General features: G+C 42.9%; 1 protein-coding gene and 2 pseudogenes across 1 annotated transcript; 2 read left to right on the forward strand and 1 right to left on the reverse strand.

Annotated features, from left to right (window-relative positions):
• Window positions 1-387: 387 nt before the first annotated feature.
• Window positions 388-22,002, reverse strand: LOC128834267 (uncharacterized; annotated as a pseudogene).
• A 9,468-nt stretch (window positions 22,003-31,470) lies between these two features.
• FRK (fyn related Src family tyrosine kinase) lies at window positions 31,471-95,856 on the forward strand. The gene is made up of 8 exons (XM_054023750.1): window positions 31,471-32,450; window positions 65,101-65,222; window positions 72,069-72,232; window positions 72,916-73,084; window positions 83,469-83,627; window positions 87,521-87,702; window positions 90,638-90,803; window positions 94,819-95,856. Exons 1-8 carry the CDS (start codon window positions 32,020-32,022, stop codon window positions 95,028-95,030), a joined length of 1,605 nt encoding a protein of 534 aa, XP_053879725.1. The 5' UTR covers window positions 31,471-32,019; the 3' UTR covers window positions 95,031-95,856.
• An 18,225-nt stretch (window positions 95,857-114,081) lies between these two features.
• LOC128834268 (uncharacterized) lies at window positions 114,082-119,077 on the forward strand (annotated as a pseudogene).
• Window positions 119,078-144,179: the final 25,102 nt, after the last annotated feature.

Here is a 144,179-nt window from a genome sequence, read left to right on the forward strand (position 1 = left end):
AATTCTCATCTATGGCTACGCATATGACTCTGAAGTCCAAACCCTAATGCACGCAGTCAGCTGCACTGAGGGTATGAAAAGTCCGGATCTATGATGTTTGACAATGCAGCTCTGTGGCGCCTTTCACGTGCAGCCTGGAGACGATTTCATCGATTCCGTTCAAATCTGTTGCATGCTGATCTTGTCAGAGATAGCTAGTGAGTCCTGTTCTGAGACATTTGCTTGAGTTTTTTTAAATTGATGCCAGCCCATTGGAGACTGATCTTCAAGTTATCTTTGAAGTGCTTGTAGGAATGACGTTTCTTTCTTTTGCCTTGCCTCAGCTCCCCATACAAGTTCTGTTTTAGGAGGCAGTGGTCTTCCATTTTGATGTCATGTCCAGCCCACCTAAGTTGCACTCTCAATAGCATTTCCTTGATGCTGGTTGTGTTTACTCTCAAGGACCTTAATATTGGTCACTCTGTCCTGCCAATGAATGCTCATTATTAAGTAGAGGGAACACATATGAAATTGCTCAAGCTGTTCAATATGGGGGAAGGGATATCTAAGTGGTTTGAGCATTGGCCTGCTAAACCCAGGGTTGTGAGTTCAATCCTTGAAGGGGCCATTTAGGGATCTGGGGCAAAAATCTGTCTGGGGATTGGTCCTGCTTTGAGCAGGGGGTTGGACTAGATGACCTCCTCCTGAGGTCCCTTCCAACCCTCATATTCTTCTATTCTATGTCGTCAATAAAGAGTCCATGTCTAAGAGCCATACAAAAGAGATGTTAGGACCACTGTACTGTAGATTGGATGACTATATAAAGAGTAAATACATGTACTTGCAGAATATAAAACACAAAGCACTAGAGCAGTGGTGGGCAACCTCCAGACACAGATTGCCCACCACTGCACTAGTGTCTTTTATTTCATTAGATCTTAAAACAGTTGGTTCTTGTGATATTTAAGAACAAAAGGAAAAAAGGAATTCAATGAGTTAAAATCTCAGGCATATGGAACTGTGAATTAATAAGAAACAAGGAAAATATATCTCTAGGGTTTGGTCTGGTTGAAGAGAATGTGGGAGTCCATTTTCAATTCTGTGAGAGATTTAAAAAAGTCAGCTGCAGAGTATTCACCTGGGTCATCAGAATTCACATCATTAACCCTGTAATAGGCAACCCTCAAGGCAGTTCCTTAGTCTTAGCTGACAGCTCAGAACTTCGCTTTCCCCAAGGTTTATTTCTCCTTCTTAGGTTAATCTTGAAATTTCACCTCACTGCATAGTCTGTTCTTCTCAGATGGGTCCTGAGTTCATATAGGGCTCAAATGGGAAAATTTTGCCAAAAGGGTTCCCTTTTATTTGTGACCTCTCTATATGAAAATCAACTAATTTGTTTATATAAAAAGTACTGTGTGCAGTTCTGGTCTCCCATGTTTAAAAAAGATGAACTCAAACTGGAACGGGTGCAGAGAAGGGCCACTAGGATGATCAGAGGAATGGAAAACCTGTCGTATGAAAAGAGACTAGAGGAGCTTGGGTTGTTTAGTCTGACAAAGCGAAGGCTGAGGGGGGATATGATTGCTATCTTTAAATATATTAGAGGGATTAATACAAGGGAGGGAGAAGAATTATTCCAGCTTAGTACTAATGTGGATACGAGAACGAATGGATATAAACTGGCCGTGGGGAAGTTCAGGCTTGAAATTAGACGAAGGTTTTTGACCGTCAGAGGGGTGAAATATTGGAACGGCCTTCCGAGGGAAACGGTGGGGGCGACGGACCTGTCTGGTTTTAAGATTAAGTTAGATAAATTTATGGAGGGAATGGTTTAATGGTAAAACATAGTAGTCAAGGAAAACCAAACAATGGTAGGTAAATCGTATAATGGCTGACAGGGGTCAGGCTGGTGACTCTTGCCTATATGCTCGGGGTCTGACTGATCGCCATTTTTGGGGTCGGGAAGGAATTTTCCTCCAGGGCAGATTGGCCGAGCCTCTGGAGGTTTTTCGCCTTCCTCCGCAGCATGGGGCAGGGATCTCTAGCAGGAGGGTCTCTGCCGATTGAAGTCACCTAAAACAGGATTGGGGACTTCAACAGCAGAGTCCAGGGAAGGGGTAGGGACGGTTTTATGGCCTGCAGCATGCAGGGGGTCAGACTAGATGATCATAATGGTCCCTTCTGACCTTAAAGTCTATGAGTTAGCTATGGGAACAATGTTCCCTCAGCATAACTTCTGGCCTTAGGCCTCGATCACACAATGAGTTCCACACAGATGCAAAGGTCCACCCACATGGAGCTCCTTGAGGGATGAGGGCCCTAGTTTTTCAGACTGCAGTTTTCTCAGTCCATGATCAGTTTATGTTTGATTATAGATACTAATTACTCTTCTGAGTGTGTGACATTTAATCACAATTAATTGATTAAAGTGATTAAACTTATATAGCACTTATCCTGTTAGATAAACGTCTCAGTCCATAAGGTACATAGTGCTTTTTATGGCACAGCATAGCTCTCACAGCAAGATTTGCTTGTCTTTTCCTCTACAGAGTAAATTCCAATAATTTTATACTAAACCTGCAATTCCAGACGAACAAATATGCTTTCAGCCTCTTATGTGCCATAAGTAACTGGAAAAGTAATTTTCCCTATATTCCCAATAAGATCTTGCATTTGACCTATGATCTCAATGTCATTATAATGTGGCCATTTAAAGTTTATTCATTTAATGAGCATAGAATAAATAAATATCCCAAGATCTTTACGAGTCCTCCATCTTTGACAAGGGAATTTAGTCTAGGATTTGTAAAGGAGCCTAAGGTTAGGCACCCATTTCAATTGAAGTGAAGTCAATAGAATGTGAAGTCACACACGACTACACATCTGAGTACAGCATGTGTGTAAGTGTTTGCAGGGGTTGAGCATGTGTTCATTAATATTTATAAAGGGATTTTAAATCCTTGGATAGAAGGCTTTTTTAAAATTATTTCTATTTTATTTCTCATTGTACTAACATTTATCTCTCCCACACTGACTGCTTCCAGCACATCTCATGGTCTCCTCTAATATATTATAGGAGTACTTGTGGCACCTTAGAGACTAACAAATTTTAATTTCAAAGCATATAAAATTGTACTAGGAACCTAACGCAGAAAATAAAAGGAGCGTTAGTGAGAGTATCAACAATATTTGAGAAACTGGGGCTGTATAAAAATGTCTAAAATTTTATTTAGACCACACATTAATGTTAGGCCTTTGTATAACTATGTACGAAGTTTGAAAAGCACATGATTTTTTTTTAACCTTAAGGTGGCAGCATCACTATATAATGAAACATCTTTGTGCCAAACTTCTTTAATGCCTTTAGGTTTCCCTGACAGTTTTACTTTATCCCTCCCCCTCTCAATTTTCAGTGTAATCTTTTTAGTAAAAATACCAAAAGTGTGTGTTCATGAGGGGGGAAAACTAACATATAACAAATATAGAAAGATTAAGGCCCTGATCCTGCAATTGGATTCAGATAGGCAAAACTCACATCAATGTGGAGCTGCACTAAAGTCAGTGAGAGGCCACACAGGGGCAAGGGTCTGCCTCCATGTATTTGATTGTAGGATTGGGGGTTGAGGTGAGTGGGATTACTCATGTGCTTTAAGCAATACTGCAGGACAGGGTTCTACATTTCTAAGGTATAATTGTATGTATAATTTTATATGTTTAACTAGGCTTATGGGTTTTTTTTTCCTGCAAGATGCATTGTGATCATTTGGAAGAATAGCTCTTCTATCACAAACTCTTGCCTACATGGGAACTGTCAATAAAAAGTTTGCTGTGAAAAACTAGTAATTTGCATTCATAGCGCCTTTCAGACAATTTTGACATCTTTTAAAAAATATTAGGTAAGCTTCATAATACCCCTTTGAGATAGGTGGGTATCATTCTTTATATTTTACCAGATAGGTAAGGAGAGCTCCAGAGATTATACTGAGTGCAAAATTGTGGCCCAACATTTTATGATGTTGCATTGTTTTCAAAGGTTTTATGATGTTACTTGAATGCAGTTGCAGCACTCTGTTCTGTCCACATTGTGACCTGGGACGCCCGATGCAGCCCTCACTGGAAATGCCAAGGTCAGGGCAGGCTGCAAAAGGGAGAGCAGATACTCCCAAGACTAGCGGGTAACACTGAAATTATTCTCCTCAACCAGTCACACACTGTGCTTCTGATCCCCCACACTGATTATCAAGAAGCAAAAAAGAAATCACACAGCCCCCTTATTGCATTCCAGTTCTCTGGCTCCCAATCAGCACCTAGGTCCGGTACAGTGAGAAGTTATTTTAAACTCTGCTCACATATACAAAATGTTCTTCTGACCCCAAAGGGTCAGCCACGTCACCAGGTTTGGATCTTACCCAAAATATCATGCTGCCAGCCAATCCTTTAGTGTCTAAAACTAAAGGTTTATTATGATGTTCGTCCATCGTTATCGATGAAGACCTCAACAACTCATTCTTTCGATGACCGGGCTCTGTGCGTCCGAAGATGACTGATCAGTCCGATTTGGGCGTGTTATGTCCTGTCACACGTCGGGCAGACATGTAATGGAACTGTCGACAATGTACAAGCAGCTCTGGACTTGCGAAGCTCACGCTTTTTTCAGCCTCAGCAATATGCCTTGCCTCAGAGGTATTACTGCCTGTGTGAATGAGGCTGTGCCATGCTGGACAGTTCAATGCGAAGGTTTCCCATGTGGCGGTGTTGATCTCGAAGGACTTCAAAGAGGTCTTCAGCGTGTCCTTGAACCCCTTCTTTTGTCCTCCCTCGGAGCGCTTTCCCTGAGTGAGTTCTCCATAGAAGAGCTGTTTAGGAATGCGTTCGTCTGACATTCTCACAACATGTCCGGCCCACCTGGTCTGGGCTCTCATCAGCAATGTGTGAACTGATGGCAGACTGGCTCTAGTAAGGACATCAGTATCAGGCACTTTGTCCTGCCATCTGATTTTTAGAAGCTTTCGCAGACAGGAAATGTGGAAGTGATTGAGCCTTCGTGCATGACTCCGATAGACAGTCCATGTCTCGCAGGCGTACAGCAGAGTTGGAAGCACCACTGCTCGGTAGACCTTCAGCTTCATTGATAGGCTGATCCCTCAATGTTCCCAAACGTTGGAGTGCAATCGGCCAAATGCAGAGCTGGCTTTAGCAATTCTGCAGTTTACTTCATTATCGATTGACACTGCTCGGGAAAAGGTACAGCCCAGGTACGTGAAGTGGTCCACTGTCTGAAGTCTCTGTCCATTTACAGTGATGGACGGTTCTGAGGGAGTACGGAGCGTGGGGAGCTGGCTGGTGCATGACCTCAGTCTTCTTGATGTTAATGATGAGACCGAAGTTGTTGCATGCAGTTGAAAACTTGTCCATACTGGCTTGCATTTCTAGCTCTGTACTAGCATTCAGAGCACAATCATCAGTAAAAAGAAAATCTCAAAGTACAGTTTCCTTCACCTTGGTGATGGCACGTAGTCGCCTCAGATTGAATATTTTCCCGTCAGTTCTATACTTCAGGCCTACTCCTTCAGTGCAGTGTTGAAAGCCATCAGTCAAAGTGGCAGAGAATATCATGCTGAACAAAGTGGGTGCTAAAACACACCCTTGCTTGACGCCGTTGGTGACTGGGAAGGTCTCAGATGTTTCACCGTCATCCAGGACACGAGACATCATACCATGATGAAATTGATGTACCATTCATATAAATCTGTCTGGACAGCCAAATTTCAACATGATCCTCCTCAGGCCCTGGTGACTGACAGAGTCAAATGCTTTCGTGAGGTCCACAAAAGTTGTGTAGAGTTCACGATTCTGCTCTTGACATTTCTCCTGTAGCTGACGCACAGCAAAGATCATGTCAATAGTCCCACATCTTTTGCGGAAGCCACACTGTGATTTGGGCAGTAAGCCCTTCTCCAGGTGAGTGATCAATCGGTTCAACAGAACCCGTGCAAGAACTTTTCCCGCTGTAGAAAGCAGCAAGATTCCACGGTGATTATCACATACCTGGCGATTGCGCTTCCTCTTATAGAGGTGCAAGATGGACGTGTCTCTATATTCTTGTGGAATGGTTCCCTGCTTCCAGAAGGACTGAAACAGCTCAGTGAGTTTCTGTAGCAGCACGGGTACACCAACTTTGTACACCTCTGCTGGTATGGCATCTGACCCTGGGGCTTTGCCACTTGACAGCTGATTGATAGCTTTCTTCACTTTGTCCTCTTTGGTGAAGCGTCCGTGGAGTCATTGACTGCAACCTGGAGCATCTTGTCAATGGCCTCATCATTGATGACTGAGGGGCGATTGAGAATTGCTTCAAAGTGTTCAGCCCATCTCTGGAGAATCTGCATCTTCTCTGTAAGGAGCACAGTACCATCAGAGTTCAGGAGGGGAAAGCTCCCAAAAGACTGTGGACCATAGAGTGTGTTGAGGGCTTCATAAAACTGCTTATAGTCATTTCTGTCCGCATATGCCTGTATTTCATCTGCTTTGGCGCTCAGCCACAAGTCCCGCATTTTGCATAGTCGGTTCTGTACTGTTCTGCGAGCATTGATAAAGGCGGTCTTCTTTGCCGTTGAAGATGGATCGTTTTGATATGCACGATGCAGGCGGTGCTTCTCAGCAAGTAAGGCCTGGATTTCTGCATCATTTTTGTCAAACCAGTCTTGCCGCCTGCATGTGGAGGGCCCCAATACCTTCGATGCAGCTGCATGGACAATGTTGCAGAATCGCTCCCAGACTTTCTCAGCGTCATCCTCAATATGAAGATCAGCAAGCTCATTCTCTAGGTCTTCCGCTAGATTTTCAGTGATGCGGCTGTTCTTCAGCTTTGACACATTGATCCTTTTGAGAGCCTTACAGCCTTGTGGTTGTCTCTTCGGCATGATACAGAGCTTCATTTTGGATACTATGAGCCTATGATCCATCCAACAGTCAGCACCACACATAGCTTTTGTAACCCTGACATCTTGTCTGTCCCTTCTCCTGATGATGACATAATCGATCAAATGCCAGTGCTTGGAACGGGGATGCATCCATCAAGTCCTGTTACGGGTAGGAAGGCGGAAGACCGTATTGCTGATCAGAAGGACATGTGCTGCACAAGTTTTCAGCAGTAACAGGCCATTGCTGTTACACTTTCCCACTCCATTTTTCCCGATGACTCCTTCCCAGGCTGTGGCATCGCATCCGACTCTTGCGTTAAAATCGCCAAGCAGAATCAGCTTGTCTGTGTGGTGCACTGACGATAGCAGAGTATTTAGTTCTTCATAGAATTTATCCTTCACATCCTCTGGGTTGGTCATTGTAGGAGCATATGTGCTGATCAAAGTAGCTTGTTTTCCTTTTTGAAGCGGAAGCTGTATTGTCATGAGCCGGTCATTCATACCCTTGGGGGAACTGGCAAGTTTCCGAACAAGATGATTCTTGATGGCGAAGCCAACTCCAGATTCGCGACGCTCATCACTGCTGCTGCCACTCCAGAAGAATGTATAGCCACTGCCCGACTCAGACAGCTGTCCTTCATTAACAAGGCGAGTTTTGCTAAGGGCTGCAATGTCAATGTTGTAGCATGTGAGCTCTCTAGCGACAAGTGCTGTTCTTCTCTCCGGTCTGTCTGCCGTGATGTTGTCCAGTAACGTGCGCACGTTCTATGTGCCAATAGTGATCGGTGTCACTCTAAGTTTTGTTTTTGTTTTTGTTCAACCGCTTTTGTGGGATCCCTGCCAGCCACGGTATGCTGGCCAGAGTAAGGTGAAGCAGGTGATGTTTAGGGCACCTTTTCTAGCCCCCTCCTCATTCTACGGAGGTGAACAGTGCAATCCTGAATAGGGCTGCTCAGTCCCTCAAGAAGATGCTGCTTCGGTCGCAGGTCCGCGGCTACACTCCCAGTGTATCCACACCTGCTGCTTCGTCTCCCATTGCCACAGGACTTGATATGATGTAATATTATATGATATGATGTCGAGACTTGCGCGTGAATTGGATTAAAGTGAGGGAGAGTTGCGCAACGTCAGCCTCACTCTCTCTTCTCAGTTCCTATCTGTATCCAGTGGCAGGACAGAAGTCGAGACGGCTGGAGATAGGGCAGGGCGCAGTGGATGACCAGGACGCCTACATGTCTTGTCGTGCTCTTAAGCGTTCCACAACGCTTGCTGTCACCGCCTTCCTGACCGTTGAACCAGGTTGCCTCAGTCAGCCGGATCCAGCCTTCACATGCAAAGATAAAGGAAAGAACAAGAAGAGAGATGTTAAATGGTAAAGCAGTCACATACATACAAAGACTTCAAAGTCCATATATCAGGTTCCTAGTAGTATTGGTGAGTTTGCTAGCTTGAAAATCTCTCTGGAATACATCCACAGCTTGGATGGGTCATTCAGTCCTTTGTTCAGAGTTTCAGTTTGTAGCAAAGTTCCTCCAGAGGTAAGAAGCAGGAATGTAGACAAAATGGAGAAGATGCAGCTGCCTTTTATATTTTTTTGCCATGCGGCCTGTGCTTCCTTTGTTCCAAACACAAGCTGCCCAGCACATGGGCTTGAAAGCCTTAGAGTTCTGTCCATAGGTCATAAGGACTGAGTCATAAGATGTATTTGCCTTCTCTCAGTGGGTAAATTGTATAGCTGATGGCTCTCAATGAACCATCAAGCAGGCTAGGCAATGCTGATGCCAAACTGTCTGGGGTTGTCACCCAGAAGCATAGCACAAGTTTTGAAACACATACATACATACATATCTATAACCCATAATGCAAAGGTGATACAAACATATAAACAAGATTATCATATTTGGCAAATTATAACATTTTCACAAATATCTTACATGGCATATCTGGTATAACTCATTGCAATTTTACAACATATTCTAAAGTGTCCCCCAGATTCCATAGAGCATCACAAGTGGGTATAATTATTCTTTATATTTTACCAAGTAGTTAAGGAGAGGTCCAGAGATCATACTGAGTGCAAAATTGGAGTCCAATATTTTGTTATATTGCACTGTTTTCAAAGTTTTTTATAATGTTACTTGAGTGCAGTTGCAACACTCTGTTCTGTCCACTATATATTCTTTACTATGAATCAAAATATAAATATATTTAATTTTTAAAACAGTGAGACCTATTGCTTATGTAGGGCCGTACATTGTAAGAGCTGTGAGATCTCACTACATCAGTCACATTGGCAATAGAATGACCATGTTTAACTTCTTTTTTCTTCCTCTGAGTCGTGTGAAATGATTGAGGACCACAATATGTAAGAAACATAATTCTAAAAACTTGAGTCTACAAGATTTTTTTAAAAAGCTAAAAGCCAATACCAGAATACAAATGCAAGGATTGCTGGTCTGACTTCAGGACTGGAGGTTCTTGAGGTGTAGGAAGCTTTAGGATACCATAGTTTGTTATCTTTGTTACCTGTTTAGGATACCATAACCTAACTCAAGAAGAATTAGTCCTGAAGAAGAGCTCTATGTAGCTGGAAAGCTTGTCTCTTTCACCAATGGAACTTGATCCAATAAAAGATATTGGAACCCCTTTGTCTCTCTAATAACCTAACTCAGACTGCTTTCCTTCAGAATAAAAGGATAATTAATTTTGTAGTTTAATTAATAGCAAAACTCCTGATGGCTGACCCTTTTCCAGTATGTTTTTTTTTTTAATATATTTTGAAACTTTCTCTAAAGATACAGGTAAAGATTTGTTTTTCTTTGAGAGCTGATTGCTGCATTTTGGTAGAGAGAGTGCACACTGGATGCATGGACTAACTATACATATATCATTTATGTGGAGAGTACCAAATAACTGTGCGTCTTATAACAGAAGATGTTCTCTACAGGATGTGTCATTTTCTGGTATTTATTCCTTTTGTTATATGGCTATATGAATATTAATAAAGAGAGTTTTTGGCCAGAGCAGAGGACTGGAGACAGGAAAACCTGAATTCTAATCGCAGATTGCATGCTGACTGCCTGTGTGACCTCACACCAGTCGCTTAATATCTATGCCTCAATTTCTCCATTGGTAAAATGGGGATAATAATTATTCCATATCTTACAGAGGTATTGTGAGGCTTACTGTGAGGATAGTTGGAGACACAAGTGCTAAGTATTATTAAAATTTATTTTATTATTCATTATTAATTCATTATTTATTAATAAAAGAAGACTTTTTTGTGTATTTCAGTTCACTGTGTGGAATGGAGCTACAGCCAGGACAATGGGATGACCCATTGGGCACACATATGCTTGCATGGCATCCGCACATTTGCAATTCCAAACCAATGACTTGATTCCACAAACTTTACATAAGCATGTTTACTCATTAATGACATGTGTAAAGTTATTGACATAGGTCAGCGTTTGCAGGCTCAAACCCTAGCTTTATATCTTTGCATTGGCAGTGGCGGCTAGAGAAATTGGCTTTTGGAAAATAGCTTCATTTTGGAAGGGCTGATTCATTTTCTATTTAAGAAGATTTTGTTCTGTGTTTGTCCAGCACTTAGCACAATGGGGTCCTAGTTCATGACTGAAGCTTCTAGGCACTACTACAATATAAGCAAGATATAATCACCACATCAACAACATACAAGTGTAAATGTTTATTTTAAATGTATGTTCAAATTTGTTTTCAGCCAATATCTCTTTTAAGGATTTAAAATATAAAATATGTATTTAGTTTTGAAAATTCTTTGATTACGGAGGAAGAAAATAAAACCTCTCATGAAAACTCTGGAAAATAATACTTTAAAAGTTAAGGCCTCAAGTGAGAAATTCTGGTGCTGAAACCCTTAAAAAACTTCTATTGTATGTTTCACAAAAGAAAGTTAATTTAATTCTTGTTTCTTCAGGGAAATACCTAAAGTTTGTTTTCTTCTGAAGGAATTTATGTTAATTTTGATTTTTTTTCATTATTCCCGAGGATTATTCTTGTTTGTCTTATTTTGTTGATTCTTTCTTTTAGTTTATCCTTTAAGAGGGAGCTTTTAGGTATTTAATTATTCACCCTGAGAATATCTTTAAAATTATGCCTGTGAGCAATTTCTGTTATAGCAACCTATTTTTTTCTTTCTTCCACGGAAAAAAGGTTGTCTTTCTTATATCTACTATCCCTGCGTGCATTTGTGCTTGGAGTGAAGTTAAGCACCTTTATGTGTAAATGCTCTCATAGCAGGAGCCATAGACTATAAGCTCTTTGCAGCAGAGTCTGCTTTCTGTTATAAATTTACACAGTACCTATTACAATGGGGCCTCTATCTTAACTTGCCCTTCTGTATGCGACTGTTATATGAATAATGAATAATAATAATCAGTTTTGACTAAGTGCCTTTATTTTCATCATTGACCCTTTGGGGCTTCTTTTAATTATGTTTTCTTCAGCCCTGAAAAAGACTTCTTATGGCTTTCAGTCCTGGAAAGGACTTTTATTAATATCTCTTAATTCTTCTTCACCCATGTCCCAAAGAGTAGTAATGATATATTTGTATATTTATAAACATTATATGTCCATGTTCGTTTACTGTTGTGTTTGGGGTTATGTGAGCATCAGGGGAAATTCCTCCAGGCCTTGACAGGCACCTAGAGAGGAAGAGAAGAATAATATTTTTAATCATCATCAATTCACTCATAATTAAAAGACAAAGCACAACTCCTACTGCTGGGAAGCCCAACCCCAATCCCAACCCCCCTTGGACAGAAACCAGTTTGGACAAGGATTAGGGGCCCAGGACAGACAAAGGAACTTGTTAATGGATAGCAATGCAACCTGGGGCCTGAGCAGGAGGCAGCAGTTGCAGGGGACAGTCTGTTTCAGGCAACTCCAATACTGTGTGTATGTGTAGAGGTCCTGGGTTAAGCACTTAAACTGAGAAGAAAATGCTATTTTGAGATACATTTAGGCTTTTATTACATTGACCCTTCTCTCTCTGCTTGTGATGGTCCTAGAGATAAATAAATCATTTAATAATTGTTGAACAAGCTGGCTGTTTTCTGTCACTGCATTTACCAGCTGGTCACAGCTCCTGGAGAGGATTCCAGAGTAGGGGCCAAACCCTGTTGGACCCGCAGGAGGTAAATACAGTTGGTAAACAGAGGATGCAATAGGCTGGTGATCCTTTCTAGAAGTGAGGTGAACCACAGGATTTTACTATGAGAGAAGTGCAGGTGAAGGCCTGTTATTTGAAAGACACTCCCATGGAGAGACTGAAAGAGTTAGGAGGTACATGTCAATGTCATAGTGGTAATACCACTCATATCACTAATCAATACTGCAAGTTATTTCTCATTTTATCAAGGGATTTCATTCAGTGAGAAATTGGGGAAAGTCTTCCTGCTAAAATGTTCCTTTAGAAAAACTGTGCATTTAGGGAAGCTTTTTTTACACAAGTAGACAAGACAAATAAGTTAATGTATTTCATTTGCTGTGTCCATATTGGACTCAGCAGAAATCAGCAGCAAATGAGATTACTGAACGATCAATGACAGTGATCCAACAGAAATATTCACTTCCCACCCCACTTTCCATAGGCTTGTGCCTCCGCTAAAGACAGATCAACCTCACTGTTGAGGAAATATTTCAACACTTGAATAATTTCTTGTTGCATGCCTGGGAATGAAAGGCAGGACAGCAGAAAGAAGATAGGGAGCAGAAAAAGATCCAGAAAGATGAAGGAAGATGACAAAGAGAAATATCAGCCACATTGGTGTGACTCTTTACAAACTCCTTTATGAAACATTTTCCATAAACTCTTTAGAATAGAGGGGAAATTGAGATCAGATGAATGCCAGTAACAATTTGAGGAGGATAATGAGTTTACACAATCTCAATAAAGACTGTTCTGAACATGAGTCAAAAGATATCTGATAAAGATACCCTGCTGTCTGGAGTGACTCGCTAGTGTGAGTACCTTCCTCAGCGCAGACTGTCATAAACAGGGAAGACACCCCAAACTGGTGGTATGCTCTATAACTAGATTTCACCAGGCCAGGATCTCCAGGGCCGGCTCTAGGTTTTTTGCCGCCCCAAGCAGAAAAACCCTCCGAGAGCGCAACTGTCGAAGCAAAAAAACCCCAAAGCCTCTGAGAGTGCAAGTGCCACCCCTGGAATTGTGCCGCCCCAAGCATGTGCTTGGTTTGCTGGTGCCTAGAGCCAGTCCTGAGGATCTCTATAGCAATTTTACCATGGAGTCACAGACAATCACCTTGCACTCTCCAGTCTAGTGCGTGTGCACACACACACACATACACACACATCTAAAGGTGTATTAACTAGGAAAAAGAAATGAGTTATTTACAGGTTAAATCAGGCAAACATATAGGCACAAATGAGTTCCAACTTAAATCCTAAGAGTGACAGAGTTGTAGTGATCTGTCAATGTGCTATGCCTTTCAGGGCAAACCCAGGGATAACCCTGGCACATCTCTTGCTTCAGTTTAAAGACCTCTGGCCCTGTGAGAGTTTAAACAGCAAAGAGGTGATAAATCTTCATGTCAACTATTTTTATTTCCCTCTTCTAGCATGCAAACCAATGGGACAAGACCTTCTGCACTGACTTCTTCATGAGTGTACGGGGGCAATTAACAAAGCTTTTGTCTGTTGATGACCCACTTAATTTTTGAAAGTTGCTCCTTCAGAGCAAATTTTTTCAAAGTCCTAGAGAAAAACATATATTTCCTTATAGCACAGAATACAATGGCATGATCTCTGCTCCTTCCCCACAAGTGAGATTAATGCATGCAGCAATTTACAAGCATTTCATAGAGTCAAAACACTAAATACATTCTTATAAGACTAATATCTATTTTGAACAAAACTAACATACAGGTGAGCAGGTTTGGCTTCCAGCTAGGAATGTGTCAGTTCTTAGCTAATGCCTAATTGCCAATGGCCTTGTCCACAGTTGGCACTTGGTTTACCAGCATCAAAAAAGAAAATTGGATGATAAATGAATTAAAGGTTATGGGTAAAATCATGCTGTAACTTAAGACCATGGGACTTTTGCCACTGATTACAATGGAGGTCAGGTTTGGCCCTATGAATAAAAAAAGTAACTTGAATATATTTTAATTTTGTGTAAGATGTGGAAGCTAGGACCACGTGTTAAGCCACAGGTCCTATTTATGCTCCAGAAGATGGGTAATTCTGTTACTGTTCCTAAAACAGAGGTGGTTTTGTCTACAATGAGGTTTTAGCCAGTTATGTGAAACCCTAGTGTACACATGATTTACACTGGTGCAGAGTGATTTCCAACAATACAGTTTACCCCAGAGGAAGAATAAGAAAAGAATGAATATTTGGTTACTTCCTAGTTGGTAATTAAGGAGGAGGATTTTTTTTCTCACCTGTATTGGAGTTAATTTTAATAATTTGCAGGAAATCTTCCTAAATACAATATCTCAATACTTCAGTTGAATTTAACTCATCATGCTTTCTCCAATCCCATTCCATCACAGATATGCATTTTTATAATAAAAGCATCACAGCAGAATCAGGCCCAGAGTAAGTTTATTAAAAAAATGGCAGAGTGATGTTCACCCAGGACTGTCTCACAACCCACTCATCAGATCTACACCACCTGAAGATGGGTTTGATTAAAAGTATTTCATATCTTAGAGAACAACACCACTGATGATACTGCTCTATTCAGTATGGCAGCTTTGCAGAGAACAAATTAATTTAAATTTTCTATCATTGAGAATGCAGAATTTAATATTGTATAGAGTATATCATTTAGAATGGTATACAGTGAAGTGAAAAATAGTGGCCCAATCCCGATAGCAGCAAAACTCACATTAAATTTAATCAGAACAGGGTTTGTTCCAACCTGAAAAAATAGGTGGAGAAAGAATCACGTACATTTGCTTATTCCTTGAAAGAGCCTAATTTCTCTGTGTTAATATGCTGTCAGACATTTTTAGACCCCAATTCAGCAAAACCTTTAAGCATGTTCTTAAATCCAACCCTAGTCAGCACAACACTCAACTACTGAATTAGGGTTTATGGAAAGAAGTGGTCAGATTTTTCTTGTTGAAAATTTACTTAACAGTTTAGAGGTTAGAAAACACTAAATCAGTGAGGACATTACATTTTGATGGAATTACGATTTCAGACTATTGGACAAAAACAGATTTGCCATTACAACAACTTAACAGTAAAGACAAAACTACTTTGTTTGTCAAGGGTAAAATTATATGTGTAATTTAGTATGGCTATAAAGAATGGCAATTTGCAAATTACAGGAACAAAGTGCAAGTGCTGGTTAAAGGGATTATAAAACAGCAGAAATACAAGAAGCTGATAATGTATTCCATTCTGAAGTGCAGACAAAAGTAAATATTATTGGAGAGACAATAATAAAACATGAGACTGCATTTACTTTATATTTATTATTTTCAAAAAAAGTCAACATAGTTTAATAGATTATGTGGTCTAAAGCTATAATTCAGACACAAAACTGAGACTGTATACATTTTCTGATCTTTCCCTTCCTTTAAAGAGCAAACTGCTTGAATATTTTATTTACCTAGAGTCCTTCCCACAAATTTAAAAATTCTCTTTGACTTACACTATCACAATGTATCACTGAGCTTTTCAGAGAGAGGCATATTATCTCAGGATATTTAAATTATCTATTATGTTTAATACAATTGTAAAAGTGGTGGCTCTGATTGCTTTAGAGAAGCATGTACAATGAAAATGAAAAAAAGTGGTATTATTAGTAATTTTGTAGTAATTTCAGACACTATTCAATGATAATTCATAAGTCTTTTAAAAAAATATTACAAAGTTTCCATCCCCCATGGAGGTTTTTCTCTATGTGAAACAGAAAACAAATTGTATCCTTGATTCCAGAAAATGTTTAATTCCTTTGTGACCTCATCTTCATTAATAAGATAAAACATGTTCCTTTTCAAGTTCCAGTTTTGGCTGATTCCTATTCCTAGAGATGCTGAAATATTAGTGGATATTCTTTTGGAATATTGATTCCCCCCAGTGAAAAATTACAATGCAGACTATGTTCTTCTCTGGGAGGCAGGAAAACTTGTATTTAAACATCAGATAACACAGCAACCAGAGCCTGCTGTTCACTCCCTTATCCTTGTAGTCTAAAGTCCATTTTCTAAAATGGAGAATGACCTCAGCAACCACTCCCCATATCCTTACGTAACAGTAATAGGTGCTCAATGTACACACTCCATGAAGTTCAATAAATGTGCCAAAGTAGTAATAAGAATTCCTTAGATAAACTTCAGTGATAATCAGTTCAAAGGACATAAGATGTTCAGAGTAACTTGATAGCCTGAATCAATCATGGAAAAAGGTAAAGCAAATACACAATCAGCCAGACCCAGACTCTATTATAAACTAGAGTTCTATCTGTGCACCAAAATGTAATATGAGCTAGATTCCAATATGTATACTCATGCAGAATAGTACCTTATTCCATGAGCAGACTCACTGAAATTGATATTTTAGTCTTTGTATGTACCAGAGTTAAAATATTAAAGCCTAATATGGTTCCAATATGTTTTTTTCCCTGTCCCACTCGGGAAAGAAAAAAACCAAGTGTGTTTCACAACCATATTTAAACATGGTTATTTTGTAATAGGCCTAGGGAGTGCTGATATTAGCTTAATTAGAATTTTGTTTCATGGAATTAGGGGAAATTTTCATCAGAGAAAAGATTTGTTACAACAGAGAGCATTCTTTGTAAGGCAAATATTATAGCACAATACAGGATGTGTGTTAAATGAAGTTTTGCCATCTTCTGAACTGATGGTATTGACAAAGTAATTTTTGAACATAGCAAATGGAAATCACCTTTAACATTAATTGAGAATAACGAGCCTTGAAAGGGCAATGGACTAATTGGACTGTAGGACTGTTTACTTTTCTAACATCTAAGTTTAGAAGATTCTCTTTGATACAGATTGTACACAATCATTTTGACCTCTCTCTTGCCGAAAGAAATGCACTATCCTTTCTAACGCGTGTTGGTGATAAGGTTGTGGGTGAGAGGAACGCAAGAAAAAGGATTTGCTTTTTTATGAAAGTTTTTGTCCTTCCCAATGGAGGGACTAGAACTACTGGTAATAAAGCACAGCGATAAAACCAATCATTAAGGTTTCTGTAGTCAGTCTACAGCCAATAGCATATTTATTTGGATAGTTTTAGATCTTTAGCTCATCTGGTTTAATTAAATAAGACCCAGGAGCAGTACAGTTAGTGCACAATTGTTGGAGAGGAGGGGAGAAAGGTGGTGTGAGACACACAGCAAAGCAAATAAACTGAAACAAGAAACGTGCGCTATAGAGTTCAGTCTATTGAAGTATATATAACGAAGATCCACCCAGTTCATGAGTAAAAGCTAAGTGCTTTTCCTAGTTTAAGACAAATATGAGCATGCAAGATAGTAACATGGAACTTAATTTACTTTGTGTCTTGCTTTTGCAGTAAAAAAATGAGATTTTCTTCATTAACAAGGTATTAATTCATTTTTTCATATGTAGTATTACATTTCATAGATCAGTATAAAACCACTAAGAATGAAGGCCTGATTTTTTTAGAAATTTTGAGCACCAATAATTCCGTTGAAATTAATGGGATGTGGATATTTTTAGGGTAATACCTTCGATTCCTCACCTGGCCCTGGCGCATACCTACAAGAGAGGGGCATGTTCAAGGTGAAGTGTGTAGTGTTAGCTGATGAGTCACTCCTGTGATAAGCTCCAGACAATCCACAAGCCAGGAACTGGTTCGGTGACTCTTAGGGCAAATATATAAGCTCCACAGGAGGAACAGCACCTCAGTCTTCTCAATGCCACTGCAGGGCTTGGAACTCTCTCCTGCCTGACAGTGACAACAGATTCCCCAAGCCTTGGCCTGCTCCAGCCTTGTTCTTGCTCCCACCCTGTTCCTAGTCCATCTCCAGCCTTGCTCCATCCCTGCTCTGGACTCTGGCTCTGATCACTAGGCCTGACCATCCTCATCATGATTTCTGACATGCAGGGGCATCATTGCAGAATGTTTCTAATTTATTCCATGAGGGCATCTGGATGTGCTCCCTGTGAAATGATCTCCAGACTCCAGCAGTTCCCTGGAACTTACTCAGAGGACAGAGTCATCCACTGTGCCTCCCTGGTAACATGGGTCCAATATACATCCCCTGAGAGTTGTTACACCTAGACAACTCTCCCCTGAAGTTTAGAGGAAAAGGCAATATAGAATGGGGCTCTATTTCCTTCTCCTAGTTAAATGCATTTGACTGGTGGGAGTTTATGAGGGTCATGGTATGACACTCCAGGGTGCAATCCAAACCAGTGAGGGGCTGTGTCACCCTTGCACTACAACCTAGGGTGCCTCACAATGCTTTCCTGCTGTTGCTCCCACCTGGCCTGCTCACAAACAGCTTGCAGGTTATCTTCTGAGTGGCAGCCTTCCAGCCACACAGTCACACTTTGGCTTCTCCCCCCTTACAAAGCTGCAGGAGGGTTGGCCACTGGAACCGGAAGCAGCAGATCAGATTCCTCTTTCCTTCACTGGGGCATCTGCCACCAAGTTTTCTTTTCCCTTTTTATGTACAGTTTCCATGTCCCTGTAACCAGTGTCTCAGCTAAGGAACTCTGGCTGCTCCAGTTTTACACTTAGGGCTGGTCTACACTGAGGGGGGGTGGGGTGGAGGGAAGGGGGATGGATCTAAGATACCCAACTTCAGCTATGAGAATAGCGTAGCTGAAGTCGACATCCTAGATCGACTTACCTCGTGTCCTCACGGCGCGGGATCAATGGCCGTGGCTCCCCCATCAACTCCGCTTCCGCCTCTCGCCCTGGAAGAGTTCCAGAGTCAACGGGGAGCGCATTCGGGGATCAATTTATCACGTCTAGATGAGACATGATAAAATTGATCCCCGATAGATCAATTACTACCCGCCGATCCGGCGGGTAGTGAAGACGTACCCTTAGAGGCTTTCATAGTCTGGCCTGCCTGCTGCCTCTTTGAGTTTTAACAGCACAATTCCCAAGTGTTTCTTGTGATCAGACCAAGAGTTGGTGAACCCCACTATATCATTGACATAGGCCTTTGCAAAGTCCTGTAGCCCTTTCAACCTCTCAAAAGTAACTTCTCCATTAATTAACCTAAATGGCAATATTGTGAACTCACTGTCGTATATTAGTAACAAAAGCAGAGTTTTTGTCTGCATCATCATCTAAAGCAGGGGTGGCCAAACCATGGCTTGTGAGCCACATGCACCTCTTTTACAGTTAAAGTGCAGCTTGCCAAGCCCCCTTCACCGCCCCATTCTCCACCTACCTGACTGGACGGGGGGAAGCTCAGGGATTCTACCCTGCGGCAGGGTGATGGGGCTAGGAGCTTCTCCCAGAGACAACTGGTGCCTGCTGAGAATGGGGGTGAGCAGGGGCGGCTCCAGGCACCAGCGCAGCAAGCGCGTGCCTGGGGCGGCAAGCCGCGAGGGGCGGCAGTCAGGCAGCCTCGGGTGGCACGCCTGCAGGAGGTCCGCCAGTCCTGCGGCTTTGGCAGCAATTCGGTGGCAGGTACGCCGAAGGCACGGGACTGGTAGATCACCCGCAGAAACGCCACCGAATCCAAGTGACCAGTGGACTGCCGTGCTTGGAGCGGCAAAAACCATAGAGCTGCCCCTGGGGGCGGGGGAACAATTAAAGGTTTAGTCCCCCCAACAATTTGAGTCATGCCCCCCCAGGGACACACCCTTCTTATCCTCAGCGGCCCCTCCCTGCAGCTCCCAGGTGTTAGCTCCATGGGGGAAAGGCAGCAGCAAGAGCAGCATCTCTCCCTGCACCTCTCAGCTGTTTCCCACTGCCACACCCCACAGCTCCCAGCTTGCCAGTTCCAGCAGCTGCCATGCAGGTAAGGGGCCCAGCATCCCATTCTCACACTGTGCACTTCCCACAGCGAGTCCGCACAGGTGGGGCTCCTGGGGAAGCCAGTGGGCCCTGCACCCCAATTCCACAGTCAGCCGTGACTCTCAGCCAGCCAGTAAAACAGAAGGTTTATTAGACGACAGGAACATGGTCTAAAGCAGAGCTTGTAGGTACAGGAAACAGGACCCCTGAGTCAGGTCCATCTTGGGGCCAGGGAGGCCAGAGCCCAGTCTGGGCCCTCCCTCCATTTCCACAGCCAGCTCCAAACTGAAACTCTCCAGCCCCTCCTCTGGCTATTGTCTCTTTCCCTGGCCAGGAGACCACCTGATCTCTTTGTTCTCCAACACTTTCAGTTAGCACCTTTGCAGGGGAGGGGCCCAGGCCATCAGTTGCCAGGAGACAAGGTGTCAGCCATTCTCTGTGCAGACAGCATCAGACTGGCCCTCTAAGGCTCTGCAACAATCACACACCCTTATCCCACCACCTAGATACTTAAGAAATGCATAGGGGAAACCGAGGCACCCATACAGTATTCAGAGAAAACATTCCCATTTCCTCACATACCCATCATGTCTTTTAACTATTTTCTGAACTTCTGTACATATTCAGTTATTGGCTCTCCCTCTACCATAGTGTCCCTTTCCCAGGAGTCTCTGATGAGATCTCGTGGTGCCCTCACTTTCCTTCCAGATAGAAGATCAAATGGGGAGAACTTGGTTGATTTTGGGGGCACCTCCCTATAAGCAAATATGGTAACATTTTGTCCCAATCTTGAAATCTTTTATTTGCATACATTCCCAGCATAGATTTTAGGGTTCCACTGAACCTTTCCACCAGGCCATTTGTCTCTGGGTGATATAGGGCAGCTGTTGGTTGTTTCACCCCACACAATTTCCATAACTCACTGAATGGCTGAGACATTAAATTTGACTGACTGTCAGATAAAATTTCTTTAGGGAAACCCACTCTGCTAAAAATAGTAAAAAGGGCTTTTGTCACAGCATCGGCCACTATGTTAGTCAGAGCAACTGCTTCAGGCTACCTAGCAGCAAAATCCACTACCACCAGGATATATTTCTTTCCCCTTTGGGTGGGATGTGGCATAGGGCCCAAGATGTCTATTGCTACCCTATAAAATGCATCTTGCATCACACGCAAAGGACATAGGGTAACTTTCTGGGGCTCTACAGGTCTTTTCCTTTTTTGACATAATTCAAAAGACCTGCAATAATTCTTCATGTCATTCTGTATCTTTGGCCAATAATTTTTTAAAATATCTTGTAGGTTCTCTATGCCCCCATGACTAGCAAAAGGACAACTATGCGCTAGCAACATTAATTTCCCATAGTGCTGGGCAGACACAACCACCTGCTGTAGGGTTTTTTAGGGCTTATTTTTTTCCATAGGAGTTTCCTTTCCCTTCCTCTTCAATAAACCTTTCCCTGTTTCTCCTCACTGGAGCTCCCTCTTATGTGTTCTAGATTTGGGTCTGCCCTTTGTTCATCTGCAAAAATGCTGGCAGTTGACAACTGGGACAGTAATGGGTTAATTCCTCACCCCCAGCCCTGAGGCCATGCCACTTTCCTCTGCTATATGGGACCTGGCCTCAGCCCCTCCCACACCTGGAAACACTGATTCTTTTTGCTGCAGTGGAGCTGGAGGGACCCTCCACTGCCTCGTTAGCAGTTTCTGGGTCTTTACCATTTTCCAGCACAATATTCTGTTTTACTATGGGTTACAACATTAACAATCTTATATGCAAAATATCATTTCCTTGAGCATTTCCACAGGGATACTTTTCAGCACCCCACCTTTCAGTCAAAATGTGTCTTTTTGGACCATGCTTTCCATGACCAGAGAGATCTGGGCACTAGTGTCTCTCGACCCTTTGCATTCTTTGCCATTCTCCTTGGTGATTTTAATAGGTTCCAGGTCTATCCCCATAGGGGCAGACCACACAAAATTCAACAGAGGACATGAAGGTATCTCTTGGGATTCTGTGTGATGGATAGCTGCATTAATATGGCCTGGATGGGGTGTTGTCTTAATTTCTTTTAGCTTAGGGCATTGATTTCTCACCTTCCTGGGCCATTTTCCTGCACAGAGGTCTGTGATGGGGATTTCCAGGAAGAGAATGGTTCTGAAAAGGTGAGTGCCTAGGCTCCCAGCCTCCCTACCTCTTCCCAGGTGTAAAACTGGGTTCCCCTCCTACACCAGGTTTTGCTCTGCCTTCTGTGTCCTGCATTCATTAGACATTTGGACTTGCACAAAGAAATCAGCCAGGATACAGTTATTTCCTGTATAGAATTTAAAGATTTATCCCATAATACATCTCTGACCTTCTCAACACATATGCTTAGCTCATGTTCTGGAGCAGAGATCAAACAGTTGATAATAGTTCTCAGCCCCCTTCCCCTTTGCCCATTTTCTCATTAGGTCACACATTTTATAGGCATACTCACTATGGGTATGTCTACACTATGGGATTAATCCGAATTTATATAATTCGAATTTTGGAAACAGATTGTATAAAGTCGAATGTATGCGGCCACACTAAGCACATTAATTCGGTGGTGTGCGTCCATGTACCGGGGCTAGCGTCGATTTCCGGAGCGTTGCACTGTGGGTAATTATCCCATAGCTATCCCATAGTTCCCGCAGTCTCCCCCGCCCATTGGAATTCTGGGTTGAGATCCCAATGCCTGATGGGGCAAATAACATTGTCGCAGGTGGTTCTGGGTACAGCCTCACCCCTCCCTCCATGAAAACAACGGCAGACAACCATTTTGCGCCTTTTTTCCTGGGTGAACACTGCAGACTCCATACCACGGCAAGCATGGAGCCCGCTCAGCTCAAGACAGCAGTCATGAACATTGTAAATACCTCGCGCGTTCTCGTGCAGTTTATGCTGAGCCAGGACCAGAAAAACGAGGCGAGGAGGAGGCGGCGATGGCAGCGCAGCGACAAGAGTGATGAGGACATGGACATGGACACAGAATTCTCTCAAACTGCGGGCCCCGGTGCTTTGGAGATCATGTTGTTAATGGGGCAGGTTCTATCTGTGGAACACCGATTCTGGGCCCAGGAAAAAAGCACAGACTGGTGGGACCGCATAGTGTTGCAGGTGTGGGACGATTCCCAGTGGCTACGAAACTTTCGCATGCGTAAGGGCACTTTCATGGAACTTTGTGACTTGCTTTCCCCTGCCCTGAAGCGCCAGAATACCAAGATGAGAGCAGCCCTCACAGTTGAGAAGCGAGTGGTGATAGCCCTGTGGAAGCTTGCAATGCCAGACAGCTACCGGTCATTCGGGAATCAATTTGGAGTGGGCAAATCTACTGTGGGGGCTGCTGTGATGCAAGTAGCCAAAGCAATCACTGAGCTGCTGCTACAAAAGGTAGTGACTCTGGGAAATGTGCAGGTCATAGTGGATGGCTTTGCTGCAATGGGATTCCCTAACTGTGGTGGGGCGATAGATGGAACCCCTATCCCTATCTTGGCACCGGAGCACCAGGGTACCCAGTACATAAACCGTAAGGGATACTTTTCAATGGTGCTGCAAGCACTTGTGGATCACAAGGGATGTTTCACCAACAGCAACGTGGGCTGGCCGGGAAGGGTTCACGACGCTCGCGTCTTCAGGAACACTAATCTGTTTAAACGGCTGCAGCAAGGGACTTACTTCCCGGACCAGAAAATAACCGTTGGGGATGTTGAAATGCCAATAGTTATTCTTGGGGACCCAGCCTACCCCTTAATGCCATGGCTCATGAAGCCATACACAGGCAGCCTGGACAGGAGTCAGGAGCTGTTCAACTACAGGCTGAGCAAGTGCAGAATGGTGGTAGAATGTGCATTTGGCCGTTTAAAAGGTCGCTGGTGATCATTACTGACTCGCTCAGACCTCAGCCAAACCAATATCCCTATTGTTATTGCTGCTTGCTGTGTGCTCCACAATCTCTGTGAAAGTAAGGGGGAGACCTTTATGGCGGGGTGGGAGGCTGAGGCAAATCGCCTGGCTGCTGATTACGCATAGCCAGACACCAGGGCACTTAGAAGAGCACACCAGGAAGTGCTGCGCATCAGAGAAGCTTTGAAAACCAGTTTCATGACTGGCCAGGCTAGTGTGAAATTTCTGTTTGTTTCTCCTTCATGAAAACCTGCCCCCTTTATTGACTCATTCTCTGTAAGGAACCCACCCTCCCCCTTCCCCCAGCTTGCTTTCAAAGGAAATAAAGTCACTATTATTTAAAAATCATTTATTCTTTATTAATTGATTATAAAAAGAGGGAGAGAACCCGGGTGGGGTTTGGGAGGAGGATCAGCGGGAAGGAAAAGGCCAATAAAAAAAGGTTAAAAAAATGACAGCCTTTTGCTTGGGCTGTCCACTGGGGTGGAATGGGAGGGTGTACGGAGCCTCCCCCTCCCCCCCCCCCCCGTGTTCTTACATGTCTGGGTGAGGAGGCTATGGAACATGGTGAGGGTGGAGGAGGGTTATACAGGGGCTGTAGCGGCACTCTGTTATCCTGCTGCCGTTCCTGAAGCTCCACCAGACTCTGGAGCATGTCTATTTGCTCACGCAGGAGCCCCAGTGGTGCATTCTGCCTCCTCTGATCTTCCTGCCACCACCTTTCATCTCGAGCGTCTCTCCTCTCCTCACGTTGGTCCCTCCTGTCCTCACTTTGGTCCCTCCTGTCCTCACGTTCACTGGCTTCTTTCCTATACTTTGAAACCATGTCCTTCCACTCATTCAGATGAGCTCTTTCATGGCAGGTGGATTCCATGATTTCCGCAAACATCTCGTCTCGCGTCTTTTTTTTCCGATGTCTTATCTGAGATAGCCTTCGGGACGAAGGAGGGAGGCTTGAAAAATTTGCAGCTGCTGGAAGGAGGGAAAAAAGGAGAGAATTTTTTAAAAAGATACATTTTGCAGAACAATGCTTATACTCTTTCACGGTGACCAACACTATTCACATTACATAGCACATGTGATTTCTGTGCAAGGTCTCATTTTGCCTCTTAATATTGAGTGCCTGTGGCTTTGCTGCTAGAGATCACAGACGCAGGTCCGGGCAACAGAATTTGGCTTGCATGTGGCCATGGTAAGCCATTGTCTTTCGGCTTCTGCGCCCTCCTTTCCCACATACCAAGCAAAGCCCGTTGAGTGCTGCGGTTTTCCTGTTAGCCTTCAGCAGCAGAAAACAAACTAAACCCCTCCCCATCCAATTCTCTGGGATGATCACTTTACCCCTCCTCCCACCGCGTGGCTAGTATCAGGGAAGATCCCTGCTAGCCAAATGCGAAAAGCTCAGGACCAACCCCCCATCCCCCCCGCGCTTGGCTAACTGCAGGGAAGGATTTCTTTTCAGGCACAGGCAAACAGCCCGGTAGGAATGGCCACCCCTGCCCCCTTAATTAAATTCCCGTATTTCAACCAGGTTACCATGAGCGATATCACTCTCCTGAGGATTACACAGCGAGATAAAGAAAGGATGTTGCTTGAATGCCAGCAAACACCGGGATCATACGCTGCCAGGCTTTGTCATGCAATGATACCAGATTACTTGCTGTAAGCATGGCGTGGTCAAGTGTCCTACCATGGAGGACGGAATAAGGCTGCACTGCCCAGAAACCTTGTGCAAGGCTTTTGGAGTACCTCCAGGAGAGCTTCATAGAGATGTCCCTGAAGGATTTCCGCTCCATCCCCAGATACGTTAACAGACTTTTCCAGTAGCTGTACTGGCCGCGAATGCACCCCAAGTCCTCAGGGCAAAGTAATCATTAAAAAACGCTTGCTTTTCATCTGCCATTTTGTTGTCCAGTCACTCAGTTTTGTGAAGTCTTTGTAACTCTTCATAGTCTGCTTGGGACTTAATTATTTTGAGTAGTTTTGTATCATCTGCAAATTTTGCCACCTCACTGTTTATCCCTTTACTAGATCATTTATAAATGTTAAACAGTACTGCTCACAGTACAGACCCCTGGGGGACACCGCTATTTTCCACTCCATTCTGAAAACTGACCATTTATTCCTATCCTTTGTTTCCTATCTTTTAACCAATTATTGATGCATGAGAGGAACTTCCTTCTTATCCCATGACAGTTTACTTTGCTTAAGAGCCTTTGGTGAGGAACCTTATCAAAAGGTTTCTGAAGTCTAAGTACACTATATCCACTGGATCCCTCTTTTCCACATGCTTGCAGGGGTGCCATTTCAGATTTTGGTGGTGGTGGTGGGGGGGGGGGGGCAACTTTAACTCTGATTCCAGGAACTATTTAGGCACCTGAAAACTCTAGATTTTTTGCAAATAATAATTTAGACATTAGCTGACAGGAGCACTGTATCTAATTTCCATATAAAAAAGAGAATTAAATAAATAGCATACCCACTTAGCTCTAATGCTAACATGTTCTCACATCTTGTGTCAAGTCACTTAAGGGACACTGGTTAGGTTTAAAATTTTAATGTATATTCTTACTTTGTTACTAACTCTTGAATACAACAATAGAAACTATTGTAGACAAATCTAGATTACTTTCTGTCACTTTTTTGCAGTTCAGCAGCGTGGAATAGATCATTTAACTTTGGAAACATCCGACTACGGCAAGGCACCGTGAGTTTATACTGCACCTGTCTGGGGCTCTAGGAGTGTTACCTCTCTACAAATAATAGACTAGAAAGTAACCTTAAACAGGAGTGAAATTGACACTTTCAAGTCACTTTCACAGTATTGCCAACCTCGAATGCTCAAAAATTATGAAACAGGCTCACCAAAAATAATGAGATTATGTAAAATAATAGATTTGGGGTTCTTTTTATTGTCCTTCTGCTTTTTGAGCCTTTAGGGTGGACTGGGGTCACATTTTGAAGCCTTCTCCACAGCCATGAGGGCTAGAAACTTCATTTTTCTTTAAGAATAAAGGCTGAAATAATCACATATCCACTTGACTCAAGGAGCTTTAAGGAAAACAATAATTATCATGAGACTCGTCACAAAATCATAAGAGTTGGCAACACTGCTTTTACTTCTATTTAAAGGCTAGTTACTTTCCAGAAGGCCCTTAAACAAAACACTTCAGTGATTGAGTTGCAGTTCTCACAGGAGAATATTTAAAACCAAACACCAAGAAAATTCCACATTTTAAAGTTGAGAAAAAAAAAAGAGACTTTGAGGTATATCAGGGCCACTGAAAGCAGGAAAGGAAAATAAACAAGCACAGGAGCTCTGGACAGCTATTCCTCTTGAGAGAAAGTTGGAGGGTCTTCTAGTCCTTAATTCAGGAAATCTTTTATTGCCATCAGTGCCTCCACTCCTAGATATTAACATGTGCTTAATAACTATACACTTCATACTTAAATATATGAGCCATCTTATCCAGGGGTACACATTTGATACACATTGGCTCAGGGATTACATTTTCTGACATATTCTGAACAGTACTGAGCAAACAAATGGTGCCCCATGAATAATACAAATCATGGCAATAATCATTGACTTTATGGACTCTGTGGATGCAATTTCTGTTTTTTGTTCTGGACTTGGCCAAAATACAGATGAAACCCTAAGAATTTGAGGCATAAACACATCTGAGACTTATAAGACACTGTCTCATTCCTTCCTTTTCTCAAACTCGAAACAAAAAATGATAAAACAAAATGGCTTTCAGTTAAAATGTAAAATTGCACAGCAGCCATTGCTCTACAACCCAGCCTGGGGCAGAACCTGCCACCCCTGGGGGGGTAAGTGATCTCCTCTTATCTGTCTCTCATTCTCCATCCTTCCTGACCTCTGTGCTTCTTTTCATGCTGTCAGCTATGACATCCATCCCAATTGCCTTGGATCGATTGCTGGAGTCTCAGAGAACTGGCTGCCTTGTTTTTGCTCCCATCTATCAGAGTCCTCTTTTTTTTTTTTGCATCATGCAGTAGAACGATAGGCTGGTCTGCTGGATAGGAAGCTAGCCATGAAAGACCTGGGTTTTATTTCCCCCCATAGACTTTCGGTATGACCTCAGGCCAGTGCCTTAGGACAGAGTTTCAAAACCTTTTAGGCACCCAAAGATGCAGCTGGGCATCTAATGGGGTTTACAAAGCACCTAACCTTCTAGGCACTTTTGGAAATCCCAATAGGTGCCCTAAATACCTTTGAAAATCTGGCCCCTTAGTCTCTCTATACTTCAGTGCCCCACCAGTACAATGGGGATAACAGCCCTGCTCTACCTCACTGAAGGGCTGTGAGGAGAAACAGGTTAGACCTTGTGAGGTGCTCGGATACTATGGTGATGGAGCCACATAAGTACCATAGGTAGAGTGGTAACTGCTCTATACCACTGCTAGCCCTTCCCTGGATTTTGGCCCCTTCTTTTCACCTACACCCCCAAACCTCCCCCTTTTCTCAATGTAACCTTGGCTCAGAGGGCTTAGCTGTATTTTTTTGAGTCCCCTGTGTTATCTCTAAAACAACCCCTCCTCCCTCTCCACAGAGGGATTCCTGTTTTACTGGCTAGACTTCCAGATCCTTAATTAAATCACCAGCCCTTTCTTATCTTAATCACCCTGCCTCTGTTTGTAAACAAAATACTGACTCCCTGCTGGAGGGGCACATCTCCCCTGTAGAACTTACATTTCACACTAAGGGCATGTCTACACTGACAGAGTTACACTACCCGGTAGTTCAGCAGCAAGCAAATCGAACTTCTGGGTTCGACTTATCGCGTCTTGTCTGGACGAGATAAGTCGAACCCGGAAGTGCTCGCCGTCGACTGCGGTACTCCAGCTCGGCGAGAGGAGTACCGCGAAGTCGACGGGGGAGCCTGCCTGCCGCGTTTGGACCGAGGTAAGTTCGAACTAAGGTACTTCGAACTTCAGCTACGTTATTCACGTAGCTGAAGTTGCGTACCTTAGTTCGAATGGGGGGGTTAGTGTAGACCAGGCCTAAGTGACTTGGCAGTATGTACACCTTGGGAGTTACAACGCAGAAAGCTGCTTTACTGTGCAGAAACTTGTGTAGACAGGGCCTAATGCTATGCTGTAGTTAAGAGCGTCACGTGGGAGCTTGCACACCTCCTGTATGAAACTCAGGGAGGCTTCTGCCCCCCGCCCCTCAAATGGCACCCTTGTTGTTGACTCCCTCAAAGAATTCTAGTAGATGGGAAATCATTCCTCACCATTTACAAAAAACATATTAGCTCTTCCCCAACACATCGTGTTCATCTATGTGTCTGATAATTCTGTTCTTTACTATAGTTTCAGTCAAATTGCCCAGTACTGAAGTTAGGCTTACTGACCTAAGTAAGTGTCAGGATCGCCTCTGGAACCTTTTTTAAAAATTGGTGTCACATTAGCTATCCTCCAGTCATTTGGTACAGAACGTGATTTAAATGATAGGTTACATACCACAGTTATGCACAGTAGTTCCGCAATTTCACATTGGAGTTCCTTCAGAACTCTTGGGTGAATACCATCTGGTCTTGGTGACTGTTTATGATAATAATAATAAACATGAGGATTGATTGCCCTTGTAGCTTTTATCTGACCTAGTATCACTGAATGTATCCTTTACCATGGTATTTAAGGATAAAGTACCATATATACTTCATTATTAATTTGACAGTTATATAATTAAATATAATATGTTAGCTGTGGAGTCAGACTGTAGTTATATAAGAAAATGCAAATGAACAGAGGACAGGAGGAACACACCCAGTCACTAATGTAAACTCTCCAAGACAAAATGGTTACTAGAAGGGAACTTCACATTGTGACAAATATACTGGTTATGTGCTTGGGAAATACCCAGATTTGAGGACCTACTGACAGTTCTGACCTACAGCCAGTAATTTGAACCAGGGCACCTCAAACAATATATCTAGAGAATTTTGTAACAAATCTAGTGGATGCTGTAACAAAAATCATTCTACAACATGTCTCTTGGGAACTCTAATATTGATTGACTTTACTTTCTTTATCTGTGCACTCAGTTGGTCAGAGAGATTTAATAAATAGCTCACAGGAGCCAATAAATAAGCAGCCAAGTCAGTTTCTATGCCTTTTAGCACAAAAGGGAATTGTCTAAAAAAAAGGGGTGGGATGGGGTGGGGAGGACCAAAATCTGTTTGCAACTCACAATGAATTTAATTGTTTGCCAATATTTGACTTTGGAAGAATGACCTGGAAAAAGTTAAATATATAAATATGGATTGCTATTGTTCTGTGTCTCTAAACAAACATTAGGAGGCATTTGTTACACTGGGCATTGTGGTATTGCTTTAAAGTCATTCTATAGCTCTATTTTTATCAACCAGTTACCAAGAAAAAAATTCTGAGGAACATCCTCCTTAGTGGGTAAGGCTGTGTATTAGCCTCAATGTCTTGTTTTATTTGAAGCTATCAGAGATGGGAACTACCCATTCTTCCAGATGAGGATTTGGTTGCTTCATATTCAGGACTGAATCCTCAGAGTGGATCAGGAAAAAAATATTCCAGTTTACTGTTATTAAACATTAAAGGTCAAAATCTATCTTGACTAATGCCCTGTTTGTGACTAGTCAAGTTAATTGGCTTAAAGGGGTGAAAATCAGGACAGATTTTGGCCTTAAAATTTAGGATTTTTCATGCGAAAGAAACATTCTCATGTGTCAGTGTTTGCACCTGTGGCACATCCAGTTCCCTCCTGTCTCTTCTCAGGGATTGGAGTGTGCCAATAGCTAACCAGCAGAGAGAGTGCAAGGCCTCTGTAGGTCTAGAGTGTTTAGCTTGCCCGTGGCTGGTGGAGTTGGGGATCTGACCCCTGGCAGGCACAGACAAGGTTTCCTCATGCTAAAGGTAGTTGGTAACTAGGCACCTTATAGCCTTGGGTACCCCCAGGAAGTGTAACACTGGTTTTTGAAATATAGTTTTCCCCCAGGGAAATTGACAAAAATTACCCACTTGGTTATCTGTATATATCTTACTCTTAAGACACACACGCACAAACACACACACACACACACACACACACACAAACACACATCCCTCACCTTGTATCTCTCATATACCTCACCTTGTATCTCTCATATCCTGGTACCAACACAGCTACCACAACACTATATATATATATATATATATATATATATATATTTTATTGGATATTGTTATGAAACTGATCCAATAAAAGATTGCCTACCTGCCTTGTCTCTCTAGTATAATAGTCGTTTATCCTGAAAGGCGGGTACAATTCAACAATGTAACATGATTCTATCGCTAGTGTGTTTAATTTTTAAGTCAAAGAATGAGGAAGAAATTAAAATCTATGACTTTCACTGTAACAGACAAATATTTATTTTTCCTTTTGTAAAGTGCCAAACCTAGTTCAAGAACTTCAGGCACAGTAAGGGGATTTCTAAAGCCCTGACATAAAAGCAATGTAAGCTTGCATGTTGAAAGCAGCAGCAGTTGTGCTCCCAGATGGGGGCACTGGAGGGACATTGGGAATCCTACTTGCATACCTCTGAGAAGAGAAACCAAAGCAAATGAGGAAGCAAATAAAAACATTCAGGCAGGCCACGTCTCAGGCTGTGAAAACAACAGGCTGGCCAGGTTGGTTATTCATTATCAAGAGCTAGAATGCACAGAGAGGTTCACTGCTGATCACAGAGCAGGCACCCATATGGGACAAGAAAAAGAATTATCAGAAGCAGTACAACTTGGGAAGAGTCAACACTAAGATTTTCTAATGATTCCTAATTATTTTTACATTTTTTTTCTTTTGGCAGGACAAAAAGATCAATGATTGTCTGTTGCTCCCAGATTTTGGCCCAAACACTTTCTTTTTTTGTTTTCTTGATCAGAAGAGGAAGCAAACAATTCACTCACATGCACTATTGCACTTTAATGCTCAGGTATAATTCCTGAGTCTGAAGCTGCCTGAAAGGAGCTCTCATTGGGGCTCTGGAGAGAAAAGTTTCCAGCTGCAGCAAAATTTATTTAACCCTGTACCAAAGGAGGAAAAATATCCTGCAAAGAACTAAACGGATGATAATGCAAAAGTATGTATAAAGGTCTTGCCACTTGGAAAAGAAAGGAGACATAAGGAGGAGAGAAGAAGCCACAAAGAAACAGAAGAGCAGCATGGGGAACTTTTGCCGGAAACATTGCACTTGGATGCAGCGGTGTGCCCCTTGGCTCTTCCAAGAGAGTGATGGTGGACAGGGAGAGAGATATAAGACGGGGATGGGCCAAGATAATCTGGGCTGGTCGGGAGATGACTGCCAGACAGAGAATACTTCTCAGATAACAACAAAGAAAGATGTGACTAGAATTCCTTTGCCCAAGCCCAAGCACCACCACAAGTTTGTAGCACTTTTTGATTATCAGGGCCGCACTAAGGAGGACCTGAGCTTCCGAGCTGGAGATAAACTCGAGGTGCTGGATACATCTCCGGAGGGCTGGTGGTATGCTAGCCTCCTCCTGGACAGTGAATCAACACAGCCTGGACAGAAGCTCCGTGGCTACATCCCTGCCAACTATGTAGCTCCTGATCAGAGCGTTGAGGCTGAACCGTAAGTAACACACATCTAATGCTTAATCATTGTTTCTCTTGTTTTAACACAAGGATCAGATTGCCATATCCTTTGTCACACTGAATAGTACCTTGCTCCACATGTAGTCTCAGTGGTGCAAGGCACTATTTAACATGAATAAGGAGATCATAATCTGGCCCCAAATAAATAAAATAAGGCAAAGTATCGAGATGTTTGTTTCAGTCTAAATCACTTCCCTTCCCCACATGCCTTAATCACTTCCTTATAAAGTATGTGGGAGTATTGGTAGGTCATAGCAGGTAATTATTATGATTATTATTTATATAGCAGTAAAAGTATGCTAGGTGCTTTCCAAAGAGTAAGACGACAAGGTCTCTGCCCCCAAAGAGCTTGCATACCCTAATGTTTTGTGGGTGAATTTCTAAGGTATCTGTGATTGTTTCTACCTCATCATAGACGCAATGCATGATGCTGTGTAAACAAATCCCTGCCCTATAGAGCTCAAAATTTGGCTTAAACCAGGGGTCTCAAACACGCGGCCCGGGGGCTGCATGTGGCCCTCAGAGCTCTTCCCTGTGGCCCACCAAGCTCCCCATGCCCCCCCCCCCAGTTACTTCCGGTCACATCCAAACTCCTCTCACCTCCCCCCCCGCCGAGTTATTTTGTGTGGCAGCTAAGCTCCCTGCTCGCTGCTCCCCAATGTTTGGAGCCGGGTCTCTCCCCCGGCCCCGCCTGCGCCCCCACGCACCTCCCCCGAGTGTCCCCCGGCCTCACCTCTGCACCCCCTCCTAACCCCAAACTCCATCCCAGAGCCTGCACTCTAGACCCCCACCCCCACCCAAACTCCCTCCCAGAGCCTTAGGCAGGTGGGGGTGGGGTTTGGGGGGGCAGGTTCTGGGCACCTTCAAAATTTCTATAAACCTGCCACCCCTGGAAAAGGCAGAGCAGTGGTGGAGTGGTGGTGCAGCCCAATGCAGTGGGGGGGCTTTAACAGAAGTAAATCTAACTAAGTGCATGTTTTGTCCTTTGAGTGAGGTGCATTACTGAGTGTATATATTTTATTAAAACTGCTTGGAAATGACTTGTAGGAACAGCAGTGATCTGTATGCTCTGTATAATGCTTAGCACTTTCCAGGAGGGAGGGGGAAGGAGCACACTCGGGGGAGGGGGAGAAGAGACGGGGCAGGGGCAGGACCTCATGGAAGGGGTGGAGTGGGGGTGGAGCCGTGGCCAGCGAGGGGAGGTGTCAGTGATGCGGCCCTCGGGCAAATGCACTAGTCCTCATGTGGCCCTTGTGGTCATTTGAGTTTGAGACTCCTGGCTTAAACTATGGTCCGTAAAAGGAAGAATGAGTGGCTGTAGTAGCAAAGTAACATACCTTTGCAGTCTGATATGGTTTAACTGTCTAGAGTTGCTGTAACAGTTTTATATCAGCTGAAGATTCTTTCATGTTGGGAGAACCCTCAAGTGACCAATTAGGACAGGTCCCTTTCTACCCCGGAGACCTTAATGTTCAGGATTTGGCCCACTGTTGCTATCCCTATAGTCAATCAGCACTTCAGATCCATTCAGATTCAAAAGCCTCTCTTCAGGACCATCTGCAGAAACAGCATTTGTCTGGGGCTATGAGGGAAGTGCTTGTATGCTCTAATTCAGCTCAGTCTGACCTCTGCTCTCTTTCAAGAACTGGTTTTCTGGCAAGATTTCCAGGATTTCTGTTTTTTTGTCACAGCTGGAAATACTGTGGAATCAACTTCAATTGTTTTTCAATTGAATCTCATTTATCCAAGTCCCTCATATCTTTGTAATCTCCCCCAGCATGCATAATTTGCATTGAATAGCCCTTATTTGGAGTATCAAGATTTTTTTCTTTTACTGTTTTTTAAATTTTACCTCTCCACTTCTTCAAAAGAGAAAGAACATCAAGTTTTGTTATCCCTGTTTCTGCTTAAGGAGCCATGGAATAGGGGAGAACTGCACGGGGAGGTTTTTCAGCTCTCAGCTGAAGAGTCTTTCCTCCAAAATACTAGTCAGTCACTAACTTCCTTCTTAGCTTTTTTTAATTTGTATTTTAATCTGGTTTACCTATCACTTGCTTATGGAGTTGTGTGCGAATGGGTATTTTTTAAAACTTTTTCTATTATTTCTTCAGAGATTAGTATTTTCAAATCTCAACTTTATAAACTAGTTTATATAATTTGATTCAGGCAAGAGGTGCATCTAAAGAGGATAACAAGCATTTTTTAAAGGTGATCTCTGTTTGTGTAAGTGCTAACTACAGACATCTTTTGGGGCTTAAGCAGTGATCATTCTATAAAAACAATGAGAAGTACAAGTTTGCCTTGCCAGTATTAAGTTATCAGGTTGCCCATATGAGTCTGAATAGCATGTCAGCAGTAGGGAAAAGGTGAAAGACTACTGGTCTTTACTGAATATGCACAGGGATTACAGGGCATAACTAACATTCTTTAGAGCTTTCTTGACAAAGGGCAGGATACCCCTACCTATAGCAATGGAAAGTTGTTTTCTGTTACACAAATTCAGGTTTCAGATTGGCAAAATGCTACCAGGCAGAAAACTATCTGACCTGTGGAGTGTGGGAGAAGTCTCAGAGTGTAGGAAAAAGAGCATATAGCATATCTCTTGAGCACACTCCTTAGCAACCAACTGCAACTGAGTGGCAGTATGGATTTGGAAAAGGCTGCTCTGTCTTTTGCTGCCACGGACATTCCAGTATGTCCATGTGTATGTATTCGTGCCCCATGCAGTGACCTTAACAATTGGTACAGGAAGGGTGGGACATTTTTCTGGTGTCATAAGAGTGTGTACGCATGTGGCCATCATATCAGTTTATAAATATATACCTATACCTTGAGATTTATCAGCAGCCATCGTATGACTGACCACAAAGTATTGTTGTTTTAGCCTTTGTCAACACTTCAAAATTTTCTGACCAGCCATATTATACACCCAGTCAGAGATTGACCAATTCAGTCTAAATGGTGCTGTTTTTTCCTTTCTGACAGAAGGCAGAGTTGGGTAATTACACATCTGTCGCGAGAGATCTCTTGTGCGGGTAACACAGGACTCCATTCTCTCCTCCTTCCTGTATGTATGCGAAACTATCCAGAGAGGTAGGCTAGGTGAATTTTGGGGCCTTCAGTAGGACATTTGGCTATAGTTCCCCTTTTTATTGGGTCCAGACAATACAGTTGACTGCTTCTTCCCATGTCTAATCAAGATAGCAACTTGGATGAAAGCTAGCTGGCTTTGAATCAGTCCCATTAAGTCTGAGGTAATGATGCTAGAATGGAGTAAATAACCAGGGAAAATAGCAGAGATTATATACGCTTCCTCCAATTGGAAGAATTGGCCCACATTTTGTGACTCATTTTCACAAAGGGGAGCCTCAGCTATTTTAAGTGCTTAAATTGCAGGAATGGCCAAGAATGCCTTTTTCCACCTGTGCTTCTTTCCTAGCAGCAGACTCCTGCTTAGGGTTTTAGGATATTGTGTGCAGATAAATTGTACAGCTCAAGAATATAATCAGATTAAGAACATAAGAATGGCTATACGGAGTCAGATTAATGGTCCATTTAGCCCAGTATCCTGTCTTCCTACAGTGGCAGGTGCCAGATGCTTCGGAGGGAATGAACAGAACAAGGCAATTATTGAATGATCCATCAGCTGTTGTCAAGTCCCGTGTTTTGACTGTCAGAAATTTAGGGACTAGCAGAGCATGGGGTTTCAAACCTTGACCGTCTTAGTTAATAGCCACTGATGGACCTATCCTCCATTAACTTATCTAATTCTTTTTTAAACCCATTTATCGTTTTGGCCTTCACAACAGCCCCTGGCACTGAGCTCCACAGGTTGACTGTGTGTTGTGTGAAGTAGTACTGCCTTATGTTTATTTTAAACTGGCTGCCTATTAATTTCGTTGGGTGACCCCTGGTTCTTGTGTTATGTGAAAGGGTGAATAACACTTCCCTGTTCACTTGCTCCACAGCAGTCGTGATTTTATGGTTCTCTATCATATCCCCCCCTTTGTCATCTCTTTTTCTAAGATGAACAGTCCCAGACTTTTTAAGATGTGCTCATAGGGAAGCTGTTCCATACCCCTCATCATTTTTGTTGTCCTTCTCTGTACTTTTTCAAATAATCTATCTGTTTTGAGATGAGGCGATCTGAACTACATGCAATATTCAAGGCATGACCGTACCATGGATTTATATAGTTGAATTGTGATATTTTCTGTCTTATTTTCTATCCCTTTCCTAACAGGCCCTAACATTCTGTTAGCTTTTTAGACTGTGCTGCACATTTCAGAGAACTATCCACAATTACCCCAAGTTCTCTTTCTTGAGTGGTAACATCTAATTTAGACTTCATCATTTTGTATGTAAATTTAGAATTATATTTTTCAATGTGCATTATTTTGCACTTATCAATGTTGAATTTCATCTGCCATTTTGTTGCCCAGTCATCCATTTTTGTGAGATCCTTTGGCAATTCTTCACAGTTAGTCTTGGACTTAATCAGATTGAGAAATTTTGTATGATCTCCGAACTTTGCCACCTCGCTGTTTATCTCCCTTTTTCCAGCTCATTTATGAATGTTGAACAGCACAGGTCCCAGTACATATCCTTGGGGAAACCCCTCTGTTTACCTTTCTCCACGTGAAAACTGGCCCTTTATTCTTGCCCTCAGTTTCGTATCCTTTAACCAATTACTGATCCATGAGAGGACCTTGCCTCTTATCCTATGACTGCTTACTTTGTTTAAGAGCCTTTGGTGTGAGACCTTGTCAAATCCAAGTACATAGATCAACTGGATCGCCCTTGTCTACATGCTGGTTGATACTATCAAAAGAATTCTAACAGATTGGTGAGGCATGATTTCCCTCTACAAAAGCCTTGTTGACTCTTACCCAACATAGCTGTTCTTCTATAGTTTCAATCAATTTGCCCTCTACTGAAGTTACCAGCCTGTGTCTGCCAGGATCACTTCTGGAGCCTTTAAAACAAAAAAGTGTTACATTAGCTATCCTTCAGTGATCTGGTACAGAGGCTGATTTAAGCGATAGGTTACATACCACAGTTAATTCTGCAGTTTCATATTTCAGTTCCTTCAGAACGCCTTGGTGAATGTCATCTAGTCCTTTTGACTTATGACTGTTTGATTTATCAATTTGTACCATAACCTCCTCTACTGACACCTCAACCTGAGACAGTTCCTCATATTTGTCACCTGAAAAGAACAGCTCAGGTGTGGCAATCTCACTCCCATTCTCTGCAGTGAAGACTGATACAAATAATTCATTTAGCTTCTCTGCAATGGCTTTGTGTTCCTTGAGTCCTCCTTTTGCACCTTGATTATCCAGTGGCTCCAATGATTGTTTGGCAGGCTTCCTGCTTCTGATGTACTTACAAAACATAACAGCATTTTTTTCCCTGTCTTTTAGTAGTTGCTCTCCAAATTCTTTCTTGGTCTGTCTAATTACACTTTAATACTGATTTGAGATATATATTTAGTTTGAGACACTATTATAGTGTTTTAAAATAATTTCCATGCAACCTGCAGGCTTTTCACTCTTGTGATTGTTTCTTTTAATTTCCATTTAACTAGCTTCCTCATTTTTGTGTAGTTCCCCTTTATGAAGTTAAATGCTACTGTGGAGGTTTTCTTTGATATTCCCCCCCCTACGAGGATGTTAAATTTAATTACATTATGGTCACTATTACTGAGCTGTTCTTGGACCGATCCTGTGCTCCACTTAGGAGTAGAACAAGAATTGCCTCTCTCCTTGTGGGTTCCAGGAAAAGATGTTCCAAGAAGCAGTCATTAATGGCATCTAGAAATTTTATCTCTACATCCCATCTTGAGGTAACATGTACCCAGTTAATATAGTTGAAAGCCCTCTTTATTATTAGTTCTCTGTGTTTGTAGCCTCTCTACTCTGAGTATTTCACAATCACCATCACCAACCTACATGTCAAATGGATGACTATACTGTTTCACTGAAATCTGTTTTTTTTTTTTTAAACAAACAGTCATTTAGAGATTGACTTGCCACTCTTATTCATGCTGAGTGGTACCTTACCAAATAGGTAATCCCCATTAAATCTCATCCTTGACAGACAGGAAGGATGGTCCAGTGGTTAGTGCCCTAGCCTTGGACGACCTGTGTTTAAGTCCTACCGCACAGTCATAGAATCATAGAATATCAGGGTTGGAAGGGACCTCAGGAGGTCATCTAGTCCAACCCCCTGCTCAAAGCAGGACCAATCCCCAGACAGATTTTTGCCCCAGATCCCTAAATGGCCCCCTCAAGGATTGAACTCTCAACCCTGGGTTTAGCAGGCCAAAGCGCAAACCCCTGAGCTATCCCTCCCCCCCAGTCTTCCTGTGTGACTATGTATATTGTGAGGTGAAATACATTGAAGATTGTGCTTAAATACTATAGTGATGGGCTCCATATAAATACCATAGATAGAAAGAGTGGGGCCCTTAAATTTTATATGGACCTTTTTATTTAACCCCTTCATTATTGATCTTCTACTTCATGTGCAGTGCTCCTTATACTAACAACATTCTGTTGCTGTCAATGGAATATTAGGGTGTACCTGGTATGTTTGGAGATGGGTGTGTTCTACTAGGGTGTACCTGGAATGCTTATCAAGTAGTTACAAATAAACAAATGCCTATTAAGACACAGTTGCACATGATCCATATGCTGCTGGTAGCACAAAAAGTTACATTATCTCACTTCATGAGGAGTTAAATACGCAGCAGTGTAAACATTACACCAAACTTCTTATATAGTAGGCCAAGTCCAGGAACACTGCCTGAATAGCAGGAGAAGTGATGGGGAAAAAGATCTAAAGTACCCTTTTGAAGCTCCAATACACTCTTCCACTTGGGGAAGATCCAATCTGTGGCTGATCCTCTGGCCTCAACTCTAAGGAGCTGAGCTTTGTACTGTGTAGTGTGTATGCATCCCTATTTCCCCCCCAAAACAGTCTCTCTGCCTTCTTCTGCAGGAAGAATGCACTAGCTCCTTTAGCTGGGGGAACCTCCATGGCTACGGGACTGTGCTGGATTTGCCATCTCATAATTAACAAAGCATAGGGATTTATTATGTTAATATGGGGTAGTGTCACTGGGTGCTCCGCTCACCACTTGGTCCACTCCACTCACTCCTGGTCACTCTGGGGATTGTAGGGTTACCATATCTAATAAATAAAAAAAGAGGACCCTCCATGGGCTCTGGCCCCGCCCATTTCCCCACCCCACCCCAGCCCCGCCCCAACTCCACTCCTTCCCCGCCCTAACTCCGCCCCCTCCTTTCCAGCCATAGGGAAAGGGCTGCCCGAACGCTACCGGCTTCATGGTTTGCCGGGCAGCCCCCAGACCCTGCGCCCCCAGCCGGCGCTTCCCCAGCGCAGCTGGAGCCCGGGAGGGGAAGCACCCAGCCGGGGGCGCGGGGTCTGGAGGCTGCCCGGCAAACCGTGAAGCCGGTAGCGCTTGGGCTTCGGGCAGCCCCCTTGCCTCCGGACCCTGCGCCCCCAGCTGGGCACTTCCCCTCCTGGGCTCCGGCGGTGCAGGGTCCGGAGGCATGGGGGCTGCCCGAAGCCGGTAGCGCTCGGGTAGCCCGGTTCTTAAACAGAGCCGAAGAGTCAGGGGAGGAGCAGAGCCTCCAGCCGTGGCAGCTCTGCTCCTCCCCGACTCTTCGGCTCTGTTTAAGAGCCAAGAGCTACGGGCTTTGGGCAGCCCCCATACCTCCGGACCCTGCACCGCCGGAGCCCGGGAGGGGAAGTGCCCGGCCGGCGGCTGGGGTCCGGAGGCAAGGGGGCTGCCTGAAGCCCATAGCGCTCGGACAGCTCGGCTCTTAAACAGAGCCGAAGAGTCAGGGGAGGAGCAGAGCCGCCATTTTCCCAGACATGTTCGGCTTTTTGGCAATTCCCCCTGGACGGGGGTTTGAGTGCCGAAAAGCCGGACATGTCTGGGAAAAAGAGGACATATGGTAACCCTAGGGGATTGGCTCTCAAGGTGGATGCCCCCCTTCTGCTGTCTGTCTGTCTGTCTTAGGTCTGTGGCCCTTCTCTCGCTCCAGATACTGCAATGTCCTCTTCATGACTTAGCCCTCTGGCCAGGTTACTTAGTGTTTCCCCCCCTTCCAGGGTACAGTCCTTCAATTCTCTGTCACCCACACAGTGACCCAGGCAGTCTTCCTGTTTATGGCCTGTGCCTGGTCTATGCAATACCCTTTGTGGCTGGCAGAGGAACCCAGTCCCACCCTCTACTCCAGGTTCCGGTCCAGGGACCCTCAACCTAGCAGATATGGGTATCCTTTCCCAGTCTTACTGCCTTGGACTGCTTTCTAACTCTCCTGGTTCCCCTCCTTTCTCTGGGAGTACCAGCTCCCAAACCCTCCTCCCTCTTCCTAGGGGGTGACTTCCCTTTCCTAGCAGCAGCCCTCTTTCTGTTATCAGCTCCACCTGTTCCCGCACAGCTGAACTTCCCCTCATTATGGTTTTCCTATCAGCCTTCAGTCCAATAGGTTAATTGGCCCACCTGGCCTCCATTAAACCCTTCAAGGTGAGTGTGAGCTGGACACCCATTCACAGTCAGAGAGAGATTTGTGTTAACATTTCTGCTAGGTTCTGTGCCTCTAGCATATGGGTGTGTGCGCCCAGTGCTAAGTTTGTTTTCTTTGGGTTGTCACTTGATTTTTATTAAAAACACCTGTTCTTGTAAAAAGATGGGAATTCCTCCAACATTTTGTTTGGCTGGAGAGTCACAAAACAATCAGTGCAGCAGGCAGCTTTTAAAGGGAGGAAACTGTCTAGTTATGTGGCCCACGCTGTCGAAAATGCACAAGGATGGACCCATTAATTTGTTTGTGTTTGGGGCACAGCAGAGTGGAATTTCCCCTCCATGTCAAAATGATCCGGTATCCTAGCCATCTGATATCCATTAATGGGAGATGAGCAAAAGTCTTCAAAAATTCAAGGGTCATGATTATTGTATCACATTTCAGCAATTGCTGAGAAATTGTAAGCAGTGCCTAATGAAGAGTGGATCAGCTACTCTGGGCCTGTGACCTGAAGGGATCCACAAGGTTTAGAGCATGCAGTCTCTTCCCTTTTTTCCTGTCTCCTCCCATTCAGGCCCTTACAGTTGTTTGTTTGGTTGCTTATTTGATCGTTAGTCCATTTCTGATTAGGAGGCTAGGGGGTTTTCCAAAGTAGGTTTTTTTGAGAGCTTGATTTCACTCTGCTTGAGTATACTTTGTATTACGAGGTAGAGCATGCTCTCTAATGACAAGTCACCGGCTGAAGTGCTTGGATAAGCCTTTCAGTATTTTTCTTCTTTGTGCATCTCAGTCTATGCTCAAAATAACGATCTAGCCGGGGTTTCATATTTGCAATGGGAATGTGCTGGAGAGAAGTTTTTTCTACTCTATCTGATCAAAGTCTTCACCCTGAACGTTACTCTTCTGGGATTCAAGAAATGAGACATTAAATAAATTTTAAAAACCCAGAGATCTAGTCTATCTTTTTAAAAGAAGGTCCTACTTGAAGCTGGAGGTCAACTGAGCAGAAGAAAACAGCAATTTGAATAGATTTCTAGATGGGAGACCAGAAAGCTGAACTAAAGTATAGAAATGTCCCTGACAAAGAGTATATTCTCTCTCTCTTTTGCGCTGTGTTGACTGTTTTTCTGCACTGTAAACAGGAGCCATAGTAACACAAATTCACCTGCTCTTGTTTCATTAGCACCGGTTGTTTTAACTAAACAAGAAAACGACATAGTGAAAATTATTATGGACAACAAATACTGCCCAGCTGTAGAGTTAATTTTAATGATCCAAAAAATCAAGCCGTGTGAGTGACAGTGCTACAGAGAAACCTTTGTTTCTTAGAAAAAGGTTGGAGTCTCATTATGGGTCTTCCCTACTCCCCTCTTTCTCATAAAGGGTCCAATTCACTGTTTATCTAACATAAATTGTATTATATCCATTCATCCCAACACCACTGACACAACAGAGTGCTATGTTAGGGGAAATAAATCCAAGCGCATGCAAAGGAACGGATCTAAGAAGTTCATTCCAATTTGAAAGCTATTACCAGTTCCACAGATATTGTCTATACTGGCTTTTCCCAAACTTTTGAAAGCTGAACCCCTGTCCCCCCGACCTTCATCTGGATAATGAATCCAGTTGTGCATCCTCACACTTAATCCCACCCTGTATTGTTAAAGGTCTACCCAAAATGAGCAACCTCTCAGAAATGATTTTGCAGCTTTTCATAATATGGTACTTTCCCTTTCTTAGATGATGTGAGCAGTGAAATAGTTAACAATGTTAAATATCATTATCAACTGAGTTAGCAAATGTTGAAGCGAGTGGGGTAGAGCAAGATTAGAGCTATTGTTTCAGGATCTCTGGAAACTCAGGCAGATATAGGTGCCTTGGTTAGACTTGGATCACAAAGTTTTCTGCACAACAAAACCAGCTAGAGACTCTCTTTGAAATGGAAGCTGAGACACTGCAGAAAAATTGAAAAACTTGTCTGTATTCCCCCCAAAAACCTGGCTAGTCCTTTGCACCCCACACTTTATAAAACACTGCCTTATACTTAAAAAGAAGGTGCCACTAAGACCAGCAACATTGCTAGAGCTGAAATGATTTTTTTTCAGTGTTCATATTATACCTATGCCAGATCTAGTCTCCTATAATGTTTATCACTGTAGTAAATATTTATAATTGTAAAGACTGCATAGAAGTTCTAAAATCTTAGTCCCTTGCTCCAATCATGACATACTTTAAATACATTTGGTAATATAAAGTCTGTGTAAATTTAAAGCTGAGATGACGAAGCTTGACAGATCTATGAAAGAATTAGATTAACTTGAGCAATAAAGCATGGCAGGGTGTGCACTGCAGAACTATAATCAGATGCTTTGGGAGTGACTTGCCATTGTGCCCTCAATCAACTGAAACGTTTGACATTTGGACCACCATGCATGGCTTTGAGTGCCATACTGTGATAAAAATGGGACTGTGGTAGAAAAAGGCCCCTGAAAGGTCCCAGGTTGCTGTTTCCATACCGGTGGTTTTGGAACAAATTGATAATTAAACAGTAATAAGTCACCAGGACTAGATGGTATTCACCCAAGAGTTCTGAAGGAACTCAAATACGAAATTGCAGAACTACTAACTGTGGTATGTAACCTATCATTTAAATCAGTCTCCATACTAGATGAATGGAGGATAGCTCCGTATGCCGCCCAGGCCCTGAGCACTGGCTCCACAGTTTCCATTGGCCAGGAACCATGGCCAATGGGATCTGCAGGGGCGGCGCCTGCGGACACGGGCAGTGCACAGAGCCCCCTAGCTGTCCCTGCACCTAGGAACTGGAGGGGGGACATGTCACCACTTCTGGGAGCCACGAGGAGCCAGGGCCGGCAGGGAGCCTGCTTTAGCCCCTCTGCACCGTCGACCGGAGGCTGCCTGAGGTAAGCACCGCCTGGCTGGAGCCTACTCCCCAAACTCCTCCCCCATCCCAACCCCCTGCCCCAGGTCAGAACCCCTTACATACCCTAACTCTCTCCCAGAGCCCGTACCCCAACCCTCTGCCCCAGCCCTGAGTCCCCTTCCACACCCAAACTCCCTCCTGGAGCCCTAACCCCCTCCTGCACCCAACCCGCCTGTCCCAGACTGGAGCCCGCTCCTGCACCCAAATCCTTCATCCACAGCCTCACCCCAGAGCCTGCACCCCCAGCCCAGAGCCCTAACCCCCTCTCACACCCCAACTCCCTGCCCCAACCCGGAGCCCCTTCCTGTACCCCACATCTCTCATTTGTGGCCCCAACCTGAAGCCTGCACCCACAGCCAGAGCCCTTATCTCCTTCCGCACCCCAACCCCCTACCCCAGCCTCATGAAAGTGAGTGAGGGTGGAGGAGAGCGAGCGATGGAGGGAGGGGGGATGGAGTGAGCAGGGGCGGGAACTCAGAGAAGGGGCACAGCAAGGGTATTTGGTTTTGTGTGATTAGAAAGTTGGCAATCCTACTCTTAAGCAAAGTAAGCAGTCATGGGATAAGATGGAAGGTCCTCTCCTGGATCAGTAACTAGTTAAAAGATATGAAACAAAGCGTAGGAATAAATGCTCAGTTTTTACAGTAGAGAGGTAACTAGATAGGTCCCCCAAGAAACAAACATATAACAAAACCCCTTTATAGTTGGGGGAAGGGTGGCTTGGTAGGCCTAGCTGCCTGTTTTTTTCAGCTTCCATAGAAATGGGGTGTTGTATTACATTAGCTTCAGTGATTATGTATTTTGGGTGATATCAATGATAAATCCTTATGCCAGATATTGAATAATAGCAGCTACTGTGACTCAGTTTTTGTCTTTGATGCTATGTTTTTTGTTTCACAAGGAATAAATACATACTGAAAAAATTAACTAAATGAAGATTGCAGAAACTGAAGAGTCATTCTTTTGTTTATTACTTCAGCCACTAGGGTTACCAAACGTCCAGATTTTCCCGGACATGTCTGGCTTTTTGGGCTCCAAATCCCCGTCCGGGGGGAAATCCCAAAAAGCCGGACATGTCCGGGAAAATCGGGACTGGAGGGGCTGGGCCGGGGGCTGGGCCGGGGGCCGGCAGTGCGGAGCACCGGGGGCCGGTGGGGTCTGGGGCCGGCGGGGCCAAGCACCGGGGGCCAGCGGTGCCGAGCAGGGTCTGGGGGCCGGCGGGGCCGAGCGCCGGGGGCCAGCGGTGCCGAGCGGGGTCTGGGGGTCGGCGGGGCCGAGCTCCGGGGGCCGGCGGCTGAGCGCCGGGGGCCGGTGAGGTCTGGGGCAGGCGGGGCCGAGCGCCGGCGGTGCGGAGCACCAGGGGCCGGTGAGGTCTGGGGCTGGCGGGGCCGAGCGCCGGGGGCCAGCGGTGCCGAGCGGGGTCTGGGGGCCGGCGGGGCCGAGCGCCGGGGGCTGGTGAGGTCTGGGGCTGGCGGTGCGGAGCGCCGGGGGCCGGTGGGGTCTGGGGCCGGTGGGGCCGAGCGCTGGGGGCCGGCAGGGCCAAGCGCCAGCAGTGCCTAGCGCCAGGGGCTGGCAGTGCGATGCGCCGGGGGCCGGTGAGGTCTGGGGCTGGCGGGGCCGAGCGCCAGGGGCCAGCGGTGCCGAGCGGGGTCTGGGGGCCGGCAGGGCCGAGCGCCGGGGGCTGGTGAGGTCTGGGGCCGGCAGTGCGGAGCACCGGGGGCCGGCGGTGCCTGGGGCCGGCGGGGCTGAGCGCCGGGGGCCGGTGAGGTCTGGGGCTGGCGGGGCTGAGCGCCGGGGGCCGGCGGGGTCTGGGGCCGGCGGGGCCAAGCACCGGGGGCCAGCGGTGCCGAGCGGGGTCTGGGAGCCGGCGGGGCCGAGCGCCGGGGGCCAGCGGTGCCGAGCGGGGTCTGGGGGCCGGCGGGGCCGAGCGCCGGGGGCTGGTGAGGTCTGGGGCTGGCGGTGCGGAGCGCCGTGGGCCGGTGGGGTCTGGGGCCGGCGGGGCCAAGCGCCAGCAGTGCCTAGCGCCAGGGGCCGGCAGTGCGATGCGCCGGGGGCCGGTGAGGTCTGGGGCCGGCGGGGCCGAGCGCCAGGGGCCAGCGGTGCCGAGCGGGGTCTGGGGGCCGGCGGGGCCGAGCGCCGGGGGCTGGTGAGGTCTGGGGCCGGCAGTGCGGAGCGCCGGGGGCCGGCGGTGCCTGGGGCCGGCGGGGCTGAGCGCCGGGGGCCGGTGAGGTCTGGGGCTGGCGGGGCTGAGCGCCGGGGGCCGGCGGGGCCAAGCACCGGGGGCCAGCGGTGCCGAGCGGGGTCTGGGGGCCGGCGGGGCCGAGCGCCGGGGGCCAGCGGTGCCGAGCGGGGTCTGGGGGTCGGCGGGGCCGAGCTCCGGGGGCCGGCGGCTGAGCGCCGGGGGCCGGTGAGGTCTGGGGCAGGCGGGGCCGAGCGCCGGCGGTGCGGAGCGCCAGGGGCCGGTGAGGTTATTTAATAACATGTGGTTATTTTCAGGACCTGACAGCAGAGTCCTTTTGTGCAGAGCGATCTCATTTATTTCACTGGAAGGTACTGCACAATTTGGCTTAGTCATTACGCCTATTTAATTATCTGCATTCCTCTGACAGAGGAATTTCCTATAGTAATTCCAGTTAATATGCCCTCACAAAAGCAATTGTAGTGTATTAGTGTTCCCCAAAACACTGCATCTCCTTATACTAGCACTGTAAATGATACGCTAGCCCAACTTTTCAAATCTGGTTGCTGAAAAACAGATTCCTAAACCCATATTCAAGGCCTTTAAATAGAATTTTTCATGATTTTCACAAGTGCTTAGAGCTCACAAATCAGAGAGAGCCGCAGATGTTCAGCACCCTTAGAAGCCTCACTTTGGGCCCCAAGTTTGAAAAATATTGACCTGTCTGGTGATCATAAAATCTAGCTCTTCAGTAATGCTTTTCCTCAGTGGATCTCCAAGCGCTTTACAAAGGAAGTCAATATCATTACCCCCATTTTACAGATAGGGAAATTGAGGCACAGAGAGGGAAATGACTTGGTTAATGTAGGTGTGGGGAGGGGGCTCCTTTTACACTTCTTCCAAATAAGAGAGTGAAAGGATTTCCTATTGTTTTACCTTTTCCCAAGTACCTACAGGAATATGAATGTTAACAGCTGAGAATATGAAAGAGTTGTAAACACAGATGAACAGGTACCTTATTTATCCGGAAAGGATTACTCATTGTTTTCCCACATTACTACCTGAATGACAATTTGCGTATCCATGAAAGATAATTACTACTTTTGTGAATATTCACCCAGGGAGACAATTATATCTTGATCATAGCTTAACATTGTAATAATCTGACAAATCAGACATTTTTTAATATCAAGATACCACAGACAATCTTCTCTTAGTTTTATTATATAGCTGTTAGGGAACCTGGAGTGTTAGTTGTCTGCTGGAGAACCTGGAGGCCAGTCTTCAAAATCAGTTAGGGTGGCCAATTATCTCATTTGTGAAAACGGGACATGGAGCACCAGAACCTCCCTTGCTCCATCTCCTTCCCTTGAGGCTCCACCCCCTACTCCTCTTCCCCCTCCCCCCCACTCGCTGGTCTCTCCACCACCCTCCCTTGCCAGCTGAGCAGGGCTCTAGGGGTGGACGGGTGAGTGGGGCAGGACATTGGAGAGAGAGAGAGCAGCACTCCGGGGTGGGGGGTGAATGGGGTAGGATGCGAGAGGGAGAGTTGTGCTCTGGGGGAGGGGGTACTGCTGGTATCTCAAATGCTCCATGGTTCCTCCAGCAACAGCTGCTGCTGCTTCCCCATCCCCACACACACACACTGACCCAAGACAGAGGACAGTTACTGTAGGTAACCAGACTTTTAGTGTGTCAGTACTGGTAACTGGACACTGCCAAGTTCCCCTTCTGACCAGACTTTCGGGTCAAAAACCAGACACCTGGCAACCCTATAATCAGTCTGGAAACCACACTTGTAGAAACACGGCTTTCTAACAGATAACTTATAAGGCTCAGTTTGGAGTTTGTCACTGAGTTGAGGAAATATGCTGTAACTCACTGGACTGGTGGAAGAACCGGAACTGCCTTGAATTCTCAGATTGCACAGTTCTTCCTTGATAACAGAGATGAGAAAAGGGGTGTTCTGATTGCCAGGGTGCATAATTCCTTCATATTGTATACTGGATGATTATTCTAGTGGAATCTGAGAGGGGATCTGAGTCTGTCCATGCTACTGGAAATAAGACTAGAAAGGGTGAGTATACGGGGGGAGTTCTGCATAATGACAGATGGCAAAATCTGACCCAACAAATTATTTAATATAGTTTCTGTGTGTATAAAGTCACTGTCATATATGTACATAATTCTTAGTTCTTACTGCTGGGTTTGGCAACATGTATTGCCTTTTTTTTTTTTTTTTTTTAAGCAACTAGATGTTGACTTCTGTTTTTTTAATCCCCCAACCTTGTAAATGCTCTTTATGGTTTTAAAGGAATCTTTATCAGCAAGGGATTTACCTTCATGCTATTCTGATACCTCTACTATAGAGACATCAGGGAAAAACCTTACCCCCCTCCAAGGGGTGTGGCCTCTCGTCGGGCAGCACTTACCTCCTGCGGCTCCCAGTCAGTGGCGCAGTAAGGCTAAGGCAGGCTCCCTGCCTACCCTGGCCCCATGCCACTCATGGAAGGGGCCAACGCGCCCCTGTAGCCTCTTGGCCGGAGGGGGCATGGCTGCACATGCTGCCCCTCTCTACAAGCACTGCCCTCACAGCTCCCATTGGCCACAGCTCCCTGATGCAAGCCAATGGGAGCTACGGGAACGGTGCTTGCAGGCAGGAGCAGCGCGCAGAGGGAGACTCCTGCCCCGCCCCTGGGGCCACGCTGGCCGCTTCTCAGAATGGCGTGGGGCCTGGGCAGGGAGGGAGTCTGTCTTAGCAGACGCCCTGCTGCACCAATGGAGATTGTGATCAACTGGGAGATCCTCTAGGATTAAGCAGTTGATTGCGATCGACCGGTTGGCGACCACTGGCCTAAGGCATCCATCTCTTTCCATTTACTGTATAGGAGCCTAGATGCTAACGCAGGCTTTGTGAATCCCAGTATGTTCCTGTAATTTTCTAGGTGCCTAAGAGTTAGGCACCAAGATGCTGAGCATCAGAACACCTAACTTCTTTTGTGCATCCAGGCATTAATTCCCCACCCCTCTTCCAAGAAAGAAGGGCCTACAACAATGAACTCTATAGAACCTGAATACTACAGAACATTTGAATGTGTAAATATTCTCCAGTGCTTAGGATATTATGTACATAAATACACATTTATTAATCATTAAAATTTAATTCGAACTGCACTTTTTAAGATGAACTGAACAATCCAGCTATTTCAATATCAGTGAAGCTAATCATTTAAAACTAGTCTGGACAATGCATTGAAGATCATACCATAGGAAACAATCTTACATTGGGAAGTACCATCCACTCAGTTCCTTGCTGAAAGTTTCCTTTAAGATGCAAGATTCCAATTTCAGATGTTTCTTTTTTCTGTGCAGTAATAGATTTCTTCTGTTATCTTAAATTGGTAAGGTTACAAGTGACTTACCCAACCCTACTTTGTGCAAGGATGCAAGTGTTATTTTGTACACAGTTTTTCTTCTTCTTCAAAAAGTGAAGACTTTAAAGGAAATAAAATTACATGAAATGACAGATGAATTATATGAAAAATGAATGGAACTGTTAATTAGTCAGATGATTGCAAATGTAGTTTAAAGAACAAGATTGATTTATGGGAGAGGATAACATTCCAATTCAAATTAATTGCAAGAGACACTTTGACCTGGCTTCTGTTTCTATGAATCATTTGTGAATTTCTATGAATTATGATGATAATGGGATAAACTAAACTATACTGATTTACACCAGCTAAGGGTCTGGCCTTACAACAGTATTCCTCGCCACAGCAGAGCAGAAACAACTCTGTTATGACTATTGTATGAACACCAATATCATGGGCCAGATTCTGTCCAGATTTCTTCTCCATGCAATCCCAGTGAAGAAGATTAGGGCAGAATTTAGTCTTAAATTGCTAATTGCAACATATATTATTAATGTCAGCTAATGAAAAGTATGGCACAGCAGTGTTTCACCCAGGGCCGGTGCAAGGATGTTTTGCGCCCTAGGCGAAACTTCCACCTTGCGCCCTTCCCCGTCCCCGAGCCCTGCGGCAGCTCCCTACTCCCCCTCCCCCCGCCCTGAGGTGCCCCCTCCCCCGCAGCAGCTCCCCACCCCCTCCGGCCTGGGGAGCCATGTGGCAGCTCCTCACCCCAGCTCACCTCTGCTCTGCCCCCTCCCCGAGCCCTGCGACAGCTCCCCCCCCATCCTCTCCGCCCTGAGGCGCCTCCCCTGTGGCAGCTCCCCTCCCCCTCCGCCCAGGGAGACGTGCGGCAGCTCCCCACCCCAGTTCACCTCTGCTCCGCCCCCTCCCCAAGCACGCTGTCGCTGCTCCACTTCCCCACCTCCCAGGCTCGCGGCGCCAATCAGCTGTTTGGTGCCGCAAGCCTGGGAGGGAGAGAAGCAGAGCGGGGCGGCGTGCTCTAGGGAGGAGGCGGAGCAGAGGTGAGTTGGGGCGGGGAGCAGTTCCCCTGCGTGCCGCCCCCCCCTTACTTGCTGCAAGCGGCTCTCCCCGCGCCTCCCTGCCCCAGCTCCCTCCGCCGAAATGCAGACGATGACCGGGGCGGCTGAAGATCCGGCCACCGCGGCCGCCACCGAAGAAAATGCCGCCCCCCCAAATGCTAGTGCCCTAGGCAACCGCCTAGGTCGCCTAATGGGTTGCACCGGCCCTGGTTTCACCATCCATAATCCCTTATAAATAAGGTCATACCTTGTGTTGCATGGCTAAGCTTGTCATAAAGCTCAGCAAAATATTTTTAACTGGAGAACTTGCTGTCTTAGCTCTGAGGTGTCACACATATGAATGGAATAGTATCCATGTTGCCAGTTAGTTTTTGTATTCTTCAGTGACAGTAGATTTATTCAATGATGTAGCAAAAATATTTGTGTGTGCCTATTCAGGTCTGGATTCCATCACCTTTACTCATTTACACGGAGCATTGCTTTACTCAAATCCAGATTCTGATACCCTATGTAGTCTGGGGAGGCGGGGGGGTCCAGCGGTTTAGGGATAAAACCATCAGACACACCCAGCTCTACTTTAGCCTTCAAGCAGGTTTTTTGTTCTTCTCTTACGACAATGCAAACAATATGGAAAAGTAACAATAGTAATAGACCTGGCCTGATACCACAGGGTCCTCTACCCAGGGCCGGCTCCAGGCACCAGCCCTCCAAGCATGTGCTTGAGGTGGCACCTGGAGGGGGGCGGCGCTCACCTGGGGAGAGCGGGGCCGTGGCTGGGCTCGCTGCCCTCCCCCGGCGCTCCGGCCAGCTGGGGAGAGTGAGGCCACGGCCGAGCTCTTCGCTCTCCTCCCAGCGCTCCGGCCAGTCGGGGAGAGTGGGGCCCTGGCCGGGCTCTCCGCCCTCCTCCCGGTGCTCCGGCTGGCCGGGGAGAGCGGGCCCGGTTCGCCGCCCTCCTCCTGGCGCTCCGGCTGGTTGGGGAGAGCGGGGCCGCGGCCGGGCTCGGCGCCCTCCCCTGCCGCGCTCCCTGCCGGGGCGCGAGGGGCAGCAGGAGGCTTTTTTTGCCTGGGGTGGCAAAAAAGCCAGAGCCAGCCCTGCCTCTACCTCCCAGTAGCTCCAGAGCCACAGCCCTTCCTCAGCCTCAAGGCCTACTTATCCAGATGTAACCTTCCAGCAGTTACTCTAAGAAGTATTTAGCTCTCTGTCCCCTCCCTGATTTTTTACAGGAGCTGGGTCCTTACATATATCTGCTGGAAGTCTGAGCCAATCATCAACTTCTGCTTAGCTGGATCAGCTAATACCTATCTGCTGGGCTCCTTCTTAGCCAGGGCTTGCTTCTCCTTGGCTCTGCAGATCCTTAAAGGGACAGACTGCTTGCTACAGCTCTATAGGACTGCATATCAAATAGTTCCTTACATTACAAGTGGTCTGGTGGAAATCAACAGGCTCACTTGTGGAATAAGATGCTACTCAATAAAAGGGGTATTAGAATCAGGCTCTAAGGCCCAGATCCTGAAAGGTATTTAGACTCCTAACTTCCCTTCAAATCAATCGAAGTTAAGAGTCTAAATACCTTTACAGCTCTAGGCCTAAGTGAGTAGTGGGATTAATAGGACTACCTGTTGAGAAAGGAACTACGCAGTGTAAGTATGAGAAAATCTGGACCTCTGTCTCTGGCAATGAGCAATACTTTTCCCTGCCAAAATGAAACAATATCAAAGGTCTGCCCAGAAATTAGTCAGTGGTGTATCTGGGTAGAGGGTTTATTAAATGTTCAGTTCCTGAGGCGTATCTGTCTAAATTCTCTGTGATGTGTTCATTTGGTTTACAAACCAGTGGTGTGTAAACATGTATATGACACACCTCTTCCGACAAGGCAGTGACTAGCCTGTGGTGCAGTTATAGGATGAAACTGACTCCTCTTAGCAGAAAGCCCACACAAGACCTATGACTGTTCACATCTCACTTAAACCCTACTTTGAGGGTTTAACTGGGACTTAAGTGGTTCATAAACCTTGGGTGGGCACTCTGGTCACATGTCAACCGCACCCAGATTGAATGCCTTCTAGGGTCATGTGTATTCTAGGCTGATCTTCACTAGTGTTCTCCTCCTCATATTTGAAAGTGAATATTTATATATGTAGGGTATAGCCTGGTATTAGAGTATACAATATCTGTAATAAAACCTTAGATTTCTAATGGAATACCTCTCCCTCAGAGCCTTATATTTGTGAGGCCTAGCCCCTCAAAGGTATGTAGCCACTTAACTCCCATTGAAATCCATGGGAGTTAGGCACCTTAATACCTTTTGGGGTCTGGGCCTTAATGCTTAGAATGTAAGGGATAAGTTGCACTGTATTCTGCTACCAGGCCCTTATTTACATCTCTGCACTCTAATTGGCTTCAGTGAGGCTCCATGGTTGTAACTGAGGGCAGAATTTAGCCCACTGTGTGCAAATAATGTGCAAGCTTTCCTGCACTCTTCTGTTAATACATCTCACTCCTGTCCTACAACATCCCTGTTACTTCAGTCCTTTTTCTTTCCTGAGCAGAGATGCCATTACTAGCAGATATGATGGCTTTGATTTTGTGATGTTTCCAGTTGTAGAATAGGCTGAGACCATCACCATCTATTTTCATGTGTGACCTAAGTCAGCATTTCAATTCAGATAATCAAAGCAGGAAAAGCTGCTGCATTATCCAACCCTTGCTGGAAAAGAAACTGACAAAATAAAGATCCATGCTGTAACTGACCCTTGCACAGGTGCATGGGGCTAGATGCACAGTGCTTGGTTGGAATATAGGGATGTTCCCTTTGTGTGTATGTCCTGGAAGGTGCACATCATTCCAATAGGACTGGTGAATGCTGGAGGAAGAGGCAAGATTTGTAGAGCTGCCCCTAAGGTGGTGCTGTTTGGTATTCTTCATTAATCATGGTTGTGACTACCTGGTACAAACTAGCCCCAATCTGGGGCTTGGAGAAGTTGCTGATATAAGATTTCAAGGTAAAAATAATTTGCATCTCTTATTTCTTTTCTATACTTTCTCATATATGAACCTTTTTAGTGTTTGTTTTCTGATGCTAGGTATAATGTTTCCAGTGCCTCCTATTGTATTATAAGGCAAAAAGGTAACAATAATGTTTTAGGTAAAATAGTTTGTATCCATTTCATTATCATTGCTCCCAATATTTTTCTCTTGAAAAACACAATCTGGAAAACAGACCAGACAATTGGTTATACCTACTAGTCCTTGGATAGTGTTATATGCTACCATGGAGTGTTTTGCTTAAAATATACAATGTGTTTTATGCCTCGGTGGTGTGATTAATCCCTGACTCGTAATCTGTTTGTACAATAATTGGGGAAACTGTCAGATTCAACTTTGTACAAATGCTGATACAAAATTTAAACCATATCCTGATAACTAAAATGGTCACCACCTATCCCCTTGGGGCTTATCAATTCTTACCCTCTAATTAGGGAGAAAAAGGGGTCTCTGTAACCACAATCTGTACATACCATTCTGTGAAGAGATCTTCTAGTTCCCCTTCTGACTCCTACCTACACTCCTTTCCACCATGAGTAGGAGGTCATCATGGGGAGTTTCTGGGAGGTGCATAGGGAGTGAGAGAGAAGTCACAATGGGTAGGAGAAAGGTAAAAGGGTGTCCTGATCTGTATCTGGTAGCCAATGGATACTAACAATGGATATCCAAGATCCAAGTATCCAGTAAAAAATGGATTTGCCATATTCCTAACAATTATTCCCCAAATAACTGTGTCAAGCTAAACCTCAGTGTTAAGGGAGAAAAATAGCAAAGCTTCTTCCTACATTCTCATGGTTTCTATGTTTCCTCACCGTGACACTAAAATAACCTTCCTTTGGCAATGAGATCCAGTGGGTGTCAGTGACTAAGAGGCTCTAGGTTCCACACGTCAAGCATAGCAATACCTTTCATTTATCATCATAATTAGGTTCTTCATCAGCATGAATCTGAGCAACAAGTATGACTCAGAACTTTCCATTCCGAGTGTAGTCATTGTGTTTAGCTAAGGTTAAATGATGTTGACCTGAACAGCTATCTTCAAAACTTGTATTTCTAGTTCCGTTCAGGGCAAAATAGTTTCTGATTATGGGAATTAAGCAATCAGTAGAGATCTCTATGGCTTGTTTGTGTATTTTAAATTAACCCTTTTCTTAAGTTTTGTCTACATTAGACATTTTCTTCAATGTTTTGAGCAGATTTTAATTACAGTTTCTGAAATGGCTGTTCTTGTCTATAGTTTTGCTTAAACCATACTCAGAACCAGTTTCTCTCTACCTTCTGCTGAGAACTAGTTTTGCTGGAGTAAGCATAGCTCTGGATTGTGGAGCTAGTAGGGAGCTTAAGTCTACACATATGTGAAGAGTGTAAACAACAAGAATAGAGAAGAGTTATCTAGGGAAGTACAAGAGAGAATAATTATGTGCTTCCTGCAAATGAAATCAGTGCTATGAAATCGTTCCCCCAGGGTGGCTGTGAAATCCCTGCTGAAAGCAGTACTTACTAGGCACAGGGTAAAGATTCAGTCAGCAGGCACAGTGGCAGCATTAACTTAGAGCCCTAAGACACTGGTGATGTCAGAGTATACCTCTTCAGCTTTTACTTTCAACAGTTTTTCTCTTTCCCTTCCTCCTATTGGCTGTTACAGGGGTGGGCAAACTTTTTGGCCCAAGGGCCACATCTGGGTATGTATGGCGGGCCATGAATGCTCACAAAATTGGGGGTTGGGGTGCAGGAGGGGGTGAGGACTCCAGCTTGGGGTGTGGGCTCTGGGGTGGGGCCAGAAATGAGGAGTTCAGGGTGTGGGAGGGGGCTCTGGGCTGGGGCCAGGCAGTTGTGGTGTGGGTGGGGCGGTGAGGGCTCCGACTGGGGGTGCAGGCTCTGGGGTGCAGGAGGGTGGGACCAAGGGGTTTGGAGGGGGGAAGGGGCTCAGGGCTGGGGCAGGGGGTTGGGGCACTGGAGGGGATCAGGGGTGCAGGCTCTGTGTGGCGCTTACCTCAAGCAGCTCCCGGAAGCAGTGGCATGTCCCCCCTCCGGCTCCTACACAGAGGCATGGCCAAGTGGCTCCGTGCATTGCCCTGTCTGCAGGTGCCGCCCCATGGCTGCTGTCCAATGGGAGCTGCGGGGGCAGTGCTTGTGGCGGGGGCAGCATGCGGAGCCCCCTGGCTGCCCCATGCATAGGAGCCGGAGGGGGGGGCATGCTGCTGCTTCCGGGAGCTGTGCAGAGCCATGGCACACGTGGAGTGGGGCAAGCCCCAGACCTGCTCCCCGGCAGGAACTTGAGGGCTGGATTAAAACGTCTGAAGGGCCAGATTTGGGCCCCAGGCCATAGTTTGCCCACCCCTGGGCTATTAGCTCTGACATTCTCCCTCCCCCTCCCTAAGAGGCCATTCATTCCCCTCCTATATGCTTCTCTGTAATCTTCCCTCCCTCCTCAGCCCCTTCTTTCCTGTCTGCTCACCCACTTCCTACCACTCCCTCAGTGTCACTGTCAATTCCTTTGTCATTATTATTAACTCATTCGTCTCACCCTTCCTCCTGGCCCCCCTCCTGTATCTCCATCCTACATTTAAAATAGAGATGTTTGTATATACACATAAAAACCAACTCCCTACATGCTGCTGTGCAAGGCATCCCTGTGAAGATGGGGTTCATGTCCACAGGAGTGCAGCCCCATAAATTCAACTCTCCTCTCACCTCACACCGTGGAAGTACACAGGTTCTGCTGCCACAGGGTCATCTGCCACAGGGACATCCAGAGATGGCCCTTACAGGGCTCTTGGTCTTTCCAATATGTTGGCGTGTACATCATTGTTGTTAAGGCTCATTGTCAGAAGGTAGCTGGCCCTCTGAAGGGTCTGAGGCTCAGCCTACTTCTGACAGGCTCCACAAGGGAAAATGAGGCAATTCAGGTTCCCCTCAGACTAATTAATTACTGAATAACTGGAAACCAGTTAATTGGGTAGGGATGATGAAAGGGACTCTGTTTCCAGTGCAGAAGGGAGTTAGGAGAAGAGTGGATCCTTGGGAGAGGAACAGACCCAGGCTGCAGGAAATGAAAGTTCTCATAAAAAAGACTTTTTGGGGAGGGTTGGGGGGTCACCTGCAAAGGAAAGGCAGGGAGAATGCTCCTGGGTCCTTCTGGTTTGGCCTCCATGGGGGATGTTAACCCAACATGAGGGATTCTTTCCCCAGCCAGTGCCAAGAGCTTCTGGCTCTAGAAGAGAGTTCTGGGTCATGAATACCTTGCTGGTAAGGGACCCTGGACATAAATGGGGTTGATGGACTCAACCCAGTGCTTAATTTGTGCTGGGGCTTGCTGGGGCTGAGCTTTGGCACCTCCAGGCTTGGCAGTAAAGAAGGCATGGGGCCACACATTGAGCAGTGAGAATAAAACAATATTTGAATAGCTACTTGTTCATTTTGTTAGCACCATCCATCATGTGCACTAAGGATGGGGAACATGTGACCTAGTTATTAAAGAGGGCATCATAACAAATGTGCACAAAGGGGCCTAATTCTGGCATTTCCAACTTTTGAGTTCTTGATTTTGCAACCTTAACATTCTTTTAACATAGGTTTTTTGAATATCATGGTATATAAGTTATATATTTTTAATAGTATTAAAGCTTTTTTCATTCAAACCAGACATTGCAAGAGCTTTTATAATTATGTAATATTATATAATTATATAGCTTGAAACCTAATACTAAATATTTATATATTTAAATTTTAAAGTACGGTATATATAGTAGCGCTAGGTAGGAAATAGTTTTACTGTCCTGAGATATAAATTTTTTCCTATTTCAATTCCTATTTCCTAGTTGAAACCTCAATTTTTCAGAAATTCATAATCTGAGAAAAATTTCTGATTGGGTTGACTGAAATGTTTCATTTTTGATAATTTCAAAACATTGTGATTTGATTTCAACCTTTTAATGTATTTAAAACCTTTGTTGTTGTTGTTATCCATTAACTAAAATTTTGGAATGAAAGGCTGTTTTGAATCCAAAAACTAAATTTGTCATTTGAAAATGTCAAAATGGAGCATTTCAACAATTTTGAAACTTTTTAAAAAAAATTCAAATTAGGATATTAATCAAAAATGACTCTTTCTGGATAACAATTCCTGTTTTTACGAATCTGCATTTTCCAACATCTACAACAAATATTTAGCTGGAAAATTCCCAACAATCTCTCATATGGAATCATCCCAAAAATTCTACTTTGGACTTACACATTGCATTTCCTCTCCTGTTTTAACCAATCACCACCTTTTATTCTCCTTAATCAGAGCAAGTGAGACTACTGATTTGGTTACCAATTGAATCAGCAAAATAGTCTTGTATCTCCATGTAGAGTCCCATGTAGAGTCCTAGCCTCTGACACCTGGTAACCTCCAGTGAGCCCTGCCCATATGAAAGTACAGATTGAAACTTCATATGAATCACTACTTAAACATTCCAGTGAATCTGATGTGTGACATTTGATTTACCAATAAAGCAATTTAAAGTAACTAGAAAGTAATGGTCACCTGAAGTTAAGAACATAACAGACAGTGATTGACTTGCTTGTTCTTCCGTTAAAGGGGTCTATTTTGATATAATCTTCCTTTTCCCTTATAACCTCTGCTCATGCTAAGCAATTACTTTGACACATTAATACCCTCTCTAGGGTACACTGTCAATTTAAGATGAACAAAAGTAGACTAGTTTCAGAGTAACAGCCGTGTTAGTCTGTATCCGCAAAAAGAAGAACAGGAGTACTTGTGGCACCTTAGAGACTAACAAATTTATTAGAGCATAAGCTTTCGTGGACTACAGCCCACTTCTTCGGATGCATATAGAATGGAACATATATTGAGGAGATATATATACACACATACAGAGAGCATAAACAGCTGGGAGTTGTCTTACCAACTCTGAGAGGCCAATTAATTAAGAGAAAAAAAACTTTTGAAGTGATAATCAAGCTAGCCCAGTACAGACAGTTTGATAATAAGTGTGAGAATACTTACAAGGGGAGATAGAGTCAATGTTTGTAATGGCTCAGCCATTCCCAGTCCTTATTCAAACCGGAGTTGATTGTGTCTAGTTTGCATATCAATTCTAGCTCAGCAGTCTCTCGTTGGAGTCTGTTTTTGAAGTTTTTCTGTTGTAATATAGCCACCCGCAGGTCTGTCACTGAATGACCAGACAGGTTAAAGTGTTCTCCCACTGGTTTTTGAGTATTTTGATTCCTGATGTCAGATTTGTGTCCATTAATTCTTTTGCGTAGAGACTGTCCGGTTTGGCCAATGTACATGGCAGAGGGGCATTGCTGGCACATGATGGATATATCACATTGGTAGATGTGCAGGTGAACGAGCCCCTGATGGTATGGCTGATGTGATTAGGTCCTATGATGATGTCACTTGAATAGATATGTGGACAGAGTTGGCATCGGGGTTTGTTACAAGGATAGGTTCCTGGGTTAGTGGTTTTGTTCAGTGATGTGTGGTTGCTGGTGAGTATTTGTTTTAGGTTGGGGGGTTGTCTGTAAGTGAGGACAGGTCTGTCTCCCAAGATCTGTGAGAGTAAAGGATCATCTTTCAGGATAGGTTGTAGATCTCTGATGATGTGCTGGAGAGGTTTTAGTTGGGGGCTGAAGGTGACAGCTAGTGGTGTTCTGTTATTTTCTTTGTTGGGCCTGTCTTGTAGGAGGTGACTTCTGGGTACTCGTCTGGCTCTGTCAATCTGTTTTTTCACTTCAGCAGGTGGGTATTGTAGTTTTAAGAATGCTTGATAGAGATCTTGTAGGTGCTTGTCTCTATCCGAGGGATTGGAGCAAATGCGGTTATATCTTAGAGCTTGGCTGTAGACAATGGATCGTGTGGTGTGTCCTGGATGGAAGCTGGAGGCATGTAGGTAAGTGTAGCGGTCAGTAGGTTTCCGGTATAGGGTGGTATTGATGTGACCATCGCTTATTAGCACAGTAGTGTCCAGGAAATGGACCGCTTGTGTGGATTAATCTAGGCTGAGGTTGATGGTGGGATGGAAATTATTGAAATCATGGTGAAATTCCTCAAGGGCTTCTTTTCCATGGGTCCAGATGATGAAGATGTCATCAATGTAGCGCAAGTAGAGTAGGGGCATTAGGGGACGAGAGCTAAGGAAGCGTTGTTCTAAGTCAGCCATAAAAATGTTGGCATATTGTGGCGCCATGTGGGTACCCATAGCAGTGCTGCTGACTTGAAGGTATATATTGTCCCCAAATGTGAAATAGTTGTGGGTGAGGACAAAATCACAAAGTTCAGCCACCAGGTTAACTGTGACATTATCAGGGATACTGTTCCTGATAGCTTGTAGTCCATCTTTGTGTGGAATATTGGTGTAGAGGGCTTCTACGTCCATAGTGGCCAGGATGGTGTTTTCTGGAAGATCACCGATGGATTGTAGTTTCCTCAGGAAGTCAGTGGTGTCTCGAAGATAGCTGGGAGTGCTGGTAGCGTAGGGTCTGAGGAGAGAGTCTACATAACCAGACAAGCCTGATGTAGGGTGCCAATGCCTGAGATGATGGGGCGTCCAGGATATCCAGGTTTATGAATCTTGGGTAGCAAATAGAATACCCCTGGTCGGGGTTCTAGGCATGTGTCTGTACGGATTTGTTCCTGTGCTTTGTCAGGGAGTTTTTTTAGCAGATGGTGTAGTTTCTTTAGGTAATCCTCAGTGGGATCAGAGGATAATGGCCTGTAGAATGTGGTGTTAGAGAGCTGTCTAGCAGCCTCCTGGTCATATTCCAATTTATTCATGATGACGACAGCACCTCCTTTGTCAGCCTTTTTGATTATGATGTCAGGGTTGTTTCTGAGGCTGTAGATGGCGTTGTGTTCAGCATGGCTGAGGTTATGTGGCAAGTGATGTTGCTTTTCCACAATTTCAGCCTTTGCACGTCGACAGAAGCAATCTATGTAGAAATCCAGTCTGTTGTTTCGACCGTCCGGAGGAGTCCATGCAGAATCCTTTTTTTTGTAGTGCTGGTAGGGAGGATTCTGTGGGTTAGTATGCTGTTCAGAGGTATGTTGGAAATATTCTTTGAGTCGGAGACGTCGAAAGTAGGATTCTAGGTCACCGCAGAACTGTATCATATTCATGGGTCTGGAGGGACAAAAGGAGAGGCCCCGAGATAGGACAGACTCTTCTGCTGGGCTAAGAGTATAGCTGGAAAGATTAACAATATTGCTGGGTGGGTTAAGGGAACTACTGTTGTGGCTGCTTGTGGCATGTAGCAGTTTAGATAGTTTAGTGTCCTTTTTCCTTTGTAGAGAGGCAAAGTTTGTCTTGTAAATGGCTTGTCTAGTTTTTGTAAAGTCTATCCATGAGGAAGTTTGTGTGGAAGGTTGGTTTCTTATGAGAGTATCCAGTTCTGAGAGCTCATTCTTAATCTTTCCCTGTTTGCTGTATAGGATGCTGATCAGGTGGTTTCGCAGTTTCTTTGAGAGTGTGTGACACAGTCTCTCAGCATAGTCTGTGTGATATGTAGATTGTAATGGATTTTTTAGCTTTAGTCCTTTTGGTATGATGTCCATCTGCTTGCATTTGGAAAGGAAGATGATGTCTGTCTGTATCTGTACGAGTTTTTTCATGAGGTTGATGGATTTCCATTCCATACGGCTAAATGCAGTGCCTTGCATAATGACAGGTTTCAGAGTAACAGCCGTGTTAGTCTGTATCCGCAAAAAGAAGAACAGGAGTACTTGTGGCACCTTAGAGACTAACAAATTTATTAGAGCATAAGCTTTCGTGGACTACAGCCACAACTAGACACAATCAACTCCGGTTTGAATAAGGACTGGGAATGGCTGAGCCATTACAAACATTGACTCTATCTCCCCTTGTAAGTATTCTCACACTTATTATCAAACTGTCTGTACTGGGCTAGCTTGATTATCACTTCAAAAGTTTTTTTTCTCTTAATTAATTGGCCTCTCAGAGTTGATAAGACAACTCCCACCTGTTTATGCTCTCTGTATGTGTGTATATATATCTCCTCAATATATGTTCCATTCTATATGCATCCGAAGAAGTGGGCTGTAGTCCACGAAAGCTTATGCTCTAATAAATTTGTTAGTCTCTAAGGTGCCACAAGTACTCCTGTTCTTCTTTTTAAAAGTAGACTAGGCAAAATACTAAAATCCTTTTTTCATATAATTTCATTACTAACATTTTAAATGGGCCTGTTGAGATTTATGCTGGGAATTTAAACATCAATTTAAAATGAAAATACCACTTTGAATTTGGGTGTGTTTTTCTAAGAACTTAAAGTGGATCACAATTAAACATGTATCTCAAGGGCAAGGATAATAAATGATTATCTTAGTATTCCCTGACATTGTGCCTGGCACTGGACAATAATGACTGCATGCCCAATAACTCTGTATTTGGACCCCCTTTCTATCAGTATTATTCAGTTAGACTTTATAGGGGGATTTGGGGATTCCCATTTGCGCACAACCCTTTCTGAATTAAGCAAATCATATACAGTTGTGGTAGTGAAGGACTACAAAGGATGTACCCACTGTTTTCCCTTCCAAAATAGTAGTTTCAATTATATTTCCCCTTCTAGTGACACTTTCTTGGTTTCCCTTGCCTTCAGCCTACTTTGAATCTTTAAGAGGGAATCTTTCCAACTGCCATTATGCTACATTGAATGGGCACCTACAATTTCCAGATTCACTCTAATATCTAGATGTCATATTACTTTGTATGAAGTGGCCCAGCAGCCATGAAAAAGACCTTGTAATCAAAAGTTTTAAATCAGTATTCCTGAAATGAGGACCCTGACCACTTGTTGTCATTAAATATACTATGGTAATAGCACATATAGAAAATTTTTATATCCATAAAAAGAAGTAGGTCAATAAAGTCAAACAAACAAACAAACAAACAAACAAAAACGCCAACAAAACAAAATCAAAACTACCTGTGGTCCCCATTCAGGAAATCCAGACTATTCAAAAAGTGCACTTAAATGTTAAGCACATTTTAAAACCCACTGAAGTTAATGGGATTTGAACACATGCTTTAGGTTGAGTATGTGCTTAAACTCAGGGTTTATGTTAATTTAACATTATGGCTGAGGTTTACATACAGAAGTATAATGGAATTAGAAAATGTGGGTCCCAGTTTAGCCATAAATTGGCTCCCACTTGCATATGCTGTACTTTGTATTACGGAATATGTTTTTTACTTTAAGACTTTTATATCTATAAGAATATATAATTAGGGATTATCCACTTGAATTTCCTAACTATTCTGTATGTAAAATATCAACCACAGAGCTACATTGCATTTTGTTTGCATTTGATTTCCTCAGTTTATTCTAGTTCTATTTTGTTTTATAAACAATAGAGGGCTGTGTGTTTATCTTGGGGTCATTAGATTTGTAGTAGTAGTTACTTGTGCTGCCAGCCAAAATGTAACTAACACCTTTTTAAGATAGGAAAAAGTAATATGAAATTAAACTCCTGTTTTTATGCCTTTTCTGCCTTAAAATACTAATCTCTCTGTTTACCTTTACTGGAGTGAAATCCCACTGTCCATAGATTTGAAAGGGAAATAAATGTAGTTTACATGGTTTGGATGTGTGATGCTCTATTTGGAACCAGTATTTAGAATTTTGAGTGGTCCGAATCTCTTTTGCAGGGATGCTCCACGTTTAATGTGGGATTTCAGTACTGAACTGAACTGGTGCCTTGTCTCCTCCTTATTGGTTTGATCAGTGTTTCTGTCAATCAGAGGATTTGCAAATTTATGGGTTAATTTGTTTTTCCAGGGTCCATCAAACCAAACAATTACTGTATCTTCAACAGACTGAAGTATTTCACTAATGCATTCTAGATATTGGCTTTACATTCAGATTCTCTCCTTTTCCAAATGCATATCAAGGCCTTCAGGTGGTTAGAATGATCAGAGAGTTGTACATAACACTCGTTAATGTATATTTAACAATATATAGTTAACCAAAGCAAATATACAGTTTAGCATGAGATCAAGACTGGCCCATCTGCGTTTGTCTTTTTTTTAGTTCCTCTTCCTTCATGCTAGAAACGTTACTCACACTGTAATGTTTGATCAATCAAGCAGCATGCTATTATTTTGAAGACTTCACTATATATTTTTATTTAGTTCCTTAATTCCTTTGGATTACTCTAAGCATTCCAGGTACTAACATAATTTGTTGAATACTCTTTCTGATCTTTTCACTGGTAATTGGCAGATAAGGTATTTTGTTGAATTGGTTAATTATGCATAATATAATAAATTGATTCCTTCTGGAGAGTTGTATGGCATGGTTATCAATAATTTATTTAAGCGGAATTCTTGTGTACATTGACATAAAAGGATACACAATCCACTTTTCGATAACTCTCTATCACCTTTTAAATCAAAGCGGGGGAGAGCGGTTATCTTAGAGAGAGGTTTTTTTGTTTGCTAGGAGCTCAATAATCCCAGTTGAAATTGATGAGCAGTCATCTCATTTTTTCATCAGGTACATTCTTGTCAAATAACAACACAATTAGCTAAACTTCATTTTCAGCATTCCATCTGAATTGTTATTTGAATCGTTTTTGAAAATCAGAGGTGTTATGCGTGGGTGGAGTGCTATACAACTGCTTTTAAATGAGCTGATTTTCATAGCACATAGTCAGCCATTCAAGCATTTTCTGTGACATGAGGTAGGCATTGTTTTTGCTCATCTATCTCACTGCAGCAGGCCTGAAATGACTGCCAATTAGTCACTTCATAAATCAGCAAGGAACTGGAATTGTGAAGAATCTGTTCAGCATAATTTAGTTAATTAAAAATTAATTTATTTCATTCAGTACAGATAGCATTCATAAATTACAAATCAAGGTTAATCATAAAAACATATATCCCTCTGTAATTCAAAGGAGACTTGGCATCAATTATTTTCAAAGGGCTATTTAAAGATAGTCCTTGTGAGTCTATTTTTTAGTAAGGACTCTCTATCAAGCATAAAATTCTAGCACCATTGAAATCAATAGGAGTTTTGGCATTGACTGCCATGTGCTCAGGATTTTACTTCAGATGTTTAAATACACCTCTACCCCGATATAACACTGTCCTTGGGAGCCAAAAAATCTTACCGCGTTATAGCCGAATCCACCGGAGTGCGCAGCTCCGCCCCTCCGGAATGCTGCTTTACCGCGTTATAGCCGAATTCGTGTTATATCGGGGTAGAGATGTAGTATCTTCTAATAACATGTGTTGTCCTGTTTGTTTGTTTATTTCAATAATCTAATACAAGTTGTATCAAAATTCCCCTTTACTTGTTTGCAAAAATAATGTATGCTATGTTGTATGCTTAGTAGACACAGTGTAACTGTCTTTTCTGCTAATTATTGCTGACTGGTAAAAATTAATGCTAGAATTTTCTGTCTTTGTTTAGATGGTTTTTTGGACCAGTCTCACGAGCAGATGCAGAGAAACAACTGTTGTGCCCTGAAAATCAGGAAGGAGCTTTCCTAATCCGAGAAAGCGAAAGTAAAAAAAGCCAATTCTCCCTTTCAGGTATCACAGTTTTTTACCTTAAGAAATATTGTAAGAGTTTTTCATTTGGCCTGTTTTTCTTTTCTTATTTTCTAGAGTGATAAACTGCATGCATGAGAATGAAATTAAAATCTATAATAATCTCTTGTTCCCAAGAGATACATAAAAGTTGGTAAGAGCCATAGGTCTTTACTAACTTTTACTTTTAGCGCTTTATTAATATGCTCAAAATTCAAATTAACTTTCTGTGCTTATTGCTTTTCATTGTTCCAGCTGCCTTGAAATGAAAAATGTTTTCATAATTAAAGAGCCACAAACACATTAGAGTTGTACATCAGTGCACCTACTGGTTCAGATTGGAAATGAAACACATGCTAGCACTTGGCAGATCTATACAGGATATGAAAACAGTAGAATCTCTAGAATATATCCTTAGTTTTAAGCTGCTTTTTTTGTGGGATTGGTTTGCAAAACTAGACTTCAGAAACACATGATCAATCTGCGTGAAAAGTTAGTTGTATCTATGGTGGTAGGTTTAATTTTTTTATTTAGTCAAGATCCCTCATTCTGGCTTCAGGAGATGTGATGGACTTCCTGGTAAAATTTGTACCTGAAATAGACTGATTACCTACCAAATAGGGAAAAGCATGATTTTACTTACAGGAGCCAACCTTACTTCTTTTTAACGCTAGTCCTAATAGATAATATGAAATATTATCCCATGATGGATTTTCTTGGACACCATTCACCAGATCTGTGATACAAATATAAGCCAAGAGAATTATAAGAGAAGACTGTCAGTGGGGGTATAATGTTGTATACCTGGAGATGTACTGGAAGCAGCTTTCAAAGTTTTTGCTCACAGAGTAGTTTAGTGACTCTTCAGTACTTGCATTGAATTAGGATGGTTCCACACACTCGATTACATTAGCCCAGTAAAGCATTTTGCTGTTACTGGAATAGAATGCAGTAGAGGTGGCAGTATTTTTGAGGCATGTGTCAGCATGCTAGGAAAGTGAACAGCTTGTAATCCACATACATTCTGGCCGTGGTAAATCACCTGGAGACAGCTTAGGCTTTAAAGCACATTCAAAAAGTATCTCACATCCCTGTCAAGGCTGACAAAGGCAACAAAATACTGCAACTCCAGCTAGTATTTCCTAGCGATATTTTCCATTTCATTGAGGTTGCTCAGACATCGAGATCAGTGTAAAACAAGAAGAAACTGCAGCCTTATGGATCATCCCAGACTTATGCTTTGGCATGTTTATAAAGATGTATAATTACACACCTACATAATTCTATTCATGTAATATGTAACCAGTGAATTATAAGAGAGGAACCTGAACCAAAGCCTGAATCTGAGAACCCCCACACTTTGAAAAAAGCATGGGTCTGTTTCAGAAGTTTGTGGTTCTGACCCATTTCTATTAATTGTGTGATAGTTCAGTATTGTATAACAATACTTCTTTACTGAAGACTTCTACAAAGTGGAATTTGACTATTGCAGGGGAGGAGAGCTGTCAGTTTAGACCAGGGCCGGCTCCAGCTTTTTTGCTGCCCCAAGTGGAAGCCGCGATCGGCGGTACGTCGGCGACAGCTCAATCGCGCTGCTCCATTCTTCGGCAGCAATTCGGCGGCTGGTCCTTCGAGCCCTCTCTTTCTCTTCTGCGGCACTTCGGCAGAAGCTCAAAGAGAAAGAGAGGGACCGAGGGACCCGCCGCCGAATTGCTGCCACCAACCCGGACGTGCCGCCCCTTTCCATTGGCCATCCCAAGCACCTGCTTCCTGCGGTGGTGCCTGGAGCCGGCCCTGGTTTAGACATAATTTTGAGTTACCTGGAACAAATGTATTTATATTGAGTGGAAACCATGTGGAACTCCCAGTGTTTTCAGCTGTTTGACTTTGATTTGGAGTTTAATTTGTACCTGAAGCTCAAAGCAAAACCCCAGAGGATTTGACTCTGCGAAGATCAAAAATGATAAATATTTTTGCCCAAGCCCCTGTAACCTGAAATCTATGAGGTTCACACTAATATATAATGGAGCCAAAGATACAAGAAGGAGAGATTAATAGGCAAATCTACTTAGGTGGCAGGGGGGAAGAGGAAAAAAAACCTGTCTTTCATTAAAATGAGCACATTTCAGTTCTAATGTGTCATTGTGGAAAAAACTCATATTTCGTAAATGATTTAGAAGGCAAACAAGACTGTTAGAATTCAGCTTCAATTTTTAATTTTAAAGAGAGGTTTTTGTGGGCCACAAATGGTTAAACTGAGATCGCTTCAAACTTTAGATAGGCCACAGAGATCTGGTTCTATCATCCTTACTGCTTGATGTTTGTCACATCTTTTTTTTATTTTAAAAATGCGTATGTTGCAGAAGGAATTTTATGTTGACGATTCTAGCATCTGGTGTAAAAGGCATTAATTTTTAAACATGCCTCTGCCATCAGAGGCATTGCCTCTTTTTAATTAAAAACCATAATTTAGATGTGTTCAGCTTAATTGAGTGTCACTGCCAATAACAGCAAGAAGCTTGTCTCTTAGTCTTGAATAATGATATTTGCAAGATTTACTGCATGAAATGACAATGCATTTAAGCACCTGCTATACTTCTATACATACGTTTAAAACTCAGATATGCCTGTTGCTACAACCTTCTTTTTAAATTTTAGATTACAGAAGGCAAATATACCTATCCTCAGTAAATTGCATGGAGGTGTTGAATCTGAGTTTGTTGCTTGCCTACAGACTTGGGCCATGTGGGCTGCCTACCCCCTCTTCCTAGGGATGAACATAGGACTCCCCCCTGATCCCAGTGCTTGGAGTGGAAGCAGTCAAGATATATTTGGCAATTATGTGTCTTTTTTGTACTCCCAGGACAAGGCTGTATGGTTTCCTGTGGGGCTGGGGGAGAAAAGGAGAATGACATTTGGGTGGAGCAAAGAGTGGGACTGACAGGCAGCTGCAGACAGCGCAGGCTGGTGGGGAAGAGAATGGTCAGACAAAGGGAGAGGGAAGACGTTGTGCTGTAGTTTTTGAGGTCTGTCCTTTTGCGTTTTGTTGTTGGTGGTCTGTATTTGTGAGGCTGTCTTGGTTTAAATTAGAAAGACAAGGTGTCAGAGGTCATAGGTGCTGACTTTTATTTTTCCCTGTGGGTGTTTCACCCCCACTCCAAAGGCCCTGTCCCTACTCCTCCCCTTCCCCTGAGGCACCTCCCTTGCTCTGCCTCTTCCTGAACCCACTCCGCCCCTCCCCCAAGATCCCCGCCCCCCGCTTGCTGCTCTCTGCCCTCCCCCAAGCACCTCCTGCCAGCAGCAAAACAGCTGATTGGTGTGGCTGGTGGGTACTGAGACCCACTATTTTTTTTCTGTGGGTGCTTGAGCCCTGGAGTACCCACGGAGTCAGCGCCTATGGCTAAGGGAATATCTTTTATTACCTTAGAGAGAGAGACAGGCTTTCAAGCTAACACGGAGCTCTTCTTCAGGTCCTTTGGGCAGGTACTGTCTTTCTCTTCCATGTCTTTACAGAGCCAAACACACTAAGGGCTTGTCTATACTTACATTTTATAGCGTTCTAACTGGCTGCTCAGTGCAGCAAGTCTGAGCACTTTAAAGCACTAGTGAAGACAGGTTCTGAGCTCTGGGAGCAGGGCTGGCACAACCCATTAGGCGACCTAGGCAGTCACCTAAGGAGCTAACATTTGGGAGGCGGAGACCGCGGCAGCCGGATCTTCGGCCGCCCCGGTCGTCGGCGCTATTTCAGGGGTGGGACCTTCCGCTGCCTCTATCAAGGGCAGCATTTCAGGGGCGGGACCTTCCGCCACTTAGGGCAGCAAAAAAGCTGGCGGCGCTCCTGTCTGGGAGCCATGCTCCCAGCACTCGGAGCTAATCCCCTCGTGGAGGCAGATTACCAGGAGCGCTGGGAGAGCTCTCTCCCAGTGTTTGTGCGCGACCACACTCGCACTTCAAAGCGCTACTGTGGGAGCATTCCCGCGGCAGCGCTTTGAAGTGTCCAGTGTAGACATACCCTAATACTCAATCCTGGGGCCTTTAAGGTGCTACCAGAATACAAATAAATAACTCCTCAAACATGCAGGTCCTCCACACGAAAACAAATTTTATCTACAGGGAATAGGAAGTCAGTTAAAGTAACAGGATGGGCAAAAGTATTGCCTTGGTTCCCAGTGCAAGAAAGCATTCTCTGGACCCCCTGAAATAGAGAAATAGAACCATAAAAGTAGGAATGATGATACTTTTCTGAAATGTTACATATAAATCTGGTCCACTGAAATTGGTATTTCACATTTGTTTCCTTGCTACAATTTCATTATAGGGTTGTGGATGATGATAGTTACCACAGTGTTCTGAAAAGTGGGCATCTCCCAGATCTTAGTTTATAGTGCATTCGGAAGGTGTCAATGCACCTTCTTTCCCCTTTTTCTATGTTTTGTTTTCGCTGTTTTGTTACCAAATTACTCTATTTAAGTTCTTTCCTTCAACCTGATCCCAAATTATGCATCACCAAAATGTACTCAGTATTTTAAATACTATATTAGAAAGAAGCAACTTTTGAGGCTCATTCAGTCTAATTATTTTTATGATCTGGAAATATACCTACTTCTGACCCTTATATATAGAAAATCCCTTGTTTTAAACGGCACCTATGCGCCCTCTGGTGGCAGTTGTTGGCAATCGCATGCGACAATACGAATATGTATTCCTGCATAAGGAAGTGTGGGGGTGCGGGCGATGGGGGATAGTCTATTCAATTAAAATTGGATTAATGGTCAGAAAAACTCCACCGTATGCTAACCTTTTAATTGACAACATTTTGAATGATTCTAACATTGCAGGAACTTATATCAAATGTACACACCTGCCTGTGTGTGTATGTATATATATTATAATGAGGGTATGATGGTGTGGTATGATGCAAAGGCTTTATTAGCATGACAAAAGGGGAAATAAGAGTCTTCCCAATATTTAGATCTTCAAATTAGAGCTGAGTCCCATATACTGTACTACAAGTACACACATTAGGAGGGGAGGGGAAAGGGACTGAGATATATATTAATTTGTTTTCCCAGTTAAACAATAATAAAGAAAAAAGAGGCTCCACTTGTCAACAAGACTATATTATATCCACTTGCTGGAATTGTAGTTCCTAAAAAGTGTACAGAGCCTACAAACAGACAGATTTTCTCACCATCAACCTTCAGCTTCATTCTGTGGGAAGGTATTAATGGGAAGGAAACTGTGTGAGGTCACCTAGCAGTGGCAAGGTGCCCAAAATAACTGATGGGGCTGCAGGTAGCAAGAAACCCCACCCATTTCTGCTTTCCCCCTCCTTCCTCACAGGCTGACGATATTTTCCAAGTCAAAAACAGGGACACCCCCATTGTGGTGGGGTAGGCAATAGGGATTTTCGTGAGGGATTAAGGAGGATGACCCGCAAATGGGAATTAAAGAGGGACATCCTCCAGTGGCAGCCGGGTCAACTATACTACACTATATCTACAGTGTAGCCGACAGTTGTGATATTACTGATGGGACTTACACCCATTAGTCCTTAATGAGCAGTGCAGCTTTCTCCCTACCCGCCCCTTGAGAAATTCATCTCAAATCATTCCTTTGGAAGTGAAGGGAGAGTTGTCTTGGTCATGGACAAATGTGCAGATCCATGTTAAGTTTCTGCTTCTGCACCAATTCTTGGTCCCTGACACTCACCCTTCTACCTCCTCAGATCATGGCCCTGGCTGACTGACATTCTTTTATAAAGAAGTTCCTAACCTGTCTCTGATGGGCAACAGAAATGTGAATACATCCCTGTTCTTCCTTGCACTGTAGATTGGAACAAAACTGCAATCATGGAACTAAATACAGGCACACATTCCTCTCGCATCCTCCTTTCATCCAGAACCACCAGAGAATCCTCTGTGGGGTCCTAGGAAAAGGGCAACAGTGCCATAGAACACACATACCCTCCCACGACCACCACCATCATCTTCCACCCTCAGAACTCGTGGTCATAATTTACAGAGCAACTGAAGAGAAGTAGTGGAAGCCTTGCAGGAGGGTCCACAAAGAGGCAAACTATTAAAGTGCAGGCTGCCCTTTGTTCAAAGTGTGATTAGCAAAGCATTTATTAATAGAAATGCCCATGTCTATGGGCAGCCAGTCATGCATACCGAACATCAGGAAGTAGGGGTTGTACAACGTGGGGGTGCGCATCATGTTGTTATACACATAGGTCAGCTGCAGCAAGTAGGAAGGCCTGTCTCTCTGCCACATCTCTGCCAAGGGCCTTAGCCCTGCTAGCAGCGTCTGGCTGGCTTGCTTGCAGAGGGCTTTGTATTTTGGGTGGTAGGCTGTCATCCTTAGCTTGTGGCTGCCATACAGAGAGCACAATTCCTTAAATGTCTGTTACTCGAAGGGCATGCCTTGGTCTGTGATCACCACGGAAGGGTTGCCATAGGGCTGGGCAAAGTAGTGCCAGAAGGCTTCTGTGGTTGCTCTGGTCGTGATCTCCCTGAGGGGTATGATACCAGGAATATGGCATAATGATCCACCATGGTCAGGAAGTCAGATGCACTGCTCTGACTTGGCTCCACTTCATGTGGTCCAGTGCTAACAATTCCAAGGGCACGTGGGTCTCCATCGGCTGGAGGGGGGCCCAGTCCCCCACCTCCGGGTTAGGCACCTGGGGGACTTATGGGAGGTAGGCACTTCTGAAAATTAGGTCCTTAAGTATACATTTAGGAACCTGACTTTGGTTACTCTGTTTTTAAAATGTTGGCCATAAGCTATATTGTACTACTATATATATTTAGTAGCTGGGATCTTATATCTCAATTTATTTTTTAGTCTTTGATGGAGCAGTTGTGAAACACTACAGGATCCAACAGGAGGCTGGAGAAGGCTTTTTTCTTAGCAAAAAGAATATTTTTAAAACATTGAATGCTTTTGTTGACCACTACACCATTAACAGCGATGGCCTCTGTGTAAAGCTCAGGAAGCCCTGTATAAAGGTAAAGTTAATTTTATATTGTGCAAAATATATATTTTCAAACTAACCTGCTGGTTATCAGTCATAAGGTGCTAGGTTGCAAAATGACAACCTGATTCTTCGATGAAGTTGCATGGACTGCAGAACTGTTTCATTCTTGGAGCTGACACATTCATAATAAAATACCCTGACATTTTGAACAAATAATTGTGTGGCTGGAGGAAAAGAATGTGCCAACTTGTGATTTATGAATAGCTCTGTATATTGAGATAAAATCACCAAGTTCATAACTCTAGATGTCTATAAGTATTACTGAGACAAAACCATCAGGTTCATGCAGGCAATATTTCATTGTCTAAAAATGCTTGCAAGGGGGGGTTGATTTTTTAAAAATTTAGGGCTCTTTGACTAGTTGTAGCATTTTCAAGACTTATACAATATCAAGTAACTGCTGCTCTTTCATTTCAAAGTTTTATTTGAAGCTCAACTAACTTTTTTGTATTAAGAGGTACCCAAGATGTGGATTTGTAGATGCTTTTTACATTCTCTTTTGTGTTTTATCTTTATCATCTGTGTGTTCTGTAAGGAAACTTCATTCCTCATAGCTGCAACTTTAACTGACATATTTTTAAACAAAGATTTATTATACACTTTGCTGAACAGATAGCAAAATATCTAATGTTTGTGTTTGGTTCTTTACACCAGAAAAAAGTTCCTGCTCCTTTCGATTTGTCATACAAAACTGCAGACCATTGGGAGATAGACCGAAATTCTCTGAAACTGTTGAAAAAATTAGGTTCTGGTCAATTTGGTGAGGTGTGGGAAGGTCTCTGGACTAATACCACGCCAGTGGCAATCAAAACATTAAAACCAGGTATGTTACACATCACTTTGAATTGCTAATATTGTCAGGCAATGGCAAGAGCCCACTTTCATGTTTTGTAAATACTCTTTATAAGAAAATCAGGGTATCTAATCATCTTCAAAGACCTGCATCTTCTGGATAATAGGTAAAATTGAGTTTGTTATTTTGAGGCCCTTAAAGATTCCATGGTACTTTGTACTAAGGTTTTATATCCTGCTTGTCCTTTGTTCTTCAATTTCACACACACAACACAAGCTCCATGCCCCATCATATAATGTTGCTGGCACAGAATGGCTTACATGTTTCACCCTAAAGGTAGCTGCATTTCATCAGTAGGTGAAGTGATCATTTTATCTATAATCTGTAGGCTGTAAAAATCCTTCTGGTGGATAGGTGCTATATTGCGAAGTTTTATTGTTATAGAATCTGTATTTGTATAAATCTCTATGTTGTTATTCAGAGCAGTAATACAGAGTAAAACACTTTAAATAGTGATTAGAAATGTGATAACACTTTGCATATTTATGACATACTCTACTAATTGCTGATGTTTATCTACTGTATATCCTTGTGTGAATAATGTGACATCTGTTTGATTTTTTCTTTACTTTTAAAATTAATTTTAAGTATCCTTTGCATTGTAAAACAACATCTACCAGCAGATGGCACAAATCACATAGATAACAAAACCAAGCATAGGTGATATAAACATTTTTAAAAAAAATAGGGATATCATAATATGTTTTCTTTCATTCAAAAAGCATTTGTGAGGTTCTAATGACTCTGATTCAGGAAAGTCCCATTGATGGACTTAAGTTTTTAGCCTGTGTGGAATCTCTGTCCTCTTTATTTTTCATTTTTTTGTTTTGTTTTTTGGAATGGCCACATACAATTTCTTCCCTATCCTTCAAGTGCACATAATCAGTAGGCTCCTGATGATACACCCTGACCTCTCTGATTATTTTACGAGTATGATCCGTTATCAGGACCTTTTGCATTGTGATCCCAGGATCTATAGAAGGCAACTTATAAAACAAAATTGAAAAAAAAGTTTAGAGTCCCAAATGTAAGTTAGTCACCTGAAGAAGCTTCACTGGGGTTTGAGGAGAGAATGATGTCATGTTACCTTCTCTCCCCTCTAACAGATTTTGGGCCATTTTAATAGATATTCCACTTCTCTCACTATGCTGCATTTAACAGCAGAATGCATAATGTGGCCCCTATATTTGATTTTTCTACTATTTTAACTCAATGTTTCATCTCTTTTTTCTCTTTGGCAATGCTGGAAGCCATCCATTTCACACAGACAAAAATTAAGGTACAGCGAGAGTAAGACTAATCTCTCTCTCTCTTTTCTTTAAAGTGACCAATGATCTTGAATGCCCTAATGGAATGCCCAAGCTCCAAGGTGTTCAGCATCCCCAGCCCCACAATGGGAATGTCAGTGCTCAGCACCTTTGGAAGTCAGGCAGACGGTATTTTAAGTTGAACACCCAAAATCAATGGCCACTTTGGGCATCCAAAATTTGCGCCTTTTAAAAAAACATTTTGGCCTTCCTCTCTCTCTCTGCTTCAGTCTCTTCCTCTGTAAAATGGGAATACTATTTTCCAACTTGGAATCAGAACTGATAGAGCGACATAGAAACATATTGTCCCCCTAGTCCTAACTGAACTCTTCCTACTAATTTTTTAAAAAGCTATCAGGAACGACAAGTCATTCAGTTATTTGGTTGGCTGATACCAATTCCATTTGGTACTACTTAAATTGTACAACAAGGAAGGTGAGAGCCCAGATAATCAGCCCTTATTCCTTCATGAAAGAGATTGATTTTCACATGTGTTCAGCCACACTACTCCTTTCCACTGAGATCACTCCCTTGACTATTGCTCGGTTTGTCAACCCTAGCTACATCCCCATAGGTGTCACTGGAAAGCTTGAGAAACACAGCACAGTACTACCGCATTATCACAAGGGAAGAAAATAAGGTATTTCTGCTTCAGTTTTTATGTTTACGGTTGGTTCCTGGGCTGTGGAGATTGGTTAAACACTTGCAGCTTCACGTTGCTGATTCATCAATCCCAGAAGCCATTTATTGCTACATAGATAATAAGGCAATAAAAGATGATCACATAAATAAACTAGTAGATTTGTTAGATAAAATTGAAAATTTTACACTGTAGTTAGCAAAGAACCATAGTTTATGTGACGACTCTGGCAATAACAGAAGCATAGCAGTGTGGAGTGCTGGAAGACTTTACCTCTGATATTTACAATTAGATTGGACAAAGTCGTAGATAATATACTATAGATATTGTTCTACTCTGGCTCAGGAAATGGATGAGATGGTTTAATTCATCTTCTCCATCTCTATTTTCTGTGGTGTGATCCAGCTCTTGTTTAAGTCAATGGAAGGAGTTCCACTGGCTTCACAGGGGGTGGGTTTGGGCCGTGTGATTCTATTCTTGATATACCTTATAAAATATCACAATATTCTACAGTAAAGACAAAGTATTGTGATAACAAGATTCTGTGTTCAGAACACTACAGCATATTTTTCTAAGGGATTAACTTTTTTTGTAAAATGTCCTACCCCCACTGTGAAACCTTCACATTTTAATCTCCTAGCACATTGGGTTTCCAAAGCTTACTTTCATAATTTCAGCAATCTCTGTCAGACATATTGATTTAAATAATTTTAAATACCCCAATCAGAGTAATAAAAGCTTAGTTTGGTATTAATAAAAATGCAACAGAAGCCAGATGTTGTAATTTACTTCATCTTAATATAAAGGCAATCGGGGAATGGCCTCTGTAGTTCATGAGTTTTGACATTAAGGTTGTTATATTCTGGGGCACATACTGATTCTTCACACTTAGAATACAGAGATATAATGGTCTTCATAGAAACATAGCATAAAAAGCCAGAATTGGCCATTATATCATCTGGTATTTCCTCTTATATATCATAGGCCATTAAACTTCACCTAGTTAGCCCTGTACTGAGCCCAATGACTTATCTTTGACTAAAGCATAACTTTCAGAAAGGCATCCAGTCATGATCTGAAGGCATCAAATGATGGTGAATCCACCACTTGCCTTGGTAGTTTATTCCAATGGTTATTCACCTTCACTGTTAAAAATATGTGCCTAATTTCTAATTTGAATGTGTCGGCCTTCTATTTCTAGCCATTGGTAAACTTTTCTCCATTCCACTTTCAGACCCAATACCTACTCCAGGTAAAGGTACTTATATACTTATCAAGTCACCTCTCAATTTTTTTTTTTTTGATCAACTAAACAGATTGCGTTCTTTAAGTGTCTCACTGTAAGGCATTTTCTCCATCTTTCAAATCACTCTTGGGACTCTTTTCTATGCCTACTCCAATTTTTCAATAATTCTTTTAAAAAATCCTTTAAAAATGCTTCCATTGCTGGAAGATCTCCCAGCCCTAGGAAAATCTAATTCTCAGAATGCTGTAGGAAGTGGTATTGGTGAACCTTTCCCTAAGCCAATTTCCCAATATGGTGTTAACAAGTATTGAGATACTGGAAGTCCTGTTTTTTTTGTTTGTGTGTTTGGTTTTTTTTTTTTGGGGGGGGGAGGGAGTATAAAGCTTATATCCTGTACAAAATCAGTGGGTTTAGTTAGATTATCACAACCTAAATTCTCCCTGCAATTTCAGTTGGATGCCTTATTCTTCTTCACTTCCTATCAAACTGTTGTCTACTATTGTACATTATTAAAATATTGCTGTATTCCATACCGATGGGCTAGGTTTCAGTGATGAAGGAAGTGGTTTCAGAATATTTAATGTGTACAATAATGCAGGATGAAAGGTGATATGTAAATGTAAGATATTATTATCTTTGTGTTATAATGATTATTATTCCTGGTACTTGTAAACTACCAGTTGATGACTATAAGTGAGCACCAAACTGAGCTTATGCCAAGCTTCATTATGCATCATTTCTTACAAGTCAGAAATATGATACAAAGGGAGTAACAGTTAATTATTGTGCAACTCCTTAGTTCGGAGTTAAAATGAAATAGGCCTGGGATTAAACAGACAGGTGTATATACTAAAAATAGACAAACCTTAAAATGATTGTTAATGTCTATATAACATTTACAAGTGAGAAAAAAAGGCAATGGTAAAAATAGAGAATGTAGCGGCCATTAAGCATGCTATGCACAAACAATAAAAAGAATTAGGAGTGGAGTCAAATATACACATTTTAAATCATCCTTTTATAAATTGTCTTTTTACATAGTAAACTACACCTCTACCCCGATATAACGCGACCCGATATAACACAAATTGTGATATAACGCGGTAAAGCAGCGCTCCAGGGGGGCAGGGCTGCGCACTCCGGCGGATCAAAGCAAGTACGATATAACGCGGTTTCACCTATAATGCAGTAAGATTTTTTGGCTCCTGAGGACAGCATTATATCGAGTAGAGGTGTATTCAGAAAGATCTATATTTTTATATGTCTATAAAGCACTTACACACTTTATATAAAACATAAATAAGAACAGGAGTACTTGTGGCACCTTAGAGACTAACAAATTTATTAGAGCATAAGCTTTCGTGGACTACAGCCCACTTTTTCGGATGCTGGGCTGTAGTCCACGAAAGCTTATGCTCTAATAAATTTGTTAGTCTCTAAGGTGCCACAAGTACTCCTGTTCTTCTTTTTGCGGATACAGACTAACACGGCTGTTACTCTGAAATAAATAAGAACTTGATGTTTGCATAGGCAAGCGGTGCACATATACAAATCTGATGCCATAGAAAATTTGGGGTAAGAGTTCCAAATACACCCATTGACTTACAGTTAGACAGGCTCCTAAGTCACTTTTGAAAATGTTACCGTAGGCCCCCTAGTATGAATGAAACTGTGTTGGGTATAGGAGTGCAGTAACATGTCACAGATCTAGTCACGCTCCTCCTGCTGGATACTCAGACTATGATGAAGGAATCCAAACACTGAATCCCATGTGCTGTAGCTTGCTGGAGCTATGCAGAGTTTAGGTGCTGTGCCTGGCTTTGGGCCTCTGGGAACTCAATCCAGTACTGACCCTGTGTCTGAAACCTATCTTGGCAGTGGGGCCCTATGTGCCATTTTCCTCAAGCCTCCCAGTGACTCCTGCATATTCCACAGAATGGCATGAAAGGTGCGAGCCTTCTGGATTCCAAAAAGCAACATAGGGTCCTGTAGCACCTTTAAGACTAACAGAAATATTGGGAGCATAAGCTTTCGTGGCTAAGAACCTCACTTCTTCAGATGCAAGAAGTGAGGTTCTTACCCATGAAAGCTTATGCTCCCAATACTTCTGTTAGTCTTAAAGGTGCCACAGGGACCCTCTGTTGCTTTTTACAGATTCAGACTAACACGGCTACCCCTCTGATTCTGGATTGCAGTTTACCTTCAGGGGTACACAACAGTGAAAGCAGACACAAACTATGCACAGGATTCTAAAACACAATTGCTCTTTACTTAACAGCACGAGCTATACACAGATCTAAATAAAATAATAAACACACCTGTATATACTTTCCCTGCCTCAGTTTCCTCACCACTCTGTAGTTTTGGGGGCTTGGGCAGAATCCTCTGGGGTATCTGGGATCCTTCCCTTGCAGCTCAGTTTCTCCTCAGAATCATGGAGCCTTCTCTAGCACAGCTAGATTTTCTGACCTTGTCTGGTACTGCTGTTACACCAGAGCTCCCTTCTACGAAAGCATGCCAGTTCTCTTCCTCTCTCCTGCCTCTGAAAAACCTTTTCCCTTATTCCTCCTTGCTTTGCCTCCTCTGTCCCTTTGTCTTGTTTTGGAATTTTTCACTCTTTTCACTCTCCCCATCATGCAGACAAATTGGAGCAACTAGTTTCAGCTCCTTAGCATACCCATTGTTTGGTCAGAGTACAGTAGTTAAGGTTTCAAAATCACCCATTGTCCCTAGTTTGGTAGGCACATGCTGTACCCTATGTCAGCAAGTGGTCAATTCCACTTCCATATAAAGGAACTCCTGGATACAATAATTTCATAATTATTACTTTGTAACACCAACCAGAATTCATAAATTGTACAGACGAATTCTCCAAATTGTCACACGTCTATTGTTTAGTAATGAAGGGGAAAAAAAGCTATCAATAGAATAAAAGATAAAGAAGTAACAGTGTCTCCAGAGGGAAGGGGGGAGGAGTTAAAGGTGATAATAGAAATTGCAGTGTTGAACTATTAGGAGGATCAGAAGATGAATCCATATGGACTCTGAATCAGTTTTTCCTGACCATTTGGAAACTGATTTCTGATCCTGCCAATGGTGGATTATGGAGCCCTTCAAAATGTCAAGATGATTTGTCCATAGTCTTTACATTAACACAGGGTTTCTATTATCCTCACTGAAGGAGTCAGAAGATTCCTATTTAAACTGGAGGCTTTTGATTAAAGCAGGGGTAGGCAACCTATGGCACGTGTGCCAAAGGCGGCACGTGAGCTGATTTTTAGTGGCACTCACACTGCCCGGGTCCTGGCCACCGGTCCGGGGAGCTCTGCATTTTAATTTAATTTTAAATGAAGCATCTTAAACATTTTAAAAACCTTATTTACTTTACATACAACAATAGTTAATTATATATTACAGGCTTATAGAAAGAGACCTTTTAAAAACATTAAAATGTATTACTGGCACGTGAAACCTTAAATTAGAGTGAATTAATGAAGACTCGGCACACCACTTCTGAAAGGTTGCCGACCCTTGGATTAAAGTAATACAGAGGCTTATGAAACCTTTTTAATATTTTTTATTAATTCATCACTATTTTAAATTCTTTTATTTGGTGCCAGCCTCATTTGTGAAGTTAGCACAAGCTGTCATGTTATTTTTCACAACTGTTTATACACTGCTTTGACACCAACTCTGCTGTGTTGGCCAGCCACTCCCTGCTATTGTCCAGATCATTTTTATTTTCTTTCCTATGAGATGGCAAATCTATTTCCTGGCCAAAATTAGCCTTGTTCACTGAAAATAGTACTGCCCAAGAGTAAAACCTGAGGAGAACATTTGTCAACGTTTTTCACTTTAATCCTGGTTTTTAATGCAATCTCTCTGATCTCAGAAGGCAATGTATATTGGACAGACAGGAAGACGAAGAAGGTTTATTGGGGCATGACTGAAAACACAGTCACTTAAGACCTCAAATGAAAGTTTTAGCCACACATTCTTGTAACTATTTACATTGTACAGAGAAAGACAAAGTGTCCACTGGGGGCATGCAGGTGCACAAGCATAAACCATCTTGCGTTGAAAAGTTACACTAGGGACTACAAGATGCAGGCCAAGAACAGCAATGTTCAGGCTTCTGGCAATGAGGGTTTTGTCAGCCCATGAATGACACTACAGCTGGGAAATAAGGGTTCCCTTGTCACATTATTGTTTCCAGGCCACAATGATTATGCCGACTTGCCTTTAGACCAGTCGGCCGAGAACTACAGAATTTTGTTGAAACAAGCAGTAATCACAACAACTCTCAAAGAAACATAGTAGAAGCAGTTTCTTTCTTCAGAGATTTCCTTATTTGCTCCCTTATATGTTTCTTTATCTTTGACTCTGCCTAACAGAGTCTGTGACTTTTTAGGCACTTACAGGGAAAGAGTTGCAACAGATACTCAGCAGGCTTTCTTGCAGAGATGCAGCAGAACAAAGTAGTGCCTTCTTGGACAGTGAATGCAGTAAGTTGTTAAGTTATTGTTCACTCCATAGTCTGGTCTTATTGATTCCAACTGTCCATCAGGTATCTGAGACACAGTATACTCCGGTGGTTAGGGCACTAGCCAAGAGATGTTGTTGCTATTCCTGGCTCTGCCAATGAACTGCTGTGTGATCTTGGGCAAGTCACTTTACCTCTCTTTGTCTGTTTCCCCTCCCAACCTTTGTCTTTTTAGATTGTAAAGTCTTTGGGAATGGGATTGTCTCTTACTATCTGTCTATACCTTACTGAGCTCAATGGACCCTCTAGGCACTACTGTAACAATAATAATAATCTCTCTCAGACTAGCTACCTCCATCTTCCCTGAAACCATTCCTATGACATTACTACCTCAAGGACAATTGTCTGCTTCTGAAATTCCTTTTATCCATTTCCTCGGCACACTCTCTTGTTTTATCTTCTTCAGTTCATCCCAACTACTTGACATACAGCATGTCAATAATATTTAGTCTCTGTGATATTCTCCAAGAAATCCATTGCAATTTATTTACCAGAGGATCCTTCTAACCAAAACTGAGTGCAACAATCATTTCTGTTTATTTTTATTGGGCAAATTTTACTTTGTTTCTGAGACTTTGTAAATAGCATGGAGGTCTCTCTGGTGGTCGGCAGGTGATCCCCTGTCTCAGCTTCCCCACACCCTGGGCATAAATAAGTCAAAGAAGGCTTTTCAATATTAAAGAGCACCCTCTTTAGAGGGTTTCATTTATTTAACAGGAAACGACAACATGAAACAAAATGAAAGCTTCAATCAGATACTTCACTGGAACTCTGCCCCTGCAATAATCATTTTTATGTTTTAGTCCCTCTAGCCCTGAAGCACTCCCAGGCTGGATTACCTGCCAGGAGTTTGGCTCTCTGCTGGGTGTTCAGCCAGATGCCAGTGTCTCTATCCCCTGCCCCCCAATGTGTTGTTCTTTGCTGAGACAGTCCCTAGTGACTCCCCAGGAGGTTCCATGCCTAGTTCATTCCCTTGGGATGCTTTGGTCCCTTGCCTGGGAACACTTTCTCTTTGGGCCTCTTCCTTCTTCCATGAGCCTCTGTTCTCTAGGAAGACACCACTGGGTGTAGCTTCCTGTCCAGCTCCCTGAGGAACGTCTCTCCTCAGGAAGTTCTTCTTTTCTGGATATCCTGACTAAGCCCTCATAAGCTGTAGGCCCACGTACTCCTTATTTAATTAACTGTCACCCTGTTACTTAGGTTCTATGTGTGTGAAACCAGACAATCACTACGTTCTTGAATGAACTCACGCAGAAAAATGATAAAAGACAAAGACACCCTATCACCTGTAGGTGAACACTTTGCACAAAACGGTCACTCTAAATCTGACCTCTCAGCTCTCATCCTTAAAGGAAACCTGCACAACACTTTCAAAAGACGAGCCTGCAAGATTAAATTCACAACTTTGCTAGATACTAAAAATCATGTGCTTAATAAAGACACTGGATTTATGGCTTATTACAACAACCTGTAACCAATTTACCCCCCTTTCTGTCCTATCACTACAGGGGTGCTAACAGGCCACTTCACCTTGAATGGTCCCTTAGAATATGTTCTAACGACTTATGCTAAACTATCTGTTCCACCTTGTATTTAGCTGTAACACTCTGAGTACCTTTCTCAGACCTGAAGAAGAGCTTTGTGTAGTTCTAAAGCTTGTCTCTTTCTCCAACGAAAGCCAGTCCAATAAAGGATATTATCTCGCCCACCTTGTCACCCAATTACTTAGGCCCATAGGTGGATCTGAGTTGACTCATTCTCCTTAGTGGAGCCTGTTACAGGTATGCTGGGTGCCTGACCCCCTTAGGGACTAGTCCCTGTGACAGACTTCTCAACTTCTACCTCAGGCAATCTCGCTGATCCTGCTATGGTAGATATCTCAGGTTAGTATATTAATGAAGACAGATTGGTTTTGGCTAAATTCCTATCTGCTTATTATGATTAACTATAATGCAACAGTTAGAAGGTTGTGGGGATCAAACACCAAGCCAGGGCCGGCTTTAAGCCGATTCACCTGATTCCCCGGAATCGGGCCCCGCACCTAAGAGGGCCCTGCTTTGGGGGTCTTCAGCAGGATTTCGGCGGCGGGGGGGGGGTCCTTTGGTGTTGCAGAAGACCCGGAGCGGACCCCCTGCCACGAAGTGCCGCTGAAGCCCCGGACTGCCACCGGGTATTGGAATCGGGCCCCGCGGGTCATAAAGCTGCCCCTACAGCAAGGTTTGTTATTATTTCTAAATAAAAAGTAAGTCTTAAAAGAAAACATAAGGAGTATATATAGACAAACCAACAATAGACACTATTTATACTTATTCCAGAGGGAGATATCTATATATATAATAAAATCTAAGCTGTACATGGTTATCCCTCGAGCGGTGGTTCCCAAACTGGGGTTTGTGAAATGTTACAGGGGGTTCACGTGAGTTCTGTGCCCCCAGGCAATTGACATGTTTCACTTACTAGTTGTTTTTTTCAGCTGCACTGATTCATTTCTCTGGTTACTCTGAAGGTTTGTGGTGCTGATGTGCTTTACAAAGAGACAGAAGATAATCTTAGTGATTCCCACCTGGTGGCTGGACCTTTAACATCAGCTGATTTTTTTTTCTCTGTTCTTGCCTCAGGTTCAATGGATCCAAAGGACTTCCTGAGGGAGGCACAAATAATGAAGAACCTTAGACATCCAAAGCTTATTCAGCTCTATGCGGTTTGCACTTTAGAGGATCCAATTTATATTATTACTGAGCTGATGAGACATGGAAGTCTGCTAGAATACCTCCAAAGTAAGCAAAAGACTAAAAACTAATTTCAGATAGTACTGTAGTTTGCAGTTTAGTAAATGCGCTAAATAAAGGGGAAGAGTGCAGTGCTCTGATTTAATATGAAGGCTGTAATATTTATTAGGATTAGGGGGCAAAAAGGGTTTAGAAACCATTGACTTGCCAAACAACCTAAAAGTAATTGGGGAGGGTGGAGACAGAATTTACATTAGAGTCTTATTCACTTTATAGTGACCCTGGGGCTTTGTGTTGATGTCCTATGCCTAAGGCTAAGATTTAGTCATGGATAGGTCACGGGCAATAAATAAAAATTCACGGCCCCGTGACCTGTCCATGACTTGTGCTATTTCCCGGTGACAAAATTTTTGGTGTTCTGGGGGATCCGGGGACACAGCTGCTGCTCTGGAGGGGGGCTCTGGGCATCCGCTGGTGCTGGGGGTGTGTATCTCCGGGGCACCCACTGGTGCTGGGGGGGTATGTCTCCGGGGCACCCGCTGGTGTGTCCACTGGTGCTGGGGAGGGCAGCACAGGACTGCCGCTGCTGGCAGGGGCCAGCCCTGTTGTCCCAGGACTGCAGTCGCTGCTGCTAGCGGGGGACAGCCCCGCTGGCCTGTGACTGTCACCGATGTTGCTGGCAGGGGGCCCGGAACCACGGCAGCCGCTGCTGATGGAGGGTGGCCCAGGACTGATGTTGTTGGGGGAGGGGGGCTGTTGCAGCTGGTCCCAAGCTGCCTGAGCTTCTCAGGCAGCCCTGGGGTCAGTTGCATCTGCTGGCTGCAGAAGTCACACAGGTCCTGGAAAGTCATGGAATCCGTGACCTCTGTGACAGACTCACAGCCTTACCTATGCCTTCAGTTCATTGACCTGAGATAAGCAAGTGTAATAAGTGAAAGCCCAGCCCTAGTCTCCTATGCAGGTATTTGCAGGTGAAACCTCACCATCCTTGATGGAAAAATAGTGAGGAAACTGGGTTGAAACTCATGGAATTTACATGCCTCTATCTGGGAATAACCTGTGCAGGAGAGAGTTCTGCCCACTATTCCTGACCATTTAAGAAGTGATGTTGACTACAATGGTAGAGGTTCATTGATAGCCAAGAAAAATAGTAATTTCCAGTGTGTTACTGAGTCTGGCCACATACTGTTGTAAATATGGCATGATGCAGCACAGTGCAAATCAGGCGATCACATTGTCCCTGGCTAAATTCTCCCTCCTCAAAATGTATTCTTCATTTTCTTTGGGGGGTGGGGAGGGGTTTAAAACAAACATTTTGTGCAGTGTTTCCTGCACAGTGGTCTGTCAGGTTTTACCATGAAGGGGGCTGTATTATAGTGATGGGCAAGCAATCCTAATGTATAGTTTATTAAAGTGCTTCAGGATCTTTCCTGATGAACACTGCTGGATACATTTAAAGTATTATTTATTATTATTTATTATTAATTGAGCTGTCACCAGGCACATTAATGGAACACAACAGAGCAATATTTTCATATTACAGATATAAATTAAATTGTCTTAAATGTATTAATATTTGTATAAGTTGTGATGTGCAGTGACCCTGTTGTTGCAATCTTGATATTTGGCGAGGATTTACCAAATCCTGCAGTCTCAAATGGGGGAAATATTTAATGTTGAATTTCACACTGGTAATATGTCTGTCAGTGAGAACCTCTCCTATCTTTTGTCTATTGAATAAGACATTGTGACTGATTGGTGAGATCACGTTGCATCCCTGAGCTTTCTTCAATATTTCATTTCTGTAGTAAATTCTTTATAAAAGATGGTTTTGTCTAAAATTGTTAGTAACAAGGTACAGGAGGAGCTGTCAAATTTTCCTTACAGGGTAGAGAATAAGTCATGGGTAGATTTTGTAAATTTATTTGCCAGTGCCTGTAGTTTGAATGCATTGTCTTGCATGAATATCATGATTTTTTTCAAAAGTACTTGATAACAAACCTAAATCAACAAAGGCTGGGTTATACATTTACAATCAGCGATGAGTATGGGGCACTGTGTAGCTGGAAGTGATGAGGAAGGGAATTGTGACTCTCCGAAGAGCATAGAATAATTCCAAAACACATGCATCCTCCTAGTCACTCCACTTTAGGTATCGTGTGCTCCTGAACTGCAACACGCTCCATTCATGGATCTATTTTCTTGTCCAACAGACTGAACAATAAGAGTTAGTGTCTGTTGGTATCCACAAATGCAGAACTGCACTGCGTTATATGGTTCTACAACCTGCTGACAGATTTTCATGATGTTGTATCATTAAGCTGTAAATTGTCATGTAGCTTGATTTTTCTCTCTGTTTTAAAGGTCATGGCTGCTGTTAAACACGGGTGTGGGGGAGGAGAAGAGTTTCTGATTCAATAATAGAAGGAAATAATCTCAGTGTTGGATTATCATGACAATCAGTTTAGCCTCAAAGAGGAAGTAGGCAGGGCTAATTTAATCATTAAAATTCAGCCTTTCAGCAGGAAATTCAAGGTTTAGAGATTGTGGAGTACAGTGGCACACCATACTGCGGAACACTCTTCCTAAAGCACGGCTGCAAGGTGCTCTATATTCAGGCAGATGAACTGCCAGGAGTGAAGAAAGTGATTCAAGGCAGTGCTATCCACTGTCACTATGAATCAGTGGGACATCATTAGCCGCAGCAGACTGCCAACTGCAGCTGATATTTTTTTGTCTTTAATGCCAAGGCAGCTAGGAAGGATAATCCACATTCCTAATATAAAGAGAGCACCAAACATGACTGGGATAGCAGTATCTCATTGGACTATTCAAATTTGGAAAGTTTTTGGAGAAGTGAAATGCTATGCAGATATGTTTCCTATTACAGTAAAGCACTTGTGCGTATCCTTCTGATGCTGTGGGTCCTGGGTTCAAATGTCACTCATAAGAGTGATGACTGTATATAGCAAGGAGTTGGTCACTCCTTCAGGGTTAATCACCCTGAGTGCAGAAGTGTCTAAATTCATCTCTCCCCCAGCAGCAGTTAATCTGGCCTAATATGCCACAAAAGGCCTGAATCTGAGTTGTAATTTGTAACTCATCAGTGACATCTTTTGGTACCTGCCTTGCCATTTACGGTCTCAAGTTACTCAGGCCAATGTATTTCCCTAATGTATTGAGCCGGCCTGCTCTGTTCAGGGGTCTTTTAACACTTTGTTTGAGCACCATCTCTGACTGAGCTAAATTAGTATTTCAGGAAGCTGTTGATCTTAACAAATGGCACAGATATTGTTTCAGGAGATTCTATGAAAGAAGACCTAGTTTAAGGACAACTCAAGGAACCTTATCACTGAGGCAACATAGCTAACAGTAAGAACCACTCAGGTGGATTCTAAAGATAAAATGAAGCTTTTACACTTGACAGTAGCCGGTCAATTTTTATGTTAGACTTGTCTGGGGACACTAGTTCTCATGTGTGGCCCTGCCTCACCCTCCATTAATCTTTGGTTGCCAAAAATGAATACAAATATTAACTGTTAACCACATTTTAAGATGGGCGATTTGCCTCTTGGAAAGACAAATACCTACACTGCCACAAAGAGGTAGGTGCCACTTTGTTGGGAGGTGCCTGAACCATCTGAGATATACCCTCAGATCCACTGCTGCATTAGTCATTAGCTCTTTTAAATGAGCTCCGTCTGGATGCTGAATGGGGGTTGTTTTTCAAGGGGAAACTAACTAACTTCACACCTTTACAGACAATTGCTTAACCTTTACCGTTCTTTAGGACTCCTACTTTATTCCATAGCTTGATGTTCTTGGTTTACAGTGGAGACGTGGGCCATTCTTTCCCAACAGCTGACACATTTCAATAACTTGAGAACTCACAGAGACACTGTAAATATTGACAATAATCCCACCTTTTTTCTTCGATACAGATGATGCAGGTTCACAAGTCCATCTGCCTGAACAAATAGACATGGCAGCTCAGGTTGCCTCAGGTATGGCTTACCTGGAATCCCAGAACTATATCCACCGGGATTTGGCGGCCAGGAATGTCCTTGTGGGTGAACACAATGTTTACAAAGTGGCAGATTTTGGACTTGCAAGAGTTTTTAAGGTGGGTTTGGATGAGTTTGGATTTTTTTTGTTATTTATGTATGAGAATTAGCATGAACTCCAGCTGTGCAAAAAATGGTTCAGAAAATTAAGGATGTGTCGACATTGCAAACAAAAGGATGTGTTCTGAACTCAGTTTAGCTAACTCCTATTAACATAGCAGTGAAGACAAGGCATCTTGTCTGTTTGCTCTGGTTAGCAGATTGAGTTCAACCAAGATCTCCTATAGGCTTTAACTCAAATTGCCAAAGCGGAATTGCCATGTCTTCACTGCTGATTTAACCTGAGTTAGTTAACATGGCTGGGATAGCTAACCTGAGTTAAGAACACACCTTTTTTGCAATGTAAATATACCCTACAAAATGATATGTTAATTTAGGACTGGATTGTAATTGTAATTTTCAGTGCTGGATCCTGAAAGTCACAATCCATTTCCTGCTTCCCTCTTGCTGAGGAGAAATGAGGGGGTGCTCCACCCCCACTTAGTCCCAGGGGGTGCTCCACCCCCCCACTTAGCCCCAGGCCCTGTCCCACCCCTGCCCCCACCCCTTCCCCTAAGCTCCCACCCTACCCTGCCTCTTCCCACCCCTGCTCTGCCCCCAGCCCTGACCCCACTGCACCCCTTCCCCCAAGCCTCTGCCCCTGCTCCACCCATGGCCCCGCCCCCACTCCACCCCTTCCCCCAATGCCCCACCTCTTCCTGCTCCCACCTCACCCCCTTCCCATCTCTTTCCACACCCTTCCCTGAGCATGTCCTGTCCCCATTCTTCCCCCTCCCTCCCAGCGCCTCCTGCATGATGCAGAATGGCTGATCACGGCAGCTGGAAGGTGCTGGGAGGGAGGGGAAGGAGTTGATTGGTGGGACTGCCGGTGGACGGGAGACACTGGGGGGAGGAGGGAGAGCTTGGCAGCCAGTGGGTGCTAAGCACCCGCTAATTTTTGTGGTGCTCCAGTGCGTGAGCACCCATGGAATTGGTGCCTATGTATGCTAGCTAGCCTTTTTTTGCTGACAGCTTACTTCTTCCTTTGAATGGATAGTGGCTGGTTCAGGGGCCGGGGAGGGGGGAATGGAAAGAAATGGAATCAATATTCTTCCCATACCTCATCTACCTGCTTGGGTGGGGGGAGTAGCAGCCCATTGGCAGCTGTTTCCCTCCTCTCTCCCCAGACATCTGATGCAGGGCCCGGCAATGCAGGTAGCCATCACTAAAGAGCAAGGCCTCTCTAGACGTCCCTTCTCCCTCTCATTCCCACGTGCAGGCTCAGCAGTTCAAACATGCTACTCTCTGAGTTCTTAGTTCCTCATTGAGATCAGGTTTTTCTCTACTGTTTCAGTAAATTGTATACTATGGCATACTGAACATGATGCCACTGGGAGTTAAATTAATAAACAAATGGCTTTGCAGTTTAAAAGGGGATTTTATGAATTTCAATAAGTAGCTGAAAATATCCAAAGCTTTGTTTTTGTTTTTGTTTTTATTTTAATTTATTTATATTTTTGCTCTGGGAAGGATAAAAGAACTTTTGTTGCCAATTGGTTTTCATACCAAATGCAATGGTTCTAGAAGTTGAGATTCATAATAGATTTGGTATTATGCCCTTATTGTAGTATAAAATGTTGAGCTGACACTGAAAGTACTCCTCCTCATTTTTGACTCTACTGTGAATATTTTTAGCCTGAGATATATTTCTTTTTAAACTGAACATGTGAATTTTGAGTATTAATAAAGGATTTTTCTTCTGTATGTGTTTAGGTGGAGAGAGAAATCAACAGTTACTGAAATTTCTTGTTAAACTTGAACATTTCTAAACTAGTCACCATATAATATATTCCCAATGGTGTTCATTTGGAAATACTCTTATTAGTAGGCCAAGGGATTGTGGATTCAGTTTCCGTACTAATACTTGTGTAGGAGGGCCTGCACAAAGTCCTCTATACTCTAAGAGGAAGTGAAGCATAGTAAACATATACATTAACATACTGAAACCATAGTTTGTTTATACAGATGAGAATGAAGGCCCTGATCCTCAAGGTATCTAAGTGCTTAAATATCTTTGAGGGTCTGGGCCTAAGTCTGTGATGCTAACTGCTAGACATAATCTTATGAAGAAGTGTAGGACATAATAGCAAGGCAAGAACATATCCAATTTTTGAGATTACTCACAATATTATTTAAAATCTGCATAATCTGTATATAAGTTTGCATGTTAAAAAACCTGACAGAGGCTAAGATATGGATGATATGCCCTAGATTCCATTTAAACATTGGAAACATCCTAAAATGTTCCCAAAGGTTGGATGTCCATGCAATAAAACTCTGTAGATGTGGGTCTGTGGAAAGTAAAGGATTAACCCCAGAGAACTTCCATTACTAAAAATATTTCTCCATGTATTTTTTTATAGATCCATTGAACTAATATATTAATTTAAAATCAGTTTGGGTCTGTCTTTCAGTGCTTGAAAACTGGTGAAGTGGTAATTAGCAAAGTCAATAGCCCTTCAATGCCATCAGTAAATCACAAAACAGAGGTTTCTAAATGCATTAGTGCTTGCTATTGCCTCCTCTATTTATAGAAGATCAGACCCGAAGCCAGTCTGACCATGCAGTCTCTAGTGCCAATATGATGCTTGTGCTGCGATTTCTGGCAGACTTATGGAATCCTTTCATGCCGGATTCAGAATTCACAATAGCAGGCCATAATTAAGCACAAGCCATTCCAATACTGGGTACTCACTTGAAGTTACAAGTGCCTTAGAAAAGCTTCTGTTGAACAAAGATGTTTCTCATCTATAAGATCCCAGTTCAACAAAGACGTAAGCACATACTTTAGTCCAACTGAGTTCAAGTGCTTGACTGAACAGGGCTGAGTTAAGCATCTGCTTAAGTGCTTTTGCTGAATCAGATCCTAACTTGGGTTTGTTTTGTATGTAATAGTTAGAAAATGAAAATGTATATGAAGCTAAACATGAAACGAAACTCCCTGTGAAATGGACAGCCCCTGAAGCGATCCGCTGCAATAAATTCAGCATTAAGTCTGATGTGTGGTCATTTGGAATACTTCTTTTTGAAATAATCACCTATGGGAAGATGCCTTATTCTGGTAAGTATTTTATTTCAAAGTAATATTTAGATACACTTCTTGATTATTTTTAATTTTTTTCTTTATTGAATTGGAAGCTTATTTAAGGGTTGAAAATCTAAATATGGAATAAAACATCGCAGGTGACCTTCATTCCGAGCTGCTGGATGTCCCAGTCCTCCTGAAAGTTCTCCAAAACCTGTAGTTTCCAGCTATTTAAGACTTGATTAGTTGGTACCAATCGGTGGTTCAATAGCTTAGCTTGTTGGCTATTCGTCTGGGACACCAGACCAATCAAGTCCACTGCTGGAAGGTACAATGGGAGAGGCTTTTGTGGACTTGTGTTTGACCATCTTTATGAAGGTATCACATGGAAGGAGAGATTCCAGTGTGAGATGCTGCATAGGCTCAGCAAGGAGAAAATGCATGAAGAGAAGAAGAGGGTTTTTGTTATTTTTCCCAATTCTGGACTTCTGCAGGGGGGAACCCACATAAAGAGAAGCATAGACTGGATTTGGGCAAAAAGAGCACTAGCCAAGAATGGATTTAACAATATCAGAGCAGAATATGTCTCCAGTGGTATGGGTAGCTATCAGGGAAAAGTGACTATTATTAGCACAAGGTAGTGTGACCATATTTCCCTATGCTAAATACGGGACACCTGGTAAAATTACTCATATTCAAGTGAGTTCAACGGCAATCAGTCAGGTTCACATTAACATCAAGTTGACTGAGCCCCTGTTAAAAAGAAATATTGTGTAATTGGACTCTTTTTATTTACCTTCTTATCTTTAAGGCGTTAGGGGTCACATGGGGAGAGGTCACACACACACACACACACACACACACACACTCACACACACTCCTGCACACCTCTCTCACATGGTGTGTGTGTGTGTGTGTGTGAGACCGACCAATCCTCCCCTCCCTGCCCAGCACTCTCCGCCCTCCATGCCTGGCTGGGGCCCCGGGATGGACCCGCCTCTCCTGGTACCTGGTCTTTCCGAGGCAATGAGTGTGGGGGGCACGCATGGTCACATGGCCCCCGTCCCCAGACTTCTGCTAGGGTTCACACCAGAATGTGACCAGCAGCAGGTGTTTGGCACTGTGCAGGAGGGAAGGGATGGGAGCTGCATCCCACTGGCCGGAAATGGGACAGGGGTGGAGCCCCACTGGCCGAGACCTGGCATGAAGCAGGGGCTGCACTGACGGACCAGCAAGGGGAGAAGCCAGCCCTGCTTACTACACCTTCGCCCCCACCACCAACCTTGTGCATCAACCCCCATTGTCGGCCACTGGCCCCCACCCCCCACTCACCATTGGTGGGTGAGCGGCTGGTGAGCAGGGATCCGGCCAGCAGCAGGACCCACAAGTACTCATGGGGGGGGGGGAGAAGAGGAAGATACAAGACAATTTGCCTGTTTTCAAGAAAAAGTCAGGACACCCGCAGGAGGGCTTAAATACGGGACTGTCCCTTTAAAAATGGGACATCTGGTCACCCTAGCACAAGGTGTCACTAAAATGATAGTTTGTTATTTTAATTTGTTGTTTGGTGAGGAGAACATAGAGGAGGGCAAGAGACAGAGGAGGGGACAAGGAAGGGGAACTTCCAATTTATCTCCCCCTTCCCTCCCCCAGCCTATACCTACACAGCCTTTTGTTCTCTGCTTCAATCACCAAGACTTCCATTTCAGATGATCCCAGACTGCCACTCCCTGTGCATGGAGCATTTCAAATTCAGTTTTAGTTTTTTGATGGTGTGATGGGAGGCTTTACTCACTGCTGGGCTGCAATGCCTTCTGGTGGTTCTGGGGATTTGCTCTGTCAGCAGGGCCGGCTCCAGGCACCAGCCTGGCAAGCAGGTGCTTGGGGCGGCCGCTCTGGAGAGGGGCGGCACGTCTAGCTATTCGGCGGACGGTCCCTCACTCCCGCTCGGAGCGAAGGACCTCCCGCCGAATTGCCGCCACAGATCACGTTCGCGGCTTTTTTTTTTTTTTTTGGCTGCTTGGGGTGACCAAAACCCTGGAGCCGGCACTATCTGTCAGGCTGACCTCCCTTCCAGCGGTCTCACTCCATCACTCTGTCTCTTTCTCTCTCTGTGGCCCCTTTCTTCTCCCAGGAGCTACAGCCTCCTTTTTCATAACTCAGATCTCCAGCCAGGCCACTATGTGGTTCCCCTTTTGGGGATAGGTCAAAATCTCATTGCCAGCAGTCTCAGGCAATCTTCCCATTCGCTGGCCCAGGTGCCATTTCCTCAGAAGCTGGTAGGGGAACTTGGGACCGCCCTCTACTCCAGGTTCCAGCTCAGGGGTTCTCTAGTCAGCAGCCAAGGTCTGCACTCCTATTCCTTGCTGCCTTTTCCTGAGCCTCTTCTGTAACTTCTGTCTCTTCCCATTCCTCTGGGTTAGCCAACCCAAACTCCCTCCTCTGATGGAGTAACTGTAAGTTACCTGCCTCTGTAGCCCCAACCACACCGACCTTCTCCCAGGGAGTGACTATAGACTACCTTCTTACAGCCTTTTTCTGTTACCAGCCTCCTGGCTTTATAATCCTGGCGTACCTCTGCCCCCAGCTGGGCTTCATCAGCCAATTATTCCTTAGCGCTTTCCTCCAGGTGCAGCCTATAGGTTCATTGGCCTATTTTACCCTTCAGCCCTTGGGAGGAGTGGACACACCATCACAGATGGGTTTCATGCTGTGGAACAAGTAGCAAGGAAAAGACTCCCCTTGCTGAAAATATAAAGCAAAATAAGGCCCATCGTCTTTGCTTTATAAAAGCACACTCTGGTCTGTGCTTATCTAGGGCATAGCCTATGTGAACCTTCACATCTGAAAATGTAAGGCCCTGTGCCATAATTGTTTGCTTCCTTAATGTCATTTTCAGGACCATGTCCTCAGTAGCCAGTCGAGAGAAAAGGTCATTATGACAACCAGTAGATGCTCTGATTGCTTATGGAAGGGCTAGGCAATGTTCCAGATGCAGTAGGTCTCAGTGGCTTTTCTAATCCCTTTACCCAGTGGCTTAGATCTTGAGTCCACGCATCACAGGTCAAAGGTGCTTACATCTATTCTACACACATACTCTTTTTCCATTTCCTCTTACAGCTGCTGGTTAAGCTTTCTCTGTCAAAACTTCAGAGCCAACGGCTACTCGTGACACCAACACTTCAAACAGTTCTACTACTTGGTCTCAGTAACCAAACATTACAACACTGAACAAGGAGTGTCAACACAACAAACACATGCTCTGAAATGAGAACTTTTATAACGAGGTTTCTCACTGGAATCACTTTGTGACTATTTTAATTGCTTAGCTGGGGTCCTTGTAGCAATTTTAGAAAGGTGTGGTGTGAATGTTATAAATTCCCACTGAGCAATAAGTCAGGAAGGAATCAAACCAGGGACACCTATTTCCCCCCGTATCCTGCAGCCATATTTGGTAACGGCCAGGAGCCCAAGTGCTGCATTTAATTTGCAAAAGGAGTAATATGCAGCCACCCTTACTATAATTCAGAGCTGCAGTCCATATTGACAATAGGTTCTGATTTGTAGTGTGTTTAATCCAAGCAGCTTAGCATGCTGGGAGTTGTAGTTTCCATGGGCTGTATCTGTATATTAAAGGAAAGGATGGCAATAGGCCATATGCTAGTCACTCAGCCACACTTTGGCCATTTTGGGAATAAACACATTTTAATGAGCAAAACTGATACACAGGTAAACATCTGCAAAATAATAAACGGATTCATAGAACTATTGAAAATTGGTCTTAAAAGAGATTCACATGTGGCCCTCCATTTGTGCATGTTCATTTTTATGCTCACAAATCACTTGCATGAGCTAGTCTTGTGCTCTGTCCTTGTATGTGCACATACACACCCATTTTTACACCCAGTTTGGGTTTTGTGTATGTAGACATTATAATTTTGCATGCACAGGAGATATGTGCATGCAAAGTCATGCATGCAAAAATTGAGCCACTTTCTGATAATTTCCTCTTTCTTCTTCTTCTTCTTTTTTTTTTTTAAATGTATTTCAGGTATGATGGGCTACCAAGTAATCCAGAAGCTGGATAAAGGATACAGAATCCCTCAACCAGCTAACTGCCCAGATAAGCTCTATAACATTATGCTGGAGTGCTGGAATGCGGAGCCCAAAGAACGGCCCACTTTTGAAACATTGCACTGGAAACTGGAAGATTATGATATGGACTCTACATCCTATATTGATGCAAATGCTTTTGTAAATTGAGTGTTGTGGCAGAGACTGAAGAAAATCAAATGATCAGTTAAATAAATATGGTATAAAGGGTAACCGTGAAATAAATTTCACCTCAAAATATGGGGGAGGAGAGGTTTAAATTATTAGATGAAACTAAGGAATTTTATAAATTGCCAAGGCTATGGTGATGCTCCAGGACACTAGAAATTTTAATGTCAGCCATTGTCTTGCAAAATTAAGAAAACTGAAATGAGGGGGCTTTATTGTTTTTTTTGTTTTTTTTTTTTTGTAAAATAAGCTCCCTTCTATTTATTATTTAAATAATAGACCAAAAGAATGAACAGATGAGATTGTTGCTCAATAAGCACTGTTGCATTTCACGGTTTAGCTACTGGAATGGTTATTTCTTATTCCTTAGATTGCTGAAGCTCATCAGCTTGTTGCTATGAAGGAATCTGATTACTTTGTTGCACAGCAGGACCTGTACTTTGAGCCTTTTCTTTTCTTTTTAAAATATCCTGTGACTATAATGCTGGCAAAGCCATATTAGATGTCTTGATTGTACATGGAGTGCACATGCCTTTGCTAAAGAGGAAAATGAAACAGATATTGGGAAAAGAATTAAAATAGCAGCAAAACACAAACTTTTTGCTTTGTATGTGCAGTGTCCATCTTATGAAATAATCACAATTAGCATTAGTTAACTAAGTTTAAGACACTGATGATTTTTTAAATTATCCACTGAGGTGCATAGGGACATTTTATAATCCATTAATTTTAAGAATCATGAAGCTGAAGAAGTGGGCTGTAGTCCACAAAAGCTTATGCTCTAATAAATTTGTTAGTCTCTAAGGTGCCACAAGTACTCCTGTTCTTTTTGCGGATACAGACTAACACGGCTGCTACTCTGAAACCTGTCATGAAGCTGAAAAGATTTTTCATAATGAAATAGACATGGCCTTAATATTTTGGAGTGATTCTGCAAAATTCCCAACCTCAGCTGACGCATTTGACAGCACTGTGCCTAGGACCATACATAGACTCAGCAAATTGCTTCTTTCCCCCCTTCTCTCTGTTCCAAATGGATCTGATTTATTTTATATAGCATAGGATGACATTAGGGGAAGAAGGAGAAGTAGAGCTCTGCTGATTATACGCGGGTCTGAGCATTGTTAGCAACATTTAAAATTTTTCCAATTCTAGGTAAATTAGCCAGGGGTAGGGCTTCTGCTAAATCCCGAGACCTTGAAGGCTTTTGTGTGCAGCATAATGGTGAACTATATTTTCCCCTTCATTTTCAATCATTGAACAATAGAATCCATTGTAGTCTGTAATATTAATACAACACATACTATAGGCACAAAATAAGTATCTAACTACTATCTCCCAATATCAGAGATACAAGGTATCTGCCAGGAAAATCCTAAAATAGATATAAATAAATGAAAAGATTCACTAACCTAAAATGTGTATGTCTTTCATTGCTTATTCTCGCTGCCATTTCCTTATTCTCTTCTCCTTCCACATCAAGCCTATTTACTCCATTTCAATACCTCCCATTTCCCCCACTCATTTGTAATCTATTTTTAATCTCCTCTTTTCTTTGTCTCATCTCTTCTTTTCTTGGAAGGAAGAAAAGGTTCAATGACTTGGCCAAAGGCACAGTGGAAGTCAGTGTTGGGCACTGGGATGAAATGCAGTATAGCCTCATGATGATGAGCCACCCCCCTCTTTGTAACAGGAGCTCACACTGACTACTCAGTAGTGAAACAAGCTCAGCTACTGATTAGTGACCAGCAACCAGATGGAACTTGTGATGACCATAGCACCATCAGCCCAGGAGGCAGTCCCCTACTCATAAATTCAAGTCCAGGATCCTTACAACCCTGGGTTTAACAGGTACCATGCACAACTTGACTTTTGATAGCCTATTGTTTTTCCGGGGGAAAAAATCACTGCAAATTTTCAATCCAGACGAGGAGGTTGCATTTCGGGGATGATTGTGACACTGGAATAGGTTAGAAACATTTTAATTAAAAACTGATTTCACCCTTGACACTTATGGAGTTGTAAAATTCAGAAGGGTCCTTGGCTTTGGGCTTCAGTGGCCACATAGTTTGAGGGTCTTAACTCCTAAGGACATTCATGTCATCAAGAACAGATCAAAGGGGACATTTAAGACTTGTTGGAATCTTAGTTATAGAAAGCACCTATATTAGATAAACTTTACAGCTGATGATATAAAGGTTACAAGAGTCCTATAGCACGGGAGCTGTTGCATCAAACTCTCTTACAGAGAAGAAAACCTAACACAAAGAATTAATATACATTTTAATTATGACTATTAACTGGCCCCAAATCCTCTGTGCTAGACAGTATAGTTGGGTTGAAATGGACAAATTCCCATACTATCCTTAAACACCTCAATGAATGACCCAGTATGTCTGAAAAAAGCACATATATGTAGGAAACATGTTCCTAGATCAACACAGGACCAAGAGCTCATAAACTTGTAATTTCCGTCCTCTTCCCTCAAATATGCACTGCTGTATAATTACACCCTACATAGATTTTTTTATTTGTGAAATTTCTATCAAAAACAGTAAAATCAATATTTTTCTATGATTTTATTTAACTTAGTTTAAGTACACTGTAGGCCTGAGGTGTGCGTAGGTGCCTAAAGCTTACAGTTAGTACAGGAATTTGTGAGTTTCATCCCCAACTGTACTGACTGGCATAGAGGATTTTGAAGGTGCTGGGATATAGTGTAATAAGCTAGAAAAAGCAAAACTGTGGACACTTCAATACATAGCAACCCTTCCTCCTGAGGTGGGAGGGGTAGCAGTATGGGGACTGTACTGCATTTTTGAAGAGATGGTGCTCCTGCCCAGGGCCGGATCCAGGCACCAGCTTGCTAAGCAGGTGCTTGGGACGGCCACTCCGGAGAGGGGCGGCACATCCAGCTATTCGGCGGCAATTCGGTGGACGGTCCCTCACTCCTGCTCGGAGCGAAGGACCTCCCACTGAATTGCCACTGCAGATCGCGATCGCGGCTTTTTTTTTTTTTTTTTGCGCTGCTTGGGGTGGCAAAAACCCTGGAGCCGGCCCTGCTGCTGCCACACCAGGAATGGAGATGATTTTATGTCATCTTGCCAGCTCTGCAGTTAAGTTTCCCTGAGCCAGAGCACCGTATTGAGGATAGCTCGTTTGGCCCAGGGACACTTTCTCAGACACTCCATGTCCTGTGACTGTAAGAATCTGGAAATTGGAGCACTTCTTACCTTTTCCTTTTGCTTTTTGTTGTAGAGTTAGATCCAAGCCACAAAATAAAATCTGGCTCTGGATCGGACTGGGGGAATAAGGTGGGATTCAATCTAAGAGTGGCAGAATCTGCTCCTAAGCATGTGCATTTATTCAACTAAAAGTGACTGAATATAAAGGACTTGATTCTCCACAGCCCTGCACCTTTTGTTGTCATTTATACCTATGTGAAGTGGCTGCGACACATTACCATTCTATTTTAGCTCTGTTTTTCACTACTAGTTAGAAAGCACAAGGCAGTGGAGAATTAGGCTCCAAAGAAAGAGTAAAATATAGAGCAGTTTAAAATATTGCTATCTACTCTTTTTTCCCCTCCATTTTTCTATAGGCTGGGTAGGCGTAGCTAATCAACTTGTGTGTTGTTCAGACCCTGACAGAAATCAAACCTGCTTAGTGGTGGTATAGTGTAGACCTTGGCTGAAATCCTCCTATCAGATTGCTTCCTTAATCCAACCCATTGGAAGCTAATGATCTAACCAGTGGACCAAATTCGGTGATGTTCATGTGCTACCTGAGGCACGTTGCACATACACTAAGAAGATCCAATCCATTTCAAAACAATTTGTATTTATATGACAGATACCAATTGTAGTCAGAGCTCTTCTCTAAGGCTTGATTTAAATGGAACATCAAGGTTAGCATTTCCAGTTAGAGTGCACACTAAAATGGGTTTAACTTATTGCGCTTGATTCTTGAGGCCTTTTATGTTCAAGGTTCTGCCAAAGCAATCTATTGCACTTGTTTTTACTTGGCTCATAGATGGAAAATAATGGATTTAGTTATGAGAAACAGTAATAGATTAAAAAAAAAACTGACAAATGTCTATGTTCAGATAGAATAAAGGGATCAGGAACATATAAGTGGAATTTTTGTACAATAGACTAGCTCTTGTAAAATTCACTTCACATAAATTGTACTGAGACACCTTTCTATGTAATGTTTTATTTATGTAATTCAGGGTTTTTTTTTTATAGAATTAAATCATTTCATGCTGTCCTTCAAAAGCTCATTTTGACACAAGCTTAAAAATGTCACGTCAGATAAGACGACTCCCCAGTTGTGTTCTGCTCTGTATTCTTCAAGAACCTCTGAAGAATTAAAATTACATTTTCCACCCTAAATATCAGAAAAGCTGTGAACTTTACTTTTGATTCTTATAAAAAAGTCTTTGGACAGATGGCCTGCAGTCTAGAGCAGGGGTGGGCAAACTTTTTGGCCTGAGGGCTCCATCTGGGTATGGAAATTGTATGGCGGGCCATAAATGTTCACAGAATTGGGGGTTGGAGTGCGGGAGGGGGTGAGAGCTCCAGCTGGTGGTGCAGGCTCTGGGGTGGGGCCAGAAATGAGGAGTTCAGGGTGCGGGAGGGTGCTCTGGGCTGGGGCAGAGGGTTGGGTTGCAGGTGGGAGAGTGAGGGCTCCAGCTAGGGATGCAGGCTCTGGGGTGCAGGAGGGTGGGACTGAGGGGCTCAGAGGGCAGGAGGGGCTCAGGGCTGGGGCAGGGGGTTGGGGCGTTGGAGGGGGTCAGGGGTGCAGGCTCTGAGCGGCACTTACCTCAAGCATCACCTGGAAGCTGTGGCATGTCCACCCTCTGGCTCCTACGCAGAGGTGCGGCCAGGTGGCTCAGTGAACTACCCCATCTGCAGGCGCCACCCCTGCAGCTTCCATTGGCTGTGGTTGCTGGCCAATGGGAGCTCCGGGGGCGGCACATGGGGTGAGGGCAGACACCCAGACAATCAGCCTGCACACTTTCAATGCTACTGCAGAAAGAAATTCCAACTGCTCAAACAGGGAGTGGGTAGTGCATTAGAACCAGTCCTATTTTAACTCTATCCCAGGTCTCACATACAAGATAGACACATTATACTAGATTAGGTTTGGAGTGGTAGATCTGCTTTTCAGATCACATGCAAACAGCCTAGCTATATCACCCCCTCAATGATCTCTCTTTGTCTCACGTTGCACCAGGTACCTGGTTGTCCCCAAATGGGCCGAAGTTGGTCCAGCCACATCATCATCACGTTTTTTAAGAAAGGTTTTGTTTTTTTTATTTCATGTAAAACTTTTTTCCTCCCTCAGGTGTTCTTCAAATACCAGCTGACTTTTTGGGGGGGAAAGCGCATTACCTAAGAAATTGTATATCACATTTCAGCAGGAAGGGAATTTTTAGTAACAATGTATTGATTCCTAAAAACCAGGGAAGTCTAATGGTAACTTAAACACAGCCCCTGAACAATAAAGGTCAATATTTGAAGGCAGCATTACATGTTAGCTGAGCTCTGGTACTTTCAACACAGCAGGTGTTGCGTTTCAGCAATTCTCCTGAGTTGAAACCAAGAACAAATACAAAATTTCTTACTGTTGCACTGGAGCAAATTAAAAAAAAATGAAGCAAGGAAATAAAATTTGTGACAGTGAGGAAAGGGGAAAGCTAATGAAAGTAAGTCAACCACCATGCTACAAGCAACACTGAGCAAAATATGGCCTGATTTGGCAAAGACTTATGTTTAATTTTATGAACTTTGAGTAGTTCCATTGAAGTCAAGTAAGACAAGTCTTTGCAAGATCAGGGCTCAAGTCTGCACTCAGAATGAAACTGCACATTTTTGCCCAAAATGTTTGAAGAAACAAAAAAGATCTTTCATGATTGAAAACGGCTTTTATCACTCACAAGTCCCTGCTCAGAGGCAGATCTGTGTAACTCCCAACTCAGACAGAATGAAACATAAACAACTTCAGAGGAGGACAGGGACAGTCTTTCAACTAGTGGCGAGTGAAGAAGTTTTAGTCACAAATGAAGCAAATCTGAGTTATGAAGTTTACATTGCAATGTCTGCCTACAAGAGCTAGTAGAGCTTTGGGAATATGGACAGGAAGCAAGCCAGGGCTAGCCACTTGAGAAAACAGTCAATGTGCTCCTTCCTACACATAGACAATGAGCAGGGGGTTTCTTAACATCTTTTTCCTGCTATCCACATTCAGGCTAAGGCTTGAAGAGAATTTTACAAACAGTGTAGTCTGTAAATAGAATTGAGAGCTTCTCCCGGGGATTGGGAGGAACTTGAGCTCCCCAACATTTGCCTATTAGTTTCTGTAGAAAAAGAGAAAAAGGAAATGCAGCTGGGGGCCCTGGTTATAACCCATGGAGAGAGTCCATCGAGGTCAAAAATTCACAAAAATTAGTTAATTGGAAAAAATGATCCGTATGAAAATCCAGCATTTTGCCCAGCTCTAACCAAAGATTCTTTATGATATTTACCTCTTCTACATGATTCAATATAGAACAAGTTGAAAGTTTTCAAACGTCAGCAATAATTTTTATCAAAATTTCAAATTCTGAGGAAAAACTGGAGGGATGAAATATTTTCAATTTTAATCCTCTTGTTTTTCTGACCAGGTGTAATTGAGGCCCATGCTGCATCATTAGTTCAGCTCACATTTTATTTTTATTGGCCTGTTGCTAAAATGAACAAGCAACAAAAATGTAGAATACACCAAGTTACAAATGATATGATATGAACAATGAAAGAAGTGGTTTCATTCTTTAGCTATTCAGTTTGGGTGAAATTCACGGCAGTGAAGAACATCCAGGTTAGGCTATCTACTCCATTTCTCCTCTTTAGCTACACACTAAAGCCCCAGTCCTACAATTGTATCCCTGTAAGTGGACCCCTGTACCTGTGGGGAGACCAGGTGACTACACTAAGGCTCCATACATGCAAAGGGATTGGCTTACAAGGATTAGAACCTAAGTGGTGCAGGGGCCTTGCACCTATCTTCTGTAATGGTGTAAACTTCACTCTTTAGGACTATATCCAAGAGATGGGCAAGGCCCAAAAATATGGAAGTTGTTTTAGAAGGAAAATATTTTATTCTGTCTGGAACACAAAAATTAGGCTTTTTCAGACCAAAAATCTTCTGAAAATGACTGTTCCTAAGTAGGATTGTTATGAGTGTGTTGAGCTTTATATTTTGTGGAGCCTTATTTATTTTTGATTTATACAGGGCCATAAATATACATGGATTCTTACAGACAAACCAAATAATGTGCCTGTCTGGAGAAACTTACTGTCTGAGGGTGTGCCTACACAGCAACCAGCATCCCACAGCAGCGAGTCCCAGAGCCCAGGTCAGGGGCGGCTCCAGGCACCAGTGCAGCAAGCGTGTGCCTGGGGCGGCAAGCTGCGAGGAGTGGCCTGTCGGTCACTGTGAGGGCTGCAGTCAGGCGGCCTTCGGCAGCGTGCCTGCGGGAGGTCTGCCGGTCCCACGGTTTCGGCGGCAATTTGGCGGAGGGTACGCTGAAGCCACGGGACCGGCAGATCACCCACAGAAATGCTGCCGAATCCGCGTGACCGCAGACCGCCTGCAGTCATGCCGCCGAAGGCCACGTGACTGCCGTGCTTGGGGTGGCAAAAAACATAGAGCCGCCCCTAGCCCAGGTCTACAGATTCGAGTTTGTGGGGCTTATGCTATGTCATGAAAAAAGCAGTGCAGATGTCAGGCTTGGGCTTGAGCTCTGAAACATAGGGACGGGGGTGGGCTTCAGAGCCGAGTTCCAGCCTGAGCCTGAATACCTGGATAGCTATTTTAGTACCACAGTGCAACCCCAAGTCTGTAGACTCAGGCTCTGAGCCCCGCGGACATGGGATCCTACTTGATGTGTAGATGTATCTTAAGGGTTTGACTCAGCAGACATTTACTCCATGCTTGTAGCTACTCCTGCATGGCGTTCTATTAATTTCTACGAGGCTCCAGGCAGGCATGATTGGGCCCACTCCAGCTCCCATTGACTTCAATTAGGAATTGTTTCAGGGCTTATATTTACAGAACTATTTTCAGGATTAGGCCCTAAATTGAGGCATGACCTCAATTTAGAGAAATTGACCAATAGGGATGGGGTAGAAATTAAGGGAGAACAAAAGTTACAATAATAAGATCAGTTGCTTTGGTCTTGAGGGTTGTGTGCACATTTTTAAGATACTTTTCCTTTTAAAGAGCATATTAAAGTTTTTAGCCCTCAGCAGACATGGGAATCTTAATCAGTCTTAGTTGAAAGGTTGCTTTCTAGAACATTGCTCCTAATTTTAACATTGCTTGACATGGGTCTTTTTTTGTAATTTAGAGAATGCGCAAACAGGGGAAGTATTCACACAGTGTGCTCAGTTCCTCGTATGCTAACAGTTCTCAAACTCCCCACTAGGTGGGGGCACAGATTGCTACCTAAACTCAACACTAGAATGAAGGAGCTGAAGTGTCATAAACTCTTGGAGAGAATCTGAGAGCAATCATTCTGACCTATCCAGACACCACACTGATTTCTGGCCATATTAACCCAAAAGCTGACTATTGAGAACAGTTTACCCGCTATACTTCAGGAACACACAGCATATAGTTTTACTTGTCCCCCCAACAGATTATAACAATTATGAAGAAAAAATGTATTTACTAATTCCTACCCTGTACAACTGTGAGGGATTTCACTGCTTCTGGCGGTAAATCAGTGGATATTGCATATAAAGTTAATCTACGCATGCATCCAATTATAGATCCTGAAGCACTAAAAATCATCTCATGTAATTTTTCTTACTCATCCTACCTCCCTTGAGACAAGTGATGTGGCTTCAGAAATCAATTGTGATTCAAAATGTTTCTAAAGAGCGAATCTGAAATGCCGAAAGAACTGGTGAATAACAATAATTTAGTTCTTTAATCCCCTGTACAGTTAGATTAGGAGTTATAAGGAGATACTGTACAAGATTTATTTATAATGGCTTTGGAAAGTTTACAGCAGGAAATATACATTAAAGTTATAAATTGCTTATTGCATTGGCCCTTCCTTAGTTGGTCTGTGGAATAATGGTTTTCATCATTGCTTTCTTAATGTACTTTACAGCAATATAATTTAAATATAGTACAAGCATCAAATATTGATTTTGAGTTAACTTATGATTGATATTAAAATTATATCATAATGATAGTATTTTTCAAGGCTAAACACAGCTGACCTCTCTACTTTATTATCTTTTATATTTTATGAGTAAAATTAAACTGCTGCCTTCTAGAATTAAAATTTACAGTTGCACACTATCATTGTAAGTACTTTCTTTGGATATGAAAACGCCACAGGAAACTTTCTACAACTTTCAGATGGGTATTGTTAGTCAGAAAATGCCCATTTTCTCTCTGGCAGTATGTTTGCTATTCTTTAGAAAACAGGTTGATTAATTCTGGGTTAAATGACTTGTTAGCCATGTTCAGCATTTTGGTTTCAATACTGAAGAAAAAATCCCAATTGAATAGTCTTCTGGGAGACATTTTTAGAGTAACTTTTAAAACATTATCATTTTACCTTTTATTTTTATTCTTCAAGACTTTACACTTCATCTTTTAAATGATTTTGTAATTTTTTTTTTTGCTTAGGTATAGACAGAACAATGGATTTTGATACTCTCAATTTGACAGGCCTGTAGGGCTCTAGAGTCAGACAACAATAGGGTCAGCAACAATACAGCACAAAGGTGACAGAAAGGAATCTTAACAAAGCAGCCCAGGGTTTCCCTTGCATAAGGAATCCACACATGGGGTAGGTTCAGCATACCCAGGTAGGGCGGTACAAGTCAAGGTCACAGAATAGACAGGAAAACAACCCAGGATCCTGGCTGCAAATCCTCTGCATTAGTCACTAGAAGACTAGTTTTTGTAGAACTCATTCTAGTTTTTACTGAACTGATTTTTCAACAATATGTTAAGCACCAAAGTGTTGAAAAGCAGGTTTTTCCTCAAGCTAGTATTACCCACTTGGATTCTTCCAGACATTTGGAAAGCATGCTAGTCTTTGACCCAATCTCTGTCTTTAAGATTCCAGAGATAAGAATTGGGTTTCCCATCTTTCTGGATAAGGGGGAGATGGAGAAGGCACATGGTGCTGAGGCAGACAACTTGCCAGTCTACCGTCTGATTTTTGTTCCCTCAAATGAAGCTTAACAGAGTCCAGAAAAAAGTAGAGCAGAAACATACTGGTGTAAATTATTCAAGTGATGCTGCCATTTCTAGAAGAAGCCCTGACGGGTTTGCCCATAAAACATTAACATGACATTTCTGAGTTGTGACAGGTGGTTTGGGAGAAGAAGGCTTAAGAATAAGCACAACACTGTTTTGTGGGAACAGAGAAATATGTTCAGCTATAAACAAACACACACCATTGCTGATTTGCACGCAAACTGCATTTAAAAAACACATTACAATTTAAGAGATCCTTGTAAGTAGATTAAAGCAGATTTGTTCAATGGTGCTATGCACAATCAAAAATAGGGACAAAGTCTGTATTCTCTTCCTCCCCTTCTTTTAGAAATGGGAGTACTCAGTTGTCTCAATTAAATTCTGAAACATCCTAAAGGTTTGGTTTTTTTATGCTTCTGACTGACAATTTGGAATTTCAGTTCAGTTGTGTCTGCTCAGTTTTCCTAGCATCTCATAAAAAAAAAAAAGATGCAAAGTTTTTACTGGTTTTTAACTTCAACAGACAGTACAGGGGTGCCCAAATCCCTTTCCTAATAATCACATTTTTCAAGGGATCAGCCTTAGTGCCTCATAAGATAACCTTCCTTTTAATGTTTGCTGTAAATATCCCTGTTTATTAGTAATAAAATACTATGTTGGACAGACAGGAGCCAGACTTCCAGGTGGGTAAAACATCTCACAGGACTAGTGCTAGTGAACAATGTTCCATGTTAAGAGTGGGATGAACCTTGTGGAATTAAAGGTTTTACGAATCACTCAAAATACTTTTGGTTTTATAAATTTAGTTCAAGTTCTCAAATATGTAGTTCCCGTAATTTAGCCCTGTGGCACTTTTTTTAATGCAAGGTTTTCTCACAAAAGCAAGGTTTGCTAGTTAAACAGGTGCTAGGGATAAAAGTAATTCCAAGGAAACTAACCTGGCACAAGTGGATTCATTCTATATGCTATGGGTAAATATCACCATTTAGTTTTCCACTCAAATTTCTCTCTTTCTCCCCCCCCACTCCCCTATAGTCTCTTTGTCCACTTTGCCCTGTTTTTCACTGAATGTTTTTCTCTTTGGCCCTTTTTCACATCTCTCTTAAGGGGAATACAAACCCAATAACATTTGAGTCAAACTTTTAAAGGCACAAATGTCAGAGTAGGCTTGAAATAAGATCAAGTGAGTTTGCCCACATATGTTATAGAGTCTTAAGAATACATTTATGAATCAGTCACAGTAGAAATATTGGGGGGAGGGGGAGAAGGGGACAGATTGGCATTTAGGGGAGGAGCAGGAGCATATGTGCCAGTTGCTGGAGTGGGGAACAGGACAGGGACACTGGCACTTGGACAGGGGGCATTGGCACCCAGGGCACTAAGTGCTGAGGGGCATGGGAAAGCACAGGGCATCGGGCATCAGCCACACAGGAACTGCAGTAGGAATGGCAGTAGGAACTAGTGGGATTCCCCTTCCCAGGCAGGAGCCGCCCCCTCCCAGCCTCAGTAGCTCCCTTTGCTCCCCCTAGAATCATATAATCATAGAATATCAGAGTTGGAAGGACCTCAGGAGGTCATCTAGTCCAACCCCCTGCTCAAAGCAGGACCAATTCCAACTAAATCATCCCAGCCAGGGCTTTGTCAAGCCTGACCTTAAAAACCTCTAAGGAAGGAAATTCCACCACCTCCCAGGTAACCCATTCCAGTGCTTCACCACCCTCCTAGTTAAAAAGATTTCCTAATATCCAACCTAGACCTCCCCCACTGCAACTTGAGACCATTATTCCTTGTTCTGCCATCAGGTACCACTGAGAACCCTCCTATCCCTTAGCCCTTCCATTCAGAGGGAGCTTCCACCCTGTGATAAAAAGTTACTGTCCCTCAGGTAAACCCAATACTATTACATGCTAAGGAATAATCTGACGGAGAAGATCAGAACTTCATAGCTAATGGGATATTAATGAAAGATAGAAACTTAAAATATACATGGTTTGCATAGTGCATGATTTTTCAGCTGTGTTGCATCTGGATTTGTGTTTTTAGTGATTTTAGTTGCCCATATCTCATAAATGTCTGATTTCACTCTTAAGAATGCCAAGAAAGAATTGAATTGCCCCCTAAACTGATGTCTGATTCTCACAGGTCCATTCATAGTAGAAAGTCAATATTATAACACTGACTATCACTCTTATGGAACAAGGAAAGGCTAAAGAAATCTCATTTGAATTTTGTTCTGCAGGAATGTAACCCCATGCCAAAGTTACAATGCAAATGCCCATTGTGGCAGACCACAGTTAACTAGGCTCTCCTTATTGTGGTAAACCTTAAGGCTACATTAAAAGGCATTATTAATCCAAAGGAAATGCTTACAGTAACAGTGCAGAACTGCAATTTAAAAAAGCCTCTGGTGTTTATTGCTTATGTTTGGAACAGATTACAAGATACTATTCAGTGTCCTTATTTGTTTTCCACATGATTTTGTTACTTTCATATCCTCTCAGGCATTGGCTTCTGCAGCCATACACATACACAGGTGATGGCAGACAGTAAAGCCCAGCAGGCCTTTTCTGGCAGTGTGTAGCACTGGTTGTTGAGCTGTTTGCCAGCACTATGTTGCCAAAGTGCTCCAACTGTTCACTCTCAATTTTTATCTTGGCTCAAGGAACGGCCACCCCCTGCCACGTCTGCTACTTACAGAAGCGGAAACTAGATTCTCCCCATTATCACAATTCACAAGCCAGCTCCTTCTACTACCAACTGCGTAATGGGCATGAGCAATCAAATGCATTCAGTATGCTTGCTTACCATCTTATCCCAGCCTTGCCTTTGACTTGCCAATATTGCACTATTATTCCCATACAAATAAATTTAACACACCATTTTCTTTGGGACGGATGACAGATTGACTAGATTTTACATGTTAGCCACATGATTGGATGGATGCACCATTTTCTGAATTAAAAATGCCAAGTTATAACGATAAAACAAAAACATTCCCTACCCTGAGGCTGGCCTGATGCTTGGATGTAGTGAGTTGGGTTAGACATGTGGGAAAACCAGGATGGGGTTCAGCCTTTTCCTTCCCGATGGATGCTGGGCATAGTGAAGATATAATGTACTGAGTTTTTGGCATGAGTGAGCCGTCCAAATCACTGAATGAATCCTCACTCCCAGCTGCTGGTTGATTGATGGAACTGAATTGGTGATAACTCTGGAGGGAGAGGTTTGCCCTGTCTTCCATCTGGAGCTGCTGTGTTGTGACTCATAAAGATGGCTACTGAACAGGCTGAGTTGGCAGAACTTCCCCAGCAAGCAAGACTGGCAACTGGGGAATAGACAAGTTATCAAGGGGTATCTGAAATGAGTGGATTCGATGTATCTAATGCTGGTAGCTTTATTAAAAACAATAAATACTTGGAAATAAACCTGGGACTGTAAAGGGAAAAGAGATTGTCTTTAAGACCATGCAACAACTGCAGATTGTGTTTTCCGTTATCTACAATCATTGCTTCCTAAGGGCCAAATTCCACCCTCAGAAATCCACCAGACATTACTGTAATGTACTTTAATTAAGCATGTGAGGGGTTGACAGCTGCCTCTGTGTTTAAATTACAACCAGACATTGTTCTGTTGTACTGTAGAGTGTTCACATCTTCAAATCTAAAAGTCCTCTTTGTGATTTACTAACTGCTCCCAGTTTGAACCAAAATGGATGCCTTTCGCGAAAAGTTGAAGGTAGATGGACATCTGTTATCAGCTGAAACAACAAGATATTTAATCAATTTTGTGAATATAAGTTACAACTGACCTTAGAAGCATTAGTGTGGTCTATTGAGTCTCTTCATAGTTGTAGCTAATAAGAAGCTGTCTGGCTACATGGCGTTTTACACATCTTTTAGATAAATCAGAGATCCAAAATCAAATTCTAGCACTCAGAGGCGTTATATGGATTTGTGATACTCCCTCAAGGCTTGGGGTCCATAAACCAATGAATGGATTACAATGAAATATAAAGTAATGTTTCTTCACCTGTGGCAGATATAATATTAATAACATTTCTCATTTTTGTATCTCCTGCTGAACACCAGGTTTGAAAGAGAATTCAAAAACATAGAAATGTGATAGCAATGAAAAGGCACGTCACACATTGAGCGTCACAATTAGGCTGTGATATTTGTGGCAAATATTATGTACACTGAATTTATTATCAGAATATTTTGGATAAGCAGCTTGGTTCTATAGTTTCTTGACTTCCATGGGACTAGGATTTCATTTTAAGTATCATTTGATGGTGGTTTATGTTATATCCAATAAAGCTATAACTAGGAGGCCCTGTTGGGAAGCAGGAAGTGGTTTTCTTTATATACAGGCTTTACAGTTTGGTTCAATGGTTTTCAGCACCCCTACTATATAAATTGTTTCAGTACACCTGGTGCTGACCCATGACAAATATATTAGTGTGGAAAGATGGGAACATGTTAAACATTATTTTTCCTTATTGTTCATTTGTTCTTGATTAGCGAATATAGAAAAATGTGTAGCTATTGTAGAGACCATCTATACAGACTCTGTGTTCTTGTCTTCATTGAGATGGAAGTATGTCTGAGATTCAGTAATCATAACTGGTCAGTAGTAGCCAATAGTGGTCTGTAGTAGATATGGTCAATTTTTTTTAATTAAATTTTTAGGTTTCTCAAATGGATGGATCAAAACAAAACTTTGATTTCACAATGAAATTTTGAAACTAAACAACATTTTTATTTAAAAATAGTCAATCCAAAACAAAAAAATTATTTCAAAAATGTCTATTTGACATGAAAAATTCATTTTGAAATATTGATTCTAAGTAGAAATATTCATGTTGAAATACTTAGTGTCAGTTGAAATGCCAACAATTTCTGTTTTGACATTTCCAGTTCAAAACATTTGGAGTTTTCATTGTGCAAATATTTTGGATATTTCAATTTTTCATTCCAATCCAGAGCAAAAAGTTAATGGAAAATATTGAAATTACCTGCAAAAGGAAATGTTGTATTTGTAACATAACACCTTTTTATAGATAGTGTGTAACCTCTCATTGTATTCTAGTCACTAGGAGGTGAAATAATTTGGCCGGGGTTTTGCACGTAATATCCACAAAACCCATAAGTCACAGGAAGAGGGAGTCATAAAATCCCAGTGCATATATTTTTACATGTTCACCATTTTATTTTGTTGTAAGCAAACCATGAAATTTGTGTTATTATTATAATTATTAATAACAATAATAATTAATAGTAAAAATTTAATGGTCTTTCAGATATGGATGTTAACATGCTTGAACATTTCTAAAACAACTAACCTAAGATACAGTAATTAAGCATCTAACTGAAGAAGATCCATCAGATGAGTATACTGTGAAAACAGAGCAGTCATTACAATTCTCTCAAGGGCATTTTTTTCACTTGCTCACATAATGTGTGCTCATAGCTTGTTGTTGATGCTCGTTGGTTGCAGTGTGGGTGTCTCCCACTTACAATGCATTGTATTTTTGTTCTTTTGTAGGGGATGGTTTTGAATTTGTTTCCTATCATTAGTAAAGCGTTTTGCAATGATAAAAAACTAATGTACATAAAAAAATACTTAGCCACTCTTCAAAATGTGGTAAAATGTAATTATGGAAACAAAGAAACATTGGGCCAGATTCACTATGGACTTCAATAAAGTGGGGCGGAATTATACCAGTAGAGAAATTGTTCCTTATGACATTTCAGTGAGTAAAGAAGTTTCTGATCCCTTATGTGGTAGATTTGTCCCATATTTTATACTGCAACCCAAAGTACTAGAATTCCCTCCCATTAACACAGGCAAGCAATAAGTCATAGTGAGAGATGTTCACACACAATGAGCATTATCTGGTTGAAGCACAGGCGTTCCTCTAATTGTGATGCACCCAGAAAATGCAGTTATTTAATAGCTATCAATCTGACATTTAGCCACAGGGTAGGATGACAGTGGTGGTGGCAGTGTTCGTATAAAAGGCTGTATCATTAAACATACAGAAAGGTTTACAATGGGCAAAGCATAGAAACTGGAGCACTGGCGCTAGCAATGCATGTAACAGGAGCTAAGGGATTCCAGTGCAGGTAATTGGAGCCTCATTGCCTAACATATGTAAAATGTATATAGGATAATATCATATTATTCCTATTTATATAGTCCCTTCTACTTATGTTAGGCAATGACATGCCTATTACTGGCATTCAAATTACTTAGTGCTCCAATTACTATACACTCCAAAGTGTATGCTTTGATTTCCATGCTTGGATCACAGCATACCTGTAGGGATAGTGCCTGGCTCAAGGCCAGCTAAAAGTTCTCCCCCTCCCCTTTCTCTCTGTGCTGCATTGTGTTTCTTGGTGTGTATATAATTAGATGGTTTTGATAGAAAAGGGTACAAATAATGCCATGTTGACATTAGGATTTATAGATTGCTTTCTCATCTAGCCTTGTATTTGTTAGGAATATGGCATGCTGAAAGGCATCCCCCCAGGCGATACTCACCCTGAGTGAATACTGCATATAGAATATATAGTTTTGATGATTGTAACACACTGTGTAAATGAATTTATTGGTCCAACCATTTTAAATGGCAGCTTATTTGTGACTGTAAGATTGGTGACTGGACGCTTGTCCTGACAGACAATGTTTTGAAAATCAATAGGGCTAATTAACTTGACTTTGGTCTATCTCTACATAAAACCAAATCTGCCTTCTCCATGATACAAGGGAAAGTGTGTGTGTTGCTTGTAATATGTAATAGTAGTAATAATAATCAATGATAATACTTTGCACTTAAATAATTTCTTTCATCTGGGGATCTCAAAGCACTCTACCAAGGCAAATAAATATAATTATCCCCATTTTCCAAATGAAGCAACAGAGGAACAGATAAACTAAGTGACTCGGTGATCCAAGGCCACATAGGGTAAGTCTACACTGCAATTCAAAACCTGCGGCTGGCCTATGCCAGCTGACTTGGGCTTGCAGGACTTGGGCTGCGGGGCTGTTTAATTGCAGTGTAGACTTCCGGGTTCAGGCTGGATCCTGGGCTCTAGGACACTGGTAGATGGAGCCTGAGAGTCCAAGTCAGCTGGCACAGGACAGCCACGGGTGTCTAATTGCACTGTAGACATACACACAGTGTTTCTCTGGTAGAGCTGTGAACAGAAGTCAGATAACCTGACTCCCAGTGCCTTGTTTTAGTTACTAGACACACTGCTTGTAGCATGGTAAACATGTTTTGTCATCCAGCAATTGCACTGCGAATATACCTTGTGGGTAACATTTCCCAAGTACCATATTTTCATAGTTCCGTCATGTGTTCTCTCTCTCATCTGAGTAATTTCTGTGACATAAAAGCCAACAGCAAATATGAATTAATTGATATTAATTAATGAGTACACAATATTATTAACACTAATATAATGTGTACTCATCAGTTATTATTATTATAAATATGCATTAGGTGGTATTGTGGTATCAGGTATGCTTGCATAATGACTTACTCATAGACATAGACTTTAAGGGCAGAAGGGACCATAGTGATCATCTAGTCTGACCTTCTGCACACTGCAGGCCACAGAACCTCACCCACCCACTCCTGTAATAGACCCCTAACCTCTGGGTGAGTTACTGGAGTCATAAGACTTCCATCATGAGATCTCAAATTTCTTTAATAATATTAATGAATGAAGCCTCAAAACACTGCCTATGGTAGGAATTATCCTTATATTACAGAAAGAGATTCTGAGGCAGAGAGATTATGTGATTTGCCCTATGTCACACGATTTGTTTGTGGAAAAGCAGGAATAGAACAAAGATTTCCTTACGTCAAGTGTCATGTTTTAACTACTAGAATACACTGAATCTTTTAATAGTAACCATCATAATTCTGTAATACCATTCGCATATTTCACAATTTCAGGATTAGTTTTGAAAGGATAAAACTGAGAAGAGATGCTTGCTGCTTGCTCAGTTAGGTTTTTTCAATCATAAAGTGCATGTGTGCTTTCCATATACTGTCGAAGCAGTGCAGTTATGCTCAACAAAAGAACAGCATGATCTCTTGTAGTTCAAATTGTGTTTGTTAAAAAGCAGGCATATTTTGAATTTTAAACTTAGAAACCTAGGAAGTGAATTCCTGAAATTATTTCCCCTATGCAGTGCTGTATGATGGACACTTGATGGAGCCAATCAGTTCACAAATGCTTTTTCCTTCTGTATGGCAACTGCCAGAGTTCACATTGAAGGCAAGACAAAAACAAGCTGGCACCTCAAAAATGTGATTGGTCTTGTGTCGGAAGAGGTGAGCCAGAATTTTATTATAAGGTGGCTTATCACCAAGAGCCTGCACTCTAGGGCCTGGTCTACACTACGAGTTTAGGTTGAATTTAGCAGCATTATATTGAATTAACCCTGCACCCGTCCACACAACGAAGCCATTTTATCAACATAAAGGGCTCTTAAAATCTATTTCAAATTAGGGTTAGCGTGGACGCAATTCGATGGGCCTCTGGGAGCTATCTCACAGTGCACCATTGTCACCGCTCTGGACAGCAATCTGAACCCGAATGCACTGGCCAGGTAGACAGGAAAAGCCCCGCGAACTTTTGAATTTCATTTCCTGTTTGCCCAGCGTGGAGAGCTGATCAGCACAGGTAACCATGCTGAGCTCATCAGCACAGGTGACCATGCAGTCCCAGAATCGAAAAAGAGCTCCAGCATGGACTGTATGGGAGGTACTGGATCGGATCGCCGTATGGGGAGACGAATCCGTGCTATCAGAACTCCGTTCCAAAAGACGGAATGCCAAAACATTTTAAAAAATCTCCAAGGCCATGATGGACAGACTATAGGCTGAACAAGTGCAGAATGGTGGTTCACTCTACTTCCCTGTAAGCCAACCGCCCTCCCCTTCCCCCCCCCTTTGATCTCTGCTTGCAGAGGCAATAAAGTCAGTGTTGTTTCAAATTCATGCATTCTTTATTACTTCATCACACAAATGGGGGGATAACTGCCAAGGTAGCCTGGGAGGGGTGGGGGAGGAGGGAAGCAATGAGTGGGGTTGTTGTACGGGCACCCCCTAGAATGGCATGCAGCTCATCATTTCTGTGGGATGTCTGGGGCTCTGACCCGGAGCGGCCGCTTGCCTCTGTGGTTCTTTAGTAGGCTTGCCTGATATTGTAGATAGCACTGAATCTCTATTAGACAAAACTTAAAGAAGAGAATGACCTGGGGAGTCATTCCCATTTTTGTCTAGGCGCCCCCGACCAACCTCACGGAGCCTGGCCAGGAGCACCCATGACAGCAGCAGATGGTACAGTATGACTGGTAAGCATCTTTGCCAACTTGCAAAGCAGCAGACGGTACAGTATCACTGGTAACCGTCTTTGCTAACTTGCAAAGGCAAGGAGCTGCAGCTGCTGCAGTGTAGCACTGTAGTACTGCATCTATCAGCAGCATCCAATAGACATACGGTGACCAGGGCCGGCTCCAGGCACCAGCATTCCAAGCAGGTGCTTGGGGCAGCAATCTGCAAGGGGCGGCATTCCGTGTGTTTTTGCCGCCCAAAGCAGCGCACCGAATTGCCACCGTGGACGGCCATTAGGGCAGCACGCGTGTTTCTGTGGTGGCGGCAATTCAGTGGCAGCTTCTATGTTCAGCTGCCCCCGGCGGCAATTTGGTGGCTTCTGTCTTCCGGCTGAAGACAGAAGCTGCCGCCGAATTGCCGCCGCTGCGGAAACGCGCGTGCCGCCCTAATGGCACACGGACTACCCCTGCCGTCCGTGGCGGCAATTCGGCGTGCTGCTTGGGGTGGCAAAAACAGTAGAGCCAGCCCTGGCGTTGACAGTGAAAAAAGGCTGAATGGACTCGATGCTTGCCATGCTATGGTGTCTGCTCGGGCAATCCAGGGAAAAGGGCGCAAAATGATTGTCTGCCGTTGCTTTCACGGAGGGGGGGCGGGGCTGACTGACGACATTTACCCATAACCACCCATGACAAATTTTTGGCCCCATCAGGAATTGGGAGCTCAACCCAGAATTCCAATGGGCAGCGGGGACTGCAGGAACTGTGGGATAGCTACCATAGTGCACCACTCCGAAAGTCGTTTGCCACAGTTCTATGGATGCACACCGCCGAATTAATGTGCTTAGTGTGGACGCATGCACTCAACTTTATACAATCTGTTCCCCAAAATTGACTTCTGTAAAACTGGAGTAATTTCGTAGTGTAGACATACCCTAGGCATCAGTCCCCAAGTGCAGACAGCAAACATGAGCAATTCACATATGGAGAGTGCCAGGCAAAGTTCTCATGCTTTAGGAGCCCCTCCCTAGGCACAAATGAGTGGGTAAGGGTGGCTGATTCCTCATGTGACGGGCCAGAAGATTATGTGTTCCAGGCACCCAGCTACAGAACATGCTCCTGCATGCGACTGACCTGTCTCCCAGTTACCAATTCTTCCTGTCTTAATTTAACTACGGACAATGAAAGTTAGGTGATGAAACTGGTTGCTATGCTAGCCTTGCCCCTGTGAAGACCTAGGTTCAAATGCATTAGAACACAGCAGGGGAAGTAACTGAGCTTGCGTGCTCATTTCTGTCTCCTTTTCAAATCCACCACACATTCTGTTACTGTGCACCCCCTGTTCACAGGATTAAAATGGTAGGAGGGTAGAGTGATGCTAAGTATACATGTAGTATACTGGCTGATCTATATGCTGAGTTTATTCTGTGCCTGGCTCAGTTCTGAATGATCAATCCCTCACCTTCTGAAGCACTTAGATTTAGCTAATGTATTTAGTTGCTTTAAATTTAAATTGTTATATTTAAAATTTTAAATATTTAAAAGTATATAACTAGAAATAAAGGTGCTATCACTAGAATTAATTGGATTGACAAAAGAATATTTAAAATGTAAGCAGTCTATTACTGTAAATAATAAAATGGGTGAATTAGAGTACCTCATATTAAATGAGGATCTTGATATAATAAGCACCAGAGAAACTTGGTGAAATGAGGATAATCAATGAGACACAGTAATACCAGGTAGTGCTGGTGGGGGAGTGGCACTATATGTGAAAGAAAGCGTAGAATCAAATGAAGTAAAAATCTTAAAGGAACCAAAATGTACCATAGAATCTCTCTGGATAGTAATTCAATGCTCTAATAATCAGAATATAGCAGTAGGAATATATTACCAACCACCTGACAAGGATGGTGATAGTGTCTGAAATGCTCAGGAGATTAGAGAGGCTATTGAAATAAATAACTCAATAATAATGGGGGATTTCAACTATCCCCCTATTGACTAAGATTAAGTTTCTTGACACCTTAAATGACTGCTTCTTGGAGCAGCTAGTCCTGGAACCCACAAGAGGAGAGGTAATTCTTGATTTAATACTAAGTGAGCTTTGTTGTTGTTGTTGTTGTTGTACAACTGGCCAGCAAGCCGCGGCTGGCAGTTCAACCCAATCTGCAGCCGAAACCAAAAGAAAAATTTGAGAAAACTTACCATTGGTGTATGGAATGTTTGTACCCTCAAGGATCGAGAAGCTGTTGCAAGACCTGAGAGAAGGACAGCTCTCATTGCTCGAGAACTAGTCCGTTATAACATCGATATAGCAGCATTAAGTGAAACAAGATTGCCTGGGGAAGGTTTCTTGAGTGAACCAGGAGGTGGTTACACCTTCTTCTGGAAGGGTAAGACTGAGACAGAGGACAGAATACACGGAGTTGGTCTGGCAATAAAAACCTTATTGATGCATCAACTCCCAGACCTTCCAGTGGGTATCAATGAAAGATTGCTGAAGCTGCACTTTCCACTAAATGCCAAACGTCATATCACCATCATCAGTGCATATGCACCCACTCTAACATGCTCTGACAACTCAAAGGAACAATTGTATGAAGATCTCGATAGACTGATCAAGGCCACACCTGTAACAGATAAACTATTCCTACTTGGAGATTTCAATGCCCGAGTCGGGGCTGACAGCGAGAACTGGAAAGGAGTAATCGGGTCACATGGTGTAGGCAAAATGAACAGTAATGGATTACTTCTTTTGAGTCTTTGTTCTGAAAATGACCTGACCATTACCAACACTCTGTTCCGACAAGCGGACAAATACAAAACGACGTGGATGCACCCTAGATCCAAACAGTGGCATCTGATAGACTATGCCATTGTTAGAAGGCGAGACATCCGAGACGTACTGATTACTAGAGTAATGCGAGGCGCAGAGTGCTGGACAGATCACAGATTAGTCAGGACGTCTCTTCAACTCTACATCGTTCCTTCTCGGCACAAACGCCCTAAGCATGTGCGACCTGCTTTCAATATAGCCAAACTGAAGGATGCTCAATGTTTCAACAAATTCCAGAAGAGCCTTGATGACAAACTGACATCCCACGGACAACTGATCGATACAGTAACTGAAAAGTGGGACCAGTTCAAGCAGATAGTGACTGACACAGCAATAACATCTCTTGGACCAAAGAAAAGAACACATCAGGATTGGTTTGATGAGAACCAAGAAGAAATATGCTCAGCACTGGAAGTAAAGAGAAAAGCTTTTATCGAATGGCAGAATGACCCCTCCTCAGTCTCTAAACAAGACCATTTCAAGTACCTTCAGAGCAAAACACAGAAAGACCTCTGTCAGATACAAGATAACTGGTGGGAGAGGAAAGCCAAAGAAATTGAGCACTATGCTGAGACCCACAACTTAAAGATGTTCTTTAGGATGTTCTATTAAGACTGTCTATGGACCCTTTAAACCAAGGACTACCCCATTGCTCTCATTAGACAACAGAATGCTGATTAAAGATAAAGAAGGCATCAACTAAAGATGGCGAGAACACTTTAGCAACCTTCTCAATAGACCATCAACCGTGAATAATAATGTCCTTAATGAAATTCCACAACAACCTGCTCTGACAGATCTTGACTTTCCGCCCACTATAGAGGAGATTAAGAAAGCTGTTAGCCAGATGAGTTCAGGGAAAGCTCCTGGAAAAGATGGGATACCAGCAGAGATATATAAAGCAGCAGGTCCAGCAGCACTAGCAGCATTCCACAGCGTGATCATCAACATCTGGGAGGACAAAAACATACCACAGGACCTTCGCGATGCTACTATTGTCTCTCTTTTCAAGAACAAAGGCAGCAAAGCAAAATGTGGAAACTATAGAGGCATATCCATCCTCTCTGTTGGAGGGAAGATCATCGCCCGCGTCATCTTGAACTGCCTAATAGCCAGTATTTCCGAGGCAAATCTACCTGAAAGTCAATGTGGTTTTTGACCTGGCCAGAGCACAGCTGACATGGTGTTTGCTGTCAGACAAATACAAGAGAAGTGCATTGAACAGAACATGCACCTGTATGCTGTCTTCATAGATCTGACAAAGGCTTTTGATACCATCAACAGGGAAGCCCTTTGGACCATTCTAACACGACTTGGCTGCCCAAGAAAATTTGTCCAGATTATACACCTTTTTCATGACAGCATGACAGGCGAAGTATTGTCTGATGGAGCCACATCAGCCCCCTTTAACATCACCAACGGCATGAAACAAGGATGTGTTCTCGCTCCTGTCCTATTTAACCTGTTCTTTGCATGTGTCCTTAACCATGCACTGAAAGATCTGGACCGAGGTATATACCTGAAATACTGGCACGATGGTTCACTTTTTGACCTCCGTCGCCTGAATGCAAAGACTAAGACAGTGCAGAAACTCCTTCTTGAGGCACTCTTTGCTGACGACTGTGCCCTCATGGCTCACACTGAAAATGATCTTCAGCACATTGTCAACAAGTTTGCTGAGGCCTCGCAATTTTTCGGACTATCAGCCTCGGAAAGACAGAAGTTCTCCATCAAACTGCACCTGGATCAAATGCTTCTGTCCCGAGTACCTCCATCGACGGCACTCAGCTGAAAGTAGTGGAGAACTTTAAATATCTGGGTAGTGTCATATCCAGTGATGGATCACTGAATAATGAGATCAATGCACGAATATCCAAAACAAGCCAGGCACTTGGCTGTCTGCATGTCAAAGTTTTAAATCACCACAATATCCGGAAGTCAACAAAACTGCTTGTGTACAAAGCTGTTGTTCTTTCATCTCTTTTGTACGGGTGCGAAACATGGACACTATATAGGCGTCACATCAAGCAGCTCGAAGCATTTCACATGCGCTGCCTCCGCAACATCATGAAGATCCGCTGGCAAGACAAAGTGTCCAATCTCGAGGTCCTCGAGAGAGCCCAGATGACAAGCATGGAAATGATGATCATGAAGTCACAGCTACGTTGGACCGGTCATGTCAGCCGCATGGATTCCAACAGAATCCCCTGCCGGCTTCTGTATGGTAGCTCTCCCAGGGCATCCGGCATATAGGTCATCCACGGAAACGTTACAAGGACACCATCAAAGCCAATCTGCACTACAGCAGTATCAAACCTAGGGACCTTGAGGACGCCGCCAGCGACAGAACGCAGTGGCATGCAACAGTCAGAAATACCTGCATCACCTTTGAGGAAGACCACTGCCAGTGTCTACAAGAGGCACGCGAACGACGTCACAGAGCATCAGCAGTGCACAATCCACTGACCCATGCACCATCTGCAGCAAAATGTGCACGTCTAGAATTGGCTTGTACAGTCACCAGAGGGCACACCATAAGACCAACAACTGATGATCTGCACAGATTTGTCATCATCGGATTCGATGGACTACCGAGACTAAGTGAGCACAGGATCTGGTCCAAGAGGTGAATATAGCTGGACCTCTTGCTAATAGTGACCATAATATAATTAAATTTAACATCTCTGTGGTGGTGAAAACACCACAGCAATGCAACACTGTAGCATTTAATTTCAGAAAGGGGAACTACACAAAAATGAGGAAGTTAGCTAAACAGAAATTAAAAGGTACAGCGCAAAAAACGAAATCCCTGCAAGCTGCAAGCTGCCTGAAAACTTTTTTAAGACATCATAATAGAGGCTCAACTTATATGTATACCCCAAATTAAAAAATATAGTAAGAGAACCAAAACAGTGCCATTGTGGCTAAACAACAAAGTCAAAGAAGCAGTGAGAGGCAAAAAGGCATCCTTTAAAAAGTGGAGAGAGGTAAATAGTGGTGTCCCCCAGAGGTCTGTACTGGGCTCAGTCCTATTCAACATAGTCATAAATGATCTGGAAAAAGGGGTAAGCAGTGAGGTGGCAAAATTTGCAGAAGATACAGAACTATTAAAGATAGTTAAGTCCCAGCAGACTGCAAAGAGGTACAAAAGGATCTCACAAGACTGGATGACTGGGCAACAAAATGGCAGATGAAATTCAATATTGATAAATGCAAAGCACATTGGAAAACATAATCCCAACTATACATATAAAATGATGGGGTCTAAATTAGCTGTTACCACACAAGAAAGAGATCTTGGAGTCATTGTGGATAGTTCTCTGAAAACATTTGCTCAGTGTGCAGCAGCAGTCAAAAAAGCAAATGGAATGTTGAGAATCATTAAGAAAGGGATAGATAAGACAGAAAATATCATATTGCCTCCATGTAAATCCATGGTACGCCCACATCTTGAATACTGCATGCAGATGTGGTCCCATCTCAAAAAAGCTATATTGGAATTGGAAAAGATTCAGAAAAGGGCAACAAAAGTAATAATAGGGGTATGGATCGGCTGCCACATGAGGAAGATTAATAAGACTGGGACTTTTCAGCCTGGAAAAGAGACAACGGGTGTGTGTGACTGAGCTCTATAAAATCATGACTGGTATGGAGAAAGTAAATAAGGAAGTGTTATTTACTCCTTCTCATAACACAAGAACTAGGGGCCACCAAATGAAATTAATAGGCAGCAGATTTAAAACAAACAAAAAGAAGTATTTTTCACAAATGCACGGTCAACCTGTGGAACTCCTTGCCAGAGGATGTTGTGAAGGCCAAGCCTGTAGCAGGGTTAAAAAAAACCTAGATAAGTTCGTGGAGGATATTAGCCAGGATGGACAGGGATGGCGTCCCTAGCCTCTGTTTGCCAGAAGCTGGGAATGGGCAACGGGATGGATCACTTGATGATGACCTGTTCTGTTCATTTCCTCTGGGGCACCTAGCATTGTCCACTGTCAGAAGACAGGATAGATGGATCTTTGGTCTGACCCAGTATGACCGTTCTTATGTTCTTATGTACTCTAATGCATTCTATTATTATTTACACTTCTAGCTTTGGTATATAAGCCCTTTAAAAACTTGTCACTTTTTAGCTGTATGCCATTACACGATGTAATTGAATGGAACTTTTTTTTCATTTGACTGTTTCTCATCAGATCTTACCTCTATTTTGTCAAGTATCAGGAGGTGGCCGTATTAGTCTGTATCCACAAAAACAAGGAGTCCAGTACTTCCTTTTTTTCATGTGCCATTATATAATGCCTGCATCTGTAACTTTCACTCCATGCACTGAAGAAGTGAGTTTTTTTACTCACAAAAGCTTATGCCCAAATAAATCTGTTAGTCTTTAAAGTGCCACCAGACTCTTTGTTACCTCTATTTTATCATCTTCCATCCTCCCCTCCTTACTAGGACATAGAGAATCTCCATTGATAGATCCTCCTCTAAGGGATGTGTCTGTCCGAACCACATGCTCTTCCGCACCTGTCGGCTTTCCCCCAACGCTTATTTTAAAAAATTCTCTATGGCCTTTTTAATTTTAAATGCCAGTGATCTGGTTCCATTTTGGTTTAGGTGGAGCCCATCCTTCCTGTATAGGCTCCCCCTTTCCCAAAAGTTTCCCCAGTTTCTAATAAATCTCACCCCCTCCTCCGTACACCATTGTTTCATCCACGCATTGGGACCCTGCAGTTCTGCCTGTCTAACTGGCCTTGCGCATGGAACTGGAAACATTTCAGAGAATGTTACCATAGAGGTCCTGGACTTCAATCTCTTACTTAGCAGCCTAAATTTAGCTTCCAGGACTTCTCTCTTATCCTTTCCTGTGTCACTGGTACCTATATGTGTCATGACCACCGGCTCCTCCCCAGGACTACACAGGACTACATATAAGTCTATCTAGATGTCTCGAGAGATCTGCAACCTTTGCACCAGGCAGGCAAGTCACCATGCGGTTCTTCTGTTATACAATAATTTCCCCCCAAATGTATCCCCCAATCAGTTGGGTTAATTAAAACTAAATGGGACACCTTATTTAGGAACTGAATTGGTAGGAGGATTAGCTAGTTGACTTGATACATCTTTTCCATTTATAACTTCTGGGATCCATGATCCTACCAAGGAAGTTTCTGTTTTAACTTTAATTCATATATGACACATTACATGTCATTCTGCTCTGAAAAATGATTGTAGAAATGTCATCTTCTTATTCATGAGACCAGTTCTGTTCTGTGTGTAGTCTGAGTGAACTGCTCACTTTAGAGTGAAAAAGAAGTTTCCCCCGCTCTTTACTTACATTAGCCCTGCAGAACCAACACAGTTAAGAAAGAATGAGTTGGATCCTGTTATTTCTTTTACATAATTTTTAACTAAGTTTCAGCTGTTGGGACAAATTCCAGTCTTGTTATTAAGTGATCTAAAGCTCCATTCTGTAGCCTTCACTCATGTGCATGGTCCCTCTGAACTCATTGGCATATGTTAGAAACCATTGGAACAATGTACTTAGGGATATGATAGATTCTCTATTGCTTTCAATCTTTCAACAAAGATTGGATGTATTTCTAAAAAATATGCAATGGGTCAAACAGAAGTGAGGGACTTGATGCAGAAATTATTGGGTAAGGGTCCACAACTTGTGTTGCTGTGCAGAAGGTCAGTCTAGTGGATCATAATGGTGTCTTCTGGCCTTAAAATCTATAAATCTATGAACAAAGAAAAAGAAAGCAGAAAAAAAGAGAAATCCAGAGGCAGATTTATTTATTTATTTAGATTTTTAAAAAATGCTAAATGAAAAGGAAAATGAGACAACAAGACTTTTTTCCAGGTGATGTTTGAAAATCTTTGCTGTATGGAAGAAGTGAGGAAATACTGGAAGGTTATTCCAGATGGTAGAAGATGCAGACGATAAGGGTCTCCATACCAACAATCATGAGAAGGAGTAGAGGGGGCAGAGAGGAGGCCAGTGCTAGATGTGCACAGAGAGTGAAAAGAAAGACAATCCATCACGTACAGGGAACACATCTATAGGAGGTTTAAAAACAAGGAAGCCAGTTTTTAACTGAATCCTGAAATGACTAGGAAGCTCATGGAGTTGTTTGATACTGCAGTCCACTTTTCTCTGTATGTGGGAAAAGTGGGCAGCATCATTTCACATATGCTGGAGTCTAGAGAGCTGGGAGTTGAGTAGAGATGGGTGCCGCAATAGTCCCAACAAGTAGAAATGAAGACATGAATGAGTATTTCAGCATAGGCAACATCAAGGCAGTGTTGATGTAGACCGGGGTCGGCAACGTTTCAGAAATGGTGTGCCGAGTCTTCATTTATTCACTTTAATTTAAGGTTTCGCGTGCTGGTAATGCATTTTAAGGTTTTTAGAAGGTCTCTGCCTATAAGTCTATATTATATAACTAAACTATTGTTGTATGTAAAGTAAACAAGGTTTTCAAAATGTTTAAGAAGCTTCCTTTAAAATTAAATTAAAATGCTGATCTTACGCTGCCAGCCTGCTCAACTCGCTGCCAGCCTGGGGTTCTGTTCACCTAGGCTGGCAGCGGGCTGAGCAGGGCCTGCAGCCAGGACGCTGGCTGGCAAGGGGCTGGTAGCCGGGACTCCAGACCTGGGGGGGGATTCAGGGTAGAGGGCTGAGGGTGTGGGGGGGTTCAGGGGTCAGGGCAGAGAGCTGGGGGTGTGGGGAGGGTGCAGGTCAGAAGGCTGGGTGTGTTTGGGGGTTCAGGGGTCAGGGTAGAGGGCTGGGGGTGTGTGGAGGTGCAGGGCAGAAGGCTGGGGGGGTTCAGGGTTCAGGGCAGAGGGCTGGGTGCTCCCAGCTCCCTGCCCTGAGTGGCTCATGGCAGGGGGCTGGAAGGGATATGCCCTGTTCCACCCCCTTCCCCAAGGCCCCGACCCTACCTCTTCTCTGCTTCCTCTACTGAGCAGGGAGCACACTACCACTCTTCCCCCTCCCCCTTGCAAGGGCCATCAGCTGATCGGCGGCCGGGAGAGGGAGGAGGAGGGGCCGGAAAGCACCACACTGGGGGAAGAAGAGGGGGGAGGGAAGCTTGGCTGCCACAGGACCAAGCTTCTGCCTCCTGCCCCCGGCAGGAGAGAGCAGTGGGCGGGAGGGCTGAGAGGGGCTGGGGGCCGGGACCGCTGCAGGCAGCAGCGTGCCACTCAAAATCGGCTTGCGTGCCGTGTTTGGCACATGTGCTGTAGGTTGCCGACCCCTGATGTAGACAGACAAAGTTGTGGAGATGACTATAGGTAGATTCGTAGTCAGGAAATGTCTTGGTCTAGAGTCATACCAAAGTTACAGTCAGATAACAGGTTTCAAACAAGAAGACAGAGGTTGAAGATATTCCTCTTGTGAAAGAGGAACACTTTGGAAACAATTAGTTGCAGCATGAAGTTGTAAGTTACCTTGATCAAGAAAGAGAGATTGGTGGGAATTACTACATGTGTTCAAAGATATTTACAGCTGAGTAGTAGCTAAAGTTAAAAAGTAAAGATAAAATGAGGAGTGAAATATTAGAGCAGGGGGCTCAGAAATTAACATATGGGGCTGCTTATAGAAGTAGTCCTGGTGCAAAGGAGGATTCACCACAGCACATGGGAGAGTGGTCTAATTAATAGATAGAGAAACATAACAAAATAGTGTTATATAAGGGATTTATGTATCTAACACGTGTGTTATGTGTGAGTATGTATGTATATATATGTATGTATGTATGAGAATTCCGCCACTGGGGTTAATTCAAAGATGGGGAAAAGGAGTAAGAGATAGGCATACATACACAGGTGTAATACCAAAAGCAGTGGTTTGGCACAGTGAGCGTAATACGTGTGTGACACACTGGAGTGGTGGTAAGAGATTCCTCTTTATTTCCCGACCACAGTCACACGACATGGTCCCGATTGTGAAAGTTTATACCTTTGTCACATGACAGGAATCAGTACTCCACTGGCTACTGTGTCAGGGTGAAATTTATCCCTATGTAGAGGGACAGCAGAAGAATTATATACTACTTAAAACAGGATTTAAATGTGAAATAAAGGAATTAATTACCTTCAATGAGGAGCAGAGTACATAGGTAGATGAGAGGAAGGCAACAAGTGTGATTACAATATAATTTCTACCTTGTAACAGGTAGGGGTAGAATCACATCCTCCCATAGACCCAATCCTGTGGAATGCTGAGTGCTTTAAACTCCCATTAACTTACATGAGCTTGATCCAGCCCCTACTCATTGTAAGGGAGTTCTTCCATTCCTTGAGTGGCAACAGGATCAGTTCCAGTGGTAACTTCTGATGGCTAGCAACTGTCTGGAGATAACGAGTTTTTGAAGAACCAGGCCACATTTCTGGATGTGTCATCATAGGAACTTTTGTAATTCTGTCAACCAAACCATGCCTGAGGCACCTAATGTGCCAAATCCTCAACTTGTGTATATTGTCACAGCTCTGTACAAGTCAATGGAGCAATGACAGACATCTTACACAAGCTGAGGATCAGGTCCTGTGTACCTTAGTTCTTTACTGACACAATGATTTCATACTTAATTATTCTAATGTTTCAGTATGATAGATAATTTTGCTTTATAGCACCACTTATCCCTGTTTAACATATCCATACTGAGCTGTGCTTGGAATTCTGTTGCTATTATTTATTTACATTATACTGCAACATGGTCTAGAAGTTGTCAGGCTGGAGTTAACTTCGGTCTTTGTGTGTGTGTGTGTATATCTTCTAAATTGAATTTGATTTACATAAATGTAGCTGGATTTCTGTTATAATATGTAAGGAAAGGAAGAGTATAATTGGTGCTTTGGAATGCTGTTTTGCATTTCTTTACCTTAATTAACTTCTCTAACAAAAGATTACATTATAAAGAATGGAACTTTGCAGGCTCTTTATACCATAGACTAACCCCTTTTGGTGTTATGACAAAAATATTGTCGAAATGGCAGTTTCTAAAGTCTGAAATATGTCTACTTGACACACACAATAGTTCTATAGTATTTCACAATGCTTTGAATATGGATTTCATTCTATATTCTACATTGCATGAGTAACATTCTAATGGTACTTTTGTATAGAGATTTGCATTAGAATTGGTCCTTTTGGTGCTGTTACCATGTCACCTTTATGGAAGGATTTTAGTAAGCTTTCTGCACAATGTGTATTATTCTTAATGCATATCTCAGCAGATACAATAATGTGTCAATGGGTGATTAAATGCTCTGCTAAATTCCCACAGAGGTTGGTTTAAATGGAAGAACTGGGACAATTCAAGTCAGGATCCAAAAGGAAAGAAACTTAATAGTTCAGTTCAAATGGAGGTGGGTTTGAAGGATTTGTAGTCCTTTTATTTACTTGCAGATATTCTAGTTTTGATACATCCATTCAGTGTCCTGGAATAAATCCAAATCACATGAAAGTAACTAAATTATGTACAGCAACATTATTGTTAATGAGTTCCTTTCCCCCCAAGCTCCACCTGTAATTTTGAACAGCACATTTACTCTACTGATGCAATATAATTAATAAATAATAGTAACAGTTAAAATATGTAACCTACAGAATTTAATTCATTTTACTACCATTATAAATAACATTAATTTAAGAAGTTAAATACTACCCTTTATGTTTCAGTAACGTTATGGGGCCAAATATGGCTGCAGGTTATGCATGTGCATATGGCAGAAAAGACATAGCCAAAGGAGGTGTTGTTTAGGGCAGAACTGTTTTATGTCTTCTACCTCCACCAAAGCCCCTGAAGATGTTACTTTGCAGGCTCTTCCACAGGTGTTCTGTGATTCGGACAATCCAGAGCAGGGCCCGGAGGGTGTGGTCTGAGTAATTTAGTACATAAACACCCTAACCAGATGCCACGCACCCCAGTCTGATGAAGATTTCTCCTGCCTCTGGCAGGGATAATCTGCACATGGCACTGTATGGGACTGGGTCAACCAGAACATAGACTCTTTTTAAAAGTGCCACCTGGAATTTGATCTGTGAAAGGTTATTAAGCAGTCATACAGATGATCTCTCACTGAGGCCAAAAGATGTCACTTTTGCGGCTACATCCTGCTTGTAGTTCAACTGATCAAATAACATGTTTCTCATTTAAACCCAAATTCAGTAAAGCACTTAAAGACAGGCTTAATTTTAAACACAACCTTATGTTCACTCCTCTTCAGAAAAATACTTACGTACATGCTTAACTCCCTTTTATTTCAATGGAATTAAGCATCTACGTAAGTGCTTTGTCGAATCAGGGCCATAATGTCTCCCCACTTTAAACATATCTGAACATGTTAATTCAAAGGTGTTTTTAGTATGATTACTGTTGGCCCCATGTTTTATTACCCGTCCCATATTCCTCATTCTTTTGCATTGCTCCACTGGATTTGTTTCTCTGGGTATAAGTGAGGGTGTTTTAATTATGGTTTTTTATTGTATTTAATCATGTTTTATTAGGTTATGCAGCTCTGTGAGCTCTTGGCTAAAATACTATATAAAACAAACATTAATGCATTCCATTTTAGTTTTGACTTACTTTGGAGTGTATTCCACATATTTACATTATAAAGTTTAGAAACAAAATAAAAAGCAGGTCAGTATAATTTATTGGAACCCTGGTTATATGTTCAGTTGGAAAACTTCATAAATTATGGCTCAGAGTATAAAACCCAATTGCCATTTACAGAATTCTTATTTTTGCCTTCCATACATATAGGATCACAGTAGTTAGTGATGGAACAGACTAACTAAACTATCAAATACATTGTGTAGAGGAGATCTCAGATCTTAATTTAATACTAACTTGGTGTGAACCAAAGGGAGGATGCATCAGTGCAGCTGCCTCAGTGGCTGGTCACCAATGGCTGGAATTGGGGCAAATCCTCGGAGTAGACAAGACCTTCAGCTCAGTCCTTTGAGAATGGTAATGGAAAATTAAAATGGAAGAACCCTGTGTGGCCCACTCCCTAAAAGTAAAGATAATTAAATGGCTGAAACATAGAACTACAGTCTCTCTATAACTTGCTTCTGCCCAAACTCTTGCTTCTGTGGTATACATTTTTTTATTTGAATATGATGTAATGGGGTGAAAATTATGTCTGAATGAGCTCTTGCCTGACAAACTGGGAAAAAAAGACTTTAGGAGCAGACCATATTTGCGCAGACACACTTACTCTGCCTAGGTGCTCAGCAGGTGGAGCGGCTTTGCGAAAGTCATCAATTTTGGCTGTTTTTGAGGTACCAGTATGGGGCGGCACCAGCTAAAGGGGAGGACACGTGACCTCCCCATGTGTCTCCTCCCCATCCCGCCTCCAGCTTGGGGCCCTCATGCTACCCCTGCCCTCCCTCCACCCCATGTTACCTGTGGGGGGGAAGGGCTCTGTCCTCCTGCTGCGCCGATTCCCCCCCAGCACGTTCAGCTGCTCTCCCTGACAGCCAGGCCCAGGTGGGGAGTGGGATGGAGCCGCTCCCAGACGCTGCCCGGTGCAGCACAGCAGCTGCCTAGGAGAACCCCTGGTGGCAGTGGTGGCAGACATGCCCCTTGCCCAGGCTCAGCTTCTGGAACAGGGGCCAAGTGAGCCAGAGCCCCTCCTCCCTGCCTCCCAGCATGCTCTGTATGCATCAGCAGCTGGCTGCCAGAGAGCCTGACTGGAGAGGGGTGGCAGCAGCAGCCTACTCCCTGCCCAGGCTTGGCTTCCTGGGACAGGGGCTGACTCCGAGCATGCTAGGGAGGGAGGGGGATCTCCAGCTCGCTCCACCGCTGTCCCTGGAAGCTGAGCCTGGGCTGGGTGCAGCCTGACACCACAGCCAGGCGCTCTTCCAGGCAGCTGCTGCGCATCTCAGCATGGCTGGAAGAGGTTCTGGCCTCACCCCTTTCACTCCAGGTCTGGCTCTGCCTCTTCCACTCCCCATCGGGGCTGGCTGCTGGAGGGGGGGGCACTTGACCCTCTATGTCCCCCTGGAGAGTCGCATGCTGGAAACTGAAACTCACTTTGTAAGCAGGAGTAGGAATACCAAATCCCAATGAAAAAGAGAAGGTCTGGAGACTGTTTCTCTGGGGGTGGAGTGGCCTCTTCTGAAGGAGTTCTAGACACCCATTGACTCTCTCTGCTCCAGTGTTTGAGGACAGATCTGGTTATATGCAGTGGAGAGTCTATTGTTTCTGTTCAGTGATTACCTGAGTTGAATCACTGATAAGCAGGTCTAGAAGCAAAATCTTAGATGGGGGAGGGGGCAGTGTTGCAGTAAAAGACAACCCAGAGGCTGCCTAGCAGTTGGATTCCTTGCACCCAGTGAGCTGAAATCACTAAAAGCTTGGCTAAATGGTCAAACCTCAGAACACAGCATGGCAAAAGTGGCAGTGAGCGGCAAGCAGCAGCAGCAGAGGAAACAGCTGAAGCAGTGGCAATAACCCAGATGCAGAGGTGTGCGGGAGCAGCAGACATTGTTCAATGTCCTCTCCTACCTTTCAGAGGTGGGAGGGGAACCCGCTGGAATGCACTTCTGAACTCTGGGTCTTTGCTGACCAAGGAAAACCAACTGTGAGTGAGGTGCAGTAGAGGGAAAAGGGACATGTTTAATATTTCATTTTAATGTCCCCATTGTTTGCTATAAGCATGGTAAAGGGACATTCATTCATTAGACTTTCACAATGCCGCAAGGTGGGAAACTGAGGCAAAGGCTGCTGTCCAACGTACTGTGGGGTGGGTGTTTGCTTATGGTTATAAGCTTTTGAATTGTGGTTGTGGTGTTTTAACAAATTAATGCTGGGTTCACTTTCCCTTTTAATAAAAGTGCTCTTTTGTTATACCTCAACTCAGTGCTGGCTCCTAGGGGTGGTGTTTAGTTTCCCCAGATTACCGGGTGGGGTCTCAAGCTGGTTCTGTTTTTAATTGTTAAGAGGAACCCATAGATATTGATCCCAGCCCTTGTTGCTGCTGACACCAGAAGGGCTACAATTATGTTATTTTATTATGGTAACCTAGAGACCACATCTTGTATTGGCCCCATCCTACTAGGAGCTATACAAACATAGTAAGAGACAATCCCAGCCCTGAGGCATTTGCAGCATAAAAGAGACAGGAGGTGGGAGGGTTAAATAAGGGCACAGAGGTGAAGTGACTTGCCCAAAGTCAAACAGCACATCAGTGGGAGAACCGAGAACAAAAGCCAGCTCTTCTGAGTTGCAATCTGTTGTCCTACCCACTAGACCACACTACCTTTCAGTGAAATATAATTAACATAAAGGGGGGGTGGAAACAGTGCTGTGAAATCCTTTTTTAACAATACAAAGCACTGGATGGTGCTTTGAATTACAACAGGAAATGATATACAGTATCTGGTCGGTTTTTAAAAATTGAGTTTAGAAAAATAAAGTATCGCTGTCAAAAAAGAGTAAAAACACACTGGCACTGTACAGTATGTTAACAAATGGCTCACAGAATTCTTCACACAGAATGGCTCACTCCAAATTTAGAAATTTAGTGATAGCAACGCAAGCGAAAAAGTTTTGCTGCTTTATCAGCATGAGAAACGACTATCAATTTCAAACATAACATTCAAACATATAAAGCAAGCCATATTGGTTGCCATGCTTTAAAATATCACCCTGAGGTTGTTGTTTTTTTTAGCCAGTTATTAAGAGTTTAGCATTTCATTTAAATACCCCCATTGCTTGCTGTAAGCCTGGGCAAGGATGTGGAACTTACTGGGAAATTTCTTTTAATGCTGTGATTCATCATTCAGCAGGTTGTTGTTTTTTAATTATTATGCAACTATCTCTGATGGTAAAGGCCACTTTACTTCTGACTCTGAACTCAGCTTCCTTTAACATTTTTTCTTATGTGGGCAGAAATTACAGGTATAAAAGTGTATTACAATTTTTTTCCACTCCAGATTCACTTAACCATTATAAAAATGTTTGAGTTCAACCACAGCCTCTCAATGTTAGCAACTGATTTACAGCTTTTATATTGCTGTGTCTCAACGTGCTAGTCTTAATGCCCACTACAATAAATAGCAGAGTTCAGCAAAGCACAAAAGCTGAAAGTTCAGGGAGAAAAATGTCCATTATTAGGAAGAAGGACAGAATATTCAGTGCTAATAGGTGACTCTCAGCGTAACAGCAGGGCAGCAAAGCAGCTCTGAAACGAACTCATTTAAAGGCTACTGCCACTGAGATGTATGATGTAGCTGTATCACCTTGGCTGTGATCGCATCAGATAACAGTAATAGCAAAGTTGGATTTGGTGGAAACAGAGTCACTAGAAACATACAAGATGCTGCAGGAAGAGTCATAGACGTTTCTTTAAGCTCTCTGAGGGAGTGATCCAACTCCCACTGAAGGCAATGGAAATCTTTTGTGAGCTGGATCAGACTCTGAGGGTATGTCTATACTAGAGATGGAAATTATACCTCCATCTCTGTGCTAGCTGTGATCAAGTTAGCGTGCAGTGGGATAGGCTAGCTGCCTGAGTATATACCTAGGATTTGTACTCAGATGGCCAGTCTGTCCTCCTGCTCATGCCACCACAGCTACACATATATTTTTAGTACATGAGGTAGCTCAATCAGAGCTAGCATGGATATATCTCTCCAAGTTGGAAATTACCCCTCCACCACCAGTGCAGACAAACCCTGAGTTAGGACTGAAGCAATGCCTCAGCCTGGTGTTAGCAGGCACTGTGTTGTCGGAGGAGCTGTTTTCCATATGCAATATAGAACTGACAGTTGCTTAATTTGTATTCATTAAAAAGCTGAAGCATTGCTGCAAGGCAAGGGTACTGCAGCTGATGATCTGACCAAATTCAAGAACTGGAAATTACGCTCTTCCCACAAGTCCAGCAAGCCAGGGAAGCACTTAGCCGTCAGTGGGAGGGGTGACGTGGCCAGACAGACTTGTGCGTCATTGATCCCTGGCCAGTAAAACTGTTCCCTTAGGGGACAGTTATTGCCAGGATAGTGGTTGCTGAAAGTTACATTGGGACCGAACCAACCCATATCCAGCCCTAGGCCTGGGGATGCAGAGAAGTGTCTTAAAAGCCATCTTTTCCTCCCTGGCCCTTGTATCCTGCAGCAAGTGCTGTTGGGCCAGGCTGAAGAATCTGGCCCATAGATTTGTGCCCACAAATAGGCAGGCATCAAAGTACCCAGTTAGCACACAACAAATTCAGTTTGTAAGTGCATGTCTGAGTCTATGCCAGAACAAGAGCTTAGCTATGGACAACAGTGGACGTAATTTTAGAAGCAGCTTGATGCTCATTTGAAGATTTTGAAGTCACTTATGGGAAAGAATGCATTCATAGATTTATAGAATATGTGGCCAGAAGGGACCATTGTGATCATCTAGTATAACACACGGCGTGGGATTTCCCCAAAATAATTCCCATTTGAATTAGGGAAGATCTTTTAGAAAAGCATGCAATCTGGATTTAAATACTTCCAGTGATGGAAAATCCACTACAACCCTTGCTAAGTTGTTTCAATAGCTAGGTACCCTCACTGTTAAAAATGTGCATCTTATTTCTAGTCTGAATTTGACTAGCTTGAACTTCCAGCCACTGGATCTTGTTATACCAATAGTTGTAAGCTGAAGTCAGACAAATTCATGTAAGCTGAAGCTAGATGAGACATAAGGTGAAATGGAATTGAACATGTGCAGGAAATGCAAGGATATTTGCTACACGAAACCAAGAATTTAAAGACTTTTTCTTTCAGCTTCTTTCCTGTACTGATTTTACGAATTTCTGCACTTATCTAACCCTCTATAGAACTAGTAGCAGTTATATTATTATTATGGTTGTGTTAATAGGTTAACTAAGTAAGCAATAAATGTGCAAAAGAATGATTTGCTTGCTACAGTAATCTATTCTTCCCTTCAGAGCAATATTCCCTTCTCATCATTGACATTTGTCGCTTCCTCCTTTCCTGTCCCCATACTACTTGTCATTTGTGTTACGATATGGGCCTAATTGAGACTGCAGATTCCTTGTGGCAGGGAGCTTGTCTCTTTATTTCCTTAGAAAGTGCCACAAAAACTAATGGCACTACAGTCATAATACATAACAGTGTGATAATAAGAATAGGATGCGGCGGCTCGTGCTATAACAGCGCGGAGATGTGTCAGCCCTTATCCTACATCACTGCACCATGTGAGACTTGATCTTTCAAGGCATGAGCTGCCTCATCTCCCCTGGAATTCAACAGGGTTTCAGGATGCTCAGCACGTCCCAGGACTGGGCTTCAATAAAGCAAAGTCCCTCCCACTTCCCCCTCCATGAACATGCAGGATTTAAAAATAGGCTGCATCAAGTGCAGTAGCTCCAGTACTTGGATTTAGAGTCTTCTTGGGAGAAGAGATGGTGGAACAAAATAATGTATTAGTCCATAGGGCCATCAGGCAGGATTTTAAAAGATGCAAATAGGCCCCTACTGCGATTTTCAAAAGCACAAAGGATGCTTTACTCCTCTTGATTTCAATAGGAGTTAGGTGCCTAATGTGCTCAGAGGCGTTGGAAAATCCCACTGGTCACCTTATCTGTGTTTTTATATTCTAATTATCTTTGAAAATCTGATCCTTTTCTTACAGAGCTTGATTCTTGGTATATCCTGAAAGCTAGTAGTGCATAATATTTAGCTGAACTTTGGGAGTCAGAAATCACTCCTTTTCTATTGTAGACATTTTTACAGTGTTCAAAATATTGCAGCTTAGTCTTTGATTTGAAAGAAAGGAAGGTCTTTTGAAACAGACTCCTCCAAGTTAAATCACTAGTTTGATTGCATTCTTCAGGATTATTTATTATTTATCTTAAAGTAATACCCAAAGGTCCCAAATGAATCCTTCCATTAAAATACAATAGATGGATGTAATAATCTGTGACCTATCATCAGCCTAACTTCTGCTTGTATGCTGGATTTAATTCCTCCTTCTTATGTCTATCTTGTCTATTTGGACTGCAAACTCTTCAGGGAGGGAAATGCCTTGTTTAGTTGTTTATACAGTACCTAACACAACAGGACCTCAGTAGGGTCTTCAGTCACTACTGTCAACTAATTTATAATAATAGTACAGCTAACAGGCATTTATCTCACTGTGAGAAAAATAAGCAATGATTATTGACCCTAATGTTTAGAAATCATACTTTATTTGTTGCCATGTTGCATTTAGATTGTATCTGTAAGTAGCATTCTGTAAATTTGTACAGTATACTATCAACATTCAGTGTAAAGCTGGTAGGAAAATGAGACTTGTCTGAAAAAAAAATTGTCCCTTTTTTGACCTGCTCTATTTCAATAGGCCAGATGCATCCTGGGCCTATACCAGCTTCCAGATGCAGTGTGCCCCAGCAGTGGGAAGTCCACCATCATGAAGCTGCAGTGATAGAAAGCAGCTACTATTTCCCCTCTGCCAGGGTGCCCCCAGGCAGCCAGCACAATCTCACAATTAGCACTGCTGACATCTGGGAGAGGTGGCTGACTCAGCATATTCCTAACTTCAGTCTCTATTAATGAAGTCCTTGAGAAAGTGTGGCAGTGGAAACCGCCCGTCCCTTCCTCTTGGGATGAACTTGCCCCTGTAGAGTGGCCTCTGCCATATCCCCAGAATACTGGACATTCCAGTACTTCCAGGAATGGCATTACCCCTCCTCCACTGGCACATACTCTTCAAAATGGTCTGCCCCATCAATGATACTGGACAAAACCACGTCTGGTTTTGTCTCAGCACTGGACAGGGAAGAAACCTTAGAAAAAGAGCAAGGAGTCCGGTGGCATCTTAAAGACTAACAGATTTATTTGGGCATAAGCTTTTGTGGGTGGAAAACCTCACTTCTTCAGATGCATCTGAAGTGGGTTTTTTTACCCACGAAAGCTTATGCCCAAATAAACCTGTTAATCTTTTAGGTGCCACCAGACTCCTCATTGTTTTTGTGGATACAGACTAACATGGCTACCCCTCTGATACTTAGAAAAAGAGGACTGTCCAGTCCGAAACTGGATGAATGGCCGGTTTTTGCCCCTCCTATCCCTCCAGCCTTATTGGAAAAAGAGGTGAAGGAAAAAAGTGTTGGGGGAAAGCCTTGGACTTGGGAGACCTGGGTTCAGTCACTGCTGCACCACAGACATCTTGTGGTACCTTGGATTTGTCAATTAGTCTCTCAATGGCTCAGCTCCCCGTCTGTAATACAGACATACTGGTACGTCTCTACCTCACAGGGGTGTTATGATGACAAACACATTAGGTGCTCAGATACCATGATAATTGGGGAAATATAAATACCTTGAATAGATAGGTGCTGCAGCCCGCACTGGGGCAAGAATGTGCAAATTATACCTCTCCTGTTCCAACACTGATAGGTCTCTATTATTATAATGATTATAGTATAAACTTAGCTACATGCTGCATAAATACATACTCTTCACACATTGTTTCTATGTAAAAATATTCAGGGTATTTAAAAGGTTCCCTGTAAATTTAAATGCTTAAACTTCTTTAGATCCTTATTTTTTGTAATGTAAGCCCAGATTTCTCATTGTGAAATCTGGTTCAGGGATCTCTGTCGCTCAAAAGTGATTCCCAAGAGCTGGTCATCCAAGCAGGGGCAAAAAGTAGAAACAGAAGAAAAGGCAAGAGTAATGTTTCTTGCAGGTAGTTTTCTTCAATAATTAATTATTTACTGTAATTTCTCTAGCTGTGTTAGTTATTTTACTGCTACAGTATGTTTGTTGCCATAATAAACTAATTGAGCATTTAGATTGCTACAGCCAACAGCCATCTATGGTAGGGTTAATCTCTCTGCCTTTGATTCTGGATGCATCCTGCAATTTTGAAATAACTCGTGGAAATTTTGAGACTGTTCAAACTTCTTTTATCTGTGACCCGCTTTATAGATTTTAGGCATGTATGATACTTGCCTCAGGGGAAATGGCTCACTTCAGAACCTTGTCCTGTGGGTGAAGGCAATAGGCCATCCATTACCCTCTTCCTCCCGTTCTCAGGTTAATGACTATATTAAATATTAAACAGGGTTCTATCTCCAGAGTGCCTGTATAAGTGATTTTACATTATCTCATCCACTTTTGGCATAAGCCCTTCTCTGATTTCTTATAAAGTGTGTTGCTTCTGTCTAGCATAACTCAGAGAAGATCATGATTGATTTGACAGCCATTAATGCAATGTTTAATATTAACCTTCATCTTCAGTAAGTGAGGATGATGGTGGAAAGGAAAGGAGGGGAGGTATTGAGGGAGGTTGTAGATCTTTCCCACATTTTATTTCATATGCAGTCTATGCAGGTTAACATCTAGAGATGTGTGGCAGGCTGGATGGAGCTGTGTCTGGTACATAAAAGGAATCCTTTGCATAGATGGGGTTTTAAATCAGGCACAAGGGACAAAGACCAGTTTAAGGTTAATCAGAGTTATGCACTCCATTGTCTCCCATGATGTTCCGTTCAATTGCTAAAGTATCTTTAATTTACAGAATTGTACATGCTGCACTGCTGAAATGCTGTGGTACCACATTGGAGTGGAGAAAATTCTGGGCTGTGGCATTCCCAGAATGCTCTTTGCTGGGATGCTGCAGGAGCAGGGCAGAATGGCGCTGCAGCCTTGAGGAGCATGTCAGCAAAACTAGAAAGAGACTTTGAAAATGCATCATACCATTTAATAACTCACACTCCTGCACAAGATAGTAAACCAATATGGGGCATTTTCAGCATGTGAGACAAAACCAGTCACATACTCCCAAGAAGTGTGACTCCATGTGACACAGGAATGAGACAGAGAGGTAAATTTGGAGGCTATGGTGGGGTAAATAGACAATGCAAAGCAGAAGAAAGAATGTTTTGGAGCATTTTGGTTCTAGCACTGGTCCTGAAGAGGAGAGCACAGGTGAAAGGACAGAGAAGAGATACGTAGGATCTGGGAGAAAGGAGAGTGGCCATAAGAAGTGTACCTCACAGCATTCAAAGCTCCACAAATAAGATATCGAGGAAAGGACTCAGTGCTGGGTTAAGGAATTACTAAAAATGCCTTTTTTTGTTTGTTTAATGAAGGAAATAGGAAAGAGAATATGGAGTGGCAGTGATGGGGGGAAGGAGAGAAGGAAGTATAGAGTCTGATTCTAGGATTTGGCTGAGCTATGCTCATTATAGGATATGGAGAGAGTGGTGGGGGGAAGATGGCTTTATTCTCTTCAACTCCCTTTTCCCTCCCAGGGTACTCAGGAGCAGGCATCCCACCTGTTAATAATGGAGATCCTGAGGATCCCAGCTGCGATGGGGAATGAGGTGGGAATTCTCTAGTCATCCCTCTGCAGTAGTCTCCTTACTCAGATGACTATCTATAGTTGGTGGTGCCTCCATCAGGCCAGACACTGTATATACCTATAGGTGTACCTCAGTTGCCCCCAGGAACAACTGTATAAATAACAGGTCTTACAGGGCAATTAACACCCAAAATAAAACCAACACAATTTTACTTAAAAGTTTTCCTAGCAACATACAATAGAAAATGCAACAGATTAATATCGCTTAACTGTTATAACTGTGCTGTCCAGGTCAGTAGGTGGTACTGCAATAGTTTGGCTAATGGCTGCAGCTTTCAACAGCAACACAAACCTAACCAGCGCTATTAGCATTATACACCCCACCCCTGAGTGTGTACTCTCCTTTCAGTGTGTAGTCCTGGGCCCTCTCTTGTGTTGGCCCACTGGGTGAGCAGGAGTTCAGGCCAGCACTCTGTAAGTCTGACAGAGGCAGCCCAGGTGAAACAAGAAGGAGTGAGGCAATTTTGTATTGTGACTAGCTTAAGTTGCCCAGTAAGTCTTAACACTGTATCTTCAACCCAGAGAGCATAGCCCAGGGCTAACTTACTCTTTTCTCAATCGTCTGTAAGGCAAAGTCAGATCTGCTGCACAACCGACAGCCTCTGGTTTTTGGTCTCAATGCCTAGCTCAAGAGAAGGAGCCCAGCACTAACAAGTTGTCAACTGTAGTTGCATGTCTTCAACTCTGGCAACTCAACAAAAAGGCTCCGTGACCGTTTTATTTGCCCCAGACCCCAAAGGGAGCAGCAGCTCTCTTTTCTAGCTCCCTGCACAAAAAATGGAGCCACCTTTGGAGCAGCCTCTGACCCAAGAAGCTTAATCTAGTCCCAGAGGGCACCCATGACAGCACCCTGGGATTTGCAGTTCTTCAAGCCAGCATACAGTATATAGAGGTCTGGCTAACCAGAATACCTCAGATAGGTTTCAGAGGCTCCTCAGATAGGGGTCCTACGTCTAATTTTGTGGCTCCCCAATTCAAGGGCTGCTGCAGTCTGATTTGGTCCTGAGTGTAAATAGAGCTGCCCCACGGCTGCTGAAACTTTCACTGTGCTGCCCAAGAATTTCTTCCAGGGTCTGCAAAAAGCTGGACCAAAGAGAAATCCCAGTCATGACCCCTTTTCTGCACCTACATTCAAGGCTATTGTGGACCATTTGGGGACTCCCTTAATCGTAGGACAATTTTGGAGTAGCTGGCTAAACTGACTTTAGTGTCCCTTTCTGCCAACAGAGTGGCACAAACGGAGCCTCACTAGAACAGAGAATGTGACCCAAACTGTAAATGAGGGGGAAATGGTCCTTTCTGACTCCCAACTTCCAGATCAAGGCAGTACCAAAATGTATGTCCTAGTTTGGGACTTATGAGATAACTAAAGATTATTGCTGAACAAAATGTATTATTGTATATGGGAATCCCAGTGTGAATTACACCAGCTTTCCCCTGCTGTTTCTAGATGACTTCCCAGGAGTTATTCTTGATTTACCCTTGTATTAGTGAGAGGAGAATCAGGCCAGCTGCAGTTTCATGTACATTAGTAGTATTCTGGTACTATGGGCTAAAATACACATATGGTTACCAGGAAACAAGCATTATGTGTTGGACAGTTAGTTAAGGTTTTGGACTTCTCCATCTTAGCCCCTGACAGAAGTAGGTTCTCCGGGATCCTGTACAGTTCTCTTTTTCTCTCCCACAGTATATTTACAGAAGGATCTAATGGGAACAAGCGTTCCATTGCACTGTCCAACTCCGCCTTCCAGGCTTTTGCTGTTGTTTAGATAAATGCGGTGAATAGAGTTCTTTTGCTCAGAGCTTGCACAGCTGCAACCTTGATGTGTGACCTGTGTTTGAAATAGATCTTGACCTGAGCCAACAAAAAAATGCCTTCAGCTGCAAGGAACCCTGTGTGAAATGAGCCTCTTGATTTCATCTCTCCACTTTACTGCTGTCCACCTATTCCCAATACTGCTCTCTTCAGAGGCAATAGGTTATCTTAGAGCTGAATGAGCCTGCAGTCTGTAAGTGTCTCTTGGCACGCTCCACTGTAGGTTGAAACCTTCAGGTCAGTACTGAGATACACTGATGGAGCTGCTGACTATAGCATACTATATGTTTAAGCCTCACTGATTCCAACCTAATAAAACAATAATAGTAACGCAGAACTAACTTCATTTTCAACTTTTACAGCCTTTTCCATTGAATCTTAGTTAAATCTAAATGTCTCCCATATACTTTTTTATTCATAAACCAGGAGCTAGTTTCTTAAAACCTTCATGTAATCATGCTTTTTCACTTCATCTCTGGTCCAACATGTCCAATATATTATTTGCAGTCAATCATCTTTACTGAACAGGATAATTTAGCTAGCTGGAAAATATAAAAAGAAAATTTGAAAAAATGATTTAAAGGAGGGATGCTGACTTGGGTCAGGTAAAATACATAAAATGTAGGATGGCATTTTCATACTTTCTTTAGTGCCAGTTGAAATACATTCTTTTTTGTTACCTCTTTTGGCATTACTGTCATGCTGGACCCACAAATCACCAGCAATTAGCTTCAGTGTAAATTGTTGAGATAACATTTACCATTTACTGGTTGTTATTCTTTGGCTGATCCATTGGAAGTTAGAAGCAAATGGCAAAATGCGCTAGAAAATTAGAATTTAATGACAATAAGTAAATAAATAAATGAATAAATAAAAGCTAATAAAATGTAAGGTATTGGAAACACTGTGTAAATAGGTCTGCTTGTGAGTAAAAGAATATGAGACAGACTTTGTTCAGTATTTATCTTCATTTGTTGCTAATTAGAACAGGACGTGAAAATCACAAAGGACACACACTGTCAATATAAATTTAAAAAGCCATTTTCCCCTTAAAACCAAAATGCCAGTTAAGAAGAGTTAACCAGACCCAATTAAATTAGTATTTGCACACGCTGATATTAACAATTATTAAAGCATCAGTAGAGGGAGAAGAGTGATTACTGCAGCCAATGTAATTGGCCTTTTCTAATGGACTAAAAAAAAAACGTTGATTTTTAACTGGTTTTGGTCAGAAGAAATTTCCATTTACTTGCACGAGCATGTTTATCTCAACGAAATTAATCCCCACTGGCAATGGGGCAGGGTTTGGGGTTGTTCACTTCCTATTATTGCCTGTATATTGCCAGGGCATATCAGGCATTGTAGCCATTAACAACTTGTCTGCTTAGTTTCATGATCATCAAAGTCTGATGAAGGGTGACAGATTAATACTATTTTTACGCTAATAGAACAGCAGTTGTGGCTTGGTTTGCTCAGCATGTATTTTCATCTACTTATTCAGGACAGGAGGTTCATGAAAATGAGCTGCTTCTTCCCCTCCCTCCATCCCCCTTTAGACTATGTTATTAAAAAGAGCAACTAGAATCTGAATGGTAAGTGGAATATGCCCTTCCCCTCTTTTAGTGAAATACACTCAGGTGTAATAGCCATAGATGACATAAGGCGCACATGCAGAAACATACACCATGCACAAAAGATACAAGCTTTTTACATTTGGATTCTAATTGCACCCTACATCTCAACTGCCTTTGCCAACGTGCATGGGCTGCATTTGTCCTTCAAAGCCTGAGACAGATGAGAGATGCTGGACATATTTTGTGAGAATCTGACAAGCTGGAGCCCATTTCTGAGTTTACAGCACTATGTGCTGCAGCTATCATGATGGATAGGAGACCTACAATTCTTCCTTGCAACATGATTTGAGCTTTCATTCAGAGAAGTCTTTTAAGGAAACAGCTGACAGTATTTATTAGCTGCAGAGTTTATTAACAGAAAGTTCATCACTGCCTATTTTTTTTTCTTGGGTTCTGTGTTTGATTTTAATTGGAACATTTATTTCAATTTTTCTATAATTTTTGTGTGTGACAGCTTTAAATGGTGATAGCCTGAATGGGCATGGAATGAGGAAAATGCCTGCGGGTACCAAACTATCACTTTATATTGTGTAATAGTAGAAAAGAATTATATGCTGGAGTGATCGACATATGGGTTGCAGACCTGGACCATCTCTGAGATGAATCCTTTGACCTGTGGAGCTGTGGGAGGGAATGTAAAACAAGACGGTAAAAGTTTAAGAGAGTAATATATACACATTATTAATTTCACTTAGTTTGCTCTTTTTCAGATGGCTTCTGTGAAAAACAGAGTAAATAACAGGCAGTTGAAAAATAAAATAAGTGGTTTGTAACCCAACACCAGCCAAAATTGATCATTTTGGCAATACAGCTCTGTCTGCTGGATACCTATGCAAAATAAGTGTGTTCATGTAAATGAAATCTGTTAATGCAGAAAAGCCTTTTCTCCCCAGCTCATCACTGACTATCAGGGGAGAACTCATTCAGACCTTGTTTATAAAGTAATTGTGAAAGATGTCTTAGAAGAACCTAAGTAAAGACTGAGATATGCTTTGAGTTACATGCAACAAACTCTTACCACGGGCCAACTTCCGCCCTTGGGATGTGTGCAAAATTGCACATGAATCCCATGGACTGCAGTGAGAACTTTGTGTCATCTCAGGGCAGGATTGGGTCTACAGAGTAGAATTCTGGTGTCCTGCAAGCAGTTATAATAATCACACAACTCTGCTTTATTCTGGCTTCTAGTAGTATGTGCTTTAGAAAATGCCAAAGCTTTCAGTTTGATCTCTCTCTCTCTCTCTCTGTTCTCAAATGCTATTCTTCCTTTTCTACTCTGTTCCATTAGCACTTCAAGCAGATATGCTTCTGGTCTGAGTGCTGATTTGGTTCAGTTGCTGTAGGTATTGATTCATTGTGGCAGGAAAGAGGGGATGGTGTCATGATGTATTCAGGAGAAGTGCAAATAGAAATTATTGACTTCTAATTAATTGGTCGGAGTAAACAAATTATTAACACATTGTCAACTCTGAGTTGTTTGCAGAACTGAACAGACCACCATAGCAAACTGTAAAAAGGGAGAAACTAAGGGTATGTCTCTATGTACAGTGTTGCAGCGGAGCAGTTGTACTGCTACAACTGTGCTGCTGCAGCACATCTGGTGAAGACGCTCCACACCAATGGGAGAGAGCTCTCCTGCTAACATAGCACTGTGCACATGAACGCTCATGTCTGTGTTACTTATGTCGCTTGAGGGGAGCGGAATATTCACACCCTTGAGTGACATAAATTTTCCCGACATATTCTGTAGTGTAGACATAGCCTAATCAACTCATCCATTCAGCACCTCATGTACACTTCCCTCAAAAGTTCCTCTTCTCTGTCTCAACAACTTCCCTTCCACCAATGCAGCCCATATATCTTCTATCTGAACAACCAATGTGCAGACTTACTTTGGATGGAGTTTAAAAATACAGATTAGGGATACCTCATAGCATCTAGCCCCAAATCACAAATAAGGGGTGCTTCCTGTTATGATATCTGCCCCCACTCCATCCACCAGGCTCTCTCATGTCAGCAGCAGGGGAAAACCCAGCAATGGTCAGTGTGGGTGGAGTGGCAATGCCAGCTGGCAAGGACTAAGAGGAATGGAAAACAGGGAGAGCTGTAGCCACAGTGAATAGCTGCCATATTTCGTGCTGCTCTACATGTGACATTTAATGTAAAAATGTTAATGAGTGCATTTGCATACTTGCAGCTAATTTGCATACAATTGTACCCTCCAGCTTTAAAATAAAAATTATGTGGAATGGCTGCAATGCTCACAAAGGCCTGGGGAATGAAGCCCTCCTCTTTACCTACATAGCACACTGCCCTGCCAGCATCTGGGGCAAAACTTCCTCTATTGGTAATGGGGTAGAGCAATCTCCATGGCCCATGAACATCTTGGCCTCTTTGCTGAGCCTGTCATTTAGTGCAAAGTAAGCTGGTGAGTATTTAATGATATTGGAGCTGGGACTCACTAAACCTGTTTCATGTAGGAGCCAGCAAACATTTCTTAGATTGAAATGACTTTATTCCCTATTAAACTGGACTCTACTCTTAATGAAGACCTAGAAGCAAAAGGTTCTAAAGCTTATTGGCAGTGTCCTGAGGCATTCATTCCCTAATAAGTGCTAATAGCAGGGAATGAAGCTGCTTTCTGGAGAGATACATTTATTAAATCAAGTCCTGCTTTTTGGAGTTTGTACAGGCAGGTTTTCCACTTTCTGTACACAGACAAAAATCTCCTATACACTGTTCTCCCTCTTCTTCAAACAAACTATAGTATGGGTTATAAACTGTAACACAAATATAAACACAACATCCAAGTTCACCTCTACATATGTTTTGCTAGATAAA

The sequence above is a fragment of the Malaclemys terrapin genome, chromosome 3 (assembly GCF_027887155.1).
Source record: "Malaclemys terrapin pileata isolate rMalTer1 chromosome 3, rMalTer1.hap1, whole genome shotgun sequence".
Taxonomy (NCBI): Eukaryota; Metazoa; Chordata; order Testudines; family Emydidae; genus Malaclemys; species Malaclemys terrapin.

What these genes read in the sequence shown, in the direction of transcription:
- FRK (XM_054023750.1), top strand. Translation starts at nt 32,020, where the DNA reads ATGGGGAACTTTTGCCGGAAACATTGCACTTGGATGCAGCGGTGTGCC. An exon ending in CAGAGCGTTGAGGCTGAACC is followed by an intron (nt 32,451 to 65,100) that starts GTAAGTAACACA and finishes GTCTTTGTTTAG; the next exon opens with ATGGTTTTTTGGACCAGTCT. An exon ending in TCTGCTAGAATACCTCCAAA is followed by an intron (nt 83,628 to 87,520) that starts GTAAGCAAAAGA and finishes TCTTCGATACAG; the next exon opens with ATGATGCAGGTTCACAAGTC.